This window comes from Hordeum vulgare, chromosome 1H (assembly GCF_904849725.1).
Source record: "Hordeum vulgare subsp. vulgare chromosome 1H, MorexV3_pseudomolecules_assembly, whole genome shotgun sequence".
NCBI classification, from domain to species: domain Eukaryota; kingdom Viridiplantae; phylum Streptophyta; class Magnoliopsida; order Poales; family Poaceae; genus Hordeum; species Hordeum vulgare.
Genome location: NC_058518.1, coordinates 509,399,482 through 509,538,182, shown reverse-complemented (window position 1 = coordinate 509,538,182; position 138,701 = coordinate 509,399,482). Strand labels below are relative to the sequence as shown.

Here is a 138,701-nt window from a genome sequence, read left to right as displayed (position 1 = left end):
CCTTTAGTCCCGGGTCGTGGCTCCACCCGGGACTAAAGGGTGTCTTTAGTCCCGGTTCAAGCCCCGAACCGGGACTAAAGATCCACCTATATAAGCGGGAGTTAGAAAATTTCCAACCCAAATCGCATTTCGTTCTCTCTTCTTCCTCGTTCTCCTGCCCGGCGCGGCACCGACAAACTCGCGCGACGACGCCGTCAGGCTGCCCGCCGTCCTCCTCGTCGTCGCCTGCCGTCCTCCTCGCCGTCGTCGACGCCTCCGGCCGGTAAGCCCCCCGCCCCCTCCTCCCCAACACTCCGGCCGGTAGAAGAAAAGAAGAAAAAGGAGAAGAAAAGAAGAAAAAGGAGAAGAAAAGAAGAAAAAGGGAAGAAAAGAAGAAAAAGGAGAAGAAAAGAAGAAAAAGGAGAAGAAAAGTTTTTTTTGTCATTTAATTCCTATTGTTATTAGGTTTGTGCTAGATTATTAGGGTTAGTAATATTTAGAATTAGGTTAGGGTTACAAGAAGAAAAAAGATGAACAAAAATAAGAAAATAAGATTAGGAAAAAGGAAAATAAGAAGAGGAGGAGAAGAAAAGAAGAAAAAGGAGAATAAAAAGAGGAGGAGAGGAGAAGAAGAGGAAAAATAGAAGAAGAGGAGAAGTAGAAGAAGAGAAGTTAAAGAAGAAGCGGAGAAGAAAATAAGAAAGAAGAAGACATTTCTACGTATATAGATGCTTAATTAGTGTTTCTTAGATTATTGCTTAATTTTGCTATTGTATATGCTTAAGTGTTAATAGTTTATTTTACTATATATACAATTAGTTTATTTTTAGCAAGAAAATTAATAGAACTAGTTTATTTTTTTAGTTCATTTTACGATGCCTATCCCGCATCCTCGTCGTCGACTCGGCGGAGGACACCTGCTTGATCAGAGGGGCCATGTCCGGGACTGGGCTCCGCCCGGCTGGTATTGGGAGCTGCTAACTTCCGGGGGGGCGTAGGTTGGTGAGGAGCCAACCCGTTGTTGACCCGATCCTTGTTTGGTGGCGGTCGCGTGGGCCAGTGACGGTGCCGAGGCTTCCGGACACCGCGGAGGTGGTACGTCACCGTGCCAGCGAGGAGGATGAGCACGTCCGTCGCTACATGGTTGCGTTGGAGGGCAGGTTCGAGCATACCTGGCGGGTTCTTCAGGTATCTCACTGGAGCTATGATCCTGTGATGGTTCCTTCTCTTTGGGTGTCCATCGCCCGCGACGATACCCGTCGGGCGCTACGGTTCTAGCGTTATCAGTGATGCTATATGTATGATAGTATTCGAGGAGTATTGGTGATAATATTCGACGATGTACGGACAAAAGAGATGATGTAGTTTTGCTTATAATTGAATGCATGCTAATTTGAATACTACTTTATTTTACTATTTGGTTTTGCTTATTGAATGCTCAAATTGGAAAAGTACTCCTACTTTGAATACTATGCAGAAATCTAGGAGTCCCGGGTGGAGCCACGACCCGGGACTAAAGTTGTTTTGGAACGGAGTTCCTGATAGAATAATTCTTTTTTGGTACAAAGTTCAACAAAGTCCTTTGACACTAGACAATGTGACATATAGAAGGGTAGATGAGATCAGGAAAAATAGCATCATTTTCTACACATCTAGAATGTCGCCATTTTGTTAAATCCTTAAAGGTTAAGAGAATCTGGTAGACATATTTTAGAGTTTAGGTTCTAGCCAAGACCCGGGACTAAAGGTCCTCCTATATAAAACGACACTTCGAAGTTTCCAACCCCTCTTATATAGTTTGTTAGTTTATTAGTTAATCAAATGTCCGTTTTTTGCAAAACTATGGATCCACATATCAAGAACCTCGAAGAGGAAGAACTTCTCGAAGATATAATCAAAGACGGCCCCGACGTTGAACCAGCTGAATCTCCATCGTCATATCTAAACCCCTCCGGATATGGAATGGAGGTCGACCGACACGAAGATGAAGTCGATGGGGCAGGAGATAGGTCTAATGACGGAGAAGGTGAGAGCTCCACTGATGGAGAAGCCGTGGAGAAGCTGGTGGAGAAATAATAAAGTCCGGCGAGGTATACATATGAAGTTCGACAATCACTTGTAATATGTGAAAAATATTGGAGATAGCTCTATATTGTATACATATACATTCATTTGACGAATGTTTCTCCCTCTTAGGCCTCCACATCGAGCAAAGCTATGAAACGAGGCCCGACTAGAAAGTTGGATGCACGGACGTATTACACCTTTGAGGTGATATTGCCTACGGGCGAACCCAAGCTTCCTAAGAATGCTGCTGACACATTCAAGAAGCAATGCGGAGTTCTCGTTAGGGATCACATCCCGATCAGCGTTCGGGAGTGGAACAAGCGCAAAGGGGCAGCCGATAGTGGCTATGTCGCTGAAAGGTACAAAGATAATCTTTGGAATGATCTCATGTCACATTTCAACCTGCCAGAATGTGAGAATGAAGACGCCGCAAAAAAACTGAGGGCCAAAGTCAAGCAGTGTACTCTAAAGAAGATGGTCGAACTGTTCCGTAGCTGGAAGAAGAAGCTATGAAAAAACAATCTGAAGACAAAGAAAGTGCCAGTATTCGAGGGGTATCTAGCCAAGCAGGCGAATCACTGGAATGCATTTCAAGAGTACAAGGAGTCAAAATATGCCCAGGCATTATCAGAAAAGAACAAGAAAAATGCCGACAAGAAGAAATATCACCACAAGCTGGGGCCAGGGGGCTATGAGACTGCCATCCCAAAGTGGGATAAGAAAGAGCAAGATCTGCTAGCTAAAGGCATCATACCTGAACCACTCCGTGATGAGTGGGAATTGAGAGCAAGAAATTGGTTCCTTGCGCATGGTGGTTCGTACGACGAAGAAACAGGGGACCTCATCTGTAGTGACGGTCTTAGGATACCCAGGGAGAATTGGAAAAAGATAGTGAAATAAATTAAGGAGGGAAAAAGACAGTTCACTGCAGATAGAGAGAAAGATTTGCTCACACTGGTCCTCGGCAATGACGAACATGGAGGACGCACGCGAGGCTTCGGTCCTTCTTGCCCGTGGTGGCTTGGGTTTGCCAGAGACCAAGACACTTACAGAAGCCGAGCGAGAGCAAAGAAGCGGCAGCAGGATGAGGAGAATGACAAGTTCAACCAGTTGCTTGCCAGGATTAACGAGCAACAGAAGTAGATTGATGAGCTTAGAGGAGTAGCGCGCCAGGAAGATCCTGCACTCGATATTACCGGCGCCCCATCTAAGCGGAAAAGCGGCGTGGCTGAATCTGAGGCCCCGCCCGACGATGCACGAAGAATGATAGAGGGCGGTCCCGGGTACCCCGTGGATGGAATCAAGGAGTCAACATAATGTGAACTCCATCAGAAATTCAATAACATATCCATGAAGGTGGCCGTCAGACAAGCTTTACCTTCTGGCCCTGATGCACGCTGGCATGGCCGTGAGATTCCAGCTGGCTTTGCTAAAGTCGGGGTGGATGAAATCATGGCGGGGTTTCATGATATGAAGCTCGACATAGCTGGACCCGAAGATGAGAGGACACTCGGAGAAGTACTGGATGGAGTCATCCTATGGGACAAGAACTACATCAAGCTTCCAGGATCGGCCCCAAGGACAACACCGCCTCCGAGTCGTCGTAGGTCACCTACACCTCCATCACCTCCAAGCCCTCCACATGACGTCGGCCAGCACAACACGAGTCCATCTCGATCACCGCCGTCGGACTTGGGTCGTCCGTCTCCGCCGCCGCCCGCTTCGGATACTAAGCGGAAGCGTGCCAGCAAGAACGCTCCGCCGATGATTTCTAAGCGACGGAGCCCCCCAAAGCGCAAACTGTCGCCCCTCCCAAAGGTACCTCATGCTAATCTTCCTATCAGACCTTATGATCGTACCGCCGAGGAAAACGCCAGGATAGCAAAGGAACATCATGATGCGCAGATGAAAAAGACGGAACCCGAGCCCCGCCCGGAATACACCGAGAAGCAAATAGCATTTGCAAAATACTTCACGAACCTTCCATCACAGTATGAATTACACCATAAGCCTGATGACTATACACGCACATTGTAAAAGGAAGTGAAAAAGAGGAGATCACGTGCAAGTGCAAGTGGGAGCAAATCAAGTTCAACTACAAGCAAAAAATATCAGACGTTCCTCAGCTTGGACAACAGGCCAAACAGTGATCCCACCCCTCAGGGTGTTACCCGAGAATGTCCCCCCTCCGGTGCAGGGGCAAGATTTGGAATTTGCAAAGAAGTGGGCGGATGAATGGGGTATCCCGGTTGAAGACATTCTGGCTTCCCAAGATGACAGGTTACCCAAGGCTGTGGTAGCTCCTAAGCCACAGTTTGTCATGGGAGCGCCTTTGGTTAGCAAAGATGATCTCCCAACAAATATGCGTTACTTGCATACATGGTACTTAAGTGAATCAAAGAACGGGAGAACGATGATCGTGGTGAGTGTCCCACGGGAGTACTACGGCCGCCCCGAAGAAATCCATATCGACTTTGATGAACTCTTCCAGATGTACAATGTCGACGCCCTCGACAAATCGCTTATGAGTTGTTATTGTCTGTAAGTTTTTCAATTCGTTGTCTACATATAACTTGTTTAGTTATTTCAATTCATTGTCTACATATAACTTGTACTCTATTATGCAGAATGAAGATTCTGGATTGTAAAAATAGGAACATCCTAAATATTGGGTTTATTGACCCGGATAAAATACATATAGCGACGCTAACTGATAAACCCAAGGAGACGGAGGAAAACCGTCTAAGGTTTCTAACAGATCAAAAAATTTGTGACCACATACTGTTTTCATACAACTTCAAGTGAGGGTCTTTACTCTGTTGTGTCCATTCACTTATAAGTGTAATTGATAAGTTAGTGACACATATATATACATGTGCAGCTTTCATTGGATTCTGTTGGACATTCAAATTGATAAGGGAAGAGTTGATGCCTTCGACCCATTATCGAGACCCTTGGAACAGTTGCAAAGCCTGCGGGACATGCTTCAAGGGTAATTTCAATCATTCTTGCGCTCTATCGGTCTCTTTCGATGATTTTCTGATATATCAATTAATGAAAAACTTAGCAAATCATTTTCCTTGTCGGGCAGGGTTTGGAAGCGGTTCAAGTGCGTGACTCCCGGTATCGAGCCTGAGAAGCTGACCTTTAGAGCGGCTCAGGTAAGTAGTAGTATGATATACTTCTATTTTCAATACATTTATGATGCTAGCTTATTATTTTGATTATATATATTCTATTCTCGTAAAGTGCGACCAGCAGCCACGGGGGACGCATCTATGCGGATACTATATTTGCGAGACCATTCGCACGTTTACCTCTGAGCACAAGGATCACAGATACGACGTAAGCAATGAACATTCACACCACTATTTTTACCCGTCATTTTTGTTATCATGATTGATATTCATATTCATCTCCTCTTCTTATATAGTACACGGCCATGAGGAAGAAGTCCCTACCAGAGAAACGCGCGATTGCTGTTGCAGAGGAGCTTGCGACCTTTCTGAGGACGGAAGCTATAGATGACAAAGGACGATTTAGTGTAGCTAGGAGCCATTACTGATGTTGGTCCATGTAATCAAATAGACGGGCTCTAGTCCCGATAATTCAGATCTCCATATAATTGTATATATATGCTCGCTTGTAAGATAAGTTAATCTTATATATATATATGCATAATTATTTCAATTTAGAATTATAAGAAAACTAATTCCCGAACACCTAACGAGGCATCACCTTAATTTCCCGAACACCTAAACCTTAAAACCCTAAAAACCAAAAATAAACAAAATCTACAGAAACTCTTTAGTCCCGGTCCGTGTTAAGACCCGGGACTAAAGGGCCTGTCCCTGAGGGCGCTCCGAGGCGTCCACGTGGAGCACCTTTGGTCTCGGCTTGGAACGGGTCGGGACTAAAGGTTAGACCTTTAGTCCCGCCCCTTTAGTCCCGGTTGGTGAACCGGGACTAAAGCCCCTTACGGGCCGGGGCTATAGGCCGTGTCCCCACTAGTGTTTTGAATCTCACGTGCATCCTGTGAGCCAATTCAGTCCGTCCAGTTCTCTTTATCGGGTGGACAGATTGATGATTGATTAATCTGTTATCTGTTGTAGTGTTTTTGCCATGGTGGACACACTGGCGTGTGCAGCATGCGTGTGTGTACCGGCGAGGAGGAACTTTTTGGACGAAGACAATTTGTTGCAAAACCAATGGTACACCTGTTTCTTCGGTCTCGTACGTTTTTTTGAAAAAAGGTGGATTACCCGGCCTCTTCAGTGTATGCAACCATATTATTAACCAAAGTTCCCACCAAGTACGTACTTCATACAAGAACTCAAAATGAGTTAAAAAAAAAACATTGCCACAACAGGCAAAAACAGGACTAGATGACTATACACCTATTATATTGTTAAACCGTCATTCAAAGCAGTCGTAGTTATCTCGTGCTATCGTTTCGTGACGGTTGCACCAACGAGCCATATGATTCTTCACTTTCGCATGGTAAAGTAACGATCATGTACAAATCCAGCCATTTGCTCTATAAACGATCCGCAAAAAAAATTATAATTTTTTGTCTGTTAAAAATCATGCCATTCAGATAGTTTCATATAATCCAAAGTAATGCACACACTTTAAGTTGAATATGCGCTGCTACTTTAGGCTCTACCCCATTTAGCCATCTCCCAACTAAAATAGCAATGGTATTAGAAAGACTGACAATAAACGCCACGGGCAATGTGTCCCCGAGTAGCTTGGCTAGTGGGCATTCAAAAAAAGATGTTGGATCGATTCATCGCGATCACATAAATAACACCGTTTACTATCCTGCCAACAATGTTTTTGCCAAGTTATTCTTTGTCAAGATCACTTCCTTGTGAACAAAACATATACAAACTTTTATCTTTATAGGCACCTTAATTTTCTAAATGTGAAGCGACTTTTGGATTGACCAGAGTTTATTAAATCTATATACATAGATTTCACTGAGAATAGGCATGACATGAAAAGTTTTCACTATAGTGTATATGGCTCATCAGAAAGGTTAACATCCATCAACCAACGCACTAGATGCCGCCATCTATCTTATTGCTCCCCATAAGGGATCTCCTAAACTGAATGTTTAAGGGAACCGGTTCAGATATTGTAATTACGAAAGAACCGTTAATGTTGTACAATATTGTAAAGGGTTGGATAATGTATAGCCAGTGACGTATTCCCTAACCACGTATCATCCCAAAACCTAATAGTATGATTGTTCCATACAATGAATTTGTTCCTGCTAAAAAAGTTAACATTTGTTCGCATCATCCTCTTTAAAAAGGCCAATCATTTGGTTGTCACGTTACTTGTGCTAGGATCATGGATTGCAAGTACTTGTTATGCAGTAATTGTATCTATGCACTCTTGTCCTCTGCAAATAGCATGTATAACCATTTACTAAGCATTCACCTAATCTTTACCTCAAGGTTTTCAATTCCTAAGCCCCCTTGGTCTTTGAACCTACAAATTATATCCCACTTGACCAACCTATACTTGGATTTATTCTCATTGCAATGCTAGAAGAAAAAAGCATGCTCGGTAAAAGTTCAACATGTTTTGTACCCCCACAATACATAAAAGAAGGACAACAGGAACATCACTATACTTGTAAGCACGTGATTTATCAGAATTAGCCAAACCCCATATGACATAAGCTTGCCCTTCCAGCAACTTAGTTTTTTGTCAAATCGATCCTTTATGCATTTCCATTCTTTCTTGGTTAGTTTTAGGTGATGAATTGGCATTCCAAGATACCTAAATGGAAGAGACCCAACACACAACCAAACAACTTTATATAATGTTCATGTTCTTTCTTGACCCATCCAAAACAGAACAATTCACTCTTTTTGAAATTGAATTTTATATCTGACGGTTGTTTGAAAAGACATAAAACCAGTTTCATATTCGTAACCTTTGCCAAATCATGTTTCATGAATAGAATAGTATCATTTGTGTACCGTAGTATGGATAACCCACTATCCACAAGGTGAGGGGTCAGCCCACCCACCTGACCATCCTCTTTGGCACGTCCAATGAAAACTGCCAACATATCACCATTATATTAAACAAGATAGGAGATATCGGATCCCCCTATCTCAATCCCTATTGCGTTTGAAAGTAATAACCTATATCATCATTTATCTTGATCCCTATGCTGCACTTTTTGTATAAAGGATTCCACATGCTTCCTCGAGTCCACATCAAAACAGTTTATACGCAAAGCCTGTTGCAAAAACGGCATTTAACCTTATCGTAAGCGTTCTCGAAGCCCACTTTAAAGACAACTTCATCTAGTTTTTTCAAGTGAATTTCGTGTAAAGTTTCGTGAAGAATGACCACATCCTCCAGGATATGTCATGCTAGCATGAAAGCCGCTGTACCAATACGCGTAATCAATAAATATCTTAATGCTCGCATTAAACAGATACTCCCTCCGTCCGGAAATACTTGTCCTAGAAATGAATGAATCTAGACTTATTGTAATTATAGATACATCCATTATATTCATTTCTAAGACAAGTATTTTCGGACGGAGAGAGTATGTCAGAATCAACTCCTCCTTCTTGGGTCTCACACGTGAAGGTTCAGAGACACCATCAGGTCAATTTGACACGGCAACGGTTTCTTATGGTGCGTGCTGGTTTCGTGTCCTCCCTGTCGTGGTCATTGGTCACTCGTAGCTCTCACTCTGTTGCGTACGAGCGATGACCAAATGCACGACCGGTGTACACGTACCACTCCATGATGGATAACTTATGATTTGCCATGAATATGAAGTGAAAATAACATATTCTTTCCTTTAGTGTATTCAAATATAGGTAAGATGTAAAAGCAGGAAAAAATGGATGCCTGTATTTTATGTGTAATCAAATAGGGGTATGCTGTAAAAGCAGAAAAAAATATGGCTAAGCATATTTTCTCTCTCCTCAACTCATAACAACTTTTTAGAGGGACCTATAATGTAGCGAAAATATAAGTAATGTCATTGGTACGGTTGCAGAGAAAGCGAGCAGGGCCAAAGCGCTACGTGGCTAGCTAGCGAAGAAGGAAATGTTCATCACCAGATATATAGAGGAAATTGAAACGCAGAGGAATGAAAGATTTTTAGATAGTAGGATGTCTGTGGAATTAGGCCAACTACCCCGCACGACTCCAAACGGACGTCTGGTTTGACTGAATTTTGTTCGTTTTGGACGGCAATGGGTTCGCCCATGTCCGACTCTGTCCGTTGGGTCGTGCGTACGCCGACCGCGCGGCCGCACCCCAAATCATGTTCGCGTCAGACTTGATTTAAAAAAAAGAAAAAAAAACTCAACTAAAATAAATAAACTCAGTTTAAAAGCTTAAAATATTAATAAAATTAGCATTAATAAAGACCCAGTTTTTACGACCACGAAACGATCCAGTTTTTGTCATAATTAACACACAAAAAAAAGGTAGCCCGCCCGTCATTGTCGTCGCCGTCGTCGTCTTCACTGGTCGTCGTCGTCGTTGTCGCTGACGAGGTCGACGTAGGGCGGCGGCGTCCAGAGGTGGGCCGACGGTCCTTGGTGCGCGGGGGCGTGCTGGAAGCTCGCCTGCAGCACCTCCTCCCGTGACGAGGCCTCCCGCTCCGGTGACCGCGGCGGCGTGGGGACCAGTTCAAGGCCCCCACTGCCTACGCCATCTCCGACGCGGTGCAGGACCAGCCCCACGACGCGCCAACGAGCTCCGGCGGGAACGCAGCCACCTCCTCCTCCCCCATCGGCTCGGGGATGGCGACGTCGCCGGTCGTAGAGAGGGCCATGGCGCGGTCCAGGCCCGGCCATTGACGCTCATCATGTATCGCCATGGAGTCCTCCATGACGCGCTGAATGAGCCGGGCCTCCTCCTCCTCCGTCATGCGAGGAGGTGGAGGTGGTGACGGAGACGGTGAAGGCGACGACGTGGATGTGATGCCGCGCACCCGCGTACGCCCGCGCACCTCCTGTGTCTGCCGCGGCCCCGCGACCGTCCCGACGAAGTACGAGGCACGACGCACGTCGTGCTCGTCCTTGAGCCATGTGTCCCAGAGGGTGCTGTCGGCGACGTACCTCGGGTCGTAGTGAAGGTCGTCGGGGAGGAGGCGGCGACGGCCGTCGATCTCCTCGCGGCGCGCACGGCCGCTCGTCGGCACCGGAGGGATGGGAACGCGGTCGGCGGAGAGATGCCGCGCGTTGGGGAGGTAGTCATCACTCCAAGGGACCGGCGTCCTCGTCTCCTAGTAGCGCCGGCAGACCTCAACGCTGAGGTACTGCCGGTCGCGATGGCCGGCGCCGGGCCTGGGAGCGATGGAGAAGGGAGCCGCAGCCTGGCACGGTGGCGATGCGGCCTCCTCCTTGACGGAGCCGCGGCGGCGTCCCAACGAGGAGCCAGCCTCGCGGTCGTGGGTGCCCTTGCGGCCGTAGTTCCAGAGACCCATGGCTGCGGCGGCCGGCGAGCTCGAGGAGGAGGCTAGGGTTTCGCAAGGGGGTTGTCGGGTTTTCAGGAGGCCGCGGGCGTGGCGATGTGAACTGTGGACGACCGGTCCACGGCTTCCTCATTTAAGAAGGACCGCGACCGTCGACTGGGCGGATGACAGGCGGGCCCGACCGCTCATGCGCATTCATGCGGGTGGGTGGGAGGTTGCTGGCCGCCTGCCACGCGTCCCCGACACGGACGAGCGCGCGTCCGTTTGGTGTCCGCCGCGACCCAAATCCCGCGCAAGTTTACGCTCAAAATGGGTCGTACCGTACACGAAACTGACATGATGGATCCGGACTGTTTGTCCGTTTTACCTCAAACGAACGAGGTCAGATAGAATGGGGTCGTGGGGTCGTGCGGTGGAGTTGACCTTACCGAGTAATGCTACACCTACAAAGGCTTACGTAAAGATTTTACGTACAAACTGATGTGTAAGATTGTGATTGGTAATTGAGGGATGAGGGGCTCCACCCCACTGAAAATCAGGGGAAGAGAAGAGTTAGTTTGGAAGGTTAAGCAAACATTTGTAAGTTTTTTATGTCTAGCATTATTGGACCTTACCAGTGTGTGTGCATGCGTGTAAAGAAGAATCAAGCTGTTGCTGTTTGGTTCGAGAGTAGTCCTACTTGACCTGTTTCTTCCATCGATCGGCCTCGTCATCGTGAATATTCCAAGACAACATGACGAGACTGGCTCTTTCGGACAGCTGCTGGTTGTGCCGTCCTTGTCGCCGTCGGTGCGAACGACAGGTACAGACATTTGATTGACGACACTAGCACGTACTACAACCTACCGTTCTGTCGCGTACTTCCTCCGTTTTTAAATATAACTTTTTAAAAAAAATTATTAAAAATTTCATACGGTTGTATATAAATATATTTGAAAACGTAAGTTTACTTATTTTGTTGCGTATGTATTTTTTAATAAAATCTCTAAAGAGACTTACACTCCGTATTTAGGAACGGAGGAAGTAAAAGACCAAATGCACGACCAAGCCAAAGCACGCACGTACTACCATGGAAAAGTGTCTGAACACACGCGTGCGTGGACATGAGAGCAGCCAAGAAATGCGCGCGAGGCAAATCCTTGGGTGGGTGTAGCCCTTGGATTATAATGACAAGTTGACAACACACGTCTGGCCCAGAACTTATCCTATATATATAGAGAGACAGCATCGTAAGTATATCTGTCCATCGGATATCCGCCGATCTTGCCCACGGATTGGGCTCGGGCCTAGATTTTGAGCCCGTCGGGTTTACCTGGCCAGGCTCAGGTCTAAAAAAACCAATTTTATGCCTACATCGGGCCGGGCCGGGCTTTTCAGTCTCGGTCCGGGCTTGGGTCCAAAAGTTAGGCCAGACCGGACTTGGGTCTCCTTTTTGTACCATGGTTTTTTTACCCGGTCTTAGGCCTGGCCCGGCTCGAATTTTGCCCAGGTATAATTGTAAGCCATTGGTCGGCGAAGATCACTTTATTATTTGTCAAGAAAAGCGTAGATCTCGTAGACCAGTGATAAAATGTTGCTTAATTAGTCTATGAATAATTAGTTCGAACACTTTAGTGCAATTCCAACCAGCCGACCCAAGCGGACGCACGTTACGTCCGCATTTTGTCTATCTGAGTCGACCCGGCAGACATTCGTGTTCGATTTTGTAATTGGGTTGGTACTTACGCCAATGCGACGAGCGATCCATTTTTAGGTAATGCAAAAAAAAATCATAATAAATATTTTGAAAATATATAAATCATTAGTTAAACATTTAATGTCGGACTGGAAGGCGGGCGATAGTTCTTATTATATTAAACATAAAATTAAATAAACTAAAAACGAGGAGGCACGCTGTCCTACGCGTCCTCCTCGTCATCGTCGTCGAGGCCGGTGAGGTCGACGAGCGTCGGTGTCGGGCCAGCCCAGGGGAAGGCCGTCTCTCAGGAGGCGGCAACGTCGTCCGCTGGTGATTGCACCGGCGCTCACTGGGCAACAAGTCGCTCCTCCTCCTCACCTTCGCCTCACGCTCCATCAGCTCGATCCACTCGGCCTCTGCGTCCTCCTCCGACACCTGTCGCTGCCGCGAATGCTCCAGGCAGACCGCCTCCTCTTCCAGCGTCGCACCCAATCAGACATGTAGCGCGCTGACTGGCGTACAACTCGGCCCTAAGGACCAGCAACCCTGGCTCGGCGAGGGACGACGGGGCCAGTGGCGGCACGACGCAGTCGCGAGCATCGAAGAGCGCCATGGCCTCCGCGAGATGCTCCTGGTAGGCCTCCTTCTCCTTCTCCTTCTCCTCCTCCTCCTTGAGGCGTGCTTCCTCCTCACTTGCACGCACGACAGCCGCCAACGTGTTCTGGTACGCGGCCTCCACCTTCAGGTCTTCTTTACGCACGATGAGGGGCGGTGGCGGTCCAGCCACCATGTCGCGGACGCCACGCCAACGCTGCTCCTCGTGCTCCCACACGAACCAGGCCTCCAAGTCGGGGGAGTCTGCAGTGTAGATGGGGTTATGTCGTTGCTCTGGCGTCAGCTGCTCCCGCCGACGCCTCACCTCCTCCGCATGCGCCCACGCCGACCGCGTCACCGCTGGCACTCGGATCCTCTCCGGATCCAAATGTCAGTCGTGCGGTAGCGTTACATCGGGGTACGGGAGGGGGATGCGGTGCTCCCAGCGCCACCTCGCCTGGTGCACTGGTACGCTGACCCGCTAGCGAGGCGGACAGGAAGACGCCGACGACGGGAGCGTGTGAATAGGGACGGCGAAGGACTTACCCTTGTCTTTGCTGGAGAAGAAACCCATGGTGACTAGGATTTGCCACCGACGGGGAGCAACGGATGGCTAGATGTGGATGGGGACGACTTCTGGAAGAGGATGAGCACCCCCCCCCCCCCCCGGCACACACACACACTCGGAATAAAAAAGGACGCATGTGGGTCGTTGATGCGTGGGCCCGCGATGGGCGGTCGTCGTTAATAAAGACAATGTTGGCTTTGACCGGGCGCCACGTGTGGACGGACGTGGAAATTTGAAGGCACGCGTCGCTCCCGCGTTGACGCATTTCAGGCGCAATTTTGGGTCGGAAATGGGTCCGCGGGCGCGTTTTGAGTTTGGGTCGGCGCATTGGACTTTCACTTTTGTTCGTGCCAATCCAAACGAACGCGAACAGACGATTTGGGTATCGCGGATGTGTTTTGAGGTTGGATCGGCACACTGAATTTTTATTTTTGTTCGTGCCGATCGAAACGGATACGAAAGTACGATTTGGGTCGCTTCAATGAAGTTGCTCTTAACACCCCGTGCAATCATGCATGTGGGAGGTTGTTGTGTAAACCTATACCTCATTAAAGAATGAAATAAGGTACATGGTCGCTTGAGGAAATCGTGACGGTAGAGTTGCTCACGCAGCTATGGTGAAAAGGGGAACAGCGACTCGAGGCAGGTGGTAGCCTGGTGAGCCATGGATGCTAGAAAAAATGTTGTCCTGGATCTTTTTCTGGTCGATACGTGTGTGTCGCCTGAGTTGTTGCTCAGAGCAACTCCAACCGTGTAATCTATTTTTTTTATTTGTTTAGATTGGTCGAGCAGATTTTGGTGTTCGGTTTTGTAAATGGATTGACTAATTCATCCAACCGTAGTTCTCGATCTAAATTTTAAACTGATGCTTAAAAAACTGTTCAGGCTTTAATAATTAAACATTAAAACACGGTCAAAAGCTGACCCAAGTCCACATAAACTTAAATAAATATACAAAAGTCTTCGCTGCATGGCCTGCCCTAGGTGGCGTCGTCCTCATCCTTATGGGGGGCGATGAGGTCGATGAGCTCTCGCGCCGGCCCAGACGAGAGGAATGCCACCTCCAAGGCTTAAGCAGTGTCCCGTGGCGGTAGCGTTGGCGGCTGGGGCGCAGGCTGTCGGGCCCACTCCTCCGCCTCCCTCTCCCAACGCTCCTACCCAGCGGCGCTTTAGCGTCATCTGCGCCTTGGCCTGGGCATGCTCCTCCGCCAACGGGCGCGTCTTCCAGTGCAAGAGATACGTCGTCTCCTTCTTCGGTGTGGCCCCAAGCCGGATGGGAGGCGCAGGCACCCACTCCTAGAGCTGGTCTTTCCACTTGTAGCGCTTCGACCGGCGCTCCTGTGCCTTCACCTTGGGCGGAGGAGGAGGCAGGACGCAGTCGCCCACCGCAGACAGTACGAGGGCTTCCTAGAGGCCCTCCTAGTGCGCGTCCTCGTCGCGCCTGCTCTCCTCGTTAGCATAGGCCAGTGCCTCCTCGAGGGCGGCCTGGTAGGGAGCCTCCTCCTGCTGTTGCTCCTCTAACTTCACCTCAAGGGGCGGCGATGGGACGGCCGGATCGAGCTGGACGCAGTGGAGGCGTTCCTGCTCGTGCTTCATGGCGAACCAAACCTCCCAGTTTGGGGAGTCGGACGTGTACGCGGGATGCCGCCGGCGAGGGCGCAAGTGTGGCCAGATGGGCATGGGGAGGAAAAGTGGATGAGGCCGGCCCCGCCGCATGTTTCGATTAAAAGGGACGACGACCGATAGTTTCCAGCCACTGCCACGTGGCCCGAGGTTGGTGGTTGCGTTTAATACGACCGCGGGTAGTGGTTGTGCGGCCGACAGGTGGACCCGAGGCCGACGCGGTGAGGACGCGACGCGTTCGGTTTGTGTCCACAAGGACGAAATCCAAACCAAATTTGGGTCGGAAATGGGTTGACACAGACATGTGGCGGATATGATTTGGGCTTGCATCGGCGTGTTGGGCCATCTTTTTTTGTCTATGGAGAACCAAATGGATAGGAAATAGGTCGCGCGGTTGAAGTTGCTCTTAGTTACGGAAGTTCACTTTGGAACATGGTAGCATATGCTCCTTCTATAGAGAAAACATTTCAAAATGTCACAAAATTCTGAACAAAAAATTGACGTGTACATCTGGATATTCTATGTGTGCACATTTTATGGAAAGTATATGAACTTGGAAGTAGCAAAGTAAGAAGTTTCAAACAAAAATAGTGTCAACACTTCAAGTCTGACCCCATTATGGTCACAGAAACGACCACATACATGGCATAATCCACGATTATTTATACAAATTTGGCACGGCTACTTGTGTTACCATTATGGACAATGTTTTCATAGGAATCTGCAAATATTTGATAGTAAATAGCAAATTTTCCATTTTACAAGTCCTATAAATGACTTTTTTGTGTGAAGAAAGTGCCTTAAATAATTTTGAAATTTATTCCATTTAATTTTTCACCAAAATTAGCTCACATTGGATGACCACTCATCAAATTTCAGCAATTTTAGAGTACCAATGCTATATTCCATCTAATTAGTTGATTTTCCATGAATTATGAGAAAATGCCAATTTTAAACTACAAGTGTGATGTAGTTTGATCATAAAAATTGCAAAAATATATTTTGTACTCTAATGTTGGTGGTGAATGAATATGGAACAAAGAAAGTAGGAATTCCAAGCCTTTTTGTATCAATGATCAATACTTGAAGTTTGACACCATTTTGAAAATAAATAAATTGCTCAAAAATGATATTATTTTGCATGGAGCCATCTTGTGTGCACTAGATTGTGGGGAAAATACTAATCTTTGTAGTATAACATGTTTAAATAAAAACCTTCACGAAATGATGTATCTAGTATGAACTTGTGTGGATTCCAAGGCATATGCACATGAAAATGAGCCACATACATGACATAGTCCATAATTATTTGTACAAATTTGGTACAACTACTTGTGTTACCATTGTGAACAATGTTTTCATAGGAATTTGGAATTATTTGGTAGTAAAAAGCAAATTTTTCATTTTTTAATCCCTATAAATAACTTTTTTTTCAAGGAAGTGTCTCAAATAGTTTTGAAATTTGTTCCATTTCATTTTTCATCAAAAGTAGGTCACATTGGATAACCAATGACCAAGTTTCATTAATTTTAGGGTACCATTGCTATATTCCATCTATTTAGTTGACTTTTCATGAATTATAAGAAATTTCCCAAATTAAAACTATAAGTGTGATATAGTTTGGTACTAAAAATTACAAAAAAATAATTTATGCTATAATATTGGTGGTGAATGAATATGGGACAAAGAATGTAGGAATTTCAAACTTTTTTGTATCAATGATCAACACTTCAAGTTTGCCCCCATTTTGAAAATAAATAAAGAAAACGAAAAAAAGGCTTAAAAAGTGAATTTTTTTTGCACTGAGCCATCTTGTGTGCACTAGATTATGGAGAAAATACTAAACTTGCATTACAACATGTTTGAAATACAACAATTTTAAAAGGTTAGCAATGTTTGATTGAAAACACCAAGTTATTTTACCTAATTCATGAATGTTGGAAATATGCCCTAGAGGCAATAATAAATTAGTTATTATTATATTTCTTAGTTCATGATAATCGTTTATTATCCATGCTATAATTGTATTGATTGGAAACACAATACTTGTGTGGATACATAGACAAAACACTGTCCCTAGTAAGCCTCTAGTTGACTAGCTCGTTGTTCAAATATGGTCAAGGTTTCCTGGCCATAGGCAAGTGTTGTCACTTGATAACAGGATCACATCATTAGGAGAATCATGTGATGGACTAGACCCAAACTAATAGACGTAGCATGTTGATCGTGTCATTTTGTTGCTACTGTTTTCTGCGTGTCAAGTATTTGTTCCTATGACCATGAGATCATATAACTCACGAACACCGAAGGAATGCTTTGTGTGTATCAAACGTCGCAACGTAACTGGGTGACTATAAAGATGCTCTACAGGTATCTCCGAAGGTGTTCGTTGAGTTAGTATGGATCAAGACTGGGATTTGTCACTCCGTATGACGGGGAGGTATCTCGGGGCCCACTCGGTAATACAACATCACACACAAGCCTTGCAAGCAATGTAACTTAGTGTAAGTTGCGGGATCTTGTATTACGGAACGAGTAAAGAGACTTGCCGGTGAACGAGATTGAAATAGGTATGCGGATACTGACGATCGAATCTCGGGCAAGTAACATACCGAAGGACAAAGGGAATGACATACGGGATTACACGAATCCTTGACACTGAGGTTCAAACGATAAGATCTTCGTAGAATGTGTAGGATCCAATATGGGCATCCAGGTCCCGCTATTGGATATTGACCGAGGAGTCTCTCTGGTCATGTCTACATAGTTCTCGAACCCGCAGGGTCTGCACACTTAAGGTTCGACGTTGTTTTATGCGTATTTGAGTTATATGGTTGGTTACCGAATGTTGTTCGGAGTCCCGGATGAGATCAGGACGTCACGAGGGTTTCCGGAATGGTCCGGAAACGAAGATTGATATATAGGATGACCTCATTTGGTTACCGGAAGGTTTTCGTGCATTACCGGAAAAGTTTCGGGCTCATCGGTAGTGTACCGGGAGTGCCGGGAGGGGTGCCGGGGACCATCGGGAGGGGTGTCACGCCCCAAGGGGTCTCATGGGCTATGGGAAGAGATAAACCAGCCCCTAGTGGGCTGGAATAAGTTCCCACTAAGGCCCATAAGGTTTGAGAAGGAAAAAACACAAGGTGGAAAGAGTTTCCAAGTGGGAAGGTGGAATCCTACTCCAAGTAGGATTGGAGTAGGACTCCTCCACCTCCAATTTCGGCCAAACCTTTAGGTTTTGAGGCTGCCTCCTCCCCTCCCTCCCACCTATATATACGGAGGTTTTAGGGCTGATTTGAGACGACTTTTCTCACGGCTGCCCGACCACATACCTCCATAGTTTTTCCTCTAGATCGCGTTTCTGCGGAGCTCGGGCGGAGCCCTGCTGAGACAAGATCATCACCAACCTCCGGAGCGCCGTCACGCTGCCGGAGAACTCTTCTACCTCTCCGTCTCTCTTGCTGGATCAAGAAGGCCGAGATCATCGTCGAGCTGTACGTGTGCTGAACGCGGAGGTGCCGTCCGTTCGGTACTAGATCGTGGGACTGATCGCGGGATTGTTCGCGGGGCGGATCGAGGGACGTGAGGACGTTCCACTACATCAACCGCGTTCTCTAACGCTTCTGCTGTATGATCTACAAGGGTACGTAGATCACTCATCCCCTCTCGTAGATGGACATCACCATGATAGGTCTTCGTGCGCGTAGGAAATTTTTTGTTTCCCATGCGACGTTCCCCAACAGTGGCATCATGAGCTAGGTTCATGCGTAGATGTCTTCTCGAGTAGAACACAAAAGGTTTTGTGGGCGGTGATGTGCGTTTTGCTGCCCTCCTTAGTCTTTTCTTGATTCCGCGGTATTGTTGGATGGAAGCGGCTTGGACCGACATTACTCGTACGCTTACGAGAGACTGGTTTCATCGTTACGAGTAACCCCCTTTGCTCAAAGATGACTGGCAAGTGTCGGTTTCTCCAACTTTAGTTGAATCGGATTTGACAGAGGAGGTCCTTGGATGAGGTTAAATAGCAACTCATATATCTCCGTTGTGGTGTTTGCGTAAGTAAGATGCGATCCTACTAGATACCCCTTGGTCACCACGTAAAACATGCAACAACAAAATTAGAGGACGTCTAACTTGTTTTTGCAGGGTATGATTGTGATGTGATATGGCCAACGATGTGATGTGATATATTGGATGTATGAGATGATCATGTTGTAATAGAAATATCGACTTGCACGTCGATGGTACGACAACCGGCAGGAGCCATAGGGTTGTCTTTATACTAACATATGTGCTTGCAGATGCGTTTACTATTTTGCTAGGATGTAGCTTTAGTAGTGATAGCATGAGTAGCACGACAACCACGATGGCTACACGTTGATGGATGATCATGGTGTGGCGCCGGTGACAAGAAGATCGTGCCGGTGCTTTGGTGATGGAGATCAAGAAGCACGTGATGATGGCCATATCATGTCACTTATGAATTGCATGTGATTTTAATCCTTTTTGCACCTTATTTTGCTTAGAACTACGGTAGCATTATGAGGTGATCTCTCACTAAAATTTCAAGACGAAATTGTGTTCTCCCCGACTGTGCACCGTTGCTACAGTTCGTCGTTTCGAGACACCACGTGATGATCGGGTGTGATAGACTCAACGTTCACATACAACGGGTGCAAAACAGTTGCACACGCGGAACACTCGGGTTAAGCTTGACGAGCCTAGCATGTGCAGACATGGCCTCGGAACACATGAGACCGAAAGGTCGAGCATGAATCGTATAGTTGATATGATTAGCATAGGGATGCTTACCACTGAAACTATTCTCGACTCACGTGATGATCGGACTTGAGATAGCGGATTTGGATCATGTACCACTCAAATGACTAGAGAGATGTACTTTTTTAGTGGGAGTTCTTAAGTAATATGATTAATTGAACTAATTGTCATGAACATAGTCTAATGGTCTTTGCGAATTACGATGTAACTTGCGCTATAGCTCTACTGTTTTTATATGTTCCTAGAGAAAATTTAGTTGAAAATTGATAGTAGCAACCTTTGCAGACTGAGTCTGTAAAACCGAGGATTGTCCTCATTGCTACGCAGAAGGCTTATGTCCTTAATGCACCACTCGGTGTGCTGCACCTCGAGCGTCGTCTGTGGATGCTATGAACATCCGACATACACATTACTGATGACTACACGGTAGTTCAGTGCAAGATACTTGATGGCTTAGAAGCAAGGCGCCGAAAACGTTGTAAAACGTCACGGAACATAAGTGATGTTCCGAAGAGATGCAATTGTGATTTCATGCTTGTGCCCTTGTTAAGAGGTACTAGACCTCCAACAAGATTCTTTGACCACAAAGTAAAGGAGAAAAGCTCAATCGTTGAGCATGTGCTCAGATTGTCTGAGTACGACAATCACTTGAATCAAGTGGGAGCTAATCTTTCAGATGAGATAGTGATGGTTCTCCAAAAGTCACTGCCACCAAGCTTTGAGAGCTTCGTGATGAACTATGACATATCAAGGATAGATACAATGATCCTTGAGCGATTCGCGACGTTTGACACTGCGAAAGTAGAAATCAAGAAGGAGCATCAATAGTTGATGGTTTGGAAAACCACTAAGTTTCAAGAAAGGCGAGGGCTAGAAGGGATACTTCGTGAAACGGCAAAACAGTTGCTGCGCTAATGAAGAGACCCAAGATTAAACCCAAACCCGAGACAAAGTGCTTCTGTAATAAGGGGAACAGTCACTGAGGCGGAGCAACTCTAGATACTTGGTAGATAAGAAGGCTGGCAAAAGTCGAAAGAAGTATATTTGATATACATAATGTTGATGTGTACTTTACTAGTACTCCTAGTAGCATGAGGGTATTGGATACCGGTTCGGTTGCTAAGTGATTAGTAACGCGAAATGAAAGCTACGACATAAACGGAGACTAGCTAAAGGCAAGGTGACGATACGTGTTGGAAGTGTTTCCAAGGTTGATATGATCAAACGTCGCACGCTCCCTCTACCATCGGGATTGGTGTTGAACCTAAATAATTGTTATTTGGTGCTTGCGTTAGGCATGAACATGATTGGATCGTGTTTATTGCAATACGATTATTCATTCCAAGAGAATAATGGTTACTCTATTTGCTTGAATAATCACCTTCAATGGTTTATTGAATCTCGATTGTAGTGTTACACATTGGTGCCAAAAGATACGAGTTAAATGATGATAGTACCACTTACTTGTGGCACTGCCGCTTGAGTCATGTTAGTATGAATTGCATGAAGAGGCTCCATGCTGATGGATCTTTACTCACCTGATTTCGAATCACTAGTGACATGCAAATCATACCACATGAGCAAGGCCTTGTTTTCATTGAGATGAAACAAGATAGTAACTTGTTGGAAGTGATACATTTTGATGTATGCAGTCCAGTGAGTGCTGAGGCACGCAGTGGATATCATTATGTTCTTACTTCACTGACGACTTGAGTAGATACAGGAGTATTTACTTAATGAATCACAAGTCTGAAATATTGAAAAGTTCAATTCTGTTTCAGAGTGAAGTTCGTCGTAACAAGAGGATGAACTGTCTACGATATGATCATAGAAATGAATATCTGAGTTACGAGTTTTTGGTACACAGTTAAGACAATGTGGAAATTGTTTCACAGTTCATGCCACCTGGAACATCATGGTGTGATGATGTGTCTGAACGTCATACCACGCACTATTTAGTATGGTGCATGATGTGATGTATCTTATCGAATTACCACTATCGTTTATGGGTTATGCATTAGAGACAACCACATTCACTTTAAATAGGGCACCGCGTATTTCCGTTGAGATGACACAGTATAGACTGAGGTTTAGAGAAATCTAAACTGTCGTTTCTTGAAAGTTTGGGGCTTCGAAACTTATGTGAAAAAGGTTTTAGTCTGATAAGCTCGAACCCAAAGCGGATAAATGCATCTTCATAGGATATCCAAAACAGTTGGGTACATCTCCTATCTCAGATCCGAAAGCAAAGTGTTTGTTTCTAGAAAAGGATCCTTTCTCGAGAAAAGGTTTATCTCGAAAGAATTGAGTGGGAGGGTAGTAGAACTTGATGAGGTAATTGAACCATCACTTCAACCAGTGTGTAGCAGGGCGTAGGAAGTTGTTCCTGTGGCGCCTGCACCAATTGAAGTGGAAGCTGATGATGGTGATCATTGAGCTTCGAATCAAGTTACTACAAACCTCGTAGGTCGACAAGGTCGCGTACTGCTGCAGAGTAGTACGGTAACCCTGTCTTGGAGGTCATGTTGTTGAGCAACAGTGAACCTACGAGTTATGGAGAAAGCGATGGTGGGCCCAGATTCCGACAAATGGCTGGAAGCCATGAAATCCGAGAGAGGATCCATGTGTGAAACCAAAGTGTAGACTTTGGTAGAACTACTTGATGGTCATGGGACTATTGGGTAAAATGGATCTTTAAAAGAAGACAGACGATGATGGTGATAAGTCACTATTAAGAAAAGCTCGACTTGTCGCAAAGATGTTTTCGACAAGATCAAACAGTTGACTATGATGAGACTTTCTCACTCGTAGCGATGCTAAAGGTCTGTTAGAATTATGTTAGTTGTTGATGCATTATTTATGAAATATTGCACGTAGGATGTCAAAACATTGTTTTCTCGACGGTTTCCTTGAGCAAACATTGTATGTGATACAACGAGAAGGTTTTGTCGATCCTAAAGATACTAGCAAGTATGCAAGCTCCAGTGATCCTTCAATGGACTGGTGCAAGCATCTCGGAGTTGGAATATACACTTTGATGAGATGATCAAAGATTTTGGGTGTGTACAAGGTTTATGAGAAACTTGTATTTCCAAAGAAGTGAGTAGGAGCACTATAGAATTTCTGACAGGTATATGTGGTTGACATATTGTGGATCAGAAGTAACGTAGAATTTCTGTAAAGCATGTTGGCACAGAACCCCTATACCGGGTACTTTCCGGTATACGTATACGACGCGATTCGTCGACCAATACTTTCGGCCGAGAGATACACGCGTACGTAGTCTTGGAGATCACCGTACCAAGCAAGCAGCCTCTCTGCTGGATGGATTTTGAGACTAGCTAGCTTAGTATGTAGCAGCGGCTAGATATCTCACCGTAAACAAGTACACACGCATACACGATAACACGAGCGACGATGGCAACAGGTGCGTGTCGCACCTGTGTTTTCAATTGCTTTGATCTTTGATCTGATCTTGGTGTGATTACAGGGGGTCTACATGGGTATAAATATCAGCTAGGCTGCCTTAGTTCCTAAACCGAATCAGCCAAGAATACTAATCCTACAAGGATACTAACTGATGCACTAGTTGAATACGTACACCTACATGTAGTCGGACTGGACGTTGGGTTTACTTCCAACAATCACCCCCCTAAACACGATGTCCTCACTTCACAGCTTGGACGCCGATCCTTCTCCGCATCTCTGTAAACTTCTGTCGTCCCAAAGACTTGGTCAGGATATCTGCAAGCTGATCGTCGGTGCAAACGTAGTTGACTTCAATCTTGCCTTCTTCCACGCACTGTCGTATGTAGTGATACCTTATATCTATGTGCTTACTCCTGTCATGATGCACTGGATTCTTACACAGGGCAATCGCAGACTTGTTGTCAACATTGAGCACCACTCTTTCAGGTTCTTTATCTGTGAGGTCACCGAGTAGCCTTTCTAGCCACACACCTTGACCCGCTGCGGTTGCAGCTGCTATATACTCTGCTTCGCAGGACGATAATGCGACCACCTTCTGCTTTTGTGATAGCCAAGTTACTATGCTCCTGCCCAAGAAATATGCCAGACCCGAAGTACTTTTACGGTCATCCACATCTCCTGCCAGGTCGCTATCACTGTAGCCAAGTAGCTCCACCATCTCCTTCTTTTTCTCTCTCAAATAGACACAACCGAAGTTTGTTGTCCCTTTGATGTACCTGAGTATATGTTTGACAGCTGCCCAATGTTCAGTCGTGGGTGCTTCCATGAAGCGACTCACTATGCCAACGGAATAGGCCAAGTCCGGTCGTGTATTCACAAGATACCTTAGGCTTCCGACCACACTTCTATAATCCGTTGCATCAACCGCAGGGGCTTCACTCCTTTTGCTAAGTTTAAGCCGAGGCTCCATTGGAGCATAAGTTGGTTTGCAATCCTCCATGCTACAACTTTCAAGTATCTTCTTTGCATATGCCTCTTGACATATTGTGATCCCGTTCGGCTTTTGTTGTACCTCGATCCCAAGGTAGTATGTCAAGAGCCCTAGATCACTCATCTTGAATAGCTCCTTCATTTGTAGCTTGAATCTTGCAATCTCCTCTTCGTCTGCTCCAGTTATCAAGAGATCATCAACATAGATGCCCACTAAGAGACGATCCTTGCCTTTACCTCGCTTGTACATAGCATGCTCGAGTGGACTTTTCTCAAAACCAAGAGAAATCAATGTACGGTCAAGCTTGATGTTCCATGCCCGAGGAGCTTGATGTAGCCCGTACAATGCCTTGTGTAGCTTCAACACCTTGTGTTCTTCTCCTTCTTTGATGTACCCCGGTGGTTGCTTCACGTATACTTCTTCTTCCAACTCCCCGTTCAAAAATGCGGATTTTACATCCATGTGATGTAGCCTCCAAGATTCTTGAGCCGCGAGAGCTATAACTAGCCTCACCGATTCCATCCTTGTGACTGGAGCGAACACTTCCTCGAAGTCCACACCTTGCTCTTGCACGAATCCTTTAGCTACGAGCCGAGCTTTATGCTTGACCAAGTTTCCTTCAGCATCCTTCTTGACTTTGTACACCCACTTGAGCCCTATGGATTTGTGACCGTTAGGAAGATCAGCGAGCTCCCATACTTTGTTGTCTCGTATTGATCCCAACTCTTCATCCATAGCACGACGCCAACACTCCTCAGTATTTGCTTCTTCAAATTTTGTCGGTTCCTCGACGCTAAGCAAACATTGTCGTCCTCTTCTTATAACTTTGACAGGATTAATAGTACGAAGTGCTTCCTCCGGATATAAATCCATCACTGGTCGAAGACGAACTGGTGTCGGCGGACGTTCCCTTGTCTCCTGTTCTGTCGAAGACGAGGAATTTTCATCTTGTGGAGTTGCCAAACTCCTGTTTTCTGGCGATTCAGGTTCTCTTCCAGGCGCAGCTCCCAGGCTGTTCCCCTGTGGTACGCAGTCACTTGGTCGAGCGCTTCGAGCATTGCTTGGTGTGTTGCACGAGCCATCGCACGCATCGTCTGCCGCGTCCTGCTGCGTGCCTTCGCGCGCCTCTATCCCTGCTTTATCTGGCGCGTTCGGCTGCGCTCCGATGTCCAGAGAATCACTCGGCGTCGTTGTAGTCTCCGGTTGATTATCGGCATGCTCGTATTCGTTGTAAACAACGTGAAAGATTTCATCAGAGATCGGGTATACCGGCTCGGTAGAGTTCCAATTCCATGATCTTGCTTCTTCAAAGACCACGTCACGAGTCACAACCACCTTATTGGTAGAGGGGTTGCACGCACGGTACGCCTTCGAGCCTGCTTCATAGCCAACCAATATCATTGGAGTACTCCGATCCGCCAACTTACTTGTATGCCCGGCCACCGTCTTCACATGCGCCACACACCCGAAAGTACGAAGATGATCAACCGCGGGCTTATGTCCGTACCATGCTTCGTACGGCGTCATCCCAACCACACTCTTGGTTGGAGCCCGGTTCAGCAAATAAACGGCCGTATTGACCGCCTCACCCCAAAACTTGCCCGGGACCCCTTTGCTCTTCATCATGCTTCGTGCCATCGCCACCACGGTTTGATTCCTCCGTTCCACAACACCGTTTTGCTGCGGTGAATATGGCGCCGTAAGATACCGCTTGATCCCATGTGCTTCGCAAAATTCTGTGAATTCACGAGACTTGAACTCACCCCCCCGATCGGTACGGAGGGCCTTCAGCTTGGCTTCGGATTCTACCTCGGCCGCCAACTTTCCTGAAGGCTTGCAAAGCTTGGTCCTTTGTCTTCAACAACACAATCCACATGTATCTGCTGAAGTCGTCGACGATGAGTAAGAAGTATTTGTTCCCAGCTGGGGTAGCCGGTGTAATGGGTCCGCACAAGTCTCCATGGACCAACTCAAGAGCTTTACTTGCTCTAAAGTTTCCCTCTCTCGGGAACGAGGCCCGCCTTTGTTTCCCAACAAGGCAACCGTCGCACACTTGCTCAACATGATCAATGCACGGTAGGCCACGTACCATCTCCTTTTGTCCAAGTTGCCGAAGAGCCTGGAAATTTAGATGACCGTAGCGCGCGTGCCACTTCCATGCCGAGTCCTCCATGCTTGACAAGAGACATACTGGATCCACACGATCCAAGTTGAGGATGTAGAGTCTGTTTGGCGACCTCTGCACCTTCATGATCAGCATCCTCTGACGGTCATACCCCCATAGATAGCCATCTTCGAGCACAATCTTGCAACCACGCTCCTCGAGCTGGCCAAGACTTATGATGTTGCTCTTTAGCTTGGGAATATAGTACACATCTGTGAGTACCTTGTGACCGCCATTCTTCAGCTCAAACAGGACAGTACCTCGCCCTGTGATGTCAACGGTCCGCCCGTCACCGAACCGAACCGTGCCTCCAACCGAGAGATTTAGCTCAGAAAACTGGTCCTTGTCACCGGTCATGTGGTTGCTTGCTCCCGTGTCGAGGTACCACACGTGCCTCGCCGTGTTCACCCTCTTCTTGTCATGAAGGTAAACCTTCTCTTCGTCGAGCGTGACAACCTCGGTAGCCGGTGCCTTCGGAGCTGGACCATCCTCGTCCATAAGCTCGCATACTTCGACCATGAGCATCATATCGCTATCATCGCCTCCCTTGGCCATGAGAGTTTTTTCCTTCGGTGGACTCTTGCAATCAGACTTGAAGTGACCGAGGATTCCACAATTGTGACACCTTACTTTTTTTATGTCAAATTTTCTCCTTGGTTTTCTAGCCTTTTCTTCCTGTCCAGCGAGGTCCTTTTTCGCCGGGCTTTGATTCTCCTTTGCTTTACTACCGCTTGTGGATCCACCTTGCTTTCCTTTCGACAGGGCCATCCATTGCGCCATTGTAAGCATGAGATGCTCACTCTCCTTCGAATCGCCGAAGCTGAGACGAATTCTCTCGTCGTGGGCCTTGAACCTTCCGACGAGATCCTCGACCGTGAGAGTGTTCAGGTCAAGACATTGCTCGATCGATGTGACGATTTGGATGTAGCGTGCCGGCGCGGCGCGCAAAAATCGTCGAACGATCGCAACTTCTTCTAGAGTTGAACCATAGCCGCGTATGCCGTTGACGAGGGTCTTGAGACGGGAGGCAAACTGATCAACCGTCTCGCTTTCCTCCATCTTCAGGCACTCGTAGCTTCTCATGAGGGACTGAAGGTGTGCTTCCTTGACACGGTCATGACCCTGGTGCAGGATCTTGATGGTCTCCCATGCCTCCTTCGCCGTTTTCTTTCCGACGAGGTGTTGCAGCACATCCTTCGGCATGGCGGAGTAGATCGCCGTTAACGCCTGACGATCCGTCCGGTACTTTGCCGCCCCTTCGCGTACTCGGCGCCGCCGGGATCGACAGCTTCCCAGAATTCCGCTCCCTCCATCGCGACCTCCATGTTCATCGCCCATAGTGCGTAGTCCTCTCGATCCAGCCGGGGGAATTGCGACCCCCCAACCATCGGCATCGGTGCTCTAGCTCCCGCCACAACGATCTCCTTGCCCGGGTTTGACATGATCCTTCGATTGCTTTCCGAAGATCACGTCAATAAACCAAGCTCTAGATACCAATTGTTGGCACAGAACCCCTATACCGGGTACTTTCCGGTATACGTATACGACGCGATTCGTCGACCAATACTTTCGGCCGAGAGATACACGCGTACGTAGTCTTGGAGATCACCGTACCAAGCAAGCAGCCTCTCTGCTGGATGGATTTTGAGACTAGCTAGCTTAGTATGTAGCAGCGGCTAGATATCTCACCGTAAACAAGTACACACGCATACACGATAACACGAGCGACGATGGCAACAGGTGCGTGTCGCACCTGTGTTTTCAATTGCTTTGATCTTTGATCTGATCTTGGTGTGATTACAGGGGGTCTACATGGGTATAAATATCAGCTAGGCTGCCTTAGTTCCTAAACCGAATCAGCCAAGAATACTAATCCTACAAGGATACTAACTGATGCACTAGTTGAATACGTACACCTACATGTAGTCGGACTGGACGTTGGGTTTACTTCCAACAAAGCATACAAGATTGTTTGAAAGAAGTTTTCAAAGGAGTACCTGGATTACGCTACTTGAACATTGAGCATCAAAGATCTATGGAGATAGATCGAAAACGCTTAATAGAAGTTTCAACAAGATGCATGCCTTGACAAGTTTTTGAAAGAGTTCAAAATAGATCAGCAAAGAAGGAGTTCTTGGTTGCGTTGTGAGGTGTGAATTTGAGTAAGACTCAAAACCCGACCACGGCAGAATAAAGAGAATAGACGAAGGTCGTCTTCTATGCCTTAGCCGTAGAATCTAAAGTATGCCATGCTGTGTACCGCACCTAATGTGTGCCTTGACTCAAAGTCTGTTGAGGGTACAGCGAGTGATCCATGATTGAATCACTAGCAGCGGTCAAAATTTATCCTTAGTAACTAATGGACTAAGGAATTTTTCTTGATTATGGAGGTGGTTGAAGAGTTCGTCGTAAAGGGTTACGTCGATGTAAGCTTTGACACTAATCCGAATAACTATGAGTAGTGAAACGGATTCGTATAGTAGAGTAGATATTTGGAGCATTTCCGAATAGCATGTAGTAGCAGCATCTATAAGATGACATAAAGATTTGTAAAGAACGCACGGATCTGAAAGTTTCAGAACCGTTGACTAAAACCTCTCTCACGAGCAAGACGTGATCAGACCCCATAACTATATGGGTGTTGGATTCGTTGGAATCACATGGTGATGTGAACTAGATTATTGACTCTAGTGCAAGTGGGAGACTCTTGGAAATATGCCCTAGAGGCAATAATAAATTAGTTATTATTATATTTCTTAGTTCATGATAATCGTTTATTATCCATGCTATAATTGTATTGATTGGAAACACAATACTTGTGTGGATACATAGACAAAACACTGTCCCTAGTAAGCCTCTAGTTGACTAGCTCGTTGTTCAAAGATGGTCAAGGTTTCCTGGCCATAGGCAAGTGTTGTCACTTGATAACAGGATCACATCATTAGGAGAATCATGTGATGGACTAGACCCAAACTAATAGACGTAGCATGTTGATCGTGTCATTTTGTTGCTACTGTTTTCTGCGTGTCAAGTATTTGTTCCTATGACCATGAGATCATATAACTCACGAACACCGAAAGAATGCTTTGTGTGTATCAAACGTCGCAACGTAATTGGGTGACTATAAAGATGCTCTACAGGTATCTCCGAAGGTGTTCTTGAGTTAGTATGGATCAAGACTGGGATTTGTCACTCCGTATGACGGGGAGGTATCTCGGGGCCCACTCGGTAATACAACATCACACACAAGCCTTGCAAGCAATGTAACTTAGTGTAAGTTGCGGGATCTTGTATTACGGAACGAGTAAAGAGACTTGCCGGTGAACGAGATTGAAATAGGTATGCGGATACTGACGATCGAATCTCGGGCAAGTAACATACCGAAGGACAAAGGGAATGACATACGGGATTACACGAATCCTTGACACTGAGGTTCAAACGATAAGATCTTCGTAGAATGTGTAGGATCCAATATGGGCATCCAGGTCCCGCTATTGGATATTGACCGAGGAGTCTCTCTGGTCATGTCTACATAGTTCTCGAACCCGCAGGGTCTGCACACTTAAGGTTCGACGTTGTTTTATGCGTATTTGAGTTATATGGTTGGTTACCGAATGTTGTTCGGAGTCCCGGATGAGATCACGGACGTCACGAGGGTTTCCGGAATGGTCCGGAAACGAAGATTGATATATAGGATGACCTCATTTGGTTACCGGAAGGTTTTCGTGCATTACCGGAAAAGTTTCGGGCTCATCGGTAGTGTACCGGGAGTGCCGGGAGGGGTGCCGGGGACCATCAGGAGGGGTGTCACGCCCCAAGGGGTCTCATGGTCTATGGGAAGAGATAAACCAGCCCCTAGTGGGCTGGAATAAGTTCCCACTAAGGCCCATAAGGTTTGAGAAGGAAAAAACACAAGGTGGAAAGAGTTTCCAAGTGGGAAGGTGGAATCCTACTCCAAGTAGGATTGGAGTAGGACTCCTCCACCTCCAATTTCGGCCAAACCTTTAGGTTTTGAGGCTGCCTCCTCCCCTCCCTTCCACCTATATATACGGAGGTTTTAGGGCTGATTTGAGACGACTTTTCTCACGGCTGCCCGACCACATACCTCCATAGTTTTTTCTCTAGATCGCGTTTCTGCGGAGCTCGGGCGGAGCCCTGCTGAGACAAGATCATCACCAACCTCCGGAGCGCCGTCACGCTGCCGGAGAACTCTTCTACCTCTCCGTCTCTCTTGCTGGATCAAGAAGGCCGAGATCATCGTCGAGCTGTACGTGTGTTGAACGCGGAGGTGCCGTCCGTTCGGTACTAGATCGTGGGACTGATCGCGGGATTGTTCGCGGGGCGGATCGAGGGACGTGAGGACGTTCCACTACATCAACCGCGTTCTCTAACGCTTCTGCTGTATGATCTACAAGGGTACGTAGATCACTCATCCCCTCTCGTAGATGGACATCACCATGATAGGTCTTCGTGCGCGTAGGAAAATTTTTGTTTCCCATGCGACGTTCCCCAACAATGAAATGTATGTTACCAGTTGTCACACGCAAGCAAAGAGGGCATAAATTGGACATCCAAACATGCATAGGTACTAACATACAATTTAGAAATTCAAACAACACCAAATTTTACTAAAAAAAATTGTACACACATAAATCCCTAAACCTAGCTATTGCTCGTCGTCGTCCATGTCGGAGCCGTTGTCGATGCCAGAGGAGGAGGAGCTGCCCTTGTCGCCACCCCCATGCTTGTTGTCGTCATCATCCTCGCTCACGAGGTCGATGGTGACGTCAGCCACCAAGGCGACAACCGCCTATCGCAGGCCCAGCGAGTCAACCGAGTCATCGGGGTGGCGTTGCGGCCCCTTTGTTGATTCGAGCACTCCCAAGAGGAGCTCGGGCATGTGTGTAATGTTGTCGTCCTCGCTGACCACCGCCCCCTATACTCCGTCAACAGTGGTGGCTCCGGCTCCGGTTTGGGATCGAGCAGCAGGTCGCGGGCCACGCGGGCTCATCCCAGGCTCGGGCTTTGGAACTAGCAGACGGGCGTTGCGGGGACTTGGGATGATCAACCCGATGTCGTGCACTGCATAGCTCATCCTCGACTCTGGCTTTGGCATGCGCAGGGCATCACCGCGCACTACAGAACTCGTCCCCGACGTCCATGTCTACGCCTTTGGAACGTGGAGGCCCCGACTAGTACTTGGCGCATCGCCGCCTCCCGTAGATGTGGGCATGCTCACCCTCCTCCAGACTGAGTTGACGTGGCACGCGGCCATGACATCAGGGAAGGTATGCCCTTCCCAGAAGTAGCACCTCTCGTTGATGTTGTTCCGTGAAGTCTGGTTGCGGCCGTCGTAGTGCTGGATGCGGGCAGCGTGTTCCTCTGCCAAGCTCTCCGACCACCGCGGTTTTCGGGCGCGTAGGGAGGCCTGGATCGGTCCTCCGACGATAAGCCTTTCCGAAACACGCGTATCGCGAGCGACATGGTTGACGTAAGGACGAAAGGGACAGGGGCCACCGCGAGTCTCCCAAGCTCATGTGCCATCCAGCCGACAGGCACGTGTCTGGCGGTACCATAATGTCACACAGGGTAAGGAACGATGCCTCATCGACCCGGAGGGTGCGCAACATGCCCGAAAGGCACAGCGCGCGATGGCGGTCCCGGCTGCTGCTTCCGGCCCCACGACCGTAGTTGGCCATTGCTCCGACTGCGAAAGGGGAGGTGGCTAGGGTTTGGTGGAGGCGCACGGCGGAGAAGGATGTGAAGCGGCAAGGGAAGGGAAAAGGCATTGGCACAAGAGTGAGTGAACGCTAGTGGGTTCGACGCGCCGCTATAAAATGCATTAACATACGCCTAACGGGCACATTGGCGACACGACTCCTTGCATGGGAAACCGCATGGTGTGAAAATGCCGACATGCGGATGATGTGACTATACATGCATGCTGGCATATGCCCGACCGATTGTGAGAGTGCTATATAGCACAGTGTGTCTCACTCGTCAGTAATAACAACCGCTATCAGTCAACTCCATTGATCAACGGCAAACCCTCGTGTTGACATTGGTGAGTGTGGGTGGCACGGAGGAGGGGGGAAATGACAAAAAAAAGTTGACATGGGCAAAACTAAGGACTAAACAATGATGGACATAGAAATAGAAATCCCTTTGAGTTAATATGGAAGTTTTGAATTCACAAATATTTTTAAGATTTGAGATCACGTTTCAAATTCAGGATCATTTTCTGAATTCACAAATTTCCTCAATTTCGTGAAATGTTTTATATTTTGCAAACATTTTGAATCAACAATCATTTTTTCCTAACTTTTGTTTTTGAATTTGTGACCATTTTCCCATTTTGTTAACATTTTAAATTCATCAATATTTTTAGGATTCACAAGCTTTCTCAATTTTGTGAAAAAAATGGAATTACTTGAAAATAATAATTGATAATTAACGTAGTCGCACTGGGACTATGATCCTAACATTCTATTGTCGCCGCACATCGGTGTGAATAATTTTGTGAACATACGTGTACGCATCCGAACATTTTTTGAATTAGTGAAAAAATTACTAAATCAATGAGAATATTCAGAATCTGTAAACATTTTCGTAAATTCGTGAATACTTTTTGAATTCGCAAAGTGTTTGTAAATTAACTGAAATAAAAACGACAATGATAGACGGCTCACCTGCCGAGGTTGTGAGCAAAGCCTTGCTCTAGTGGAGGATAGGGAAGATAGGGAACTCCTATTTCGCGCACCCAGCGTGTGCCTTTGTGCCACGCCTACTGGCGGAGGGCGAGGATGTTTTATTTAGTTTTTTCCTTTTTTTTTGTTTTCTTCTTCTAACAATTATTGGGGCTTCATAAAAGTCCATAACTGTGAAAACAATGCAAGCAATATAAAAACTAATAAGCACAAAAAAGTTCATGGATTCAAAAGAAATCCTGAAAAACGTTGTTTGCCAATTAAAAAATGACTGCCGATTCTAAAAAGTATAATTGAGTTTCAAAATAATGTTCGCAATTGAATAAAACAGTTCATTAAACTTAAAAACTCTTAACAATTTAAACAAATATTCACTAAGTTCTAAAAAAAGTGTACGAATTGAAACACTGTTCAAGATTAGGTATGAAAATAGTCACAAACTTGAAAAAAACCATAATTTTGAAAACTATGCACGATTTCATAGAAAATGTACACAAGACAAAAACGTTGAAAAAATAAAATAAGAAAGGAAAACAGAACAAAAGAAAAGGAAAAAATGAAAAATAAGAAAGAAAATGTAAAAAAACTGAAAATACTCGAAAAGAAGAAACACAAAGAAATTGCTCAGGGAAGGGTGCTGATATGTCCCCTAAATGGCCGAGGTGTCGCATCAAGCTGCACCCATAAATGGCCGAGGGGGCGGGGACCACAGGCATTAAGCATTTTTTTTGCTTTCATTTTTCCCTTCTTTCACTTGTATTTTGCTTATATATCCTAGTATCCTAGTTATATCTGTAATAAAAACATTTTACATACATAATTGAAAGATTTTGAACGCGCATTTGGAAAATGCTATACGTGTATATGGGAAATTTTTATCATGTATATAAAAAAGGTAAAAAAAAAATGGGTATCAAAAAATTTGATCATGTATTTAAAACATGTTAATCAAGGATTTGAAAAGATATTCAACAATTGTTTGAAAAATGTTGATCAGGCATTTCAAATATGTTAAATGTGTTAAAAAATATTAATACTATATTTAAGAAATGTTTAAGTACAACATTTCGAAATGTTAAATGTACGTACAAAATATAAATAGCATGTATTACAAAAATCTTAATCTTGTTTTAGAAAAATGTTAATCAAGCATTTCAAAATGTTTAAAATATGTATACATAAAATGCTGCTGTGTATTAAAAAAGGTTAATCTTCTATATGAAAAAGTTAATCAAACATTTGAAAAATGTTTAAAATGTGCGTAAGAAAATGTCGACCATTTCTTGAAATACAATATATTGGAAAAAATTGAAATATATATTTGGAAAAAAATTATCATATAGCAAAAATGTAGGAATGAAAACTCAAAGAAACAAAGAAAATGAAAAAATGAAAACCGAAAAGAAACACAAAAAACATAAGAAACAAATGAAAAAATCGGAGAAGAAAAAAGGAATTAAGCAAAAGAAAACGAAAAATGAATAAAAATCCGAAGAGAAATGGCTCGACTTGCCGCTGTTACCTAACACGAACAGTTGGTCTGTGCGATGGTTAGCAGCGCTCGCTATCTTCCTGGAGCTCTATGGATCAATCCCTTGTTCTTCCCTTTTTTTTTCTTCTCTTTTTTCTTAACTGCGCGTGAAATGGAAAATGTATGGCGGTGCGCGGGTGCTTGCTAACCGGAAAAACCATTTTCACCGCTTCGTACAGGGGTAGCAATGCTAGCAACGAGATGGCCCGGCCCAATTCCAGCAGATCGCCCAACAGGTTTTAGGAAAGATGCCAGCCGTTTTTTTTTCGTTTTTTATCTTTATCTTTTATCTTTTTTATTTTCATTTTTTCCTTTTCTATTTCTGTTTAGAAAAATGTTCTCTATTTTTGAAAAATGTTATGGATTTTCAAAACATGTTCTTCAAATACGAAAAATGTTCTTTATTTTTTTTAAATGTTCTGTAATTTTTTTAAAACTGTATTTTTGGAAGAAAATCTGGATTTTCGAAAAATGTACGGAATATCCATAAATTGTTCTTCAAATTCTAAATACGTTTTGGAATTTTAAAAAATATTCTAGATTTTCAAAAAATGTTTTTGATTTACCAAAAATATTATGAATCTTGAGAAAATGTTCTGGATTTCCAGAAATTGTTCTTTAAATCGGCAGGTAGGAGCTCCCTCGCTAACCAGCTATCCGTGTGCCAAATAGGAATGACAATGAGGTTATGTGTTTTTTTAGGGGTAAGACCAACTTTATTCATCAAAAACCATATTTGGTGGGATACAAATCGGGTCATGGGGTTGTCCTAACCAAACATGGCGCCCCGGACCCCTATTAAGAGAAAACCTGGCTAGGTTATGTGCTTCAGTATTCGTAGCACGACCTTCAAAACAGAAATTACAATGAAAAAGAGTAGCTCTAAGAGAAATTTCATGAACTATGGATCCATTCCGACCTCTTCCACCCTTCTTTATATCTGCAATCGCTTGCTTGGAGTCGGAAGCTATGATCACATGTGTTAAGTTGAGATCTTCTGCTAATGCCAAAGCCTCACGGCAAGCAATGGTCTCAAGTATTGCTGGATCTTCCAAACCTGCGATCACAAGGGCCGAGCTCCCCAGGTAGTTTCCTTGTCTATCCCGACAGATAGCAGTCGTTGATCCTCATGTTCCCCTCCTTACACCGGCATCAATGTGGATCTTGGCATGATCCATCGGTGGGCTCTCGGTCGCACGACCCGGGGATGTAGGTGTTTGTTGCTTTATAGTCTGCAGCTCCGAGATGTACCTCTTGACAAAAGCATTTGTCCCTGCCGGTGATTGGAAGATGCCTTCATGGATGGCTTTGCGCCTTGCAGTCTAGATCGCCCAAAGGGCTACAACCAATGTGACAAAAAGCTCATGCGATAACGACTCCATCATCGTGAACAGCCATTGCTTGGCGTTGGGTTCCATCGTTGCTACGATGGTCTCTGCAATATCATCATCAACTAATGCCGAGATACATCTGGATGTCGTGCAATCAATGAGGGAGTGCCTCCAAGAATCTGGCGAGCCGCACGGACCGCAAAGTGAATTATCCGACATGTGTCGATGTGATCTAACATCTTCTGTTAGCAATGAGTGTTTGGATAATCTCCATAGGAACATCTTAAGTTTTCCTGGTACTTGTGTTTTCCACATGGTCTTCCAAGCACCTTCTTCAGAGATAACAGAGGAGGTAGCAGCACTGCCTTCTAGCCATGCTTCGCGTCGGTTTCTCGTTGTGATGAGCATGCGGTATGCCGATTTGACAAAGAAGATACCGCTTGGTTCAAACTGCCACCTCCAGAAGTCATCGATATTTCGTGTGCACAAGGGAATACCCTTGATAGTGCGAGCATCCATGGGGAGGAATACTGACAAGATGCGTGCACGGTCCCAGGTAGCCGACGTGGGGTCAATAAGTTCCGCGACCATTGTTGGCGGATCTGTAACTAAGCACCCATATGGTCGTAGCATCTCATCTCTTGGCAGCCATGTGTCTTCCCATATCCTGGTTGTTTCACCATTCCCTATTCTTCAGATCAGTCACTGTGTCATAACATCTCGTCCTTCAACTATAGCTCTCCAAATCTGGCTAGGATGGTTCCCTAATGAAGCCTGCAGGATTGTGGAGTTTGGGTAGTAAATACTCTTCAAAAGTCACGCGCTGAGCGAATCTGGTGATTGCAACAGCCTCCATGCCTGACGAGCTAGCATTGCAAGATTAAAGAGCTCGAAGTCCTTAAAACCTAAACCTCCCAATCCTTTTGGTTGTGTCATTGCCTTCCGCGAGACCCAATGGGGTTTTCGTTTACCTTCTTTACTTCCCCACGAAAATTTCCTGATGAGCATGTTTAGATGTTCACATAAGCCTCTTGGGAGCTTGAAACAAGAAATGGAGAAGACCAGGATGGCCTGTGCAACTTATTTGACGAGCACCTCTTTCCCCGCGGTTGACAAACTAATCTAAATGCACCCCTGCACCTTACTCCATAAGCATCTTTTAAATATTTGAAAGCCCCATTCTTAGAGCTTCCAATATCTGAAGGCATACCCAAATACTTTTCATTTAAAGTCTCATTTGGGACGTTGAGCAGACCCTTGGTTTCCCCTCGAACATTTTTTGGCACCCCCTTGCTGAAAAAGATGGATGATTTTGCAAAGTTAATGCGCTGACCTGAGGCTTGGCAATATCTGTTCAAGCCTAGGTTCACCTCATTTGCTCCGAAATTGTTGGCTTTGCACAACAGCAGGCTGTCATCAGCAAATAAGAGATGGTTTACAAGTGGTGCTATAGGTGCAACCTGTATACCACCCAAGTTGGATGACTCACTTCTGGATCTTAACAGGCACGAAAGGCCCTCAACTGCTAGCAAGAACAAGTAGGGAGAGATTGGGTCCCCTTGTCTAATCCCGCGTGTTGGCTCAAACTCTTCTGATTTCTTACCATTGATCATGACAGAGAATTTTACTGTGGTAACCAGCCCCATAACTATGTTCACCCAACGTTCAGTGTATCCCAACTTTAACATAATTGCTCTGAGATATGGCCATTCCACCCTGTCATAGGCTTTCATCATGTCAAGCTTAAGAGCAAAGGCTTGATGCTTCTTAGCTTTGTTTCTTTTCATAAAATGGAGACACTCATAGGCTGCAATGATGTTGTCAGTAATCAACCTCCCTCGCACGAAGGCAGATTGTTCCTTAGAAACGATGTCAGGTAGCACGACTTTCAAGCGATCAGAGATTACCTTCGAAGCAATCTTATATAGCACGTTGCATAGACTGATAGGGCGGAATTGGGTTAGCAAGGTGGGTTTTTAACCTTTGGAATAAGAACCAAGACACTCTCGTCAATGCATTCTGCAGATTCCGTGCCCTCCACTATTTTCAGCACCACCTTCGTCACTTCATTCCCACATATCTCCCAATGCCGTTGGAAAAAATGAGCTAGGAATCCATCCGGTCTAGGAGCCTTGATGGGAAACATCTGAAAAAGGGTTGTTTTTTACTTCCTCGTTACTATACGGTACATTCAACGAGTCGTTCATAGCCTGTGTGACTTTTCGGGGAACCGTATCCATCACCTGCTCCATGTTCTGGACCCCCTCCGCCATGTATAGGTTTTTATAAAAGGAGGTTGCCATCTCTTCCATCTCTAGTACATTCTCTGTTATTTGCCCATCCGGCTTCTGCAACGATCTAATTTGGTTCTTCCTCCTTCGTCGGCTAGCTCGTAGGTGGAAGAAATGGGTATTCTTATCACCATGCACAAGCCAGTCGACTCTGGATCGCTGTCGCCACAAAACCTCCTCGCGATGGAACAGTTCAACCAACCGGTCGCCTATTTTTGTTTCCTACCTCGTTGGTCCGATTCTTCCTGGTATTTCCCGGAGTAACTTGAGCTCCTGTTTCAGGGCTGCAATCTCCTTGCGGACATTGCCGAAGTGCGTTCGATCCCACGAAGTTAGTTCTCCTGACAATGAGTGGAGTTTATCTTTTACCTGGCCCACTGAATCTCCCGAGCCGACAGCCCCATTGCTCCTCACCAGATCATTCAACGACTGCTCCCGCTCCCAATATACTTTATACCTAAAAGGCTTCAGCCCACGTCTACCTTCCTGTGTTTCTTGCAGCCGAAGCAACAGAGGGGTATGATCGGATGTAGCAGCCGTGAAATGTTCAACTGAAACATTGGGGTAGGCAATCATCAATTCTGGGTTCGCGACACCCCTGTCCAATCTTACTCTTGTGAAGGTTCCTCCCGCAACCTTCTTCTCAAACGTCCAAGGTTGTCCTTTGTACTCGATATCTGACAGCCCACAAGTGTCCAGCGCGTCATGGAACGCATCCATCTGTGCTTGGCTCTGGTTACCCACTCCACCATGTTCATGTGCATAGATTACCTCATTGAAATCTCCTATCACCACCCGCAGCTCATTGCCAGTGCCTGCAATGCCTCGCAGCATATCCCAGGTTCTGTGTCGCTCATTTACCTGGGCCTCTCCATAGAAAAAAGTGATTCTAGTCTCTATGCCCGTCAAATATTTCACACGAGTATCAATATGGTATTCCGAGTAACCAAGGATTCCCAACTTTATTTCCTCATTCCAAAAGATGCCTAGCCCCCCCACTTCTACCAGAACCGCTTACCGCAAAACTTTTGTTGTATCCTATAGATTCTACCAAACCCTCTACACGAGAACCTTCTATTTGTGTTTTGAGGATGCAAACAACAGAAGGGGCAAGTTGCTTCGAGAGGCCTGGAAGCTCTCGAACTGTCGCCGGTTTGCCAGCCCCATGACAGTTCCACACTAAGCAACTCATTACGCTAGGCGCGACCCACTGTAGGGGCCCGCCAAACGCGCATCATTTTGTGTATTTGCCGCTTTGTTCTTCCCCTGGTTCTTCTCTGCTGTGGACAGGGTTGGTTTAGATCTCTTTGATTCATGCTTGGACGAAGGACTGGCTGGCCTGGTACCGAAGTATCCGAGAGCATGGGAACGTCCCCCTGCGATGATGGCGTGACTCCTGGAGCAGTGAGTAAAGATGTATTTGCGAGGGTTCCTCTTTTGCGATTCATGTCTACATCCTCCATATCGGCATCAACACCATCTGTTTGCACAAAGCTGTCATCAGAATTCTGTCCTGGGCCCCGGCCACCACGGCCAAAACGTCCATTACCTCGGCCTCCTTGGTTTCTGGTTCCTCTTCCAGCTCTTCCTTCACCAGACCCGCGCCCCGGTCCCATAAACCATGCAACACGTAAGTCCTTGAAGACGAGGGCTTTGGGTGGATGAACCCCGTCTCCACACTGTTGGAATTATGCCCTAGAGGCAATAATAAATGTATAGTTATTATTATAATTCCTGTATCAAGATAATAGTTTATTATCCATGCTATAATTGTATTGAATGAAGACTCATTTACATGTGTGGATACATAGACAAAACACCATCCCTAGCATGCCTCTAGTTGGCTAGCCAGTTGATCAATGATAGTCAGTGTCTTCTGAGTATGAACAAGGTGTTGTTGCTTGATAACTGGATCACGTCATTGGGAGAATCACGTGATGGACTAGACCCAAACTAATAGATGTAGCATGTTGATCGTGTCATTTTGTTGCTACTGTTTTCTGCGTGTCAAGTATTTATTCCTATGACCATGAGCTCATATAACTCACTGACACCGGAGGAATGCTTTGTGTGTATCAAACGTCGCAACGTAACTGGGTGACTATAAAGATGCTCTACAGGTATCTCCGAAGGTGTTAGTTGAGTTAGTATGGATCAAGACTGGGATTTGTCACTCCGTGTGACGGAGAGGTATCTCGGGGCCCACTCGGTAATACAACATCACACACAAGCCTTGCAAGCAATGTAACTTAGTGTAAGTTGCGGGATCTTGTATTACGGAACGAGTAAAGAGACTTGCCGGTAAACGAGATTGAAATAGGTATGCGGATACTGACGATCGAATCTCGGGCAAGTAACATACCGAAGGACAAAGGGAATGACATACGGGATTATACGAATCCTTGGCACTGAGGTTCAAACGATAAGATCTTCGTAGAATATGTAGGATCCAATATGGGCATCCAGGTCCCGCTATTGGATATTGACCGAGGAGTCTCTCGGGTCATGTCTACATGGTTCTCGAACCCGCAGGGTCTGCACGCTTAAGGTTCGACGTTGTTTTATGCGTATTTGAGTTATATGGTTGGTTACCGAATGTTGTTCGGAGTCCCGGATGAGATCACGGACGTCACGAGGGTTTCCGGAATGGTCCGGAAACGAAGATTGATATATAGGATGACCTCATTTGATTACCGGAAGGTTTTCGGAGTTACCGGGAATGTACCGGGAATGACGAATGGGTTCCGGGAGTTCACCGGAGGGGGGCAACCCACTCCGGGGAAGCCCATAGGTATTTGGGGGGGTCACACCAGCCCTTAGTGGGCTGGTGGGACAGCCCACCAATCTCCTATGCGCCAAGAGAGAAAATATCAAAGGAAAGGAAAAAAAAAGGGAGAGGTGGGAAGGGGGAAGGACTCCCTCCCACCAAACCAAGTAGGACTCGGTTTGGGGGGGGGAGAGTCCTCCCCCCTGGCTCGGCCGACCCCTTGGGGATCCCTTGGACCCCAAGGCAAGGTCCCCCTCCCTCCTCCTATATATATGGGGCTTTTAGGGCAGATTTGAGACGACTTTCTCACGGCTGCCCGACCACATACCTCCATAGTTTTTCCTCTAGATCGTGTTTCTGCGGAGCTCGGGCGTAGCCCTGCTGAGACAAGATCATCACCAACCTCCGGAGCGCCGTCACGCTGCCGGAGAACTCTTCTACCTCTCCGTCTCTCTTGCTGGATCAAGAAGGCCGAGATCATCGTCGAGCTGTACGTGTGCTGAACGCGGAGGTGCCGTTCGTTCGGTACTAGATCATGGGACTGATCGCGGGATTGTTCGCGGGGCGGATCGAGGGACGTGAGGACGTTCCACTACATCAACCGCGATCTCTTATCGCTTCTGCTGTACGATCTACAAGGGTACGTAGATCACTCATCCCCTCTCGTAGATGGACATCACCATGATAGGTCTTCGTGTGCGTAGGAAAATTTTTGTTTCCCATGCGACGTTCCCCAACAGTGGCATCATGAGCTAGGTTCATGCGTAGATGTCTTCTCGAGTAGAACACAAAAGGTTTTGTGGGCGGTGATGTGCGTTTTGCTGCCCTCCTTAGTCTTTTCTTGATTCCGCGGTATTGTTGGATTGAAGCGGCTTGGACCGACATTACTCGTACGCTTACGAGAGACTGGTTTCATCGTTACGAGTAACCCCCTTTGCTCAAAGATGACTGGCAAGTGACGGTTTCTCCAACTTTAGTTGAATCGGATTTGACCGAGGAGGTCCTTGGATGAGGTTAAATAGCAACTCATATATCTCCGTTGTGGTGTTTGCGTAAGTAAGATGCGATCCTACTAGATACCCTTGGTCACCACGTAAAACATGCAACAACAAAATTAGAGGACGTCTAACTTGTTTTTGCAGGGTATGATTGTGATGTGATATGGCCAACAATGTGATGTGATATATTGGATGTATGAGATGATCATGTTGTAATAGAAATATCGACTTGCATGTCGATGGTACGACAACCGGCAGGAGCCATAGGGTTGTCTTTATACTAACGTTTTGTGCTTGCAGATGCGTTTACTATTTTGCTAGGATGTAGCTTTAGTAGTAATAGCATAAGTAGCACGACAACCCCGATGGCAACACGTTGATGGATGATCATGGTGTGGCGCCGGTGACAAGAAGATCGTGCCGGTGCTTTGGTGATGGAGATCAAGAAGCACGTGATGATGGCCATATCATGTCACTTATGAATTGCATGTGATGTTAATCCTTTTATGCACCTTATTTTGCTTAGAACGACGGTAGCATTATGAGGTGATCTCTCACTAAAATTTCAAGACGAAATTGTGTTCTCCCCGACTGTGCACCGTTGCTACAGTTCGTCGTTTCGAGACACCACGTGATGCTCGGGTGTGATAGACTCAACGTTCACATACAACGGGTGCAAAACAGTTGCGCACGCGGAACACTCGGGTTAAGCTTGACGAGCCTAGCATGTGCAGACATGGCCTCGGAACACATGAGACCGAAAGGTCGATCATGAATCATATAGTCGATATGATTAGCATAGGGATGCTTACCACTGAAACTATTCTCAACTCACGTGATGATCGGACTTGGGATAGTGTAAGTGGATCATGAACCACTCAAATGACTAGAGAGATGTACTTTTTGAGTGGGAGTTTAGCATATAATTTGATTAAGTTGAACTCTAATTATCTTGAACATAGTCTAAGTCCACTTTGAATATATTTGTGTTGTAGATCATGGCTCACGCAAGTGTCATCCTGAATTTTAATACGTTCCTAGAGAAAGCTAAGTTGAAAGATGATGGAAGCAACTTTGTAGACTGGGCTCGTAATCTTAAGCTAATCTTACAAGCTGGAAAGAAGGATTATGTCCTTAATGCTGCGCTAGGAGATGAACCACCCGCTACGGCTGATCAGGATGTTAAGAACGCTTGGTTAGCACGTAAGGAGGACTACTCAATAGTTCAATGTGCAGTCTTGTATGGCTTAGAACCGGGACTTCAACGTCGCTTTGAGCGTCATGGAGCATTTGAGATGTTCCAGGAGTTGAAGTTTATTTTTCAGAAGAACGCCCGGATCGAGAGGTATGAGACCTCCGATAAATTCTATGCTTGCAAGATGGAGGAAAACTCGTCTGTCAGTGAACATGTGCTCAAAATGTCTGGGTACTCAAACCGTCTAGCTGAACTGGGGATTGAACTCCCGCAAGAAGCAATCACTGACAGAATCCTCCAATCACTGCCAACAAGCTATAAAGGCTTTGTGTTGAACTACAACATGCAAGGGATGAACAAGTCTCCCGGCGAGTTGTTTGCGATGCTGAAAGTCGCAGAGTCTGAACTCCGTAAAGAGCATCAAGTGTTGATGGTGAGCAAGACCACTAGTTTCAAGAGAAACGCCAAAGGCAAGAAGGGCAATTCGAAGAAGAGCGGCAAGCCTGTTGCCAATCCGCCGAAGAAACCCAAGGCTGGACCTAAGCCTGAAACAGAGTGCTTCTATTGCAAGGGTATGGGTCACTGGAAGCGCAATTGCCCCAAGTATCTGGCAGATAAGAAGGCGGGCAAAGAAAAATCAGGTATATTTGATATACATGTTATTGATGTGTACTTAACCAGCTCTCGTAGTAGTGCCTGGGTATTCGATACCGGTTCTGTTGCTCACATTTGCAACTCGAAACAGGAACTACGGAATAGACGAAGGCTGGCGAAAGACGAAGTGACGATGCGCGTAGGAAACGGTTCCAAGGTTGATGCAATCGCCGTCGGCACCGTGTCACTTCAACTACCATCGGGATTAGTGATGAACTTAAATCATTTTTATTTAGTGCCTGCGTTGAGCATGAACATTATATCTGGATCTTGTTTATTGCGAGACGGTTACTCTTTTAAGTCTGAGAATAATGGTTGATCTATTTCTATGAGTAACATCTTTTATGGTCATGCACCAAATGTGAGAGGATTGTTCATATTGAATCTCGATAGCGATAGGCATATATATAACATTGAGACCAAAAGAGTTAGAGTAAACAATGATAGCGCCATATTTTTGTGGCACTGCCGCTTAGGTCATATTGGTGTAAAGCGCATGAAGAAACTCCATGCCGATGGACTTTTGGAGTCACTTGACTTTGATTCACTTGACACGTGCGAACCATGCCTCATGGGCAAGATGACTAAAACTCCGTTCTCCGGAACAATGGAGCGTGCAAGTGACTTGTTGGAAATCATACATACCGATGTGTGTGGTCCGATGAGCGTGGAGGCACGCGGCGGATATCGTTATTTTCTCACCTTCACTGACGATTTAAGCAGATATGGTTATGTCTACTTGATGAAGCACAAGTCTGAAACATTTGAAAAGTTCAAGCAATTTCAGAGTGAAGTGGAAAATCATCGTAACAAGAAGATCAAGTTCCTACGGTCTGATCGTGGGGGTGAATATCTGAGTTTCGAGTTTGGTACTCACTTAAGACAATGTGGAATTGTTTCGCAGTTAACACCGCCTGGAACACCACAGCGTAATGGTGTGTCCGAACGTCGTAATCGTACTTTGTTAGAGATGGTGCGATCTATGATGTCTCTTACTGATTTGCCGTTATCATTTTGGGGCTATGCATTAGAAACAGCTGCATTCACTTTAAATAGGGCACCATCAAAGTCCGTTGAGACGACACCATACGAACTGTGGTATGGCAAAAGACCAAAATTGTCGTTTCTTAAAGTTTGGGGATGTGATGCTTATGTCAAAAAGCTTCAGCCTGAAAAGCTGGAACCCAAAGCGGAAAAATGCGTCTTCATAGGTTACCCAAAAGAGACAGTTGGGTACACCTTCTATCTCAAATCCGAGGGCAAAGTGTTTGTTGCTAAGAACGGAACTTTTCTCGAGAAGGAGTTTCTCTCGAGAGAATTGAGTGGGAGGAAGATAGAACTTGACGAGGTTGTCGAACCTCTCATCCCTCTGGATGGTGGCGCAGGGCAAGGGGAAACCTCTGTCATTGCGACGCCGGTTGAGGAGGAAGTTAATGATGATGATCATGAAACTCCAGTTCAAGTTTCTGTTGAACCACGCAGGTCGACGAGATCACGCGCTGCTCCAGAGTGGTACGGTAATCCCGTCTTATCAATCATGTTGTTAGACAACAATGAACCTGCAAATTATGAAGAAGCAATGGTGGGCCCAGATTCCAACAAATGGCTAGAAGCCATGAAATCCGAGATAGGATCCATGTATGAGAACAAAGTGTGGACTTTGGAGATACTGCCTGAGGGCCGCAAGGCTATTCAGAACAAATGGATCTTTAAGAAGAAGACGGACGCTGACGGTAATGTGACCGTTTATAAAGCTCGACTTGTGGCAAAGGGTTTTTCACAAGTTCCAGGAATTGACTACGATGAGACTTTCTCTCCCGTAGCGATGCTTAAGTCCGTCAGAATCATGTTAGCAATAGCTGCATTTTTCGATTATGAAATCTGGCAGATGGATGTCAAAACGGCGTTCCTTAACGGTTTCCTTAAGGAAGAGTTGTATATGATGCAACCCGAAGGTTTTGTCGATCCTAAAAATGCTGACAAGGTGTGCAAGCTCCAGCGATCCATTTATGGACTGGTGCAAGCATCTCGGAGTTGGAACAAACGCTTTGATGAGGTGATCAAAGCATTTGGGTTTATACAAGTGGTTGGAGAATCTTGTATTTACAAGAAAGTGAGTGGGAGCTCTGTGGCGTTTTTAATATTATATGTGGATGACATATTACTGATTGGAAACAACGTAGAGCTTTTGGAGAGCATAAAAGGTTACTTGAATAAAAGTTTCTCTATGAAGGACCTAGGAGAAGCTGCTTACATTCTAGGCATTAAGATCTATAGGGATAGATCAAAACGCCTGATAGGACTTTCACAAAGCACATACCTTGATAAAGTTTTGAAGAGGTTCAAAATGGAACAGTCCAAGAAAGGGTTCTTGCCAGTGTTACAAGGTACGAGATTGAGTAAGACTCAGTGCCCAGCAACTGATGAAGATAGAGAGCATATGCGCTCCGTCCCCTTTGCTTCAGCCATAGGCTCTATCATGTATGCGATGCTGTGCACTAGATCGGATGTTAGCCTGGCCGTAAGTATGGCAGGCAGGTTCCAGAGTAATCCAGGAGTGGATCACTGGACGGCGGTCAAGAATATCCTGAAGTACCTGAAAAGGACTAAGGAGATGTTTCTCGTGTATGGAGGTGACGAAGAGCTCGCCGTAAAAGGTTACGTTGATGCAAGCTTTGACACAGATCCGGACGACTCTAAGTCTCAAACCGGATACGTATTTATTCTTAATGGGGGTGCAGTAAGGTGGTGCAGTTCCAAGCAAAGCGTCGTAGCAGATTCTACATGTGAAGCGGAGTACATGGCTGCCTCGGAGGCGGCTAAGGAGGGTGTCTGGATGAAGCAGTTCATGACGGATCTTGGAGTGGTGCCAAGTGCACTGGATCCAATAACCTTGTTCTGTGACAACACTGGTGCCATTGCCTTAGCAAAGGAACCAAGGTTTCACAAGAAGACCAGACACATCAAACGACGCTTCAACCTCATCCGCGACTACGTCGAGGAGGAGGACGTGAATATATGCAAAGTGCACACGGATCTGAATGTAGCAGACCCGCTGACTAAACCTCTTCCACGGCCAAAACATGATCGACACCAGAACTGTATGGGTGTTAGATTTATTACAATGTAATTCACATGGTGATGTGAGGGCTAGATTATTGACTCTAGTGCAAGTGGGAGACTGTTGGAATTATGCCCTAGAGGCAATAATAAATGTATAGTTATTATTATAATTCCTGTATCAAGATAATAGTTTATTATCCATGCTATAATTGTATTGAATGAAGACTCATTTACATGTGTGGATACATAGACAAAACACCATCCCTAGCATGCCTCTAGTTGGCTAGCCAGTTGATCAATGATAGTCAGTGTCTTCTGATTATGAACAAGGTGTTGTTGCTTGATAACTGGATCACGTCATTGGGAGAATCACGTGATGGACTAGACCCAAACTAATAGACGTAGCATGTTGATCGTGTCATTTTGTTGCTACTGTTTTCTGCGTGTCAAGTATTTATTCCTATGACCATGAGCTCATATAACTCACTGACACCGGAGGAATGCTTTGTGTGTATCAAACGTCGCAACGTAACTGGGTGACTATAAAGATGCTCTACAGGTATCTCCGAAGGTGTTAGTTGAGTTAGTATGGATCAAGACTGGGATTTGTCACTCCGTGTGACGGAGAGGTATCTCGGGGCCCACTCGGTAATACAACATCACACACAAGCCTTGCAAGCAATGTAACTTAGTGTAAGTTGCGGGATCTTGTATTACAGAACGAGTAAAGAGACTTGCCGGTAAACGAGATTGAAATAGGTATGCGGATACTGACGATCGAATCTCGGGCAAGTAACATACCGAAGGACAAAGGGAATGACATACGGGATTATACGAATCCTTGGCACTGAGGTTCAAACGATAAGATCTTCGTAGAATATGTAGGATCCAATATGGGCATCCAGGTCCCGCTATTGGATATTGACCGAGGAGTCTCTCGGGTCATGTCTACATGGTTCTCGAACCCGCAGGGTCTGCACGCTTAAGGTTCGACGTTGTTTTATGCGTATTTGAGTTATATGGTTGGTTACCGAATGTTGTTCGGAGTCCCGGATGAGATCACGGACGTCACGAGGGTTTCCGGAATGGTCCGGAAACGAAGATTGATATATAGGATGACCTCATTTGATTACCGGAAGGTTTTCGGAGTTACCGGGAATGTACCGGGAATGACGAATGGGTTCCGGGAGTTCACCGGAGGGGGGCAACCCACTCCGGGGAAGCCCATAGGTATTTGGGGGGTCACACCAGCCCTTAGTGGGCTGGTGGGACAGCCCACCAATCTCCTATGCGCCAAGAGAGAAAATATCAAAGGAAAGGAAAAAAAAAGGGAGAGGTGGGAAGGGGGAAGGACTCCCTCCCACCAAACCAAGTAGGACTCGGTTTGGGGGGGGAGAGTCCTCCCCCCTGGCTCGGCCGACCCCTTGGGGATCCCTTGGACCCCAAGGCAAGGTCCCCCTCCCTCCTCCTATATATATGGGGCTTTTAGGGCAGATTTGAGACGACTTTCTCACGGCTGCCCGACCACATACCTCCATAGTTTTTCCTCTAGATCGTGTTTCTGCGGAGCTCGGGCGTAGCCCTGCTGAGACAAGATCATCACCAACCTCCGGAGCGCCGTCACGCTGCCGGAGAACTCTTCTACCTCTCCGTCTCTCTTGCTGGATCAAGAAGGCCGAGATCATCGTCGAGCTGTACGTGTGCTGAACGCGGAGGTGCCGTCCGTTCGGTACTAGATCGTGGGACTGATCGCGGGATTGTTCGCGGGGCGGATCGAGGGACGTGAGGACGTTCCACTACATCAACCGCGATCTCTTATCGCTTCTGCTGTACGATCTACAAGGGTACGTAGATCACTCATCCCCTCTCGTAGATGGACATCACCATGATAGGTCTTCGTGTGCGTAGGAAATTTTTTGTTTCCCATGCGACGTTCCCCAACACACACTCCTTGTGCAGATGCCCTAGATGGCCACAAACAGCACACCAATCTAGTAGCCTTTCATATTTAACTCTGAAGATCTCCCTCTTCCTGTTCTTTACTAAGGAAACAACGTTCCTCAAAGGTTCTTTAACATTTATCTTCACTCGAACGCGAAAGAAGTTGCCTTCAAAGTCTTGGGATTTTGGTTCTGCAAAAATGAACTCACCAATGGTTGCAGCTAGCGACTTGATCAGCGAGAAGTAGCCCTCTGAAAAATCGTGAATCTGCGCCCAGATCTTAAGTTTATCCAAGACAATGGTGGAGGGTCTAGTAAACCCATCATATGGCGCCATCACCACGGCCTTTCCTTTGAACGACCAGGGACCCTCTTCCATGACCCTCTCCCAATCTCCGAGGCACTGAAACTAAAGGGTGTATAGATTCTCCTCAAGTGGGCATATTTTAACTTCTTGCGCTAGATCCCATGTGACCCTCATAGTGCGGTAGAACCAGCACTGGCTATATGATTTGGGTGTATGAACTATAGCGATCGCCATCCAACGTGTGGATTCTTCAGGGAGATCCTTTTCATCCATAACTACATCTTGCAGGTTTTCTTCGTTCAATCCGAGCTCCTCCATCATGGCCTCCAGATCAGAAGCACCCGAGGTAGAAGCCTTCGTCGCCATGTTTTCTCTTGCCCGTGAAGATGATACAACGGGCGATTGTCCCTAAACCGAAACTACCCCCGGTCCCCGGGCCTGGAGCACAAGTCTCCGGCAAGACGGTGACGAGAGGAGGTCGCATGGGAGTAAGATCTCAACGCAGTTGACGATCGCCGCCGTCACCCGCGAGAGGACGTAAAACCCTAACAGGAGGGGACTAGGGCTGTCATGCCATCACCTACTGATTCGACCACAAGGTTACGTGCACAAGGCAATCGGCTACCGAGGATGTTTGGGCTGACCCATTTTATGGATCACCCGTGTTTTCTCATACCTATTTGGTTCTTGAACCTTCCTTGAATTAGTTTATTGCGTTTTCTAGGTATTGTTTGTGTTGGTTTTCCATTCCACTATTACTATTATTATATATATTTTTCATAATTATGTTCCTCATTTTCCCCTAATACTTCAATATTCTTCTCATTTAATATTGGTTATAGAAGTCTTGAATATTGGTGAGATTTTGAAATAGGTTTTGAATTCATGAACACTTTCAATATTTTATAAGATGTTTTATAAAGCTTGCGTACATTTATTTAATTCATAAATAATTTTTCCAAGTTGTAAGCATTTTATATAAAATTGGGTACATTTATAAATCATTATTGTTTATCAAATTGGTGAATACTTTATAGAATCTGAGAACCTTTCCAGATTCGTGAACACTAGGTATAGACGTTTGTTTTGCGAACATTTTTTCTATTTCAATGCTTCGGTGGGTACTAAAATGTGCTTCTAATGTCATATGTATTGTCGCAAGCATATATATATTTGTGAACTTAGAAACGGTATGCTTCCTATGCTTCCAATGTAGAGAGATTTCACGACAATACCTGCATGAAATTGAAAACAATGTTGCTGTAAAATTATTTTCACATATTGGCTAGTGTATGGAAGCAAATTTGTAGCATGTACAAAACATGTCATGTGTATATGAAGTATTGTAATATATGTCCATTGTTGGGAAGATGTTATATATAAACGGATGAAGCATGATCATTTCAACAAGTAGTAGTACCATCGGAATAACACTCGGTTACTATGGAAGGAAATTCTCTAGTTGAACTAAGCAAAATGAGTGCACCGGGTAACAAATAAACGGTTACAATCAACGCAAGTTCCCATGATGTCAATTCAAGATTCGGTACCACTAGAAAAAAAATTATGGACGCAAATATTATTGTGGCACATGTGTAAGTGCATCTAGCGCCCCTTAGTGATTTTGGTGGTTTGAAGACTTATAGGTTAAGTATCTAATGTGCTCTCGAGTGCACACAAGATCTATAAGTCGTTGAGGAGTTTGAAATATTCGATGAATATCGATCCCTAAAAATGTATATCTTCGGTTGAAGAAATTGGTCTGAAGCTGAAGAATTGAATCGTGAAGAATCTGCGATGAAATTGATATTCCTCATGAAGATATTAAAATTGAAGAATTCGGTGTGTCCTGAAGAAAATCATTCTGAAGACTTTGAAGCATGAAGATTTACTCTTTCTATTTTGTTTTCTTCACACTTGAGTAATAGGAACACCGTACTGTTAAAGGGGGTCGAGGTAACACATTGGAATGAATTTTCTCATGATGCTCAACCCAAGCCTAATCCTACCAAAAGCCTCAAGTGAGGAATATGAGTGACATGAGGACTCTCACAGTTGAGGGTCCCGACCGTTTCGATAGCCACGCCACATCATTGGTCTTATCCACACCAACGGTCATATTATTTAAGGGCATTAATGTCAAATCATGTCGGGATGCTCCTAGGCTATAAATAGCCGCCCCCCCCCCCCCCACAACCATTAGCTCGTTGGCTGCTCCGTTAGAAACTGACACTTGTCATAAGAGCAACCCAAATTCCTCAGAGTCTTCGAGAGTAATTCATCAGTGAGGAAATACCCCATACACCAAACCGCAAACCGAAAACCAAGTGATTGAGCATCACTGAAGAAGTTGTTCCTGTGTGGGACTGAAGCCTTTTACCTTTGAGGACTGTGCATCCTCCAAACGGTTAGGCGTCATGGTCTAGAGCAATCCAGCAGTCAATTTGGATCGTCGGGTGACCAAGTTTGTGAGGATTTGGAAGTCTGCCCTGAAGACTTACCACGAGTGTTGGCCGAGGACTGTGTGTTCTTAGCCCAAGGAGAATACGGTAGGGACTGTGTGTCCCGGGATTGTGTGTCTTTTGGTTTCAATACCAAGCCGCTCGAAACTAGATGTACAACTTTCACAGCAGTTGGAACTGGGTCATCAACTACTGTCTTCGCTGTGAAACGGGTTCTAATTCCTCAACTCTGTATATTTCTCAGATTATGTGTTGATGATTTTCACTGTCACTGTTTGAAGAATTTGCTGAAGACTTTCTCTGAAATTCCTCAACCCCAAATTCTTCACTCAAGTTAATCCTCATCTGTTTTCTGCTTGCCTGCTTACTGTGCAAACTATTTTCATATTCTTCATCCTGAAAAACTGTTGTAGTGAAAATTTGCACTCCTGATCCTTTGTTGTTTCCGCTGTGAGTTAGTCATCAGTGAGGAATTTCCTCAAAAGGAATTTCCTCAGTGATGAAATTCTAAAAATCTTCTATTCACCCCCCTCTAGTCGATATAACGCACTTTCAACATGGGACAAATATTTGTAGATGGAAGCAAATATTATTGGGGCGCATGGGAGAACTATTTGTAGATGGAAGCAAATATTATTGCGGGACATGGGACAAATATTTCTCACATGGAGATCAGTTTCCTTTGCACTGGAAATAAATTTTGTAATCGGCGGTACTTATTTTGCTACATATTGTTAGGTCGAAGCAGATTTCAATTATACCGATGTCTGTACAAATTTTCTGTCCGTAAAAATAAAAATAATTTGTTATTGGACAATCTTACATCTAAGCAAATATACATTGTGTTAGAAGCAAAATCTCCATAGCTCAGCAACACAAATTTCACCGAACATAGTTCATTTTTTGTCTAGTTAGCATGGGCGGGCCCCACCTAAGTATTAGTCCATCATAGATCTTGGATATCCTTGGTTTTAGGAAGCAATTAAATTTCTCAGAAACTGCATATAAGAGACCCCATGCTATACTACTGATCTAACGGGCGGAAAAATTCCAATCCAACGGAGTTGGGTTGGTATGTGGAATGCTAGGGATCGGTAGTATGACCCCTTGTGGTTCCCACTAGATTAAGAGTGGCATAGATTAACATGTGAAACAATAATATTATTACTCTATCATGACAGTAGCAAATGATCAGTACATCTATGCATGGTTAACATGAATGATCGTTCTCATAAAGGGTGGTACATAAAGGGCAAATACATCATCGTGTCAACCAAATGTGCAATTAAATATGTGAAGTTCCATTGAGATGAAGAAATGTTACCAGTGTTAGATTTAGGTATAATTTCCCAAAACACAATTCATGAGGAATAAAGAAAGACTGAAGCATTTCATAAAATGGTGGTGCCATTGCTTCAATTTATTGATGGCACTAGATTGAAAACAACATTACTTAAAAATGATGACATTAGGTTAATAGTGGTATTGCTTCATTTTACATGTGATATTAGATTAACAATAACAATAAGGGCATAGACACATGGGGGCACAAGCATTATGTACCTCCACTGAGGCATAAAGTGGTGAGGCAAAGGTGGTTGCCGAGAGTAGCAAACATGCATGCAACATGTCTAGACTTGCCCCTTTTTTGTTCTCTTCAACAACCTTTTCAGATATGAGCACATGAAATCTAGACCTCCCCGTTCTCAGTTAAGTTGTCCCCATAACACCCCCTCGGTTTCTTTCCCGTTTGACTAAGAGACAGTGGCGGCGCCAGGAAATGAAGACTGCGTATTCATCCATTTTTTTGCTCTAAATGTAGTATATGAACAAAAGAACACAATACTGGAAATATATGAACAAAACAACACTAGCATAACGGCGATAGCAATATTTCAATGTATCAGACCATAACGACATGAATACATATGCACCTTTTGACTGATAAAGTGATGATATCCTTCTTATAATATAACTTTGTGGTCGCCTTTTTGGAAGAGATTGATGACATCTTCATCCTTCACTTGATTGAAATATTCTATCTCAACAAATGTAACAAAACAATGTTCGAATATTCATCATTCCTTTTGTTCCTTAGCTTATTCTTCACATAGCTCATTGAAGAGAATACCCTTTCATCACTAGCAGTAGTTACTGGCAAAATCAATACCAACTTAAGAAGCTTGTAAACAATATGATATTGTTCATGCTTGTCTGAAAACTGACACCGATTTTTCAGGTTTTGAAACCTTTCATCTCTACGCACATTAGTAACATACATGTTTATTTGTCATGGAAGTCTTGCCAATTCATCACTTGTTAAATCAGAAGCATAAAACTTTGTAGCAGGCCTAACTAACTTCTCTTGGCGATGAAGTGGACAGAATGTTGTCATGCAAGAAAGTAGCTTCATATTTACCTCATCAAATATTCCATTCAGCTCACTAATTTACCTAGCAATGACACCCACAAACATATCAACCTTGAAGCGGTGGTAATTGATCGCACCATTACATAAACCCCTTCTAGGACAGCCAACGGGAAAGTAAGGACCCTTCATATCAACAAATTTGATCTTATGCTTTTGTACAAAAAGATGTGACCTTTGTGAGAAAATCATCCCATCCAGCATCGGTCCTCAAGGCCTCCAAGTAATACTTTTTGTCACGAACAAGCTAAATAGCATGAACAATATCTTCGTATTGCTTTTACAAAGCTCTACACAACTCATATGTGTATCCAAATATTTCTTGCATAAAGTGTGCCATGAAAACAAACTAAAATGATCGAAATATTGTCTCTATGGATAGAGCCGCTTATGCCTCCGCACCATGGTACTCGTCTCCAATCTTGCGAAGGATTCGTCGTAATGCACCATACATAGAGATGACATGGTTCATAGTTTTGAAGTGAGAGCCCCAACGTGTATCACATGGCCTTCCCAAACCCATTTCCTGATTCAGCTCACTCCCTGATTCTATTTCTTCCAACTCCAATGCATCAATGAGTTCTTCAACCTGAGCTATCCGAAGCATTCTCATCTTTTTACAAGACATGCCAAGAGCATTTAACAAGTATGCAAGCTGCTGAGGGCAAAAATCTTCAGATTTCTTCAATACATAAAGGGCAAAAAAACCTTGTTGGAGCGGTGGTGGAGGTGGACTGGTGTCTAGTGGTGGTCTTGTGGAGCCGTGGAAGATGCTAGCCGCCAGGCCAGCGGCAGCACCGCAGCAGGGGGCGCCCGACCGGCAGGCTAGCGGCAACAGGTAGTAGGGGAGCGATCGACCGGGGGTCGTTGATAGGCGGTCTGGCAAAGGACGGAGGGCGGAGGGGCGGGAATGAGAGCCGGAGAGGGCCGGGCAACAGGGGGCCAACCGGATTGGAGGGGAGGGAGAGGGTCGGTGGGTAGGTTAGGGTTGGGAGAGGGACCGAGGGGAGGGGAGCAGGGGAGGGATTGATGGATCGTTTCGGTTTCTTGAGGCAGTCGGGCTGGCTCTATTAGCCTATAAAAGATGAGCGGAAATATTGGGTATTCCAGAGAAGACTCGGGAATACCCGCAACACCGCCTATGCTAAGAGACCACCCTGGTTAGTATCTTACTAGTACTTCCCCTCACGCTTCGCCATCAACTCCACTTTCTTCCCCTTTTCAACCAAGAGACCGGTTCGTTAGCTAGTCGTTGCTATTTCCCCACATTTTCCCCCCTCATTCAATCAAGTTGTCTATTCGATTTAATGGAGTAGTTTTTCCTTTAATAGTAAACAAAATGATGGTGATGGACAAGCCGACGGAGCATAGCCACGTGGGGATCTAGAAGCAGAAGAATATACACATGCAACGGGCAGCTAGGCCACTAGAACAAGGCTGGTTCCAAAATAAAGTTATACCTACGATCATCGGGATGCGTCGAGGTAGGGGGTGGTCGGCGGGCGGCGAGATCTGCCCGCACAACGGCAGCGAGAAAGGATGTGGAAGACCTCTGGAGTCGGCGCCCAATTAGAGAAGATATCATGCATCGGCTCGCTGATACGTCTCCGTTGTACATCATGAACGTTTGTCATGTATAACATGATCATCGAGAATGAATGTGGGTAAAATTTAGGCTATTCTCAGTAGGAGTTGATGGAACAACCCATACGAGTGCGGAGGAGCTATGTGAGGGTGGATTGCTTTGTTGTCCATTATCGTTGCCATTTGACATGGTGAAACACATGATGAATTTAGTGGTAATGAAATGGGAAACAAAACTAGTTTGATGTGATATGAACTATTTATTGTATTATCCATGAACTATTTGTTGTATTGAAACTAAACTAGCTATTTGAGTTATAATAATAATTGAACTATTTATTGTAGATTTACTTTGTGTATGTTTGATCTTCTTCGTTCTATGTTCGAGTAGGAAATGTGTTTGTGTTGTACGTGCCCGCTGCAAATTTAGCATCACTGTTGGAGCCCTACCTGGGGCGCGCAATATTAAGATGTTTCTGCTAAAGCAAATCACTAGCCCAGCGCCCAAAAAGGCTATTTTCGTGCTGCAAATTTTGTTAGCGCGGCGTGCTACTGCGCGTGTGTTGAAGATGCTCTAAGATGTAGGCCGTAGGGTGGCTAGTGCAGCAAGCAATCGACTAGGAGGTCGCCGGTTCGACTCCGGAGTGAGCCTAATTTTTTTCAAATAACAGAAAAAAGGAAAGATGAGCCAAACCCAACTAGAGGCAAACAATAGGAAGTGGCGCATGAAGCCCTAAATAGGGATCGTCGGAGAAGATGAGGACCCCTATTTGACGCCCTTTGCCTCAAAATGGTGGAGGTTAGTGGAGCGAGTAATCGACTAGGAGGTCGCAAGTTCGACTCCGGAGTGCGCCTATTTTTTGTTTCGAAGAACAGAAAAAACGAAGAGATGGGCCGAGCCCAACCAAAGGCAAACAATAGGAAGTGCCGCCTGAAGCCCTAAATAGGGATCGTCGGAGAAGCTGAGGACCCCTATTTTTGCCTCAAAATGTTGGAGCCACCCACAGGATGAAGTATGACTAGGAAAAAACTAGCATGAAAAAAAAGCGAGCGCGATCCCAGGAATTCGAATCTGCGACCCACGACTCACTATCTAGCGGTAGCTCCTAGACAATCCAGCATCCTGTTGGAAATATGCCCTAGAGGCAATAATAAATTAGTTATTATTATATTTCTTAGTTCATGATAATCGTTTATTATCCATGCTATAATTGTATTGATTGGAAACACAATACTTGTGTGGATACATAGACAAAACACTGTCCCTAGTAAGCCTCTAGTTGACTAGCTCATTGATCAAAGATGGTCAAGGTTTCCTGGCCATAAGCAAGTGTTGTCACTTGATAAATGGGATCACATCATTAGGAGAATCATGTGATGGACTAGACCCAAACTAATAGACGTAGCATGTTGATCGTGTCATTTTGTTGCTACTGTTTTCTGCGTGTCAAGTATTTGTTCCTATGACCATGAGATCATATAACTCACGGACACCGGAGGAATGCTTTGTGTGTATCAAACGTCGCAACGTAACTGGGTGACTATAAAGATGCTCTACAGGTATCTCCGAAGGTGTTCGTTGAGTTAGTATGGATCGAGACTGGGATTTGTCACTCCGTGTGACGGAGAGGTATCTCGGGGCCCACTCGGTAATACAACATCACACACAAGCCTTGCAAGCAATGTGACTTAGTGTAAGTTGCGGGATCTTGTATTACGGAACGAGTAAAGAGACTTGCCGGTAAACGAGATTGAAATAGGTATGCGGATACTGACGATCGAATCTCGGGCAAGTAACATACCGAAGGACAAAGGGAATGACATACGGGATTATATGAATCCTTGGCACTGAGGTTCAAACGATAAGATCTTCGTAGAATATGTAGGATCCAATATGGGCATCCAGGTCCCGCTATTGGATATTGACCGAGGAGTCTCTCGGGTCATGTCTACATAGTTCTCGAACCCGCAGGGTCTGCACACTTAAGGTTCGACGTTGTTTTATGCGTATTTGAGTTATATGGTTGGTTATCGAATGTTGTTCGGAGTCCCGTATGAGATCACGGACGTCACGAGGGTTTCCGGAATGGTCCGGAAACGAAGATTGATATATAGGATGACCTCATTTGATTACCGGAAGGTTTTCGGAGTTACCGGGAATGTACCGGGAATGACGAATGGGTTCCGGGAGTTCACCGGGGGGGCCCACCCACCCCGGGAAGCCCATGGGTGTTTGGGGTGCCACACCAGCCCTTAGTGGGCTGTTGAGACAGCCCAAGAGAGGCCTATGCGCATAGGAAAGAAAATCAAAGAGGAAAAAAAAGAAGGAGGTGGGAAAGGGAAGAAGGACTCCACCTTCCAAACCAAGTGGATTTCGGTTTGGGAGGGGGAGACCTTCCCCCTTGGCTCGGCCGAATCCCTTGGGAGTCCTTGGACCCCAAGGGAATTCTCCCCCCTCCTCCTCCTATATATAGTGGGGTTTTAGGGCTGATTTGAGACAACTTTGCCACGGCAGCCCGACCACATATCTCCACGGTTTTACCTCTAGATCGCGTTTCTGCGGAGCTCGGGCGGAGCCCTGCTGAGACAAGATCATCACCAACCTCCGGAGCGCCGTCACGCTGCCGGAGAACTCTTCTACCTCTCCGTCTCTCTTGCTGGATCAAGAAGGCCGAGATCATCGTCGAGTTGTACGTGTGCTGAACGCGGAGGTGCCGTCCGTTCGGCACTAGATCGTGGGACTGATCGCGGGATAGTTCGCGGGGCGGATCGAGGGACGTGAGGACGTTCCACTACATCAACCGCGTTCACTAATGCTTCTGCTGTACGGTCTACAAGGGTACGTAGATCACACATCCCCTCTCGTAGATGGACATCACCATGATAGGTCTTCGTGCGCGTAGGAAAATTTTTGTTTCGCATGCGACGTTCCCCAACAGTGGCATCATGAGCTAGGTTCATGCGTAGATGTCTTCTCTAGTACAACACAAAAGTTTTTGTGGGCGGTGATGTGCGTTTTTCTGCCCTCCTTAGTCTTTTCTTGATTCCGCGGTATTGTTGGATCGAAGCGGCTCGGACCGACATTACTCGTACGCTTACGAGAGACTGGTTTCATCGCTACGAGTAACTCCGTTGCTCAAAGATGACTGGCGGGTGTCAGTTTCTCCAACTTTAGTTGAATCGGAATTGACCGAGGAGGTCCTTGGATGAGGTTAAATAGCAATTCATATATCTCCGTTGTGGTGTTTGCGTAAGTAAGATGCGATCCTACTAGATACCCATGGTCACCACGTAAAACATGCAACAACAAAATTAGAGGACGTCTAACTTGTTTTTGCAGGGTATGCTTGTGATGTGATATGGCCAACGATGTGATGTGATATATTGGATGTATGAGATGATCATGTTGTAATAGTGAATATCGACTTGCACGTCGACGGTACGGCAACCGGCAGGAGCCATAGGGTTGTCTTTATAACTAACGTTTGTGCTTGCAGATGCGTTTACTATTTTGCTAGGACGTAGCTTTAGTAGTAATAGCATGAGTAGCACGACAACCCCGATGGCGAAACGTTGATGGAGATCATGACGATGGAGATCATGGTGTGACGCTGGTGACAGGAAGATCGTGCCGGTGCTTTGGTGATGGAGATCAAGAAGCACGTGATGATGGCCATATCATGTCACTTATGAATTGCATGTGATGTTAATCCTTTTTGCACCTTATCTTGCTTAGAACGACGGTAGCATTATGAGGTGATCTCTCACTAAAATTTTAAGACGAAATTGTGTTCTCCCCGACTGTGCACCGTTGCTACAGTTCGTCGTTTCGAGACACCACGTGATGATCGGGTGTGATAGACTCAACATTCACATACAACGGGTGCAAAACAGCTGCGCACGCGGAACACTCGGGTTAAGCTTGACGAGCCTAGCATGTGCAGACATGGCCTCGGAACACATGAGACCGAAAGGTCGAGCATGAATCATATAGTTGATATGATTAGCATAGAGATGCTTACCACTGAAACTATTCTCGACTCACGTGATGATCGGACTTGAGATAGTGGATTTGGATCATGTACCACTCAAATGACTAGAGAGATGTACTTTTTGAGTGGGAGTTCTTAAGTAATATGATTAATTGAACTAATTATCATGAACATAGTCTAATGGTCTTTGCGAATTACGATGTAGCTTGCGCTATAGCTCTACTGTTTTTATATGTTCCTAGAGAAAATTTAGTTGAAAATTGATAGTAGCAAACTTTGCAGACTAAGTTTGTAAAACCGAGGATTGTCCTCGTTGCTGCGCAGAAGGCTTATGTCCTTAATGCACGACTCGGTGTGCTGCACCTCGAGCGTCATCTGTGGATGCTGTGAACATCCGACATATACGTTTCTGATGACTACACGATAGTTCAGTGCAAAATACTTAATGGCTTAGAAGCAAGGCACCGAAAACGTTTTGAAACGTCGCGGAACATAAGTGATGTTCTAAAGAGATGAAATTGTGATTTCATGCTTGTGCCCTTGTTAAGAGGTACAAGACCTCCGACAAGATTCTTTGTCCACAAAGTAAAGGAGAAAGGCTCAATCGTTGAGCGTGTGCTCAGATTGTCTGAGTACGACAATCACTTGAATCAAGTGGGAGTTAATCTTCCAGATGAGATAGTGATGGTTCTCCAAAGTCACTGCCACCAAGTTGTGAGAGCTTCGTGATGAACTATAACATATCAAGGATAGATACAATGATCCTTGAGCGATTCGCGATGTTTGACACTGCGAAAGTAGAAATCAAGAAGGAGCATCAATAGTTGATGGTTAGTAAAACCACTAAGTTTCAAGAAAGGCGAGGGCTAGAAGGGATACTTCGTGAAACGGCAAAACAGTTGCTGCGCTAATGAAGAGACCCAAGATTAAACCCAAACCCGAGACTAAGTGCTTCTATAATGAGGGGAACACTCACTAAGGCGGAGCAACTCTAGATACTTGGTAGATAAGTGGGCTGGCAAAAGTCGAAAGAAGTATATTTGATATACATGATGTTGATGTGTACTTTACTAGTACTCCTAGTTGTTGGAATTATGCCCTAGAGGCAATAATAAATGTATAGTTATTATTATAATTCCTGTATCAAGATAATAGTTTATTATCCATGCTATAATTGTATTGAATGAAGACTCATTTACATGTGTGGATACATAGACAAAACACCGTCCCTAGCATGCCTCTAGTTGGCTAGCCAGTTGATCGATGATAGTCAGTGTCTTCTGATTATGAACAAGGTGTTGTTGCTTGATAACTGGATCACGTCATTGGGAGAATCACGTGATGGACTAGACCCAAACTAATAGACGTAGCATGTTGATCGTGTCATTTTGTTGCTACTGTTTTCTGCGTGTCAAGTATTTATTCCTATGACCATGAGATCATATAACTCACTGACACCGGAGGAATGCTTTGTGTGTATCAAACGTCGCAACGTAACTGGGTGACTATAAAGATGCTCTACAGGTATCTCCGAAGGTGTTAGTTGAGTTAGTATGGATCAAGACTGGGATTTGTCACTCCGTGTGACAGAGAGGTATCTCGGGGCCCACTCGGTAATACAACATCACACACAAGCCTTGCAAGCAATGTAACTTAGTGTAAGTTGCGGGATCTTTTATTACGGAACGAGTAAAGAGACTTGTCGGTAAACGAGATTGAAATAGGTATGCGGATACTGACGATCGAATCTCGGGCAAGTAACATACCGAAGGACAAAGGGAATGACATACGGGATTATACGAATCCTTGGCACTGAGGTTCAAACGATAAGATCTTCGTAGAATATGTAGGATCCAATATGGGCATCCAGGTCCCGCTATTGGATATTGACCGAGGAGTCTCTCGGGTCATGTCTACATAGTTCTCGAACCCGCAGGGTCTGCACGCTTAAGGTTCGACGTTGTTTTATGCGTATTTGAGTTATATGGTTGGTTACCGAATGTTGTTCGGAGTCCCGGATGAGATCACGGACGTCACGAGGGTTTCCGGAATGGTCCGGAAACGAAGATTGATATATAGGATGACCTCATTTGATTACCGGAAGGTTTTCGGAGTTACCGGGAATGTACCGGGAATGACGAATGGGTTCCGGGAGTTCACCGGAGGGGGGCAACCCACTCCGGGGAAGCCCATAGGTATTTGGGGGGGTCACACCAGCCCTTAGTGGGCTGGTGGGACAGCCCACCAATCTCCTATGCGCCAAGAGAGAAAAATCAAAGGAAAGAAAAAAAGGGGAAGAAGTGGGAAGGGGGAAGGACTCCCTCCCACCAAACCAAGTAGGACTCGGTTTGGGGGGGGAGAGTCCTCCCCCCTGGCTCGGCCGACCCCTTGGGGATCCCTTGGACCCCAAGGCAAGGTCCCCCTCCCTCCTCCTATATATATGGGGCTTTTAGGGCAGATTTGAGACGACTTTCTCACGGCTGCCCGACCACATACCTCCATAGTTTTTCCTCTAGATCGCGTTTCTGCGGAGCTCGGGCGGAGCCCTGATGAGACGAGATCATCACCAACCTCCGGAGCGCCGTCACGCTGCCGGAGAACTCTTCTACCTCTCCGTCTCTCTTGCTGGATCAAGAAGGCCGAGATCGTCGTCGAGCTGTACGTGTGCTGAACGCGGAGGTGCCGTCCGTTCGGTACTAGATCGTGGGACTGATCGCGGGATTGTTCGCGGGGCGGATCGAGGGACGTGAGGACGTTCCACTACATCAACCGCGTTCTCTAACGCTTCTGCTGTACGATCTACAAGGGTACGTAGATCACTCATCCTCTCTCGTAGATGGACATCACCATGATAGGTCTTCGTGCGCGTAGGAAAATTTTTGTTTCCCATGCGACGTTCCCCAACAGTGGCATCATGAGCTATGTTCATGCGTAGATGTCTTCTCGAGTAGAACACAAAAGGTTTTGTGGGCGGTGATGTGCGTTTTGCTGCCCTCCTTACTCTTTTCTTGATTCCGCGGTATTGTTGGATTGAAGCGGCTTGGACCGACATTACTCGTACGCTTACGAGAGACTGGTTTCATCGTTACGAGTAACCCCCTTTGCTCAAAGATGACTGGCAAGTGTCGGTTTCTCCAACTTTAGTTGAATCGGATTTGACCGAGGAGGTCCTTGGATGAGGTTAAATAGCAACTCATATATCTCCGTTGTGGTGTTTGCGTAAGTAAGATGCGATCCTACTAGATACCCCTTGGTCACCACGTAAAACATGCAACAACAAAATTAGAGGACGTCTAACTTGTTTTTGCAGGGTATGATTGTGATGTGATATGGCCAACGATGTGATGTGATATATTGGATGTATGAGATGATCATGTTGTAATAGAAATATCGACTTGCACGTCGATGGTACGACAACCGGCAGGAGCCATAGGGTTGTCTTTATACTAACATATGTGCTTGCAGATGCGTTTACTATTTTGCTAGGATGTAGCTTTAGTAGTGATAGCATGAGTAGCACGACAACCACGATGGCTACACGTTGATGGATGATCATGGTGTGGCGCCGGTGACAAGAAGATCGTGCCGGTGCTTTGGTGATGGAGATCAAGAAGCACGTGATGATGGCCATATCATGTCACTTATGAATTGCATGTGATTTTAATCCTTTTTGCACCTTATTTTGCTTAGAACTACGGTAGCATTATGAGGTGATCTCTCACTAAAATTTCAAGACGAAATTGTGTTCTCCCCGACTATGCACCGTTGCTACAGTTCGTCGTTTCGAGACACCACGTGATGATCGGGTGTGATAGACTCAACGTTCACATACAACGGGTGCAAAACAGTTGCGCACGCGGAACACTCGGGTTAAGCTTGACGAGCCTAGCATGTGCAGACATGGCCTCGGAACACATGAGACCGAAAGGTCGATCATGAATCATATAGTTGATATGATTAGCATAGGGATGCTTACCACTGAAACTATTCTCAACTCACGTGATGATCGGACTTGGGATAGTGTAAGTGGATCATGAACCACTCAAATGACTAGAGAGATGTACTTTTTGAGTGGGAGTTTTGAATATAATTTGATTAAGTTGAACTCTAATTATCTTGAACATAGTCTAAGTCCACTTTGAATATATTTGTGTTGTAGATCATGGCTCACGCAAGTGTCATCCTGAATTTTAATACGTTCCTAGAGAAAGCTAAGTTGAAAGATGATGGAAGCAACTTTGTAGACTGGGCTCGTAATCTTAAGCTAATCTTACAAGCTGGAAAGAAGGATTATGTCCTTAATGCTGCGCTAGGAGATGAACCACCCGCTACGGCTGATCAGGATGTTAAGAACGCTTGGTTAGCGCGTAGGGAGGACTACTCAATAGTTCAATGTGCAGTCTTGTATGGCTTAGAACCGGGACTTCAACGTCGCTTTGAGCGTCATGGAGCATTTGAGATGTTCCAGGAGTTGAAGTTTATCTTTTAGAAGAACGCCCGGATCGAGAGGTATGAGACCTCCGATAAATTCTATGCTTGCAAGATGGAGGAAAACTCGTCTGTCACTGAACATGTGCTCAAAATGTCTGGGTACTCAAACCGTCTAGCTGAACTGGGGATTGAACTCCCGCAAGAAGCTATCACTGACAGAATCCTTCAATCACTGCCGCCAAGCTACAAAGGCTTTGTGTTGAACTACAACATGCAAGGGATGAACAAGTCTCCCGGCGAGTTGTTTGCGATGCTGAAAGTCACAGAGTCTGAACTCCGTAAAGAACATCAAGTGTTGATGGTGAGCAAGACCACTAGTTTCAAGAGAAACGGCAAAGGCAAGAAGGGCAATTCGAAGAAGAGCGGCAAGCCTGTTGCCAATCCGCCGAAGAAACCCAAGGCTGGACCTAAGCCTGAAACAGAGTGCTTCTATTGCAAGGGTATGGGTCACTGGAAGCGCAATTGCCCCAAGTATCTGGCAGATAAGAAGGCGGGCAAAGAAAAATCAGGTATATTTGATATACATGTTATTGATGTGTACTTAACCGGCTCTCGTAGTAGTGCCTGGGTATTTGATACCGGTTCTGTTGCTCACATTTGCAACTCGAAGCAGGAACTGCGGAATAGACGAAGGCTGGCGAAAGACGAAGTGACGATGCGCGTAGGAAACGGTTCCAAGGTTGATGCAATCGCCGTCGGCACAGTGTCACTTCAACTACCATCGGGATTAGTGATGAACTTAAATCATTGTTATTTAGTGCCTGCGTTGAGCATGAACATTATATCTGGATCTTGTTTATTGCGAGACGGTTACTCTTTTAAGTCTGAGAATAATGGTTGTTCTATTTCTATGAGTAACATCTTTTATGGTCATGCACCGAATGTGAGAGGATTGTTCATATTGAATCTCGATAGCGATACGCATATACATAACATTGAGACCAAAAGAGTTAGAGTAAACAATGATAGCGCCATATTTTTGTGGCACTGCCGCTTGGGTCATATTGGTGTAAAGCGCATGAAGAAACTCCATGCTGATGGACTTTTGGAGTCACTTGACTTTGATTCACTTGACACGTGCGAACCATGCCTCATGGGCAAGATGACTAAGACTCCGTTCTCCGGAACAATGGAGCGTGCAAGTGACTTGTTGGAAATCATACATACCGATGTGTGTGGTCCAATGAGCGTGGAGGCACGCGGCGGATATCGTTATTTTCTCACCTTCACTGACGATTTAAGTAGATATGGTTATGTCTACTTAATGAAGCACAAGTCTGAAACATTTGAAAAGTTCAAGCAATTTCAGAGTGAAGTGGAAAATCATCGTAACAAGAAGATCAAGTTCCTACGGTCTGATCGTGGGGGTGAATATCTGAGTTTCGAGTTTGGTACTCACCTAAGACAATGTGGAATTGTTTCACAGTTAACACCGCCTGGAACACCACAGCGTAATGGTGTGTCCGAACGTCGTAATCGTACTTTGTTAGAGATGGTGCGATCTATGATGTCTCTTACTGATTTGCCGTTATCTTTTTGGGGTTATGCATTAGAAACAGCTGCATTCACTTTAAATAGGGCACCATCGAAATCCGTTGAGACGACACCATACGAACTGTGGTATGGCAAAAGGCCAAAGTTGTCGTTTCTTAAAGTTTGGGGATGTGATGCTTATGTCAAAAAGCTTCAGCCTGAAAAGCTGGAACCCAAAGCGGAAAAGTGCGTCTTCATAGGTTACCCAAAAGAGACAGTTGGGTACACCTTCTATCTCAAATCCGAGGGCAAAGTGTTTGTTGCTAAGAACGGAACTTTTCTCGAGAAGGAGTTTCTCTCGAGAGAATTGAGTGGGAGGCAGATAGAACTTGACGAGGTTGTCGAACCTCTCATCCCTCTGGATGGTGGCACAGGGCAAGGGGAGACCTCTGTCGTTGCGACGCCGGTTGAGGAGGAAGTTAATGATGATGATCATGAAACTCCAGTTCAAGTTTCTGTTGAACCACGCAGGTCGACGAGATCACGTGCTGCTCCAGAGTGGTACGGTAATCCCGTCTTATCGATCATGTTGTTAGACAACAATGAACCAGCGAATTATGAAGAGGCAATGGTGGGCCCAGATTCCAACAAATGGCTAGAAGCCATGAAATCCGAGATAGGATCCATGTATGAGAACAAAGTGTGGACTTTGGAGATACTACCTGAGGGCCCCAAGGCTATTCAGAACAAATGGATCTTTAAGAAGAAGACGGACGCTGACGGTCATGTGACCGTTTATAAAGCTCGACTTGTGGCAAAGGGTTTTTCACAAGTTCCAGGAGTTGACTACGATGAGACCTTCTCACCCGTAGCGATGCTTAAGTCCGTCAGAATCATGTTAGCAATAGCTGCATTTTTCGATTATGAAATCTGGCAGATGGATGTCAAAACGGCGTTCCTTAACGGTTTCCTTAAGGAAGAGTTGTATATGATGCAACCCGAAGGTTTGGTCGATCCTAAAAATGCTGACAAAGTGTGCAAGTTCCAGCGATCCATTTATGGACTGGTGCAAGCATCTCGGAGTTGGAATAAACGCTTTGATGAGGTGATCAAAGCATTTGGGTTTATGCAAGTGGTTGGAGAATCTTGTATTTACAAGAAAGTGAGTGGGAGCTCTGTGGCATTTCTAATATTATATGTGGATGACATATTACTGATTGGAAACAATGTAGAGCTTTTGGAGAGCATAAAAGGTTACTTGAATAAAAGTTTCTCTATGAAGGACCTAGGAGAAGCTGCTTACATACTAGGCATTAAGATCTATAGGGATAGATCAAAACGCCTGATAGGACTTTCACAAAGCACGTACCTTGATAAAGTTTTGAAGAGGTTCAAAATGGAACAGTCCAAGAAAGGTTTCTTGCCAGTGTTACAAGGTACGAGATTGAGTAAAACTCAGTGCCCAGCAACTGATGAAGATAGAGAGCATATGCGCTCCGTCCCCTATGCTTCAGCCATAGGCTCTATCATGTATGCAATGCTGTGCACTAGACCGGATGTTAGCCTAGCCATAAGTATGGCAGGCAGGTTCCAGAGTAATCCAGGAGTGGATCACTGGACGGCGGTCAAGAATATCCTGAAGTACCTGAAAAGGACTAAGGAGATGTTTCTCGTGTATGGAGGTGACGAAGAGCTCGCCGTAAAAGGTTACGTTGATGCAAGCTTCGACACAGATCCGGACGACTCTAAGTCGCAAACCGGATACGTATTTATTCTTAATGGGGGTGCAGTAAGCTGGTGCAGTTCCAAGCAAAGCGTCGTAGCAGATTCTACATGTGAAGCAGAGTACATGGCTGCCTCGGAGGCGGCTAAGGAGGGTGTCTGGATGAAGCAGTTCATGACGGATCTTGGAGTGGTGCCAAGTGCACTGGATCCAATAACCTTGTTCTGTGACAACACTGGTGCCATTGCCTTAGCAAAGGAACCAAGGTTTCACAAGAAGACCAGACACATCAAACGACGCTTCAACCTCATCCGCGACTACGTCGAGGAGGAGGACGTAAATATATGCAAAGTGCACACGGATCTGAATGTAGCAGACCCGCTGACTAAACCTCTTCCACGGCCAAAACATGATCGACACCAGAACTGTATGGGTGTTAGATTTATTACAATGTAATTCACATGGTGATGTGAGGGCTAGATTATTGACTCTAGTGCAAGTGGGAGACTGTTGGAATTATGCCCTAGAGGCAATAATAAATGTATAGTTATTATTATAATTCCTGTATCAAGATAATAGTTTATTATCCATGCTATAATTGTATTGAATGAAGACTCATTTACATGTGTGGATACATAGACAAAACACCGTCCCTAGCATGCCTCTAGTTGGCTAGCCAGTTGATCGATGATAGTCAGTGTCTTCTAATTATGAACAAGGTGTTGTTGCTTGATAACTGGATCACGTCATTGGGAGAATCACGTGATGGACTAGACCCAAACTAATAGACGTAGCATGTTGATCGTGTCATTTTGTTGCTACTGTTTTCTGCGTGTCAAGTATTTATTCCTATGACCATGAGATCATATAACTCACTGACACCGGAGGAATGCTTTGTGTGTATCAAACGTCGCAACGTAACTGGGTGACTATAAAGATGCTCTACAGGTATCTCCGAAGGTGTTAGTTGAGTTAGTATGGATCAAGACTGGGATTTGTCACTCCGTGTGACGGAGAGGTATCTCGGGGCCCACTCGGTAATACAACATCACACACAAGCCTTGCAAGCAATGTAACTTAGTGTAAGTTGCGGGATCTTGTATTACGGAACGAGTAAAGAGACTTGCCGGTAAACGAGATTGAAATAGGTATGCGGATACTGACGATCGAATCTCGGGCAAGTAACATACCGAAGGACAAAGGGAATGACATACGGGATTATACGAATCCTTGGCACTGAGGTTCAAACGATAAGATCTTCGTAGAATATGTAGGATCCAATATGGGCATCCAGGTCCCGCTATTGGATATTGACCGAGGAGTCTCTCGGGTCATGTCTACATAGTTCTCGAACCCGCAGGGTCTGCACACTTAAGGTTCGACGTTGTTTTATGCGTATTTGAGTTATATGGTTGGTTACCGAATGTTGTTCGGAGTCCCGGATGAGATCACGGACGTCACGAGGGTTTCCGAAATGGTCCGGAAACGAAGATTGATATATAGGATGACCTCATTTGATTACCGGAAGGTTTTCGGAGTTACCGGGAATGTACCGGGAATGACGAATGGGTTCTGGGAGTTCACCGGAGGGGGGGCAACCCACTCCGGGGAAGCCCATAGGCATTTGGGGGGGGTCACACCAGCCCTTAGTGGGCTGGTGGGACAGCCCACCAATCCCCTATGCGCCAAGAGAGAAAAATCAAAGGAAAGAAAAAAAAGGGGGAAGAAGTGGGAAGGGGGAAGGACTCCCTCCCACCAAACCAAGTAGGACTCGGTTTGGGGGGGGGGAGAGTCCTCCCCCTTGGCTCGGCCGACCCCTTGGGGATCCCTTGGACCCCAAGGCAAGGTTCCCCTCCCTCCTCCTATATATATGGGGCTTTTAGGGCAGATTTGAGACGACTTTCTCATGGCTGCCCGACCACATACCTCCATAGTTTTTTCTCTAGATCGCGTTTCTGCGGAGCTCGGGCGGAGCCCTGCTGAGACGAGATCATCACCAACCTCCGGAGCGCCGTCACGCTGCCGGAGAACTCTTCTACCTCTCCGTCTCTCTTGCTGGATCAAGAAGGCCGAGATCGTCGTCGAGCTGTACGTGTGCTGAACGCGGAGGTGCCGTCCGTTCGGTACTAGATCGTGGGACTGATCGCGGGATTGTTCGCGGGGCGGATCGAGGGACGTGAGGACGTTCCACTACATCAACCGCGTTCTCTAACGCTTCTGCTGTACGATCTACAAGGGTACGTAGATCACTCATCCTCTCTCGTAGATGGACATCACCATGATAGGTTTTCGTGCGCGTAGGAAATTTTTTGTTTCCCATGCGACGTTCCCCAACACTAGTAGCATAAGAGTATTGGATACCGGTTCGGTTGCTAAGTGATTAGTAACACGAAATGAAAGCTAGGGCATAAATGGAGATTAGCTAAAGGCGAGGTGACGATACATGTTGGAAGTGTTTCCAAGGTTGATATGATCAAACGTCGCACGCTCCCTCTACCATCGGGATTGGTGTTAAACCTAAATAATCGTTATTTGGTGCTTGCGTTAAGCATGAACATGATTGGATCGTGTTTATTGCAATACGATTATTCATTTAAAGAGAATAATGGTTACTCTATTTGCTTGAATAATCACCTTCAATGGTTTATTGAATCTCGATCGTAGTGTTACACATGTTCATGATATTGGTGCCAAAAGATACGAGTTAATGATGATAGTACCACTTACTTGTGGCACTGCCGCTTGAGTCATGTTAGTATAAATTGCATGAAGAGGCTCCATGCTGATGGATCTTTGTACTCACCTGATTTCGAATCACTAGTGACATGCAAATCATACCACATGAGCAAGGCCTTGTTTTCATTGAGATGAAACAAGATAGTAACTTGTTGGAAGTGATACATTTTCATGTATGCAGTCCAATGGGTGCTGAGGCACGCAGTGGATATCATTATGTTCTTACTTCAATGATGATTTGAGTAGATACTAGAGTATTTACTTAATGAATCACAAGTCTGAAATATTGAAAAGTTCAATTCTGTTTCGGAGTGAAGTTCGTCGTAACAAGAGGATAAACTGTCTACGATATGATCATAGAAATGAATATCTGAGTTACGAGTTTTGGTACGCAGTTAAGACAATGTGGAAATTGTTTCGCAGTTCATGCCACCTGGAACATCATAGTGTGATGATGTGTCTGAACATCATAGCCACACACTATTTGGTACGGTGCACACTAAGATGTCTCTTATCGAATTACCACTATCGTTTATGGGTTATGCATTAGAGACAACCGCATTCACTTTAAATAGGGCACCACGTATTTCCGTTGAGATGACACAGTATAGACTGAGGTTTAGAGAAATCTAAACTGTCGTTTCTTGAAAGTTTGGGGCTTCGACACTTATGTGAAAAAGTTTCAGTCTGATAAGCTCGAACCCAAAGCGGATAAATGCATCTTCATAGGATATCCAAAACAGTTGGGTACATCTCCTATCTCAGATCCGAAAGCAAAGTGTTTGTTTCTAGAAACGGATCCTTTCTCGAGGAAAGGTTTCTCTCGAAAGAATTGAGTGGGAGGGTAGTAGAACTTGATGAGGTTATTGAACCATCACTTCAACCAGTGTGTAGCAGGGCGTAGGAAGTTGTTCATGTGGTGCCTACATCAATTGAAGTGGAAGCTGATGATGATGATCATTGAGCATCGGATCAAGTTACTACAAGTCTCGTAGGTTGACAAGGTCGCGTACTACTACAGAGTGGTATGGTAACCCTGTCTTGGAGGTCATGTTGTTGAGCAACAGTGAACCTACGAGTTATGGAGAAAGCGATGGTGGGCCCGGATTCCGACAAATGGCTGGAAGCCATGAAATCCGAGAGAGGATCCATGTATGAAAACAAAGTGTAGACTTTGGAAGAACTACTTGATGGTCAGAGGACTATTGAGTAAAGATGGATCTTTAAAGGAGGACAGACGATGATGGTGATAAATCACTATTAAGAAAAGCTCGACTTGTCGCAAAGTTGTTTTCGACAAGATCAAACAGTTGACTATGATGAGACTTTCTCACTCGTAGCGATGCTAAAGGTCTGTTAGAATTATATTAGTTGTTGATGCATTATTTATGAAATATTGCACGTAGGATGTCAAAACATTGTTTTCTGGACGGTTTCCTTGAGCAAACATTGTATGTGATACAACCAGAAGGTTTTGTCGATCCTAAAGATACTAGCAAGTATGCAAGCTCCAGTGATCCTTCAATGGACTGGTGCAAGCATCTCGGAGTTGGAATATACACTTTGATGAGATGATCAAAGATTTTGGGTTTGTACAAGGTTTATGAGAAACTTGTATTTCCAAAGAAGTGAGTGGGAGCACTATAGAATTTCTGATAAGTATATGTGGTTGACATATTGTGGATCAGAAGTAATGTAGAATTTCTGTAAAGCATACAAGGTTGTTTGAAAGGAGTTTTTAAAGGAATACCTGGATTGAGCTACTTGAACGTTGAGCATCAAAGATCTATGGAGATAGATCGAAAGCGCTTAATGGAAGTTTCAACAAGATGCATGCCTTGACAAGTTTTTGAAGGAGTTCAAAATAGATCAGCAAAAAAGAGGAGTTCTTGGTTGCATTGTGAGGTGTGAATTTGAGTATGACTAAAAACCCGACCCCGGCAGAATAAAGAGAATAGACGAAGGTCGTCTTCTATGCCTTTGCTTAGAATCTAAAGTATGCCATGCTGTGTACCGCACCTGATGTGTGCCTTGACTCAAAGTATGTTGAGAGGTACAGAGAGTGATCCATGATTGAATCACTAGCAATGGTCAAAATTTATCCTTAGTAACTAATGGACTAAGGAATTTTTCTCGATTATGGAGGTGGTTAAAGAGTTCGTCGTAAAGGGTTACGTCGATGCAAGCTTTGACACTAATCCAAATAACTATGAGTAGTGAAAAGGATTCGTATAGTAGAGTAGATATTTGGAGCATTTCCGAATAGCACGTAGTAGCAGCATCTGTAAGATGACATAAAGATTTGTAAAGAACACACGGATTTGAAAGTTTCAGAATCGTTGACTGAAACCTCTCTCACGAGCAAGACGTAATCAGACCCCAGAACTATATGGGTGTTGGATTCGTTGGAATCACATGGTGATGTGAACTAGATTATTGACTCTAGTGCAAGTGGGAGACTGTTGGAAATATGCCCTAGAGGCAATAATAAATTAGTTATTATTATATTTCTTAGTTCATGATAATCGTTTATTATCCATGCTATAATTGTATTGATTGGAAACACAATACTTGTGTGGATACATATACAAAACACTGTCCCTAGTAAGCCTCTAGTTGACTAGCTCGTTGATCAAAGATGGTCAAGGTTTCCTGGCCATAAGCAAGTGTTGTCACTTGATAAACGGGATCACATCATTAGGAGAATCATGCGATGGACTAGACCCAAACTAATAGACGTAGCATGTTGATCGTGTCATTTTGTTGCTACTGTTTTCTGCGTGTCAAGTATTTGTTCCTATGACCATGAGATCATATAACTCACGGACACCGGAGGAATGCTTTTTGTGTATCAAACGTCGCAACGTAACTGGGTGACTATAAAGATGCTCTACAGGTATCTCCGAAGGTGTTCGTTGAGTTAGTATGGATCGAGACTGGGATTTGTCACTCCGTGTGACGGAGAGGTATCTCGGGGCCCACTCGGTAATACAACATCACACACAAGCCTTGCAAGCAATGTGACTTAGTGTAAGTTGCGGGATCTTGTATTACGGAACGAGTAAAGAGACTTGCCGGTAAACGAGATTGAAATAGGTATGCGGATACTGACGATCGAATCTCGGGCAAGTAACATACCGAAGGACAAAGGGAATGACATACGGGATTATATGAATCCTTGGCACTGAGGTTCAAACGATAAGATCTTCGTAGAATATGTAGGATCCAATATGGGCATCCAGGTCCCGCTATTGGATATTGACCGAGGAGTCTCTCGGGTCATGTCTACATAGTTCTCGAACCCGCAGGGTCTGCACACTTAAGGTTCGACGTTGTTTTATGCGTATTTGAGTTATATGGTTGGTTACCGAATGTTGTTCGGAGTCCCGGATGAGATCACGGACGTCACGAGGGTTTCCGGAATGGTCCGGAAACGAAGATTGATATATAGGATGACCTCATTTGATTACCGGAAGGTTTTCGGAGTTACCGGGAATGTACCGGGAATGACGAATGGGTTCCGGGAGTTCACCGGGGGGGCCCACCCACCCCGGGGAAGCCCATGGATGTTTGGGGTGCCACACCAGCCCTTAGTGGGCTGGTGAGACAGCCCAAGAGAGGCCTATGCGCATAGGAAAGAAAATCAAAGAGGAAAAAAAAAGAAGGAGGTGGGAAAGGGAAGAAGGACTCCACCTTCCAAACCAAGTGGATTTCGATTTGGGAGGGGGAGACCTTCCCCCTTGGCTCGGCCGACTCCCTTGGGAGTCCTTGGACCCCAAGGCAAGTCTCCCCCCTCCTCCTCCTATATATAGTGGGGTTTTAGTGCTGATTTGAGACAACTTTGCCACGGCAGCTCGACCACATATCTCCACGGTTTTACCTCTAGATCGCGTTTCTGCGGAGCTCGGGCGGAGCCCTGCTCAGACAAGATCATCACCAACCTCCGGAGCGCCGTCACGCTGCCAGAGAACTCTTCTACCTCTCCGTCTCTCTTGCTGGATCAAGAAGGCCGAGATCATCGTCGAGCTGTACGTGTGCTGAACGCGGAGGTGCCGTCCGTTCGACACTAGATCGTGGGACTGATCGCGGGATAGTTCGCGGGGCGGATCGAGGGACGTGAGGACGTTCCACTACATCAACCGCGTTCACTAACACTTCTGTTGTACGGTCTACAAGGGTACGTAGATTACACATCCCCTCTCGTAGATGGACATCACCATGATAGGTCTTCGTGCGCGTAGGAAAATTTTTGTTTCCCATGCGACGTTCCCCAACACATCCTGCTATTAATGATAAAAAAGCAATGCCCAATTTAAAGAATGAACAGTAAATGTAGAACCAGAATTTTCTAGTGTAGCGAACCTGAATTAGTTACCGGGCTTAACGTTTCTTAATGTATATTTTTTCAAAATCAGAACAAAAATTGAAGAAATGAACATTTTTGAGTATGTGAGAAAAAAATGAAAATATGAACATTTCCTGAATCTATGAACAATTTTTGAAAAAGCAAACAAATTTATGAAAAATTTGAATATATTTTGAAAATACGAACATTTTTAAATATGTGAACAGAAAATTGAAAACGGGAACATTTTTGTAAAGTGCAAACATTTTTTATATATATGAACAATTTTCGAATGGGAACGGATTTTTGAAAATCTGAACAATTTCTGAATCTATGAACAGTTTTTGAGAAAACAAACAAATTTATGAAAAAATTCAACATATTGTGGAAATACGGACATTTTTGAATTTGTGAACAAAAACTGAAAAAAGGAAAATTTATTATAAAGTGCGACCATTTTTTGTATTTGTGAACAGTTTTTTAATGGGAACGGTTTTTTGAAAATCTGAACAATTACTGAATCTATGAACAATTTTTGAAAAATCTAACCAATTTTGAAACCTGCATACATATTTTTCTAATATGAACATTTTGAAAGTTGTGATTTTTTTGAAAATGGGAACATTTATTGTAAAGCGTGATCATTTTTTTATTTGTGAACAATTTTTGAATGGGAACTGTTTTTTTGGAAATCTGAACAACTTCTGAATCTATGATTTTTTTGAAAAAACAAGTAATTTTATGAAAATGAAACATATTTTGAAAATACAAACATGTTTAAATTTGTGAATAGAAATTAAGTACAGGATTTTTTTTGTAAAGTGCGACCAATTTTTGGATTCGTGAACAATTTTTGAATGATAAAGTTTTTATGAAAATCTGAATAATTTTTTAAAACAAGATTTATTTTTGAATTTATAACATAAAATTGGAAGTCTCAAAACTATTTTCAAATAGAAACAAAATTGAAACAGTTAAACAGAAAGAGAAAAGGTTAAAATAAAAATAAAAAAGAAAAAAAGAGAAAATCACAAGCTTAAGTAACCTTCTAGAAAGTTTCAAAACCGATAAAAACGGCTGGGAAACTACTAGGAAGTTCCGAAAAACGGAACTGCCTGCAGAGGGATGGCCAGCTCAGTTGATCACGCCCATGTATGATCGGCCAACTATTAGACGCAAAGACCATCAAATAGGGCTTTCTTGAGAAATTAGTCAGCTTAGATTATATTTACGAAAATTAGTCAGCTTAGATTATATTCTTGAGAAACTATTAGTCGTGAATGAAAAAATTAGTGCAAACGAATTTTAACTAAGTTTTTTACATACGAGCAGAATTAACGACGTATGGGCAAAAACATTGTTGTCTTTATATAGTAAGTAATAGTAGGTACAGACTGCTATCCCCTCCCAAACTCTGAATCATTGTATCAAAACTATCCTATGGATTATTGATTCCTTCGGTGCGCTGTCGAGAAACTAAGTTCATTTTACATAGTAGCGTTGACAACAGGGTGTTAGTTGCATGAATTTTTCGAGTAAGGCCTTTTGGATCCCGAGCTCCATAGACGCCCGTTTTAAAAAAAAAAAAATCAGTTTCAAAAAATCCTGAAAACAAATATGCATGTATGTAAGGATGTAATGTACATGTGTGTAAAAATTCACGATGAAATACTTTTAATTAGGACCTGTACAAAAAAGACAAAATCAAGGCCCCGAGTGATGAATAGTATCATGTGTCAAAAGGCTCCGATTTGTTCTCTTGTACAACCCTCATTTCAACATATTTTGAGCTGTAAATTTACACACTTGTGCATTATGCCTTGATGTATATCTGTATTTTTTCAGAATTTTTTGAACCAAAAAATATGAATTTCATGAACTTTGGATTTCAAATCCGAAGGCCACCATGGAGGCCGAGCTCCAAAAGCAATTTCCGAAATTTTTCAATATTCATACATTCCACTAGAATTGATTCATACCACACCCCCTTCACAATCAATGAAGTATGTGTTGCTAATCATTGAGGCATGTGCACTTTTGGTGGAGCAAGCCCTTAACAAACGATCGGCAGACTACTCCATGGAGGCCTAGGTGATTGAGGATGTCAAAGTGCAGGCTAAGCTATGGTTTCCTAATGCGTGATTGTCCATTGTAAGCGAGACGTCAATTCTGCTGCTCATACTCTAGCGTAAGTGAGATGAAATGCTCCATCTGATGGAACTCTTGAATGAGATGGTGATGACGTGACAACACACGTTGCTGGGATTATAAGGGCCTGCAATGTCCATAATTGCTTCCTCGGAAAAAACATAACTACATGTTGTTGGATGGCATGGTTAGAACTAATGTTCAGACCATGTACCTCCAATCCCGTACGAAACGGCCTGTTAATTCTTAGCATATACATCAAACTCGAACAAGATGTGTTTCTGATTCCTCTCATTCCAATCGAAAACATTTTAAACTTGTATTATTTGGTTTGATACTTTCCCTTTCATGGATGGTAAGCGAAGTGACAAGGGGAAGCAAGGCCACATCCTCATATATAGCATAAGCTTCTGAGCAAATTAATACTACATGGTACTATATATTACATGAGATCTTCTATCCTCTAGGGGATAACCCACCAAAATAAGTCATAAACACATACCAATACAATACGAGCAAATTAATGATACATATCCGCTATCCTACAGGGTTCATCATGTGATGTATCTTAAACACATACTAGGACGATATGAACACCACTGCTCACCCAACTACAAAAAATTGATTAATACTTCTCTGTCGCGCTTAATTTGTTTAAAAAAAATTATATACGCGGTCTTGGAGAGCTACACAGTCACATAGCGGACGTCCGATACACACAACTCCAATAGTGTATGTGCATTTCACACAAAAAAACTGTGTATGCGCCATAATACCCTAAGAGTCATATCAGTGCCATCACATGTGCTACACAGATACATAATACAAGCACAAGCTGGGGTACACCTTAAGCTTCAATTGTTAAACCACCAGTATGTAACATGTTCATGGCCCGTGCGGGATGGTAGGGAACCACCATTACTTACGAATTACCACGACATGATTGTTGACCAGAAGCACATACTTTCTCCCTTTGATTGAAAGGAAGACAAGAAATATTGTTATATGGATCGTCGAATGTTTCTCAATCGGAATCAAGGATACATATTTCACGAGGAATCCTTTGATGGTGGTGCGGAGTTAGGGATAACATCTGCAACACTTACCAAAGAGGAAGTTTTAACTATCAATGAATATGAAGATTGTTTCTAGGAAGGACCCTTTCGGGAAAACAACCACCAAGAAGCGCAAGGTTGGTGAACCACCAATAGTTCCGAAAAGAATAGCCATATGGTTTAGGTTGCAATACTGGAAAGACTTGTTACAGACTCACAATCTTAATGCAGTGCATATTGAAAAGATGTATGTGAAAACATAATTAACACACTTTTACACATGGAATGAAATCCAAATATAATTATGGTTCTCGTGAAGGTCTAAAGCATTTATGAAAAAAAAAATCTCTAGCATGTTCCAAGAGGTGAAGAATTCGATTTTCCCGTTGCACCCTATGCAATGGTCAGTGAAAATAAAAAATACTTTGCCAATTTTTTAAGTAAGCAAGGCTGGTTGTGCATCTGATATACTACACCACAATGTCCTTATGAACTAGAAAAGATCATTGGGCTGAAGATCGGCGACAACCATGTTCGTTTGTAGAAGTCATGGCTGCAAGCACATCGACATGTTTTGTTTAATTATGATAAAACATATCTATACTTGAAGTATGTTATATTCTAAGGATTTTTATCATTTGAACTTATGAACGATATTTGTCACAGTGTCAAATTTGCATACTTGTGGGTCGATCCGCACCTCCATCTCAGATTTTTTGTCCTCACCTTTATCTTAGTACAAAAGAACGTTTCGCACTCAGCCAACCAACAAGTGCCACATGACCTCATTTCCATCTAAAAATAATAAGTGGGTCCTCACCTCCATATCAAAAAAGAAAACCCTCACCTCCTCCATCTTTTCTTAGAAAAAAAGGAAAATGCAAAAAAAATAAAATACATTTCCACACCAGCCAGCCAGTAGGCGCCACTTGACATAGCCCAACGCTGGCCCTTTCTTTCTCCCCGGCCCTTGGACAGGCCCAACACTCTATACCCAGCCCATTGTTCCTACGAACCCCTCCCTCCTCTATTTATACGATCCGGTGAACGAACCCTAATCACCACCCCGCAGCCGCCGCCAGCGCTCCTTCCATCGCCATTTGCCTTTTCTTTTCTTTCGCCTCTTCTTCTTTTCTCGTTGGTTCCTGGTAGTATTATCGATGCGATGAAGAGCTAGTTTCTATTGATCCGCCGCCTTGGACGGCGGCGGCGTGATGCTCACCATTACTACTGGTTCGTATTCACCGAGCATCCATCCAGCCAGATCGCCCCTTCTTGTTTCAGACTCAGTTTTCTTTTCTCTCGATCCAAACATGTGTTCTTGCAAGCTTCGTAGGTTTTTGTTCTGGTTACGGCGAAGATCCCAGCAGAGAGGTGTTGAATCTCCCTCGTTGAGGCCTCTCTAACAAATTTCTAATCTTCGCACAGTGACGAGACGCCGTGGATTTTGTGGGTGTGTGATTTTCCTGGTTCTGTCACATCTGTTGCCGCGGATACATCTTTTATCAAACTACTAGTTTCAAACTTCATTTCTTTTTGTTTTGCATCCGAGGGACCTATGGATGGACAGCCATTCCCGTGCTGTGTCTACCAAGTTTGCCTTCGGACACTACCAAGCAGATTGTTCTTCAATCATCTTGCTTCAAACTCTCTTTTCTGTGAGATGGAATCATTTGCTGACATTCAATTTATGTCTAAGCCACTGTTTTTTTGTTCCTTATTTGTGGTCTAATAAAAGAGACCCAACGAGCGACGATTCAGGCAGCCCCTTTGTCCGATTCAATGGCAATGGAGGTGTTGCGTTGCTCGGAGACTAAATCTTCTGCTCTTCAGATTAGCTGAGGGGGAGGCACTGCTTCCCTCCTTGAAGCTGGTCTAGTAGTCTTAAGGACATCAACTTAGTTTTCCTTTGTAAAACATTGTAGTTTTGTGACGAGCGACGATTCAGGCAGCCTCTTTGCCATTGCAGTGGCATTGGAGGTGTTGCGTTGCTCGGATAGTAAACCTTTTGCTCTTCAGATTGGCTGAGAGGGTGGCTCCTGCTTCCCTCCCTGAAGCTGGTCTAGTAGTCTTAAGGACATTATATATCGTTAATTTGGTTCTCATACCCAATTTGGTATTGACCTTTTTCTTCATTTCTTGTTTGTTGATCAAAGAAAACAAATGACGATATCAAGACAGGGACATCAGAACCCTGAATTTCAGGGTTATGACAGACTACGTCTATAATGGGAATCTCTCTGATGTTTTCGATTACCCATAAATCTGTTCTGGAATCTGCTTTCTTTCTCGATTGATGTGAATACTTGAAGCAGGTCATGGTTGACCTTATCAACCACATTGTGCGAACAACAGATGGATCTAATGGCTTCTAAAGCCGTATAGTGTTGGCAATTGAAGTTTAATAACCCTACATCAATATGAACGGATCTTTTTGATTGAAAAAACACTGAACATGATTGGAGAAATGTCGACACAAGTGATGGAATAAAAACCATGTAAAAATAATCAAATCAGCCATTCATGAACACCTATTCTACAATTGCCCAGTGATGCTTATATCTAAACAAATGATGTCCTGATTATACTTGATAAAACAAGTGAAGCTTAATACTATTATCCTTGTTTGAAATTTATCTATCCGTCCAATGATATCACTCTGAGGGACACTTTTGATAATTTTTATTTTATTTTAACTTGTACTGGACCTCATGCTTAAAGCTGTCCTATGATGATCAAACTTAATAGTTTTGTTCTTCTGATGTGCTATCTCATGGCGCGGTGTGGAAGCAATTTGGAGACCTGAACTGAGGAAATGCTTAATTGTATCTTTTGTACCCAACAATTACCAATTTTACTATTTATTTTATGTTTTTTCCACTTGTAGTTTGTGATGAAGAACATGTTTTGTGCTTGTTGCTTCACGACTGGATGGATGGCCTGTTGTCAATAGTTTGGCCATCCTGTAGAGGGAAGCATAGATGAACCGGTGACACTGGCCAGCATTAAACAACATGACGCTCTATCAAACTGCGTCTTGTTACCTGTCTTCTGGCACATGGATAACATCTACATATTTTTATTTACTAACATTTTATTTTTTTATTCTTCCTTCGCACGAAAATAAGTGATTTATACAAAACTTTATAAAATTGAGTTAATTTTAAGTCACTTATTGTGTAGGGAGGCAATGCTTCCCTCCTTGAAGCTGGTCTAGTAGTCTTAAGGACATTATTTATCGTTATTTGGTTCTCCCTGAAGCTGGTCTAGTAGTCTTAAGGACATTATTTATCGTTAATTTGGTTCTCATACCCAATTTGGTATTGACCTTTTTCTTCATTTCTTGTTTGTCGATCAAAGAAAACAAATGACGATAGCAAGACAGGGACATCAGAACCCTGAATTTCAGGGTTATGACAGACTACGTCTATAATGGGAATCTCTCTGATGTTTTCGATTACCCATAAATCTGTTCTGGAATCTGCTTTCTTTCTCGTTTGATGTGAATACTTGAAGCAGGTCATGGTTTACCTTATCAACCACATTGTGCGAACAACAGATGGATCCAATGACTTCTAAAGCCGTACACTGTTGGCAACTAAAGCTTAATAACCCTACAAGAATATGAACGGATGTTTTTGATTGAAAAAACACTGAACATGATTGGAGAAATGTCAACACAAATGATGGAATAAAAACCATGTAAAAACAATCAAATCAGCCATTCATGAACACCTATTCTATCATTGCCCAGTGACCTTATATCTAAACAAATGATGTTTTGATTATCCTTGATACTATTATCCTTGTTTGAAAATTATCTATCTGTTGAATGATATCATTCTGAGGGACACTTTTTTTGAGATTTTTTTAATTTTAACTGGTACTGGACCTGATGCAGCTGTCCTATGATGATCAAACTAAATACTTTCGTTCTTCTGATGTGCTATCTCATGGTGCGGTGCGGAAGCAATTTGGAGACCTGAACTGAGGAAATGCTTGATTGTATCTTTTGTACCTAACAATTGCCAATTTTACTATTTATTTCATGTTTTTTCCACTTGTAGTTTGTGATGAAGAATATGTCTTGTTGCTTCACGACTGGATGGATGGCCTGTTGTTAATAGTTTGGCCATCCTGTAGAGGGAAGCATAGATGAACGGTGACACCGGCCAGCATTAAACAACATGTCGCTCTATCAAACTGCATCTTGTTACGTGTCTTCTGGCACATTTATAACATCTACATATTTTGATTACTCACATTATATTTCTTTTGTACTTCCTCCGCCTGAAAATAAGTTATTTGAAAATAACTTAACTTTGTACGAACTTTATAAAATTGTGTTAATTTTAAGTCACTTATTTTGTAACGTATGTAGTAAATCTTTTGCTCTTCAGATTAGTTGAGGGGGCTGCTTCCCTCCTTGAAGCTTGTCTAGTAGTCTTAAGAACATAAACTAATTCCATTTATAAAACACTATTGTACTGTGACGAGCGATGATTCAGGCAGCCTCTTTGCCATTGAAGTGGCATTGGAGGTGTTGCGTTGCTCGGATTTTGCTCTTCAGATTGGCTGAGAGGGTGGCTCCTGCTTCCCTCCCTGAAGCTGGTCTAGTAGTTTTAAGGACATTATTTATCGTTAATTTGGTTCTCATACTCAATTTGGTATTGACCTTTTTCTTCATTTCTTGTTTGTCGATCAAAGAAAACAAATGACGATAGCAAGACAGGGACATCAGAACCCTGAATTTCAGGGTTATGACAGACTACGTCTATAATGGGAATCTCTCTGATGTTTCCGATTACCCATAAATCTGTTCTGGAATCTGCTTTCTTTCTCGTTTGATGTGAATGCTTGAAGCAGGTCATGGTTGACCTTATCAACCACATTGTGCGAACAACAGATGGATCCAATGACTTCTAAAGCCGTACAATGTTGGCAACTGAAGCTTAATAACCCTACATGAATATGAACAGATATTTTTGATTGAAAAAACTCTGAACATGATTGAAGAAATGTTGACACAAGTGATGGAATAAAAACCATGTAAAAATAATCAAATCAGCCATTCATGAACACCTATTCTATCATTGCCAAGTGACGCTTATATCTAAACAAATGATGTCTTGATTATCCTTGTTAAAACAAGTGAAGCTTAATACTATTATCCTTGTTTGAAAATTATCTATCCGTTGAACGATATCACTGTGAGGGACACGTTTTTTGAGATTTTTTATTTTATTTTAACTGGTACTAGACCTGATGCTTAAAGCTGTCCTATGATAATCAAACTAAATACTTTCGTTCTTCTCATGTGCTATCTCATAGTGCGGTGTGGAAGCAATTTGGAGACCTGAACTGAGGAAATGCTTGATTGTATCTTTTGTACCCAACAATTGCCAATTTTACTATTTATTTCATGTTTTTTCCACTTGTAGTTTGTGATGAAGAACATGTCTTGTGCTTGTTGCTTCACGACTGGATGGATGGCCTGTTGTTAATAGTTTGGCCATCCTGTAGAGGGAAGCATAGATGAACGGTGACACCGGCCAGCATTAAACTACATGCCGCTCTATCAAACTGCGTCTTGTTACCTGTCTTTTGGCACATTTATAACATCTACATATTTTTATTTACTAACATTTTATTTCTTTTGTACTTCCTGTGCCTGAATATAAGTGATTTTAAAAATGACTTAACTTTGTACAAACTTTATAAAATTGAGTTAATTTTAAGTCACTTATTTTGTGACGGAGGGAGTAAATCTTCTGCTCTTCAGAAAAGTTGAGGGGGAGGCTCTCCTTCCCTCCTTGAAGCTTGTCTAGTAGTTTTAAGAACATAAACTAAATTCCAATTATTAAACACTATTGTTCTTTGACGAGCGACGATTCAGGCAGCCTCTTTGCCATTGCAGTGGCATTGGAGGTGTTGCGTTGCTCGGATAGTAAACCTTTTGCTCTTCAGATTGGCTGAGAGGGTGGCTCGTGCTTCCCTCCCTGAAGCTGGTCTAGTAGTTTTAAGGACATTATTTATCGTTAATTTGGTTCTCATACCCAATTTGGTATTGACCTTTTTCTTCATTTCTTGTTTGTCGATCAAAGAAAACAAATGACGATAGCAAGACAGGGACATGAGAACCCTGAATTTCAGGGTTATGACAGACTACGTCTATAATGGGAATCTCTCTGATGTTTCCGATTACCCATAAATCTGTTCTGGAATCTGCTTTCTTTCTCGTTTGTTGTGAATGCTTGAAGCAGGTCATGGTTGACCTTATCAACCACATTGTGCGAACAACAGATGGATCCAATGACTTCTAAAGCCGTACAATGTTGGGAACTGAAGCTTAATAACCCTACATGAATATGAACACATATTTTTGATTGAAAAAACACTGAACATGATTGAAGAAATGTCGACACAAATGATGGAATAAACACCATGTAAAAATAATCAAATCAGCCATTCATGAACACCTATTCTATCATTGCCCACGGACCTTATATCTAAACAAATGATGTTTTGATTATCCTTGATACTATTATCCTTGTTTGAAAATTATCTATCTGTTGAATGATATCACTCTGAGGGACACTTTTTTTGAGAATTTTTTTTAACTGGTACTGGACCTGATGCTTAAAGCTGTCCTATGATGATCAAACTAAATACTTTTGTTCTTCTGATGTGCTATCTCATGGTGCGGTGCGGAAGCAATTTGGAGACCTGAACTGAGGAAATGCTTGATTGTATCTTTTGTACCTAACAATTGCCAATTTTACTATTTATTTCATGTTTTTTCCACTTTTAGTTTGTGATGAAGAATATGTCTTGTTGCTTCACGACTGGATGGATGGCCTGTTGTTAATAGTTTGGCCATCCTGTAGAGGGAAGCATAGATGAACGGTGACACCGGCCAGCATTAAACAACATGCCGCTCTATCAAACTGCGTCTTGTTACCTGTCTTCTGGCACATTTATAACATCTACATATTTTGATTACTAACATTATATTTCTTTTGTACTTCCTCCGCCTGAAAATAAGTGATTTAAAAATAACTTAACTTTGTACGAACTTTATAAAATTGAGTTAATTTTAAGTCACTTATTTTGTAACGTATGTAGTAAATCTTCTGCTCTTCAGATTAGTTGAGGGGGCTGCTTCCCTCCTTGAAGCTTGTCTAGTAGTCTTAAGAACATAAACTAATTCCATTTATAAAACACTATTGTTCTGTGACGAGCGACGATTCAGGCAGCCTCTTTGCCATTGAGGTGGCATTGGAGGTGTTGCGTTGCTCGGATTGTGCTCTTCTGATTGGTTGAGAGGGTGGCTCCTGCTTCCCTCCCTGAAGCTGGTCTAGTAGTTTTAAGGACATTATTTATCGTTAATTTGGTTCTCATACTCAATTTGGTATTGACCTTTTTCTTCATTTCTTTTTTGTCGATCAAAGAAAACAAATGACGATAGCAAGACACGGACATGAGAACCCTGAATTTCAGGGTTATGATAGACTACGTCTATAATGGGAATCTCTCTGATGTTTTCGATTACCCATAAATCTGTGCTGGAATCTGCTTTCTTTCTCGTTTGATGTGAATGCTTGAAGCAGGTCATGGTTGACCTTATCAACCACATTGTGCGAACAACAGATGGATCCAATGACTTCTAAAGCCGTACAATGTTGGCAACTGAAGCTTAATAACCCTACATGAATATGAACAGATATTTTTGATTGAAAAAACACTGAACATGATTGAAGAAATGTTGACACAAGTGATGGAATAAAAACCATGTAAAAATAATCAAATCAGCCATTCATGAACATCTATTCTATCATTGCCAAGTGACGCTTATATCTAAACAAATGATGTCTTGATTATCCTTGTTAAAACAAGTGAAGCTTAATACTATTATCCTTGTTTGAAAATTATCTATCCGTTGAACGATATCACTGTGAGGGACACGTTTTTTGAGATTTTTTTATTTTATTTTAACTGGTACTAGACCTGATGCTTAAAGCTGTCCTATGATAATCAAACTAAATACTTTCGTTCTTCTCATGTGCTATCTCATGGTGCGGTGTGGAAGCAATTCGGAGACCTGAACTGAGGAAATGCTTGATTGTATCTTTTGTACCCAACAATTGCCAATTTTACTATTTATTTCATGTTTTTTCCACTTGTAGTTTGTGATGAAGAACATGTCTTGTGCTTGTTGCTTCACGACTGGATGGATGGCCTGTTGTTAATAGTTTGGCCATCCTGTAGAGGGAAGCATAGATGAACGGTGACACCGGCCAGCATTAAACAACACTACGCTCTATCAAACAGCGTCTTGTTACCTGTCTTTTGGCACATTTATAACATCTACATATTTTCATTTACTAACATTTTATTTCTTTTGTACTTCCTGTGCCTGAATATAAGTGATTTTAAAAATGACTTAACTTTGTACGAACTTTATAAAATTGAGTTAATTTTAAGTCACTTATTTTGTGACGGAGGGAGTAAATCTTCTGCTCTTCAGATTAGTTGAGGGGGAGGCTCTCCTTCCCTCCTTGAAGCTTGTCTAGTAGTTTTAAGAACATAAACTAAATTCCAATTATTAAACACTATTGTTCTTTGACGAGCGACGATTCAGGCAGCCTCTTTGCCATTGCAGTGGCATTGGAGGTGTTGCGTTGCTCGGATAGTAAACCTTTTGCTCTTCAGATTGGCTGAGAGGGTGGCTCCTGCTTCCCTCCCTGAAGCTGGTCTAGTAGTATTAAGGACATTATTTATCGTTAATTTGGTTCTCATACCCAATTTGGTATTGACCTTTTTCTTCATTTCTTGTTTGTCGATCAAAGAAAACAAATGACGATAGCAAGAAAGGGACATCAGAACCCTGAATTTCAGGGTTATGACAGACTACGTCTATAATGGGAATCTCTGTGATGTTTTCGATTACCCATAAATCTGTTCTGGAATCTGCTTTCTTTCTCGTTTGATGTGAATACTTGAAGCAGGTCATGGTTTACCTTATCAACCACATTGTGCGAACAACAGATGGATCCAATGACTTCTAAAGCCGTACACTGTTGGCAACTAAAGCTTAATAACCCTACAAGAATATGAACGGATGTTTTTGATTGAAAAAACACTGAACATGATTGGAGAAATGTCAACACAAATGATGGAATAAAAACCATGTAAAAATAATCAAATCAGCCATTCATGAACACCTATTCTATCATTGCCCAGTGACCTTATATCTAAACAAATGATGTTTTGATTATCCTTGATACTTTTATCCTTGTTTGAAAATTATCTATCTGTTGAATGATATCATTCTGAGGGACACTTTTTTTTGAGATTTTTTTTAACTGGTACTGGACCTGATGCAGCTGTCCTATGATGATCAAACTAAATACTTTCGTTCTTCTGATGTGCTATCTCATGGTGCGGTGCGGAAGCAATTTGGAGACCTGAACTGAGGAAATGCTTGATTTTATCTTGTCTACCTAACAATTGCCAATTTTACTATTTATTTCATGTTTTTTCCACTTGTAGTTTGTGATGAAGAATATGTCTTGTTGCTTCACGACTGGATGGATGGCCTGTTGTTAATAGTTTGGCCATCCTGTAGAGGGAAGCATAGATGAACGGTGACACCGGCCAGCATTAAACAACATGTTGCTCTATCAAACTGCATCTTGTTACCTGTCTTCTGGCACATTTATAACATCTACATATTTTGATTACTAACATTATATTTCTTTTGTACTTCCTCCGCCTGAAAATAAGTTATTTGAAAATAACTTAACTTTGTACGAACTTTATAAAATTGAGTTAATTTTAAGTCACTTATTTTGTAACGTATGTAGTAAATCTTTTGCTCTTCAGATTAGTTGAGGGGGCTGCTTCCCTCCTTGAAGCTTGTCTAGTAGTCTTAAGAACATAAACTAAATCCATTTATAAAACACTATTGTACTGTGACGAGCGACGATTCAGGCAGCCTCTTTGCCATTGAAGTGGCATTGGAGGTGTTGCGTTGCTCGGATTTTGCTCTTCAGATTGGCTGAGAGGGTGGCTCCTGCTTCCCTCCCTGAAGCTGGTCTAGTAGTTTTAAGGACATTATTTATCGTTAATTTGGTTCTCATACTCAATTTGGTATTGACCTTTTTCTTCATTTCTTGCTTGTCGATCAAAGAAAACAAATGACGATAGCAAGACACGGACATGAGAACCCTGAATTTCAGGGTTATGACAGACTACGTCTATAATGGGAATCTCTGTGATGTTTTCGATTACCCATAAATCTGTTCTGGAATCTGCTTTCTTTCTCGTTTGATGTGAATGCTTGAAGCAGGTCATGGTTGACCTTATCAACCACATTGTGCGAACAACAGATGGATCCAATGACTTCTAAAGCCGTACAATGTTGGGAACTGAAGCTTAATAACCCTACATGAATATGAACAGATATTTTTGATTGAAAAAACACTGAACATGATTGAAGAAATGTCGACACAAATGATGGAATAAACACCATGTAAAAATAATCAAATCAGCCATTCATGAACACCTATTCTATCATTGCCCAGTGACCTTATATCTAAACAAATGATGTTTTGATTATCCTTGATACTATTATCCTTGTTTGAAAATTATCTATCTGTTGGATGATATCACTCTGAGGGACACTTTTTTTGAGAATTTTTTTTAACTGGTACTGGACCTGATGCTTAAAGCTGTCCTATGATGATCAAACTAAATACTTTCGTTCTTCTGATGTGCTATCTCATGGTGCGGTGCGGAAGCAATTTGGAGACCTGAACTGAGGAAATGCTTGATTGTATCTTTTGTACCTAACAACTGCCAATTTTACTATTTATTTCATGTTTTTTCCACTTTTAGTTTGTGATGAAGAATATGTCTTGTTGCTTCACGACTGGATGGATGGCCTGTTGTTAATAGTTTGGCCATCCTGTAGAGGGAAGCATAGATGAACGGTGACACCGGCCAGCATTAAACAACATGCCGCTCTATCAAACTGCGTCTTGTTACCTGTCTTCTGGCACATTTATAACATCTACATATTTTGATTACTAACATTATATTTCTTTTGTACTTCCTCCGCCTGAAAATAAGTGATTTAAAAATAACTTAACTTTGTACGAACTTTATAAAATTGAGTTAATTTTAAGTCAATTATTTTGTAACGTATGTAGTAAATCTTCTGCTCTTCAGATTAGTTGAGGGGGCTGCTTCCCTCCTTGAAGCTTGTCTAGTAGTCTTAAGAACATAAACTAATTCCATTTATAAAACACTATTGTTCTGTGACGAGCGACGATTCAGGCAGCCTCTTTGCCATTGAAGTGGCATTGGAGGTGTTGCGTTGCTCGGATTTTGCTCTTCAGATTGTTGAGAGGGTGGCTCCTGCTTCCCTCCCTGAAGCTGGTCTAGTAGTTTTAAGGACATTATTTATCGTTAATTTGGTTCTCATACTCAATTTGGTATTGACCTTTTTCTTCATTTATTTTTTGTCGATCAAAGAAAACAAATGACGATAGCAAGACAGGGACATGAGAACCCTGAATTTCAGGGTTATGACAGACTACGTCTATAATGGGAATCTCTCTGATGTTTTCGATTACCCATAAATCTGTTCTGGAATCTGCTTTCTTTCTCGTTTGATGTGAATGCTTGAAGTAGGTCATGGTTGACCTTATCAACCACATTGTGCGAACAACAGATGGATCCAATGACTTCTAAAGCCGTACAATGTTGGCAACTGAAGCTTAATAACCCTACATGAATATGAACAGATATTTTTGATTGAAAAAACACTGAACATGATTGAAGAAATGTTGACACAAGTGATGGAATAAAAACCATGTAAAAATAATCAAATCAGCCATTCATGAACACCTATTCTATCATTGCCAAGTGACGCTTATATCTAAACAAATGATGTCTTGATTATCCTTGTTAAAACAAGTGAAGCTTAATACTATTATCCTTGTTTGAAAATTATCTATCCGTTGAACGATAATACTGTGAGGGACACGTTTTTTGAGATTTTTTATTTTATTTTAACTGGTACTAGACCTGATGCTTAAAGCTGTCCTATGATAATCAAACTAAATACTTTCGTTCTTCTCATGTGCTATCTCATGGTGCGGTGTGGAAGCAATTTGGAGACCTGAACTGAGGAAATGCTTGATTGTATCTTTTGTACCCAACAATTGCCAATTTTACTATTTATTTCATGTTTTTTCCACTTGTAGTTTGTGATGAAGAACATGTCTTGTGCTTGTTGCTTCACGACTGGATGGATGGCCTGTTGTTAATAGTTTGGCCATCCTGTAGAGGGAAGCATAGATGAACGGTGACACCGGCCAGCATTAAACAACACTACGCTCTATCAAACAGCGTCTTGTTACCTGTCTTTTGGCACATTTATAACATCTACATATTTTTATTTACTAACATTTTATTTCTTTCGTACTTCCTATGCCTGAATATAAGTGATTTTAAAAATGACTTAACTTTGTACGAACTTTATACAATTGAGTTAATTTTAAGTCACTTATTTTGTGACGGAGGGAGTAAATCTTCTGCTCTTCAGATTAGTTGAGGGGGAGGCTCTCCTTCCCTCCTTGAAGCTTGTCTAGTAGTTTTAAGAACATAAACTAAATTCCAATTATTAAACACTATTGTTCTTTGACGAGCGACGATCCAGGCAGCCTCTTTGCCATTGCAGTGGCATTGGAGGTGTTGCGTTGCTCGGATAGTAAACCTTTTGCTCTTCAGATTGGCTGAGAGGGTGGCTCCTGCTTCCCTCCCTGAAGCTGGTCTAGTAGTATTAAGGACATTATTTATCGTTAATTTGGTTCTCATACCCAATTTGGTATTGACCTTTTTCTTCATTTCTTGTTTGTCGATCAAAGAAAACAAATGACGATAGCAAGACAGGGACATCAGAACCCTGAATTTCAGGGTTATGACAGACTACGTCTATAATGGGAATCTCTCTGATGTTTTCGATTACCCATAAATCTGTTCTGGAATCTGCTTTCTTTCTCGTTTGATGTGAATACTTGAAGCAGGTCATGGTTTACCTTATCAACCACATTGTGCGAACAACAGATGGATCCAATGACTTCTAAAGCTGTACACTGTTGGCAACTAAAGCTTAATAACCCTACAAGAATATGAACGGATGTTTTTGATTGAAAAAACACTGAACATGATTGGAGAAATGTCAACACAAATGATGGAATAAAAACCATGTAAAAACAATCAAATCAGCCATTCATGAACACCTATTCTATCATTGCCCAGTGACCTTATATCTAAACAAATGATGTTTTGATTATCCTTGATACTATTATCCTTGTTTGAAAATTATCTATCTGTTGAATGATATCATTCTGAGGGACACTTTTTTTGAGATTTTTTTAATTTTAACTGGTACTGGACCTGATGCAGCTGTCCTATGATGATCAAACTAAATACTTTCGTTCTTCTGATGTGCTATCTCATGGTGCGGTGCGGAAGCAATTTGGAGACCTGAACTGAGGAAATGCTTGATTGTATCTTTTGTACCTAACAATTGCCAATTTTACTATTTATTTCATGTTTTTTCCACTTGTAGTTTGTGATGAAGAATATGTCTTGTTGCTTCACGACTGGATGGATGGCCTGTTGTTAATAGTTTGGCCATCCTGTAGAGGGAAGCATAGATGAACGGTGACACCGGCCAGCATTAAACAACATGTCGCTCTATCAAACTGCATCTTGTTACGTGTCTTCTGGCACATTTATAACATCTACATATTTTGATTACTCACATTATATTTCTTTTGTACTTCCTCCGCCTGAAAATAAGTTATTTGAAAATAACTTAACTTTGTACGAACTTTATAAAATTGTGTTAATTTTAAGTCACTTATTTTGTAACGTATGTAGTAAATCTTTTGCTCTTCAGATTAGTTGAGGGGGCTGCTTCCCTCCTTGAAGCTTGTCTAGTAGTCTTAAGAACATAAACTAATTCCATTTATAAAACACTATTGTACTGTGACGAGCGATGATTCAGGCAGCCTCTTTGCCATTGAAGTGGCATTGGAGGTGTTGCGTTGCTCGGATTTTGCTCTTCAGATTGGCTGAGAGGGTGGCTCCTGCTTCCCTCCCTGAAGCTGGTCTAGTAGTTTTAAGGACATTATTTATCGTTAATTTGGTTCTCATACTCAATTTGGTATTGACCTTTTTCTTCATTTCTTGTTTGTCGATCAAAGAAAACAAATGACGATAGCAAGACAGGGACATCAGAACCCTGAATTTCAGGGTTATGACAGACTACGTCTATAATGGGAATCTCTCTGATGTTTTCGATTACCCATAAATCTGTTCTGGAATTTGCTTTCTTTCTCGTTTGATGTGAATACTTGAAGCAGGTCATGGTTGACCTTATCAACCACATTGTGCGAACAACAGATGGATCCAATGACTTCTAAAGCCGTACAATGTTGGCAACTGAAGCTTAATAACCCTACATGAATATGAACGGATATTTTTGATTGAAAAAACATTGAACTTGATTGGAGAAATGTCGACACAAGTGATGGAATAAAAACCATGTAATAATAATCAAATCAGCCATTCATGAACACGTATTGTATCATTGCCTAGTGACGCTTATATCTAAACAAATGATGTCTTGATTATCCTTGATAAAACAAGTGGAGCTTAATACTATTATCCTTGTTTGAAAATTATCTATCCGTTGAATGATATCACTCTGAGGGACACGTTTTTCGAGATTTTTTGTTTTATTTTAACTGGTACTAGAACTGATGCTTAAAGCTGTCCTATGATGATCAAACTAAATACTTTCGTTCTTCTGATGTGCTATCTCATGGTGCGGTGCAGAAGCAATTTGGAGACCTGAACTGAGGAAATGCTTGATTGTATCTTTTGTACCCAACAATTGCCAATTTTACTATTCATTTCATGTTTTTCCACTTGTAGTTTGCGATGAAGAACATGTCTTGTGCTTGTTGCTTCACGACTGGATGGATGGCCTGTTGTTAATAGTTTGGCCATCCTGTAGAGGGAAGCATAGATGAACGGTGACACCGACCAGCAATAAACAACATGACGCTCTATCAAACTGCGTCTTGTTACGTGTCTTTTGGCACATTTATAACATCTACATATTTTAGTTTACTAACATTTTATTTCTTTTGTACTTCCTCTGCCTGAAAATAAGTTATTTAAAAATGACTCAACTTTGTACGAACTTTATAAAATTGAGTTAATTTTAAGTCACTTATTTTGTGACGGAGGGACTAAATCTTCTGCTCTTCAGATTAGTTGAGGGGGAGGCTCTCCTTCCCTCCTTGAAGCTTGTCTAGTAGTTTTAAGAACATAAACTAAATTCCATTTATAAAACACTATTGTTCTGTGACGAGCGACGATTCAGGCAGCCTCTTTGCCATTGCAGTGGCATTGGAAGTGTTGCTTTGCTCGGATAGTAAACCTTTTGCTCTTCAGATTGACTGAGAGGGTGGCTCCTGCTTCCCTCCCTGAAGCTGGTCTAGTAGTCTTAAGGACATTATTTATCGTTAATTTGGTTATCATACCCAATTTGGTATTGACCTTTTTCTTCATTTCTTGTTTGTCGATCAAAGAAAACAAATGACGATAGCAAGACACGGACATCAGAACCCTGAATTTCAGGGTTATGACACACTACGTCTATAATGGGAATGTCTGTGATGTTTTCGATTACCCATAAATCTGTTCTGGAATCTGCTTTCTTTCTCGTTTGATGTGAATACTTGAAGCAGGTCATGGTTGACCTTATCAACCACATTGTGCGAACAAGAGATGGATCCAATGACTTCAAAAGCCGTACAATGTTGGCAACTGAAGCTTAATAACCCTACATGAATATGAACGGATATTTTTGATTGAAAAAACACTGAACATGATTGGAGAAATGTCGACACAAGTGATGGAATAAAAACCATGTAAAAATAATCAAATCAACCATTCATGAACACCTATTCTATCATTGCCCAATGACACTTATATCTAAACAAATGATGTCTTGATTATCCTTGATAAAACAAGTGGAGCTTAATACTATTATCCTTGTTTGAAAATTATCTATCCGTTGAATGATATCACTCTGAGGGACACATTTTTTGAGATTTTTTATTTTATTTTAACTGGTACTGGACCTGATGCTTAAAGTTGTCCTATGATGATCAAACTAAATACTTTCGTTCTTCTGATGTGCTATCTCATGGTGCGGTGCGGAAGCAATTTGGAGACCTGAACTGAGGAAATGCTTGATTGTATCTTTTGTACCCAACAATTGCCAATTTTACTATTTATTTCATGTTTTTTCCACTTGTAGTTTGTGATGAAGTACATGTCTTGTGCTTGTTGCTTCACGACTGGATGGATGGCCTGTTGTTAATAGTTTGGCCATCCCGTAGAGGGAAGCATAGATGAACGGTGACACCGGCCAGCATTAAACAACATGACGCTCTATCAAACTGCGTCTTGTTACGTGTCTTTTGGCACATTTATAACATCTACATATTTTAATTTACTAAAATTTTATTTCTTTTGTACTTCCTGTGCCTGAAAATTAGTTATTTAAAAATGACTTAACTTTGTACGAAATTTATAAAATTGAGTTAATTTGAAGTCACTTATTTTGTGACGGAGGGAGTAAATCTTCTGCTCTTCAGATTACTTGAGGGGGAGGCTCTCCTTCCGTCCTTGAAGCTTGTCTAGTAGTTTTAAGAACATTAACTAAATTTCATTTATAAAATACTATTGTTCTCTGACGAGCGACGATTCAGGCAGCCTCTTTGCCATTGCAGTGGCATTGGAGGTGTTGCGTTGCTCGGATAGTAAACCTTTTGCTCTTCAGATTGGCTCAGAGGGTGGCTCCTGCTTCCCTCCCTGAAGCTGGTCTAGTAGTTTTAAGGACATTATTTATAGTTAATTTGGTTCTCATACCCAATTTGGTATTGACCTTTTTCTTCATTTCTTGTTTGTCGATAAAAGAAAACAAATGACGATAGCAAGACAGGGACATCAGAACCGTGAATTTCAGGGTTATGACAGACTACGTCTATAATGGGAATCCCTCTGATGTTTTCGATTACCCATAAATCTGTTCTGGAATCTGCTTTCTTTCTCGTTTGATGTGAATACTTGAAGCAGGTCATGGTTGACCTTATCAACCACATTGTGCGAACAACAGATGGATCGAGTTACTTCTAAAGCCGTACACTGTTGGCAACTGAAGCTTAATAACCCTACATGAATATGAACGGATATTTTTGATTGAAAAAGCACTGAACATGATTGGAGAAATGTCGACACAAGTGATGGAATAAAAACCATGTAAAAATAATCAAATCAGCCATTCATGAACACCTATTCTATCATTGCGAGTGACGCTTATATCTAAACAAATGATGTCTTGATTATCCTTGATAAAACAAGTGGAGCTTAATACTATTATCCTTGTTTGAAAATTATCTATCCGTTGAATGATATCACTCTGAGGGACACGTTTTTTGAGATTTTTATTTTATTTTAACTCGTACTGGACCTGATGCTTAAAGCTGTCCGATGATGATCAAACTAAATACTTTTGTTCTTCTGATGTGCTATCTCATGGTGTGGTGCGGAAGCAATTTGGAGACCTGAACTGAGGAAATCCTTGATTGTATCTTTTGTACCCAACAATTGCCAATTTTACTATTTATTTCATGTTTTTTCCACTTGTAGTTTGTGGTGAAGAACACGTCTTGTGCTTGTTGCTTCACGACTGGATGGATGGCCTGTTGTTAATAGTTTGGCCATCCTGTAGAGGGAAGCATAGATGAACGGTGACACCGGCCAGCATTAAACAACATGACGCTCTATCAAACTGCGTCTTGTTACCTGTCTTCTGGCACATTTATAACATCTACATATTTTTATTTAGTAACATTTTATTTCTTTTGTACTTCCTTCGTCGGAAAATAAGTGATTTAAAAATGACTTAACTTTGTACGAACTTTTTAAAATTGAGTTAATTTTAAGTCACTTATTTCGTAACGGAGGGAGTAAATCTTCTGCTCTTCAGATTAGTTGAGGGGGAGGCTCTGCTTCCCTCCTTGAGGCTTTTCTAGTAGTCTTAAGAACATAAACTAAATTCCATTTATAAAACACTATTGTTCTGTGACGAGCGACGATTCAGGCAGCGTCTTTGCCATTGCAGTGGCATTGGAGGTGTTGCGTTGCTCGGATAGTAAACCTTTTGCTCTTCAGATTGGCTGAGAGGGTGGCTCCTGCTTCCCTCCCTGAAGCTGGTCTAGTAGTCTTAAGGACATTATTTATCGTTAATTTGGTTCTCATACTCAATTTGGTATTGACCTTTTTCTTCATTTCTTGTTTGTCGATCAAAGAAAACAAATGACGATAGCAAGACAGGGACATGAGAACCCTAAATTTCAGGGTTATGACAGACTACGTCTATAATGGGAATCTCTCTGATGTTTTCGATTACCCATAAATCTGTTCTGGAATCTGCTTTCTTTCTCGTTTGATGTGAATGCTTGAAGCAGGTCATGGTTGACCTTATCAACCACATTGTGCGAACAACAGATGGATCCAATGACTTCTAAAGCCGTACAATGTTGGCAACTGAAGCTTAATAACCCTACATGAATATGAACGGATATTTTTGATTGAAAAAACACTGAACATGATTGAAGAAATGTTGACACAAGTGATGGAATAAAAACCATGTAAAAATAATCAAATCATCCATTCATGAACACCTATTCTATCATTGCCAAGTGACGCTTATATCTAAACAAATGATGTCTTGATTATCCTTGTTAAAACAAGTGAAGCTTAATACTATTATCCTTGTTTGAAAACTATCTATCCGTTGAACGATATCACTCTGAGGGACACATTTTTTGAGATTTTTTATTTTATTTTAACTGGTACTAGACCTGATGCTTAAAGCTGTCCTATGATAATGAAACTAAATACTTTCGTTCTTCTGATGTGCTATCTCATGGTGCGGTGTGGAAGCAATTTGGAGACCTGAACTGAGGAAATGCTTGATTGTATCTTTTGTACCCAACAATTGCCAATTTTACTATTTATTTCATGTTTTTTCCACTTGTAGTTTGTGATGAAGAACATGTCTTGTGCTTGTTGCTTCACGACTGGATGGATGGCATGTTGTTAATAGTTTGGCCATCCTGTAGAGGGAAGCATAGATGAACGGTGACACCGGCCAGCATTAAACAACACTACGCTCTATCAAACTGCGTCTTGTTACCTGTCTTTTGGCACATTTATAACATCTACATATTTTTATTTACTAACATTTTATTTCTTTTGTACTTCCTCTGCCTGAAAATAAGTGATTTAAAATTGACTTAACTTTGTACGAACATTATAAAATTGAGTTAATTTTAAGTCACTTATTTTGTGACGGAGGGAGTAAATCTTCTGCTCTTCAGATTAGTTGAGGGGGAGGCTCTCCTTCCCTCCTTGAAGCTTGTCTAGTAGTTTTCAGAACGTAACTAAATTCCATTTATTAAACACTATTGTTCTGTGACGAGCGACGATTTAGGCAGCCTCTTTGCCATTGCAGTGGCATTGGAGGTGTTGCGTTGCTCGGATAGTAAACCTTTTGCTGTTTGGATTGGCTGAGAGGGTGGCTCCTGCTTCCCTCCCTGAAGCTGGTCTAGTAGTCTTAAGGACATTATTTATCGTTAATTTGGTTCTCATACCCAATTTGGTATTGACCTTTTTCTTCATTTCTTGTTTGTCGATCAAAGAAAACAAATGACGATAGCAAGACAGGGACATCAGAACCCTGAATTTCAGGGTTATGACAAACTACGTCTAAATGGGAATCTCTCTGATGTTTTCGATTACCCATAAATCTGTTCTGGAATCTGCTTTCTTTCTCGTTTGATGTGAATACTTGAAGCAGGTCTTGGATGAATTTATCAACCACATTGTGCGAACAACAGATGGATCCAATGACTTCTAAAGCCGTACACTGTTGGCAACTGAAGCTTAATAACCCTACATGAATATGAACGGATGTTTTTGATTGAAAAATGTTGACTGCTATAAACAAATGAGAGAATAAAAACTATGTAAAAACAATCAAATCAACCATTCACGCACACCTATGCTGTCATTGCCTAGTGAAGCTTATATCAGAACAAATGATGTCTTGATTATCCTTGATAAAACAAGTGAAGCTTATACTATTATCCTTGTGTGAAAATTAATTATCCGTTGAATAATATCAATCTGAGGGACACCTTTTTTGAGGTTTTTATTTTATTTTATCTTGTACTGGACCTGATGCTTAAAGCTGTCCTATGATGATCAAACTAAATACTTTCGTTCTTCTCATGTGCTATCTCATGGCGCGGTGCGGAAGCAATTTGGAGACCTGAACTGAGGAAATGCTTTTATCTTTCTTACCCAACAATTGCCAATTTTACTATTTATTTCATGTTTTTCCTCTTGTAGTTTGTGATGAAGAACATGTTTTGTGTTTGTTGCTTGACAACTGGATGGATGGCCTATTGTTAATAGTTTGGCCATCCTGTAGAGGGAAACATAGATGAACGGAGACACCGGCCAGCATTAAACAACATGACGCTCTATCAAACTGCGTCTTGTTACCTGTCTTCTGTCACATTTATAACATCTACGTATTTTTATTTACTAACATTTTATTTCTTTTGTACTTCCTCCGCCCGAAAATAAGTGATTTAAAAATGACTTAACTTTGTACGAACTTTATAAAATTGAGTTATTTTTAAGTCACTTATTTTGTAACGGATGGAGTTGCTTTTTAGTGCATTGCATTACAATGTGCTTTGGTCGATTAAACTTGCAGAACCCTCGTAGAATAGATATTGCAGTTGAGTAATTGGTGGGCTCTTATTGCAGCAACAATTATATTAATTCGTAAATGCAAATCTAGTGTCATCAAATTGATGCATGGGAATTTAACTTGTGTGCATGGAAAATAAGAATCTGTTTAAGCATCAATTTCTTTGAGCAATCAATTAGTTTTGTCCGGTGATGATCGAACTAAATACATACTTTCATTCTTCTGATGCGCTATCTCATAGGTTGGTGCAGAAGCGATTTGGGGATCTTAACTGAGGAAATTATTTTTTAGCATAGTGTTGCAAATAGAAATGATTTTCCTTTCTTTTATACTTCTTTTTGGTATCACATCTCGAGGAATGTCCTGACATAAACAGTTTTTCCTCTGAAACTGCACACATTTTACTTAACAGAGTTTGGAAACAGCCAGAAAGACCAGTACATGATACGTTTGCAGAAAACTTTGTAGAAATAACTCACATAATACTTTGACCTCTTTGATGATGAGCGATGATTCAAGCAACCTCTTTATCTGATTTCCGGTGGCATTGGAGGTGTTGCGTTGCTTGGATAGTAAATCTTCTGCTCTTCAGATTAGCTGAGGGGGAGGCTGTTGCTTGGATAGTAAATCTTCTGCTCTTCAGATTAGCTGAGGGGGATGCTCTGCTTCCCTCCTTGAAGCTTATCTAGTAGTCTTAAGAACATAAACTAAATTCCATTTATAAAACACTATTGTTCTGTGACGAGCGACGTTTTAGGCAGCCTCTTGCCATTGCAGTGGCATTGGAGGTGTTGCGTTGCTCGGATAGTAAAACTTTTGCTATTCAGATTGGCCGAGAGGGTGGCTCCTGCTCCCCTCCTTGAAGCTGGTATAGTAGTCTTAAGGACATTATTTATTGTCAATTTGGTTCTCATACCCAATTTGATATTGACCTTTTACTTCATTTCTTGTTTCGGGATCAAAGAAAACAAATGATGATAGCAAGACAGGGACATCAGAACCCAGAATTTCAGGGTTATGACACACTATGTCTATAATGGGAATCTCTCTGATGTTTTTTATTTCCCCAAGATATATCTGTTTTGGAAACTGGCTTTCTTTCTCGTCGGCAATTCGGATCTTTGATGGTAGTACTTGGAAGCAGGCCATGGTCGACCTTATCAACAACATTGGGCGGACAACAGTTACATCCAGTGACATCTAAAGACGTACACTCTTGGCAACTGAAGCTTAATAACCCTACATGAATATGAACGGATGCTTTTGATTGAAAAATGTTGACTGCTATAAACAATTGGCGGAATAAAAACCACGTAAAAATAATCAAATCAGCCATTCATGCACACCCATGCTATCATTGCCGAGTGAAGCTTATATCAGAACAAATGATGTCTTGATTATCCTTGATAAGACAAGTGAAGCTTATACTATTATCCTTGTCTGAAAATTATTTATCCGTTGAATATTATCCTTGATTTTTTATTTTATTTTATCTTGTACTGGACCTAATGCTTAAAGATGTCCTATGATGATCAAACTAAATACTTTCGTTTTTCTGATGTGCTATCTCATGGTGCGGTGCGGAAGCAATTTGGAGACCTGAACTGAGGAAATGCTTGATTGTATCTTTCTTACCCAACAATTGCCAATTTTACTAGTTATTTCATGTTTTTTCCGCTTGTAGTTTGTGATGAAAAACATGTTTTGTGTTTGTTGCTTCACAACTGGAAGGATTCCCTGTTGATAATAGTTTGGTCATCCTGTAGAGGGAAGCATAGATGAACGGAGACATCGGCCAGTATTAAACAACACGACGCTCTATCAAACTGCGTCCTATTACCTGTCTTCTGGCACATCTATAACATCTACATATTCTTATTTATTGAGTTTTAGTTCTTCTGTAGCTTGTTAATGCATTGCATTACAATGTGCTTTGGTGGATTAAATTTGCAGAACCATCGCAGATGTGACAGAACCGATATTGCAGTTGGGTAATTGGTGGACTCTTGATGCTGCAGCAATTATGTTAATTTGTAAATGCAATTCCAGTGTCATCAAATTGATGCATGGGGATTTAATTCGTGTACATGGAGGAATCTGTCAGTTTTGTCCGAATATGATTGAACTAAATACTTTCATTATTCTGATGAGCTATCTCATAGCTCGGTACAGAAGCGATTGGAGATCTTAACTGAGGGAATTATTTTTTAGCATAGTGTTGCAAACAGAAATGATTTTTCTTTCTTTTATACTCTTTTTTGGTATCACATCGGGAGGAATGTCCTGACATAAACAGTTGTTCCTCTGAAACTGCACACATTTTACTTAACAGAGTTTGGAAACTGCCAAAAAAATACCAGTACACGATACGTTTGCAGGAAACTTTGTTGAAATATCTCACTTAATACTTTGACCTCTTTGATGATGAGCGATGATTCAAGCAGCCTCTTTATCTGATTTCCGGTGGCATTGGAGGTGTTGCGTTGCTTGGATAGTAAATCTTCTGCTCTTCAGATTAGCTCAGGGGAGGCTGTTGCTTGGATAGTAAATCTTCTGCTCTTCAGATTAGCTGAGGGGGAGGCTCTGCTTCCCTCCTTGAAGCTTATCTAGTAGTCTTAAGAACATAAACTAAATTCCATTTATAAAACATTATTGTTCTGTGACGAGCGACGATTCAGGCAGCCTCTTTGCCATTGTAGTGGCATTGGAGGTGTTGCGTTGCTCGGATAGTAAACCTTTTGCTATTCAGATTGGCCGAGAGGGTGGCTCCTGCTTCCCTCCTTGAAGCTGGTCTAGTAGTCTTAAGGACATTATTTATTGTCAATTTGGTTCTCATACCCAATTTGATATTGACCTATTACTTCATTTCTTGTTTGGGGATCAAAGAAAACAAATGATGATAGCAAGACAGGGACATCAGAACCCAGAATTTCAGGGTTATGGCAGACTATGTCTATAATGGGAATCTCTGTGATGTTTTTTATTTCACCAAGATATATCTGTTTTGAAAACTGGCTTTCTTTCTCGTTGGCAATTCGGATCTTTGATGGTAGTACTTGGAAGCAGGTCATGGTCGACCTTATCAACAACATTGGGCGGACAACAGTTACATCCTATGACATCTAAAGACGTACACTGTTGGCAATTGAAGCTTAATAATCCTACAAGAATATGAACGGATGCTTTTGATTGAAAAATGTTGACTGCTATAAACAAATGGCAGAATAAAAACCATGTAAAAATAATCAAATCAGCCATTCATGCACACCTATGCTATCATTGCCCAGTGAAGCTTATATCAGAACAAATGATGTCTTGATTATCCTTGATAAAACAAGTGAAGCTTATACTATTATCCTTGTCTGAAAATTATTTATCCGTTGAATATTATCCTTGATTTTTTATTTTATTTTATCTTGTACTGGACCTAATGCTTAAAGCTGTCCTATGATGATCAATCTAAATACTTCCGTTTTTCTGATGTGCTATCTCATGGTGCGGTGCGGAAGCAATTTGGAGACCTGAACTGAGAAAATGCTTGATTGTATCTTTCTTACCCAACAATTGCCAATTTTACTAGTTATTTCATGTTTTTTCCGCTTGTAGTTTGTGATGAAAAACATGTTTTGTGTTTGTTGCTTCACAACTGGAAGGATTCCCTGTTGATAATAGTTTGGTCATCCTGTAGAGGGAAGCATAGATGAACGGAGACACCGGCCAACATTAAACAACACGTCGCTCTATCAAATTGCGTCTTGTTACCTGTCTTCTGGCACATCTATAACATCTACATATTCTTATTTATTGAGATTTTAGTTCTTCTGTAGCTTGTTAATGCATTGCATTACAATGTGCTTTGGTGGATTAAATTTGCAGAACCATCGCAGATGTGGCAGCATTGATATTGCAGTTGGGTAATTGGTGGACTCTTGATGCTGCAACAATTATGTTAATTTGTAAGTGCAATTCCAGTGTCATCAAATTGATGCATGGGGATTTAGTTCGTGTACATGGAGGAATCTGTCAGTTTTGTCCGAATATGATTGAACTAAATACTTTCATTCTTCTGATGAGCTATCTCATACTCCCTCCGTCCCAAAATAACTGTCTCAAGCTTAGTGCAACTTTATACTAGAACTAGTACAAAGTTGAGGCACTTATTTTGGGACGGAGGGAGTAGCTCGGTACAGAAGCGATTGGAGATCTTAATTGAGGGAATTATTTTTTAGCATAGTGTTGCAAATTGAAATGATTTTTCTTTCTTTTATACTCTTTTTTGGTATCACATCAAGAGGAATGTCGTGACATAAACAGTTGTTCCTCTGAAACTGCACACATTGTACTTAAAACAGAGTTTGGAAATTGCTAGAAAGACCAGTACACGATATGTTTGCAGGAAACTTTGTTGAAATATCTCACATAATACTTTGAATAACGAGCGACGATTCAGGCAGCCTCTTTATCTGATTACAGTGGCATTGGAGGTGTTGTGTTGCTCGGATAGTAAATCTTCTGCTCTTCAGATTAGCTGAGGGGGAGGCTCCCACTTCCCTCCTTGAAGCTGGTCTAGTAGTCTTGAGAACATTACCATCTTTTTTTCATACCCAATTTGTGATATAATTTTTTACCTTTTTCTGTGAAATTAAACAACCATACGATTTGGTTTCTCTAGTTTCCTTTTTCTTTGCTGGCAGTTCATTTGTTGGCTGGGGATCCATGGAAGCAGATGATGATAGCAAGACAGGGACATCGGAACGCTGACCGATGATGATCAACCTAAATACTTGTTCTTCTGATGTGCTACCTCATGGCGCGGTGTGGAAGCACTTTGGAGACCTGAGCTGAGGAAATGCTTGATTTTATCATTCTTACCCAACAATTGCCAATTTTGCTATTTATTCCATGTTTTGCGATGAAAAACATGTTTTGTGTTTGTTGCTCCACAACTGCAAGGATGGTCTGTTGTTAATAGTTTGGTCATCCCGTAGAGGGAAGTGTTGAGTAAATAGGCAATTTTTCGAGTATATTAATCCACGAAATAATAACTAGCATGGCATTGACTAGACTAATGACATACTGATCTTGAGCTAACCTAGCACATACTACGCATATAGTGGATACATCTATGCAAACAAGTAGTACTGCTAGGATGAATACGAACATGAAGATAAACGAGTCATACCCTCCAATCGGCCAGTTGGCCGTAGCAGCAGCGGCGGCGGCGGCAGTATCCTCTGCCGTCTTCTTCTCGGCTTCCTCGCGGAGACGACAGCTTCGGTTGGTGAAGACATGGCGATGACGAGGGCGACGCGGACGTAGACGAAGCAGACGGACGGAGGCGAGCAGTCGCGTGATCGCTTCCCAAAAACCTAATCGCCCCTCTCTCGTCGACCGTGTACGCGGTAAATGGGACGGAGTCGCCGGCGGCAGCAGCAGTTCAAGGAACGAACGCGTGAGGCAGATGTGATCAAGCGCGTAGGTATGAGCTCGGCTCGGCTCATTCCCGCAACCCGCGGCGCGTCGTGGCGTGGCGTGGCGAGGCGAGGCGAGGCGTGGCGTGGCGTGGCAAGGCGGGCGGCGGAGGAGGAGTGCGCGAGGGCACCTTCTCTTCTCACTCTCCAATAGCATGTGGAAGAGAGACCCTTATAAAGGGGTCCAAACTCTCCTCCACTAGCGGGGTGGGACTAAACTCCCACCACCTTGTCATGCCACCACCTACATGGGCCCTTGTAGATTTTTCTGAAATTCTCTAATGGGCCTAAGGCCCACCTCCAAATTTCAACAATCCCCCACCAGATCTCAAGGGCACATCGTGTTCCCTCGTTCCAATCACTGTTTTAATATACCAGCGTTTCAATGAAGACCTATTAAGGTTGAGCTTCACCTAGAACAAGTAGCTACACTCCTTTACAACTGAACAATGGACTATGCCTTGAATTGTCAGCTTGGCGTAAAAGAGCTTCACCACAAGTCTTACTAGTACTAGACTGCCGAAAGTGACCCCTCGGGTGGAGCATATTAGTCACACTCCTGGCCTATTCATGAGTTTACTAGAGATCACCCAAACCTCATAGACTGTGACCAGCAGTCAAGCTCATATAGGTGTGTTCCTCCAAAGATCGCTCTGTAGGACAGCATCTTGCTTACATATAAGCTTTAGAAAACATTAAGACAGTAGTCATCCTACCGTACAGTATCCGAGAGTATTGCATCTCCAACGGAGTGGGTTAGTAAAGTTACTCTCCTCAGTTCACCACTGCTTGTTTTCCCAGGTCCTACTTCACGGGATCTCCGATCATATAGGTTGGGTTACTACCATGGCAACTCATGTGGGTCTCATACCCATCTCCCTCGATGCACTATCTATCACAACACGTGATAGCCCTTTAGTAAAGGGATCTGCCAGATTCTTAGCCGTTTGGATATAATCCAACGCTATCATTCCGGAGTTTCTCAAACGTCTGACAGACTTCAATCTCATTCTTATATGTTTGTTGGACTTCATATTGTCCTTTGAACTCTTCACTTTAACAATAACCGTCTGATTATCGCAGTTCATAAGGATAGCCGGAACCGGCTTCTCAACCACAGGTAAGTCCATCAAAAGATCTCGAAGAAATTCTGCTTCGACACCAGATGTGTCTAATGCTGTTAATTCTGCTTCCATTGTCGATCTTGTTAAGATCGTTTGCTTGCAAGACTTCCAGGAAACAGCACCACCCCCAAGAGTAAACATATACCCAGTAGTGGCCTTCATCTCATCAGCATCAGAGATCCAATTCGCATCACTATACCCTTCAAGTACCGATGGGAATCCCGTATAGTGAAGCCCGTGGTTGACAGTACCTTTCAAGTAGCGCATAATTCTTTCAACAGCACGCCAATGAACATCGCCCGGGTTTGCAACAAACCGGCTAAGTTTGCTCACAGCAAACGCGATGTCAGGCCTCGTTGCGCTAGCTAGGTACATAAGTGAACCGATAATTTGAGAGAATCTCAATTGATCTATAGCTGTGCCTTTAAACTTTCGAATAAGCACACTAGGATCATATGGTGTTTGACAAATTTTGCAGTCTGAATATCCAAAGCGACTCAAAATCTTATCAACATAGTGGGATTGCAGAAGTGTAATCCCACCCTCATCATCTCTCAACAGCTTGATGTTCAAGATAACATCAGCCACCCCAAGGTCCTTCATCTCAAAGTTTTGAGACAGAAAACACTTAACCTCCTCAATTACTTTGAGGTTGGTTCCAAATATCAGTATGTCATCAACATACAAGCACAATATAACTCCTTCGCCCCCACCATGGCGATAGTATACACATTTGTCAGCTTCATTAACAACAAAGCCAACAGATGTCAGAGTTGTATTAAACTTCTCATGCCATTGCTTAGGTGCTTGTCTCAGACCATATAAAGATTTCAGCAACTTACACACCTTTCCTTCCTGACCTTCTATCACAAAGCCATCTGGCTGTTGCATATATATTTCCTCATTTAGCTCTCCATTCAGGAAAGCCGTCTTAACGTCCATTTGATGAACGAGAAGACCATGAGAGGCCGCCAATGAGAGTAGTACTCTAATGGTGGTCAGTCTAGCCACAGGTGAATAAGTATCGAAGAAATCTTCCTCTTCTTTCTGGGCATAGCCCTTGGCCACAAGCCTAGACTTGTACTTTTCAATCGTACCATCGGGCCTAAGCTTCTTTTTGAACACCCACTTGCATCCCAATGGTTTGCAACCATAGGGACGATCAGTGATTTCCCATGTCCCGTTAGCCATGATGGAGTCCATCTCGCTACGGACCGCAGCTTTCCAGTAATCAGCATCTGGAGAAGCATACGCTTCTGAAATCGAAGTGGGATTATCATCCACGAGGTATACGAAGAAATCATCACCAAAGGTCTTTGCAGTCCTTTGTCTCTTGCCCCTACCACGGGCTTCCTCGTCATCCTCCTCAGGATTTTCATCATGTGTTTGTTCATAATATTCCATAGGAATGGCAGGCTCAAGAGTTATCTCAGATTCCTGTCTAGAAGTGCTTTGCATATCTCTCATGGGAAATATATCCTCAAAGAATGTAGCATCCCTCGACTCCATTATTGTACCGACCTTCACGTCAGGTACCTCAGATTTCACTACTAGAAATCTATAGCCTACGCTATTCTTAGCGTATCCCAAATTAACGCAATCCACAGTCTTTGGTCCAAGCTTACGCTTCTTGGGGATCGGTACATTGACTTTCGCCAAGCAGCCCCAAGTACGTAAGTACGAGAGTGTCGTCCTTCTCTTCGACCACTCCTCGTAGGGAGTGACCTCATTATCTTTTGTAGGAACTTTATTCAGGACATGACACACGGTCAATATAGCCTCCCCCCACCATGCCTTGGATAAACCCGATGTATCTAACATGGCGTTAACCAAATCAGTTAGAGTACGGTTTTTCCGCTCGGCAACCCCGTTTGACTGGGGTGAATAGGGAGGCGTCCTCTCATGAATAATGCCGTGTTCCGCACAAAATGAATCAAATTCGTTTGAGAAGTACTCTCCATCACGATCAGACCGGACTCGTTTAATTTTCTTTTCAAGTTGATTCTCAACTTCTGCCTTATAGATTTTAAAGTAGTGTAGAGCCTCATCTTTAGTATTTAACAGATAAACATAGCAAAATCTAGTGGAATCATCTATCAATGTCATGAAGTATTTCTTTCCACCTTTAGTCAACACACCATTCATCTCACAAAGATCAGAATGTATGAGTTCTAATGGTGCCAAGTGTCTCTCCTCTGCAGCCTTGTGAGGCTTGCGAGGTTGCTTTGCTTGCACACACGAGTGGCACTTAGAACCTTTGGCTAAAGTGAAAGTTGGGATTAAATTCAGTTTTGCTAGCCGCGACATAACACCGAAACTTATGTGACAAAGACGTGAATGCCAAACTTCAGATTCATTAACACTCGAATGAATATTGTTCACGACTTTATTACAAAAATCTGCTAGAGAAAGGCGGAACACACCTCCGCATTCATAACCTTTTCCAACGAAAAGTCCATATTTTGTAACTACTACTTTATTAGACTCGAACACCAACTTAAACCCTTCTCTACACAGAAGGGAGCCACTAACGAGATTCTTCTTGATGGCGGGGACATGCTGCACGTTCTTCAGCTGCACGATCCTTCCCGAAGTAAACTTCAGATCGACCGTGCCAACACCAAGAACATAAGCACTCGCGCCATTCCCCATCAATACGGACCCGCGACCGGTGGCCTGATAAGAAGAGAACAATGATAAGTCAGCACACACATGAATATTTGCACCCGTGTCCACCCACCAATCGGTGGACTGACAAACTGTAAATACAGTAAGTAAATTACCGTACCCAGATGCACCACTTTCATTGTTGCCCACAATCATGTTTGCAGACTTGGAGTCCTGCGCCGGCTTCTTGTACTTGTTTGGGCATTTGTTCGCCCAATGTTCCTCTGAACCACAAGTATAGCAGCCATCTCCCTTCTTATTCTTCTTGAAGGGCTTCTTCCCCTTCTTCTTGAAGTCGGTATTCTGTTGGACAGAGTTCTTTCCCTTGGGCTTGTGAGAATTGAAGTTCCTCCGATGTACCATATTGGCAGCAGAAGAGCTTTCCACCGCTTTTCCATTGGAGTCCTTTGCTCTCGAGTTCTGCTCAACACTCAGATGGCCGATGATGTCCTCTACTGAGAACTCACGCCTCTGATGTTTCAGAGTAGTAGCAAAGTTCCTCCAGGAATTAGGGAGCTTAGCAATTATACAGCCCGCGACAAACTTGCCCGGCAAATTGCACTTAAGAACCTCAAGTTCCTTAGCTATGCATATTATCTCATGAGCTTGTTCCAATACAGAACGGTTGTCAACCATCTTGTAATCGTGGAACTGCTCCATAACATACATCTCACTCCCAGCGTCGGTGGCCCCGAATTTAGATTCGAGCGCCTCCCACAGGTCCTTGGCAACATGCATATGTAAATATGCATCAACCAACTTATCTCCGATCACGCTAATGACTGCTCCAAGGAATAGGACGGTGGCCTCCTTAAACATCTTCTCCTGTTCAGGAGTGATAGTTTCCGTAGGAGTGACACCGGCTACCCAGAACACGTTCATAGCCGTGAGCCATAAGGTGGTTCTCGTTTGCCAACGCTTGAAAAAAGTACCGGTAAACTTATCCGGTTTCAGTGCAGCAGCAAAACCATTACTCGAAAAATTCCTACAGAAATTAGGTTTTTGGATTGTTGAGTAAATAGGCAATTTTTCGAGTATATTAATCCACGAAATAATAACTAGCATGGCATTGACTAGACTAATGACATACTGATCTTGAGCTAACCTAGCACATACTACGCATATAGTGGATACATCTATGCAAACAAGTAGTACTGCTAGGATGAATACGAACATGAACATAAACGAGTCATACCCTCCAATCGGCCAGTTGGCCGTAGCAGCAGCGGCGGCGGCGGCAGTATCCTCTGCCGTCTTCTTCTCGGCTTCCTCGCGGAGACGACAGCTTCGGTTGGTGAAGACATGGCGATGACGAGGGCGACGCGGACGTAGACGAAGCAGACGGACGGAGTTGAGCAGTCGCGTGATCGCTCCCCAAAAACCTAATCGCCCCTCTCTCGTCGACCGTGTACGCGGTAAATGGGACGGAGTCGCCGGCGGCAGCAGCAGTTCAAGGAACGAACGCGTGAGGCAGATGTGATCAAGCGCGTAGGTATGAGCTCGGCTCGGCTCATTCCCGCAACCCGCGGCGCGTCGTGGCGAGGCGGGCGGCGGAGGAGGAGTGCGCGAGGGCACCTTCTCTTCTCACTCTCCAATAGCATGTGGAAGAGAGACCCTTATAAAGGGGTCCAAACTCTCCTCCACTAGCGGGGTGGGACTAAACTCCCACCACCTTGTCATGCCACCACCTACATGGGCCCTTGTAGATTTTTCTGAAATTCTCTAATGGGCCTAAGGCCCACCTCCAAATTTCAACAATCCCCCACCAGATCTCAAGGGCACATCGTGTTCCCTCGTTCCAATCACTGTTTTAATATACCGGCGTTTCAATGAAGACCTATTAAGGTTGAGCTTCACCTAGAACAAGTAGCTACACTCCTTTACAACTGAACAATGGACTATGCCTTGAATTGTCAGCTTGGCGTAAAAGAGCTTCACCACAAGTCTTACTAGTACTAGACTGCCGAAGGTGACCCCTCGGGTGGAGCATATTAGTCACACTCCTGGCCTATTCATGAGTTTACTAGAGATCACCCAAACCTCATAGACTGTGACCAGCAGTCAAGCTCATATAGGTGTGTTCCTCCAAAGATCGCTCTGTAGGACAGCATCTTGCTTACATATAAGCTTTAGAAAACATTAAGACAGTAGTCATCCTACCGTACAGTATCCGAGAGTATTGCATCTCCAACGGAGTGGGTTAGTAAAGTTACTCTCCTCAGTTCACCACTGCTTGTTTTCCCAGGTCCTACTTCACGGGATCTCCGATCATATAGGTTGGGTTACTACCATGGCAACTCATGTGGGTCTCATACCCATCTCCCTCGATGCACTATCTATCACAACACGTGATAGCCCTTTAGTAAAGGGATCTGCCAGATTCTTAGCCGTTTGGATATAATCCAACGCTATCACTCCGGAGTTTCTCAAACGTCTGACAGACTTCAATCTCATTCTTATATGTTTGTTGGACTTCATATTGTCCTTTGAACTCTTCACTTTAACAATAACCGTCTGATTATCGCAGTTCATAAGGATAGCCGGAACCGGCTTCTCAACCACAGGTAAGTCCATCAAAAGATCTCGAAGAAATTCTGCTTCGACACCAGATGTGTCTAATGCTGTTAATTATGCTTCCATTGTCGATCTTGTTAAGATCGTTTGCTTGCAAGACTTCCAGGAAACAGCACCACCCCCAAGAGTAAACATATACCCAGTAGTGGCCTTCATCTCATCAGCATCAGAGAACCAATTCGCATCACTATACCCTTCAAGTACCGATGGGAATCCCGTATAGTGAAGCCCGTGGTTGACAGTACCTTTCAAGTAGCGCATAATTCTTTCAACAGCACGCCAATGAACATCGCCCGGGTTTGCAACAAACCGGCTAAGTTTGCTCACAGCAAACGCGATGTCAGGCCTCGTTGCGCTAGCTAGGTACATAAGTGAACCGATAATTTGAGAGAATCTCAATTGATCTATAGCTGTGCCTTTAAACTTTCGAATAAGCACACTAGGATCATATGGTGTTTGACAAATTTTGCAGTCTGAATATCCAAAGCGACTCAAAATCTTATCAACATAGTGGGATTGCAGAAGTGTAATCCCACCCTCATCATCTCTCAACAGCTTGATGTTCAAGATAACATCAGCCACCCCAAGGTCCTTCATCTCAAAGTTTTGAGACAGAAAACACTTAACCTCCTCAATTACTTTGAGGTTGGTTCCAAATATCAGTATGTCATCAACATACAAGCACAATATAACTCCTTCGCCCCCACCATGGCGATAGTATACACATTTGTCAGCTTCATTAACAACAAAGCCAACAGATGTCAGAGTTGTATTAAACTTCTCATGCCATTGCTTAGGTGCTTGTCTCAGACCATATAAAGATTTCAGCAACTTACACACCTTTCCTTCCTGACCTTCTATCACAAAGCCATCTGGCTGTTGCATATATATTTCCTCATTTAGCTCTCCATTCAGGAAAGCCGTCTTAACGTCCATTTGATGAACGAGAAGACCATGAGAGGCCGCCAATGAGAGTAGTACTCTAATGGTGGTCAGTCTAGCCACAGGTGAATAAGTATCGAAGAAATCTTCCTCTTCTTTCTGGGCATAGCCCTTGGCCACAAGCCTAGACTTGTACTTTTCAATCGTACCATCGGGCCTAAGCTTCTTTTTGAACACCCACTTGCATCCCAATGGTTTGCAACCATAGGGACGATCAGTGATTTCCCATGTCCCGTTAGCCATGATGGAGTCCATCTCGCTACGGACCGCAGCTTTCCAGTAATCAGCATCTGGAGAAGCATACGCTTCTGAAATCGAAGTGGGATTATCATCCACGAGGTATACGAAGAAATCATCACCAAAGGTCTTTGCAGTCCTTTGTCTCTTGCCCCTACCACGGGCTTCCTCGTCATCCTCCTCAGGATTTTCATCATGTGTTTGTTCATAATATTCCATAGGAATGGCAGGCTCAAGAGTTATCTCAGATTCCTGTCTAGAAGTGCTTTGCATATCTCTCATGGGAAATATATCCTCAAAGAATGTAGCATCCCTCGACTCCATTATTGTACCGACCTTCACGTCAGGTACCTCAGATTTCACTACTAGAAATCTATAGCCTACGCTATTCTTAGCGTATCCCAAATTAACGCAATCCACAGTCTTTGGTCCAAGCTTACGCTTCTTGGGGATCGGTACATTGACTTTCGCCAAGCAGCCCCAAGTACGTAAGTACGAGAGTGTCGTCCTTCTCTTCGACCACTCCTCGTAGGGAGTGACCTCATTATCTTTTGTAGGAACTTTATTCAGGACATGACACACGGTCAATATAGCCTCCCCCCACCATGCCTTGGATAAACCCGATGTATCTAACATGGCGTTAACCAAATCAGTTAGAGTACGGTTTTTCCGCTCGGCAACCCCGTTTGACTGGGGTGAATAGGGAGGCGTCCTCTCATGAATAATGCCGTGTTCCGCACAAAATGAATCAAATTCGTTTGAGAAGTACTCTCCATCACGATCAGACCGGACTCGTTTAATTTTCTTTTCAAGTTGATTCTCAACTTCTGCCTTATAGATTTTAAAGTAGTGTAGAGCCTCATCTTTAGTATTTAACAGATAAACATAGCAAAATCTAGTGGAATCATCTATCAATGTCATGAAGTATTTCTTTCCACCTTTAGTCAACACACCATTCATCTCACAAAGATCAGAATGTATGAGTTCTAATGGTGCCAAGTGTCTCTCCTCTGCAGCCTTGTGAGGCTTGCGAGGTTGCTTTGCTTGCACACACGAGTGGCACTTAGAACCTTTGGCTAAAGTGAAAGTTGGGATTAAATTCAGTTTTGCTAGCCGCGACATAACACCGAAACTTATGTGACAAAGACGTGAATGCCAAACTTCAGATTCATTAACACTCGAATGAATATTGTTCACGACTTTATTACAAAAATCTGCTAGAGAAAGGCGGAACACACCTCCGCATTCATAACCTTTTCCAACGAAAAGTCCATATTTTGTAACTACTACTTTATTAGACTCGAACACCAACTTAAACCCTTCTCTACACAGAAGGGAGCCACTAACGAGATTCTTCTTGATGGCGGGGACATGCTGCACGTTCTTCAGCTGCACGATCCTTCCCGAAGTAAACTTCAGATCGACCGTGCCAACACCAAGAACATAAGCACTCGCGCCATTCCCCATCAATACGGACCCGCGACCGGTGGCCTGATAAGAAGAGAACAATGATAAGTCAGCACACACATGAATATTTGCACCCGTGTCCACCCACCAATCGGTGGACTGACAAACTGTAAATACAGTAAGTAAATTACCGTACCCAGATGCACCACTTTCATTGTTGCCCACAATCATGTTTGCAGACTTGGAGTCCTGCGCCGGCTTCTTGTACTTGTTTGGGCATTTGTTCGCCCAATGTTCCTCTGAACCACAAGTATAGCAGCCATCTCCCTTCTTATTCTTCTTGAAGGGCTTCTTCCCCTTCTTCTTGAAGTCGGTATTCTGTTGGACAGAGTTCTTTCCCTTGGGCTTGTGAGAATTGAAGTTCCTCCGATGTACCATATTGGCAGCAGAAGAGCTTTCCACCGCTTTTCCATTGGAGTCCTTTGCTCTCGAGTTCTGCTCAACACTCAGATGGCCGATGATGTCCTCTACTGAGAACTCACGCCTCTGATGTTTCAGAGTAGTAGCAAAGTTCCTCCAGGAATTAGGGAGCTTAGCAATTATACAGCCCGCGACAAACTTGCCCGGCAAATTGCACTTAAGAACCTCAAGTTCCTTAGCTATGCATATTATCTCATGAGCTTGTTCCAATACAGAACGGTTGTCAACCATCTTGTAATCGTGGAACTGCTCCATAACATACATCTCACTCCCAGCGTCGGTGGCCCCGAATTTAGATTCGAGCGCCTCCCACAGGTCCTTGGCAACATGCATATGTAAATATGCATCAACCAACTTATCTCCGATCACGCTAATGACTGCTCCAAGGAATAGGACGGTGGCCTCCTTAAACATCTTCTCCTGTTCAGGAGTGATAGTTTCCGTAGGAGTGACACCGGCTACCCAGAACACGTTCATAGCCGTGAGCCATAAGGTGGTTCTCGTTTGCCAACGCTTGAAAAAAGTACCGGTAAACTTATCCGGTTTCAGTGCAGCAGCAAAACCATTACTCGAAAAATTCCTACAGAAATTAGGTTTTTGGATTGTTGAGTAAATAGGCAATTTTTCGAGTATATTAATCCACGAAATAATAACTAGCATGGCATTGACTAGACTAATGACATACTGATCTTGAGCTAACCTAGCACATACTACGCATATAGTGGATACATCTATGCAAACAAGTAGTACTGCTAGGATGAATACGAACATGAAGATAAACGAGTCACACCCTCCAATCGGCCGTAGCAGCAGTATCCTCTGCCGTCTTCTTCTCGGCTTCCTCGCGGAGACGGTCAGCTTCGGTTGGTGAAGACATGGCGATGACGAGGGCGACGCGGACGAAGCAGACGGACGGAGGCGAGCAGTCGCGTGATCGCTCCCCAAAAACCTAATCGCCCCTCTCCCGTACACGGGACGGAGTCGCCGGCGGCAGTTCAAGGAACGAACGCGTGAGGCAGATGTGATCTGATTTTCGTGACGGCTAGGGCAGGCAATCGCGTGCTTATAAAGGCGGCTGGGTGGAGAGACGTGGGCCGAACCCACGTCCGAGTCGGTAACGGCCACGATCCGCGCGTAGGTATGAGCTCGGCTCGGCTCATTCCCGCAACCCGCGGCGCGTCGCGTCGGGACGAGGCGGGCGGCGGAGGAGGAGTGCGCGAGGGCACCTTCTCTTCTCACTCTCCAATAGCATGTGGAAGAGAGACCCTTATAAAGGGGTCCAAACTCTCCTCCACTAGCGGGGTGGGACTAAACTCCCACCACCTTGTCATGCCACCACCTACATGGGCCCTTGTAGATTTTTCTGAAATTCTCTAATGGGCCTAAGGCCCACCTCCAAATTTCAACAGGAAGCATAGAAGAACGGAAATACAGGCCAACATTAAACAACACGACGCTCTATCAAACCATGTTATACATATTTTTATCTCTCGAGGTTTTAGTTCCTCATTTTGTTGCTCGTTAACGCATTGCATTCATCTGGTGGAAGAAAGCCATAGCATTACACGTACTTCGGTCGCTTAAACTTGCAGAACTGTCGCAGATGTGGCAGAATAGACATTGCAGCGGAGTAATCGGTGGACTGTTATTGCAGCGGAATAATTGGTGGACTGTTATTGCAGCAGCAATTATGTTAATTTGAAAATGCAAACCTAGTGTCATTAAATTGATGCAATGAGGATTTAATTTGGGTGCATGGATAGTAGGAATCTGTTTAAACATCACTTTTTTCGAGCAGGCAGTCAGTTTTGTCCCGTGATGAACAAACTAAATACTTCCATTCTTCTAATGCAATATCTCATAGCTTTTGGTTACCTACCCGAGGGAGCTATGGATGGACAGCCCTGCCCGTGCTGTGTCTAGTTTGCCTTCGGATAATAACAAGTGAATGTTCATTAATGATCTTGCTTTCAAACTCTATTTTTCTTGAGATAAAAGCGTTTGCTGACATTCGATTAAGTTTGGTCAAACAAAATACCTAGTTTTGTAGTGTGTGTTTTCAGTCCTATAATCATGAAATTTATGGAACGAGCTACGATTCAGGTAGCCCCTTTGTCTGATTTCAGTGGCAATAGAGGTGTTGCGTTGCTCAGTGGCAATGGAACAAAAATACTATGAATCACAGGAGGCCTTATGAACAGGATATTTGACTGAACATGATCAGACGTTTGACTGAAAAAACAACCTCATGATCTTAAGCTGACTCGAAATGAACGTGATCTTTAACTGACTGAACAATTGAAAGCAAACACATAATAATGACACAGCTATTTATTTGGTTTCATATATTTACAATTGTTCCTTACAAACCATGAATAACTCCAATTCTTACCTATCTAACAACTGAATGAGTAAATCCTCTGCTCTTCAGATGAGCTGAGGGGGAGGATCTGCTTCACAAGTGGAACCTGTTGTTAACAGTTTGGTCATCCTGTAGAGGGAAGCATAGATGAATGGAAACACCGGCCAGCATTAAACAGCATGCCGCTTTATCAAACTGCGTCTTGTTACCTGTCTTTTGGCACATTTTGTAGCATTAGACAATGTGACTATTTCTTTTCTTGAGATTTTATTTTTGTTTGTGATTTTGTTGTTTCATTTGGTGGACGTGACATAATTTTGATTTCTTGATGTTTTGTTCTGTAAACAATCAATTCTGGCGGTGTTTCATTTCTTTTAGTTTCTGTTCTGAGATTGCGTTCTCGATTTAGATGGAAGTGAGTATCCATTCCCCAGCTTATCGACTATGCTTATACTGTGCGCAAATGTAATCATTTATCAGAGTATTCCAAGCCAGAAATCTGATCCATCTTGCCCAACAATCTCTGCCCCCCCTGTTCTCTGTTCGTATTTTACCTTTGTTTTCTCTGTTTATATTTTACCCTTTTTTTTCTTCTCTTTGTTGGTATTTTACCTTTATTTTTCTGTTTGTATTTGTAAATTGGATGGAAGTGAGGATCCTTTCCCCAAATGATCGACCATGATTATACTGTGCACAACTGTAATCCCACTGGGATTCCAAGCCAGAAATCTGATCCATCTTTGTTATCTTTGCCACCCTGTTTTTTTTTATTTTCGTTTTGTTTGTTAGTCCCTCTGGATGAGTATATATTAGTCGGCTTGTCACCAGATAATCCTCTTAGTCGGTCAGGCATGACGCGATGTTTGCCTCGATAGTTACCCATCTGACCATAATGTAAGACGTTTTTGCAAGGTAGTACTCCCTCCGTTCCTAAATATAAGTCTTTGTAGAGATTTCACTAGTGGACTATATACGGATGTATATAGACATACTTTAGAGTATAGATTTAATCATTTTGCTCCGTATGTAGACCCTTAGTGAAATTGCTTAAAAGACTTATATTTAGGAACGGAGGAAGTATTATTCTTATGCATTAAAAGGATCTGCATGCATAGTAGGTGTCATCTGTTTGTAAATTAATTTCAGTTTTTGGGTTTTGTTTTATGATGGGCTGAGGTGATGCTAAAACAAGATATTTCTGAGATTTTCTTTGAGGAATACAATATCTAATGTTTGTTTTCTTCTATACACTTGCACATGTTTTAGCCAGTACTCCGTACCATATGATTGTAGCTTCTGCTGTGAGTAGTTTTAGTAACTTGACATCTGATTTACTTAGTACCAAGAATGAAGTAGTTGCACTTGGTAGATGGGCTGAGCAAATGATTTACGGACTAACAAACCATGAATAGCTACAATATACAATGGGCATCTACAATACTTGTTCCCATAAAAGAATTGTACATGATCCAATACTCAATTATCCGTTTAGTCTAGTAGTCTTAAAAACATCATTTGTTTCACTCAATACTCAATTTTTTGTTGGCATTCTGACTTGCCAATGGAAAAACCATATGAATCTTTGACCTGTTCGGTTCAACAATTTAGTTCATGGTGCATTATGCGTATAGATCCAACGATGGACAACTGTTGCATCATTGGCATCGGAAGCTCAAGAACACTCATGATAAACAAGATCAGGCCTTTTATTTATTTATCAAATAAACATTTAACATGATCTCAACTTACTCACAGTGAACAGGCTCACAGTGAACACATGATCAGGCCTTTTGATCTAAGTAAACAATTAACATTGATCTTAACTGACTCATGGTCTTTTAGCTGACTCACCATGAACACAGCCCTTTAACTGACCTAACTGACCAAACAATTAAAGGCAAACAGTTCGACGCAGCTCGATTTCCTGTACAAAGATGCTTAAATAACGCTGACATTTGTTTTTGAAGAATAGCCGACATATATTTCTAGTTGTCCTTCACATTACAAACAGCCTAAATGACTCGTGCTAGAAATCAATTCAGATATACACACAGACTAACAAACCGACTACAATATATAGCGAATAACTACCATACTTGTTTGTATAAAAGAATTGTACACGATCCAATACCACCATCTCTAGGAATTCCAATCCAAGGTCCTAATCTCCTCCCCCACCAACAAGCTCATGCTCTGCTCCATAACTTCTATGCCAAGGTGTACTGACATGCGCAAAATGTTCACCAGCTCTTCTACAAGAAGTAGGTCAGCTGCTGCTTCTTCCTCGACCCTCCTTCGCCGTAGAGTTCGTTCCACTGCTTCAGCTCGTTCATGACGGCACCCTCTGCGGCAAAGCTCGCTGCAACCTGCAATCCACAGATGACGTTTTGAGATCTGCTTATGCAGTTCTACCAACACAAACATGCAGTGCAGGCCAGGGCAGCAAGCAACTCACCTGATTCTTGGCCTGCCTCAGGTCTTCCATCGTCAGTGGCCTAAGGTCGATGAACGCTTCCTTGTCACCTTCAGCCTTGGTTTCTGAACTATCCTCTTTGCTTTCTGAACTGCCCTCTTTTCTATCTGATGAATCCACCTTCTCTGGATTGTTTTCTTTGTTATCTGAACTCACCTTCTTGCTCTCTGGCTTGTCTGAATCCTCTGCTGCCGCAGCGGTTTTCTGTTCCGCCTCTGTTTTCCTTCTTTCCTGAGGCATCAAAATAGTATATAGGTGTTTGTTCATGGTTGGCTCAGCAGCAATTCAAAGACATCAAACAGTAAATGCAAAAAAGTTAAGAAGCAAAACATTTTCTGAGTAACCTTACCATCTCTTTCAACCTTTCTTTTTTCAGGAGCTCCCTAACCGGTCGGTAAGCAGCTGTAACACAAAGATTCTGGGTGCAAAAGGAAAATTAACAACTTTCAGTGATTCTGTCAGATTGACAATAACTACCTACTAACTCATGTTAAATAAAAATGCACAAACCTTAAGATCACTGCCGCTGTAACCTTCGGTCATGGTTGCAAGCTCCTTGTACTCGATGTCTTTATCGACCTTCTCCTTCGACAAAACTGTCCTTAAAATCAGCTCTCTGCTCTCTTGAGTGGGAAGGCCAACCATGATTCTGTTTATGGTGACAGATAGGAGCAAACAATTAGCATCTCATCGTCCAACAACCACCCTACTATCTATTCTCCATCAACATAATGCTGCATTTGAACAGACCTGCGCTCGAACCTCCTAATAATGGCTTCATCAAGGTCAAACGGTCTATTTGTCGCGGCAAGAACGAGGATTCTTTCACCAGACTTCGATAAGATACCATCCCAATGGCTCATGAACTCATTCTTGATCTTCCTCATCGCCTCATGCTCACCGCAGCGAGCGCGCTGCCCCAACATACTATCTACCTCGTCCACAAAAATGATAGTAGGAGCCACCTTTGCAGCCAAGCTGAACAATGCTCGGACATTTTTCTCGTCCTCCCCGAACCATTTCGATGTGATTGTCGACATTGACACATTGATGAAGCTGGCACCGGCATCATTTGCTATAGCCTTAGCAAGCATTGTCTTGCCAGTTCCAGGTGGCCCGAACAGCAGTATTCCCCTGCAAGGCTTTAGAAGTCCTCCTCCTTTGAAAAGGTCGGGGCGTCGAAGGGGAAGCATGACCAGCTCCTGAAGAGACTCTTTGATATCAGCCAGGGCTCCAATATCATCAAATGTCACTCCTAGCTCACTTGGTGGTATAACCTCTGGTCTGATACGCTTTTCAAACTCATTGTCAGGTATTTCCTGCTCAGACGGGAAAGCATAAATGATAAGAACTTCTGTCAATGTTCGCAAAGAAGAACTATGATGCTCTGCTTTGCATTCATCAAACAGGATACTTGAGTAGTACAATAAAATCAGGTGTATTTTCTCTAGTGTGTACCAAGTGACTTTTAAACAAATTCACCTGTGTTTCCCTGCCCTATCTTCTGTAAACATGTAGCAGAACTAAGGGCACAAGCAACAGAACAGAACTTACTGGTTTTGGTGGTGGAGCGTCGCCGTCTTTGACCGGCGATTTATCATTTTCAGGTTTCTTAGATCCAGGTGCACCTTTCAGACCATCCTTTGCAAACAGTACAAGTTAGGCTCAGGTAAGCAAGTACACTATTTTAAGCATATGTATGTTATAAATACCTCATTTGCTTCCAGTTTCAGAGTGTCTTTCCCACCAAGGCCAGTTTCTTGAAAAATGCTCAATCCATGGGACAAACTGTAGAGTAACACTTTGTTAAGAAAACCAGAAGAAAGCTACATGGTACTAACATTAAGATAAATATGATCAGACCTTTTGGAAGATAAAAGGAGCTTCCCATTTTTGTATTCAGGATCCTTGTTATGAACCAAATGGTAAGAGACTGCCGACACAATAATTTCCTCGATGTAATTGCTCAGAACCATAGTATCCGCTTGGCAGATTGAGCTCAAATCATCGCAGTCTAGATCGTTTGCCGAGAGTACCTCCACAATGTGGTTTCTGTTGTCCTGAATCTGAATTTTCTTTGCATCCTCTTCCATTTGAGTCTTCCAACCATTTAGATGGATTTCTTCGTGTGGGGGCTTAATGTCAACATGATAAGGGAACAGGCTACTAACTCTGTCGTCCGCGTCGCTGTGCTCAGCGTCAGAGTTGAGTAGCCGGGAACCTAGTATCAGCACTTGACCGGATAACTTGGCTAACATTTTCTGGAACATGGAGTAAGTTCTTTGTGATCTGTGAAGAAAGTGGTCAACATCCCTTATGTAAAGAATAATGGGATCACTTTCAGCCACAGAAATCATGACCTGTAGAAGTTGTTAGAGGATAAGAAAACCATGGAAAAACAGAGCCAGTCAAGTTCAGTCAAGAAGTAAAATTATTACCTTGTAAAGTGACTGTATCAGAACTTTCTCATCGAAACACCAGCTGCTGGCTCGCCTAGCTGAAATCGCATCAACAGAAAAGGTGAGAAGCCATTAGGGCAATGATTCTATTGTTTTACTTCACCAGTGTAAAAAATGAATAATACTCCGTATGTCTAAGGTAAAAGCACTAAAAATACATAAGTAATTGTAGTACAGATGCCATTTTGTATGCCAGCACTTCATTTGCAGGAACTAGTACAAACTCATGTGCATAATTAAACCTGAAGACATCTACACTCAATTATGCACATACTCGAATCAAAATGACTAAAATCTGACGGTAGAAAAAAAAAAACTGGACATAGATGTTTACCTGAATGTACAGAACACTGCGATCCAACGTCGCTCATGTCAGATGGCATGGAAGCATTTTTCCGGAGTGAAGGGTCATTGCTAGCAACATCAGAGCCTCTGAAGAAAAATGGACAATGGTACATAGATCAGATAACGGTAGGCACTTAAACTCTGCATTCAATAAATAAACTGGCAAGCATAGAATAGATTACCTAGCTCTCGAATCTGCACTGCTTGTCTGACGACGCAATGATTCTGCATAAGGGTTTCATCCACAACAGGACAGGAACAAATCAAAATCTCAATATTTGAGCAACAAAATTGAATTCTTATTTAGAACATGGTTCCATCTTTTTTTTTTTTGGAAACTTGGTGGTGGAAAAAGGGGCTACGGAAAAGAACACATAACAGCTAGTTTTGCGTACACTGTATCTCCTCTTGCAAAAAGATAATAAATAGGTTGAATTGTATGTACTCTGAAGTTACATACTTTTGAAGAGTAAACAAATGTCTAAAACCCCTTTTTGTTGATCATCAAAACGAGAAAGCATATCGAAGACAGTACACTGTATGCACTCTTGCAAAAATAAAATAAAATAGGTTGAGTTGTAATGCTCTGGTACCTCTAGGCTCATCCTTCTTTGGAAACATCGCGAAAGATCCGATGAAATCGGACACCCTCCCGAACGTCGTCTCGGACACGGACTGGTTCTGAACCTGCACACCACAACACAGCATGCTTTCAGGTAGTAAAAAAAAAAGCATGTAAATTCAGAGAAGAAAAAAAACAGAAGCAAGCAAGACAACAAATCCATGAAAATCAGTCTAAAATAAGTGACGCGACGGCTATGTGTATGCAGCCAAAATAAAATAAAATCCATGTGAATTCAGAGCACAAAAAAACAGAAGCAAGCAAGACAACAAATCCATGAATATCAGTATAGAAAAATAAGTGACGCGACGGCTATGTGTGTGCAGCCAAAATTGAATGATGGCAATATCTTTTTTCTTCTGTTATCAGTCACGCTGTGGGCCTGCTATTGCTGAATCCAATCAGGGACCCAGCTTGCCAAGTTGGCCAAATAAAAATCTCAAGATGCCCCAACCAACAACACTGGCACGCAAAGCAGGCTTGCTGTTTTTACTCACCAAGGCCCTGCTGGAGCCCCCATACTTGCTCTGGATCTGCAGCAAAACAACATTCAGCAACAACAACAACAACAAAAGTTCAGAATCACGGCATGAGAGATCGATGGCAGTGTCGGAGTTTGATCTCCGGCTACTGACCCGGAGCGAGAAGTCGGTGACGTCGAGGAGCAGCAGCCGGGCCTTGTAGTAGTGCGAGAGAGCCTTGGCAAGCGACTGCAGGTAAGCCTCTGCAAACATACATGAAGCAGCAGTTGGTCTTGATGAGCCATGGAGGGGTGGAAAGAAATGATGTTGATGATGGTGGTGGCCGGAGGGAGGGCTGACCGGTGGGGCCGGATAGGAGGATGGCGCGGCTGGCGGCGGAGAGGTTCCGGATGTGCTTGGACAGGCCGGCCTGCTTGAGGTGCACGAAGGCCGCGCTGATGAGCACCTCCTTGGTCTGCTCGCTGCAACACACGCATCAAAAATACATCACTCATCTCAACTCAACTCAACTTAACTGAATTTTACTCCAAAAAATTGAACTGAACTGAGTTTTTACTCCAAAAAGCTGAACTGAATTTGAACTGAAACTCTGCTTAAATTTCACAACCAACTCAACTGAACGTCTGCGGTACCATGCGTGCGAACCACCCAACGAACTGCCTTTTACTTTTGGTAGAAGAAGAAGAACATGGACGGTAACGATGGGGGCATTTTGGTGAAGAAGCTGGAAAGCAGAGCTCAGTTCAGACTAGCTACAGTGAGTCAGTGACAGAACGCCGCAGGCAGGCAGAGAGGAGCCGTCAGTCGAATCAGGAAGCACCGGGCCGACCAAACCAGAGCTCCGATCGGACCCAACGGCGAGCGAGCGACGGAGCGAGGCGGCGGGACTGACCTGAGGTAGCAGTGGAGGTGGTGGAACTCGTCGAAGGTGACGTCGCTGTCGCGGCCGTCCACCACCAGCCGCCGCAGCTCCGCCTCCACCTCCGCGGCGCCGGCGCCGGAGCCGGAGCTTCCCTCTGCCGCGTGCGCCGGCTTGGCCCAACGCGCCGACGCGAGCCCCAGCCCGACGCCCACGCCCATGCCCACCGCCGACGCCAGCAGGCTCCTCTGCTCCATCACCGCTGTCTCGGCGCGATCACCGCGTCTCGGCCGACGCAAGACTCACTGGACACCGCGCTTGCTGTGGAGCTCGAGGAAGGAGAAGAGGACGTTGTGAGGAGGAAAGCGGAGGGGAAATGAGCCATGGGGGAAGGGTTGGTGGGGGTATATATAGGGGCGCAATGGCGGCGAGCCCGCCGGCGAACATGGGGTTCTGCTTCCGGGGGAAAAGTGGCTTTTTTAGACCAATGGCTTTTTAGCATAGTGGATATGGTAATTTGGATTTATACATACTACCACAATACATCTATTTTTCAATTAAGATTCAGTAATCCCCGCAAAAATAATAGTTAAGATTCAGTAAATCTAAAAATCAGACGTTTAAATATCTGTAGCAGTTCTCCGAAAATTACAGCCATACCTCCCTTTTAAGTTGATGCCGGTACATAGTATGCCGCAACCACATTTGAAACTGCTTAATTTAGTCATACATTTTTACTACTATTACATTTCAGTTTTTTTAGGGTGGATCTATTTTGTACACATATATTAAAGCTATTTTTTTAAATACGTACAAGCGTGCGTATCATATACGGTTGGTTGTTTAGGTGGACTATATTGAAGATCCAAAAATGCCACTTTGAGTGTTGGTTAGGAAAGTCATGTACTTCGGACAGCAACCGTTGCTGGCTATGTACTCCCTCCGTTCCTAAATATAAGTCTTTTAAGCGATTTTACTAAGGGTCTACATACGGAGCAAAATGATTGAATCTATACTCTAAAATATGTCTATATACATCCGTATGTAATCCACTAATGAAATTTCTACAAAGACTTATATTTAGAAACGGAGGGAGTACATGCCATGCATGTGAACTGTTTTGTTTGCAGCATCTCCTGTCTACCCAAATGTGGCAACGACCTCGTAAAGAAATATAAAAATGTTTAGACCGGAGATAGTTTCATCATTGTTTTCTTTAGCCTCGCCACATGGATACAACTTGTATATGCTGAATAGACGCACAACACACACCAGGGCCGAGCCGGCAAAATCGAAGGCCTATGCAAAACTCTAAAATGGGCCTTATCTCACTAAAAAATAACAACATAAACATAACTGAAGTTCTTAATATCTTAGATACCAACTGGAAATATATAAATTATACCTATTCTTGGTTGTATGGTCTTCACTTAAACTACATCATTATTTTAATATTTTTTGTAATAAAATCTTCAATAATATTCTCATAATCAATACTCCCTCCGTCCCAAAATAACTGTCTCAAGCTTAATACAAATTTGTACTAGAGCTAGTACAAAGTTGAGACACTTATTTTGGGACGGAGGGAGTATTCTTCAATAGATCACTCTCGAGTACTATCGTGGCCAAATCAGTGAGTCAATATTACTAGCCCCAATGCCATCACAATTTTCTTCACCCTCAACATTATCTTCTATCTCTGTATTGACATCTCCAGGGCTAGCATCATTGTCAACATTATTATAAGGTGCATGCTCTTGACCAAGTGACTGATTATCTGAGGACACTCACGGTTTTTTATAACATACTTATCCATATATCCTTTGTGAGACCGAGTTAAATCCTCTATTTCTTGTTTCTTCAAACGCTTTTTGTAACTAGATTCGTGTTTTCTAAATGCAGACATCACTTGGATCTTGCAATACTAGAAACCTAATAAATGAAAAGAATATTAAAATTAACTATAAGATTTCAAATTTTAGAAGACCAAAATAGCTAGTGGAAATCCAAATACGAAGTAAAGGGGATCACAGGTTATTGACGCGGTGGCGCTTAAAAAAAATCAGAGATTGGAAGATTGCGTGAACTTTCCTTGCCTTTCACATGATTCAGGTCCTCCCTACCGGCTGCTGTCCGTAGGAACCTACATCATTGGAAGTTGGAAGAAGTGCTCGACAAAAGATTCTTGAGCAACGAAAGGAAGGACTGAAGGAGGATCATAGGAACCCTAACCTGCTACGTCGATGGCCGCCAGTGCCAGACGAATAGATGAACATACGCCCCGTCGCTTCGCTCGTCTCGATGACTCGATCGATCATTTTTGAGGGAACCTTGCATTGATCGCTCGATGGTGCGTAGTTCTCGATCAGGGGCTGCTCTAGGTTGTGGGGAGCCAGACCGAGCGTCTCACATGCCCAAAAGGTTAGATGGGTAGTAGTGATGGGTATAAATTTGGACGCCCCTGAAAGGGGGGGGGGGGAGGGGCGTGTGCAGGCGCACAAGTCACACCCCCTTGGGCTCGGGCCCGACACATACATTACATTTCTATCAGAAAACACACATATTAAATTTCTATCAACACACACACACATTACATTCGCGCGCACACACACACACTGCTACATACACCTACGATGCACCTATCGAGATCTATAACTTATACATGTGTGAATGTCTTGAGAAAATTTTGAAACCATCTGATTTATCGCAAAAGACTACTCCGTTCTTGAGTACCAGTTTTGCGCTATTTTATTGCAAATTACTACCACTTTCAGTTAATGATTGGTTTAACCATAAGGCCCCTCCCATTGTTCCACGGTGGCCAGTTGCTAAGCATGCCACATAAGCGAAAAAATAATATGACACATCAATTAAGGAGGGGAGAGAGGACTTTAATGACCCGGGGAAGAACCAATGCTAAACACATGAACCTAGATGAACCACTCAAATGAAAGAAGCTGAACAATGCATGGAAGAGTTTAGGTGCTAAATCATTAAATAAAGTGAGCTCATCAACAATAAGTTAAGCACCTATGCATTTAGGAGTTGAGTTTTGAAAGTGCTAGTTATCGATATTTATGAAAAGCTTCGAAACTGTAAATGTATTCAAAGTTGACGGAAGCGATACATGATCAGGTAGGGGTAAGTATCAAGGATCTATGCAAATCATGCAATACTATGAAAACATCCAATCATAAGAAGCATAGTCATCATGCACACTAAGATATATCAACGACAAACTTAGGTAGTGTGAAAATAAACAACAATTGGGAATGTCTTCGCAGAATGTCTTCGGGATGAGATGATCAAGCAATGGCTTCACAGTACAATAAGTAAAGAGAGTGAAAGATAGAACCGGTAGCTTGACGAAGACACAAGATTTGTTGGACCAGTTCCAGTTGCTGTGACAACTATATGTTTGGTTGAGGAGGCTTAGACCTCGTCTTCACCTTGATCCCCTTGAGCCAAAGTCTCTCGGACAACGCCCAATTATTCCGGTAAGTCGTCAAGGGAGACTTACGAAACCCATACAAACTTGGTCACCCGACAATCCACAATGACTCTTGGATCGATCTAGACCATGGTCACCCAGCAATCCACAATGACTCTTGGATGCACTATACCACGACGCCTAAACGTCTGGAAGACCAAAGTCTCAAGTGTAACAAGTCTTTAGTTCTATCAGAACAGAATGACTTTAGTAATGCTCAAACACTCTGGCTCTAGGTGTTTGGGTTTATTCTTGCAGGAGAGTTCTCTCTCTCTCTCTCATTGTCTTTGAGGTGGGTTGCTACAAAACGACAAGAACTGTATGTAACTCTGAGCAGCTACCAACTTATGGTGGAGGGGGTTGGCTATTTATAGCCGACAAGTAATCCTACTTGATATGACCGAAATGACCCTGGGTCAATGGCCAACCGACATGTGTTCCAACGATCAGATTTCAAAGACACACGACAACATTACTTGTGTTGCAAGTAATGCTGACTCAACCAACTCTGGAAGAGATTTCCTCTCATTGTCTTCACTCGAAGACATGGGTGAATGTGGGTTGAGCATTACATCAGCATCTGACTTCGATCACATCGACCCCACTTAACAGTACGATGGATCCTATGACTCGGGAAAGAATAAACAAAACAACAAAGAATCCGTCTTCACGTTTCATTATCTTCAAGTGATTATCTTCTCACACCACCAATGGCTTCGGGCATCATCACTGTCTTCGGACATTTTTTGGGGTCGTCTTCGACGGTTAAACCGAATCTCCAGGGACTTCTATCTGTGTTATCATGTGAACTCTCACAAACACATTAGTCCCTCAACCACGTTTGTCTTCGGTACTCCAAAACAATCAAGGGGATGCCCTAGATGTTGGAATTATGCCCTAGAGGCAATAATAAATATAGTTATTATTATAATTCCTGTATCAAGATAATCGTTTATTATCCATGCTATAATTGTATTGAATGAAGACTTATATACATGTGTGGATACATAGACAAAACACTGTCCCTAGCAAGCCTCTAGTTGGCTAGCCAGTTGATCAAAGATAGTCAGTGTCTTCTGATTATGAACAAGGTGTTGTTGCTTGATAACTGGATCACGTCATTAGGAGAATCACGTGATGGACTAGACCCAAACTAATAGACATAGCATGTTGATCGTGTCATTTTGTTGCTACTGTTTTCTGCGTGTCAAGTATTTGTTCCTATGACCATGAGATCATATAACTCATTGACACCGGAGGAATACTTTGTGTGTATCAAACGTCGCAACGTAACTGGGTGACTATAAAGATGCTCTACAGGTATCTCCGAAGGTGTTCGTTGAGTTAGTATGGATCGAGACTGGGATTTGTCACTCCGTGTGACGGAGAGGTATCTCGGGGCCCACTCGGTAATACAACATCACACACAAGCCTTGCAAGCAATGTAACTTAGTGTAAGTTGCGGGATCTTGTATTACGGAACGAGTAAAGAGACTTGCCGGTAAACGAGATTGAAACAGGTATGCGGATACTGACGACCGAATCTCGGGCAAGTAACATACCGAAGGACGAAGGGAATGACATACGGGATTATATGAATCCTTGGCATTGAGGTTCAAACGATAAGATCTTCGTAGAATATGTAGGATCCAATATGGGCATCCAGGTCCCGCTATTGGATATTGATCGGGGATTCTCTCGGGTCATGTCTACATAGTTCTCGAACTCGCAGGGTCTGCACACTTAAGGTTTGACGTTGTTTTATGCGTATTTGAGTTATATGGTTGGTTACCGAATGTTGTTCCGAGTCCCGGATGAGATCACGGACGTCACGAGGGTTTCCGAAATGGTCCGGAAACGAAGATTGATATATAGGATGACCTCATTTGATTACCGGAAGGTTTTCGGAATGTACCGGGAATGACGAATGGGTTCCGGGAGTTCACCGGGGGGGGGGGGGGGCAACCCACCCCGGGGAAGCCCATAGGCCTTGGGGGTGGTGCACCAGCCCTTAGTGGGCTGGTGGGACAGCCCAAGGAGGCCCTATGCGCCATAGGAAGAAAATCAAAGAGAAAAAAAAGAGGAGGTGGGAAAAGGGGGAAGGACTCCTCCTTCCAAACCTAGTTGGACTCGGTTTGGAAGGGGAGGGCTGCGCCCCTTGGCTCGGCTGAAGCCCTTAGGGGTCCTTGGACCCCAAGGAAAGGCTCCCCCTCTTCCCCCTATATATACGGAGGTTTTAGGGCTGATTTGAGACGAGTTTTCCACGGCAGCCCGACCACATACCTCCACGGTTTTTCCTCTAGATCGCGTTTCTGCGGAGCTCGGGCGGAGCCCTGCTGAGATAAGATCACCACCAACCTCCGGAGCGCCGTCACGCTGCCGGAGAACTCTTCTACCTCTCCGTCTCTCTTGCTGGATCAAGAAGGCCGAGATCATCGTCGAGCTGTACGTGTGCTGAACGCGGAGGTGCCGTCCGTTCGGCACTAGATCGTGGGACTGATCGCGGGACGGTTCGCGGGGCGGATCGAGGGACGTGAGGACGTTCCACTACATCAACCGCCTTCACTAACGCTTCTGTTGTACGGTCTACAAGGGTACGTAGATCACACATCCCCTCTCGTAGATGGACATCACCATGATAGGTCTTCGTGCGCGTAGGAAATTTTTTGTTTCCCATGCGACGTTCCCCAACACTAGATGCACTTACAATCTCCCCCTTTTTGGTGATTGATGACAAACTGGTTGAAGTTTTCAACGGGGATAAATATATTTGAAGATAAATACTTGATAATTATGATTGCAATATATAGAGAGCTCCCCTGAAGATGTGCTTATGAAGATTTTGCTTTGAATGCAAAAGCACATGGCAGGTTGTAGTTAGTGAAGATCTTCCCCTATATCTTGGAATCCAGTCACTATGCATTTAAAAGTTTTTGTGGGCGGTGATGTGCGTTTTGCTGCCCTCCTTAGTCTTTTCTTGATTCCGCGGTATTGTTGGATTGAAGTGGCTTGGACCGGCATTACTCGTACGCTTACGAGAGACTGGTTTCATCGCTACGAGTAACCCCGTTGCTCAAAGATGACTGGCAAGTGTCAGTTTCTCCAACTTTAGTTGAATCGGATTTGACCGAGGAGGTCCTTGGATGAGGTTAAATAGCAACTCATATATCTCCGTTGTGGTGTTTGCGTAAGTAAGATGCGATCCTACTAGATACCCATGGTCACCACGTAAAACATGCAACAACAAAATTAGAGGACGTCTAACTTGTTTTTGCAGGGTATGCTTGTGATGTGATATGGACAACGATGTGATGTGATATATTGGATGTATGAGATGATCATGTTGTAATCGATAATATCGACTTGCACGTCGATGGTACGGCAACCGGCAGGAGCCATAGGGTTGTCTTTATACTAATGTTTGTGCTTGCAGATGCGTTTACTATTTTGCTAGGATGTAGCTTTAGTAGTAATAGCATGAGTAGCACGACAACCCCGATGGCGACACGTTGATGGAGATCATGGTGTGGCGCCGGTGACAAGAAGATCGTGCCGGTGCTTTGGTGGTGGAGATCAAGGAGCACGTGATGATGGCCATATCATGTCACTTATGAATTGCATGTGATGTTAATCCTTTTATGCACCTTATTTTGCTTAGAATGACGGTAGCATTATGAGGTGATCTCTCACTAAAATTTCAAGACGAAATTGTGTTCTCCCCGACTATGCACCGTTGCTATAGTTCGTCGTTTCGAGACACCACGTGATGATCGGGTGTGATAGACTCACCGTTCACATACAACGGGTGCAAAACAGTTGCGCACGCGGAACACTCGGGTTAAGCTTGACGAGCCTAGCATGTGCAGACATGGCCTCGGAACACATGAGACCAAAAGGTCGATCATGAATCATATAGATGATATGATTAGCATAGGTATGCTTACCACTGAAACTATACTCAACTCACGTGATGGTCGGACTTGAGCTAGTGTAAGTGGATCATGAACCACTCAAATGACTAGAGAGATGTACTTTTTGAGTGGGAGTTTAGCGAGTAATTTGATTAAGTTAAACTCTAATTATCTTGAACATTGTCTAAGTCCACTTTGAATATGTTTGTGTTGTAGATCATGGCTCACGCGTCAGTCACCCTGAATTTTAATACGTTCCTAGAGAAAGCTGAGTTGAAAGATGATGGAAGCAACTTTGTAGACTGGGCTCGTAATCTTAAGCTAATCTTACAAGCTAGGAAGAAGGATTATGTCCTTAATGCTGCGCTAGGAGATGAACCACCCGTTACGGCTGATCAGGATGTTAGGAACGCTTGGTTAGCACGTAAGGATGACCACTCAGTAGTTTAATGTGCAGTCTTGTATGGCTTAGAGCCGGGACTTCAACGTCGCTTTGAGCGTCATGGAGCATTTGAGATGTTCCAGGAGTTGAAGTTTATCTTTCAGAAGAACGCCCGGATCGAGAGGTATGAGACCTCCGATAAATTCTATGCTTGCAAGATGGAGGAGAACTCGTCTGTCAGTGAACATGTGCTCAAAATGTCTGGGTACTCAAACCGTCTAGCTGAGCTGGGGATTGAACTCCCGCAAGAAGCTATCACTGACAGAATCCTTCAATCACTGCCGCCAAGCTATAAAGGCTTTGTGTTGAACTACAACATGCAAGGGATGAACAAGTCTCCCGGTGAGTTGTTTGCGATGCTGAAAGTCGCAGAGTCTGAACTCCGTAAAGAGCATCAAGTGTTGATGGTGAATAAGACCACTAGTTTCAAGAGAAACGGCAAAGGCAAGAAGGGTAATTCTAAGAAGAGCGGCAAGCCTGTTGCCAATCCGACGAAGAAACCCAAAGCTGGACCTAAGCCTGAAACAGAGTGTTACTATTGCAAGGGTATGGGTCACTGGAAGCGCAATTGCCCCAAGTATCTGGCTGATAAGAAGGCGGCCAAAGAAAAATAAGGTATATTTGATATACATATTATTGATGTGTACTTAACCGGCTCTCGTAGTAGTGCCCGGGTATTCGATACCGGTTCTGTTGCTCATATTTGCAACTCGAAACAGGAACTGCGGAATAGACGAAGGCTGGCGAAAGATGAAGTGACGATGCGCGTAGGAAATGGTTCCAAGGTTGATGCAATCGCCGTCGGCACAGTTTCACTTCAGTTACCATCAGGATTAGTTATGAACTTGAATCATTGTTATTTAGTGCCTGCGTTGAGCATGAACATTATATCTGGATCTTGTTTATTGCGAGACGGTTACTCTTTTAAGTCAGAGAATAATGGTTGTTCTATTTCTATGAGTAACATCTTTTATGGTCATGCACCCAATGTGAGAGGATTGTTCATATTGAATCTTGATAGTGATACACACATACATAACATTGAGACCAAAAGAGTTAGAGTTAACAATGATAGCGCCATATTTTTGTGGCACTGCCGCTTAGGTCATATTGGTGTAAAGCGCATGAAGAAACTCCATGCCGATGGACTTTTGGAGTCACTTGACTTTGATTCACTTGACACGTGCGAACCATGCCTCATGGGCAAGATGAGTAAAACTCCGTTTTCCGGAACAATGGAGCGTGCAAGTGACTTGTTGGAAATCATACATACCGATGTGTGTGGTCCGATGAGCGTAGAGGCACGCGGCGGATATCGTTATTTTCTCACCTTCACTGACGATTTGAGTAGATATGGTTATGTCTACTTAATGAAGCACAAGTCTGAAACATTTGAAAAGTTCAAGCAATTTCAGAGTGAAGTTGAAAATCATCGTAACAAGAAGATCAAGTTCCTACGGTCTGATCGTGGGGGTGAATATCTGAGTTTCGAGTTTGGTGCTCACTTAAGACAATGTGGAATTGTTTCACAGTTGACACCGCCTGGAACACCACAGCGTAATGGTGTGTCCGAACGTCGTAATCGTACTTTATTAGAGATGGTGCGATCTATGATGTCTCTTACCGATTTGCCGTTATCGTTTTGGGGTTATGCATTAGAAACAACTGCAGTCACTTTAAATAGGGCACCATCAAAATCCGTTGAGACGACACCATACGAACTGTGGTATGGCAAAAGGCAAAAGTTGTCGTTTCTTAAAGTTTGGGGATGTGATGCTTATTTCAAAAAGCTTCAGCCTGAAAAGATGGAACCCAAAGCGGAAAAGTGCATCTTCATAGGTTACCCAAAAGAGACAGTTGGGTACACCTTCTATCTCAAATCCGAGGGCAAAGTGTTTGTTGCTAAAAACAGAGCTTTTCTCGAGAAAGAGTTTCTCTCGAGAGAATTGAGTGGGAGGAAGATAGAACTTGATGAGGTTGTCGAACCTCTCATCCCTCTGGATGGTGGCGCAGGGCAAGGGGAAACCTCTGTCGTTGCGACGCCGGTTGAGGAGGAAGTTAATAATGATGATCATGAAACTCCGGCTCAAGTTTCTGTCAAACCACGCAGGTCGACGAGACCACGTGCTGCTCCAGAGTGGTACGGTAATCCCGTCTTGTCAATCATGTTGTTAGACAACAATGAACCTGCAAATTATGAAGAAGCAATGGTGGGCCCAGATTCCAACAAATGGCTAGAAGCCATGAAGTCCGAGATAGGATCCATGTATGAGAACAAAGTGTGGACTTTGGAAGTACTACCTGAGGGCCGCAAGGCTATTCAGAACAAATGGATCTTTAAGAGGAAGACAGACGCTGACGGCAATGTGACCGTTTATAAAGCTCAACTTGTGGCAAAGGGTTTTTCACAAGTTCAAGGAGTTGACTACGATGAGACATTCTCACCCGTAGTGATGCTTAAGTCCGTCAGAATCATGTTAGCAATAGCTGCATTTTTCGATTATGAAATCTGGCAGATGGATGTAAAAACGGCGTTCCTTAACGGTTTCCTTAAGGAAGAGTTGTATATGATGCAACCCGAAGGTTTTGTCGATGCTAAGAATGCTAACAAGGTGTGCAAGCTCCAGCGATCCATTTATGGACTGGTGCAAGCATCTCGGAGTTGGAACAAACGCTTTGATGAGGTGATCAAAGCATTTGGGTTTATACAAGTGGTTGGAGAATCTTGTATTTACAAGAAAGTGAGTGGGAGCTCTGTGGCGTTTCTAATATTATATGTGGATGACATATTGCTGATTGGAAACAACGTAGAGTTTTTGGAGAGCATAAAGGATTACTTGAATAAAAGTTTCTCTATGAAGAACCTAGGAGAAGCTGCTTACATTCTAGGCATTAAGATCTACAGGGATAGATCAAAACACCTGATAGGACTTTCACAAAGCACATACATTGATAAAGTTTTGAAGAGGTTCAAAATGGGACAGTCCAAGAAAGGGTTCTTGCCAGTTTTACAAGGTACGAGATTGAGTAAGACTCAGTGCCCAGCAACTGATGAGGATAGAGAGCATATGAGCACCGTCCCCTATGCTTCAGCCATAGGTTCTATCATGTATGCAATGCTGTGCACTAGACCGGACGTTAGCCTGGCCATAAGTATGACAGGTAGGCTCCAGAGTAATCCAGGAGTGGATCACTGGACGGCGGTCAAGAATATCCTGAAATACCTGAAAAGGACTAAGGAGGTGTTTCTCGTGTATGGAGGTGACGAAGAGCTCGCCGTAAAGGGTTACGTCGATGCAAGCTTTGACACAGATCCGGACGACTCTAAGTCGCAGACCGGATACGTATTTATTCTTAATGGGGGTGCGGTAAGCTGGTGCAGTTCCAAGCAAAGCGTCGTAGTAGATTCTACATGCGAAGCGGAGTACATGGCTGCCTCGGAGGCGGCTAAGGAGGGTGTATGGATGAAGCAGTTAATGACGGATCTTGGAGTGGTGCCAAGTGCACTGAATCCAATAACCTTGTTCTGTGACAACACGGGTGCCATTGCCTTAGCAAAGGAACCACGATTTCACAAGAAGTCCAGACACATCAAACGACGCTTCAACCTCATCCGCGACTACATCGAAGGGGAGGACGTAAATATATGCAAAGTGCACACGGATCTGAATGTAGCAGACCCGCTGACTAAACCTCTTCCACGGACAAAGCATGATCAACACCAGAACTGTATGGGTGTTAGATTTATTACAATGTAATTCGCATGATGATGTGAGGGCTAGATTATTGACTCTAGTGCAAGTGGGAGACTGTTGGAATTATGCCCTAGAGGCAATAATAAATATAGTTATTATTATAATTCCTATATCAAGATAATCGTTTATTATCCATGCTATAATTGTATTGAATGAAGACTTATATACATGTGTGGATACATAGACAAAACACTGTCCCTAGCAAGCCTCTAGTTGGCTAGCCAGTTGATCAAAGATAGTCAGTGTCTTCTGATTATGAACAAGGTGTTGTTGCTTGATAACTGGATCACGTCATTAGGAGAATCACGTGATGGACTAGACCCAAACTAATAGACGTAGCATGTTGATCGTGTCATTTTGTTGCTACTGTTTTCTGCGTGTCAAGTATTTGTTCCTATGACCATGAGATCATATAACTCACTGACACCGGAGGAATACTTTGTGTGTATCAAACGTCGCAACGTAACTGGGTGACTATAAAGATGCTCTACAGGTATCTCCGAAGGTGTTCGTTGAGTTAGTATGGATCGAGACTGGGATTTGTCACTCCGTGTGACGGAGAGGTATCTCGGGGCCCACTCGGTAATACAACATCACACACAAGCCTTGCAAGCAATGTGACTTAGTGTAAGTTGCGGGATCTTGTATTACGGAACGAGTAAAGAGATTTGCCGGTAAACGAGATTGAAATAGGTATGCGGATACTGACGATCGAATCTCGGGCAAGTAACATACCGAAGGACGAAGGGAATGACATACGAGATTATATGAATCCTTGGCACTGAGGTTCAAATGATAAGATCTTCGTAGAATATGTAGGATCCAATATGGGCATCCAGGTCTCGCTATTGGATATTGACCGGGGAGTCTCTCGGGTCATGTCTACATAGTTCTCGAACCCGCAGGGTCTGCACACTTAAGGTTCGACGTTGTTTTATGCGTATTTGAGTTATATGGTTGGTTACCGAATGTTGTTCGGAGTCCCGGATGAGATCACGGACGTCACGAGGGTTTCCGTAATGGTCCGGAAACAAAGATTGATATATAGGATGACCTCATTTGATTACCGGAAGGTTTTCGGAGTTACCGGGAATGTACCGGGAATGACGAATGGGTTCCGGGAGTTCACCGGGGGGGGGGGGGGGGGGAACCCACCCCGGGGAAGCCCATAGGCCTTGGGGGTGGTGCACCAGCCCTTAGTGGGCTGGTGGGACAGCCCAAGAAGGCCCTATGCGCCATAGGAAGAAAATCAAAGAGAAAAAAAAGAGGAGGTGGGAAAAGGGGGAAGGACTCCTCCTTCCAAACCTAGTTGGACTCGGTTTGGAAGGGGAGGGCTGCGCCCCTTGGCTCGGCTGAAGCCCTTAGGGGTCCATGGACCCCAAGGCAAGGCTCCCCCTCTTCCCCCTATATATACGGAGGTTTTAGGGCTGATTTGAGACGAGTTTTCCACGGCAGCCCGACCACATACCTCCACGGTTTTTCCTCTAGATCGCGTTTCTGCGGAGCTCGGGCGGAGCCCTGCTGAGATAAGATCACCACCAATCTCCGGAGCGCCGTCACGCTGCCGGAGAACTCTTCTACCTCTCCGTCTCTCTTGCTGGATCAAGAAGGCCGAGATCATCGTCGAGCTGTACGTGTGCTGAATGCGGAGGTGCCGTCCGTTCGGCACTAGATCGTGGGACTGATCGCGGGACGGTTCGCGGGGCGGATCGAGGGACGTGAGGACGTTCCACTACATCAACCGCCTTCACTAACGCTTCCGCTGTACGGTCTACAAGGGTACGTAGATCACACATCCCCTCACGTAGATGGACATCACCATGATAGGTCTTCGTGCGCGTAGGAGATTTTTTGTTTCCCATGCGACGTTCCCCAACACTAGATGCACTTACAATCTCCCCCTTTTTGGTGATTGATGACAAACTGGTTGAAGTTTTCAACGGGGATAAATATATTTGAAGATAAATACTTGATAATTATGATTGCAATATATAGAGAGCTCCCCTGAAGATGTGCTTATGAAGATTTTGCTTTGAATGCAAAAGCACATGGCAGGTTGTAGTTAGTGAAGATCTTCCCCTATATCTTGGAATCCAGTCACTATGCATTTAAAAGTTTTCGTGAAGACAAATAAATGCATGATGAAAAATGGGCGCCTGTTGAATGACTTTGGACGCATATGATATGAAATGAAATAGCGCCAAAGTTACGATAAGTAAGGAATGTGCAGACGTCCATCATGACTTAAGTTTTACAACCCAAAAGCACAAATGTTTGGAACGAGAGTTGTAAACTTAACAAAAATAGCAGCACCCAGTCCATATAGACCCGTCTAAATACTATCAACCAATGCTTCTCCCCATGGCTTGAAGACGTTTGTGCAGCTGGGTCGTTGGTGGTTGGTGCAGACCTCATGGGTGTAGTGATGATGCAAGCCGTTGGTGCAGGAGGGGAAGTGACTTCTTCAACTTCATCACGAGCAAGATTGACATGGATGGATTGTGCCGATGAAGAGAAGTCACTGTCTTCGAGGGACGGTGTCTTGCACCATTTATCCGTACGAGGAGGGGCACCAAATTTGAAGCGTTCAGCAAATCCACCCTTACGAAGATCTTCCTCTCGAGCCAAGAGAGACAATGTCTTCCAAGAATGCCTGCAATTTGCATGTACAATAAAAAAGTTCTGGGTGGATAGGTTGCGTATGAGATTAATGTGAGTTATCAGTGCATGCATTTGTCTCCTTGTCCACTCTTGATGACGATCTTGCCTCTGAATTAGAGATACAAGAAGTTCTCGATCATTCATGGCACACTCCCTTTTGGGTCGTGGCAGTAAATTTGCATTAGCTTCAGTTTCAATGACACTGGACCGAGGGCGTCTAAAAGAGCCAATGAGTCTTGCTTGGGCTAGATTAGATGGAATGTGAAGCCCTTCAACATCAGAAGTGCCACTGGTGCCTTCATCAATGGGATTCTTTGCCTTAGATGGATAGATGTCTTCATGGATGACTTGAACATGAGGAAGATATATACCGTGATTGTGATCGGAAGGCAGAAACCTTGTATTGGTGCAGCGCTTAAGAAGCGCATGATCCATGGTGCATAGATATTGACTTCAAATAGGTTGATGCTACTCGCAGCCAGGGTTCTCAGAAATAGATCTTGAATATTGAATCTGATGCCATAAACAATGTTATAGACCAATGTCTTCAATGCACCTTGCATCTTGCTTGAAGATGAATGCCCTTTGATCGGTTATATGGTATGACAAAGATGTTGGAATTATGCCCTAGAGGCAATAATAAATGTATAGTTATTATTATAATTCCTGTATCAAGATAATAGTTTATTATCCATGCTATAATTGTATTGAATGAAGACTCATTTACATGTGTGGATACATAGACAAAACACCGTCCCTAGCATGCCTCTAGTTGGCTAGCCAGTTGATCGATGATAGTCAGTGTCTTCTGATTATGAACAAGGTGTTGTTGCTTGATAACTGGATCACGTCATTGGGAGAATCACGTGATGGACTAGACCCAAACTAATAGACGTAGCATGTTGATCGTGTCATTTTGTTGCTACTGTTTTCTGCGTGTCAAGTATTTATTCCTATGACCATGAGATCATATAACTCACTGACACCGGAGGAATGCTTTGTGTGTATCAAACGTCGCAACGTAACTGGGTGACTATAAAGATGCTCTACAGGTATCTCCGAAGGTGTTAGTTGAGTTAGTATGGATCAAGACTGGGATTTGTCACTCCGTATGACGGAGAGGTATCTCGGGGCCCACTCCGTAATACAACATCACACACAAGCCTTGCAAGCAATGTAACTTAGTGTAAGTTGCGGGATCTTGTATTACGGAACGAGTAAAGAGACTTGCCGGTAAACGAGATTGAAATAGGTATGCGGATACTGACGATCGAATCTCGGGCAAGTAACATACCGAAGGACAAAGGGAATGACATACGGGATTATACGAATCCTTGGCACTGAGGTTCAAACGATAAGATCTTCGTAGAATATGTAGGATCCAATATGGGCATCCAGGTCCCGCTATTGGATATTGACCGAGGAGTCTCT

The 138,701-nt window shown here is 43.4% G+C and overlaps 1 protein-coding gene, 1 long non-coding RNA gene, 49 other non-coding genes and 34 pseudogenes across 51 annotated transcripts; 84 read left to right on the top strand and 1 right to left on the bottom strand.

The window, feature by feature from the left end:
- Window positions 1–79,322: 79,322 nt before the first annotated feature.
- Window positions 79,323–79,458, top strand: LOC123423989. Its single transcript, XR_006621495.1, has one exon. It is a non-coding gene; the product is annotated as a small nucleolar RNA snoR77 (small nucleolar RNA).
- A 51-nt stretch (window positions 79,459–79,509) lies between these two features.
- On the top strand, window positions 79,510–79,645 carry LOC123423990. Its single transcript, XR_006621496.1, has one exon. It is a non-coding gene; the product is annotated as a small nucleolar RNA snoR77 (small nucleolar RNA).
- Window positions 79,646–79,719: 74 nt separating this feature from the next.
- On the top strand, window positions 79,720–79,813 carry LOC123423958. The gene has a single exon (XR_006621467.1). It is a non-coding gene; the product is annotated as a small nucleolar RNA R44/J54/Z268 family (small nucleolar RNA).
- A 471-nt stretch (window positions 79,814–80,284) lies between these two features.
- Window positions 80,285–80,380, top strand: LOC123423187 (annotated as a pseudogene).
- A 98-nt stretch (window positions 80,381–80,478) lies between these two features.
- LOC123424048 lies at window positions 80,479–80,625 on the top strand. The gene has a single exon (XR_006621538.1). It is a non-coding gene; the product is annotated as a small nucleolar RNA snoR137 (small nucleolar RNA).
- A 298-nt stretch (window positions 80,626–80,923) lies between these two features.
- LOC123423957 lies at window positions 80,924–81,017 on the top strand. Its single transcript, XR_006621466.1, has one exon. It is a non-coding gene; the product is annotated as a small nucleolar RNA R44/J54/Z268 family (small nucleolar RNA).
- A 447-nt stretch (window positions 81,018–81,464) lies between these two features.
- On the top strand, window positions 81,465–81,560 carry LOC123423166 (annotated as a pseudogene).
- A 92-nt stretch (window positions 81,561–81,652) lies between these two features.
- Window positions 81,653–81,798, top strand: LOC123424056. Its single transcript, XR_006621546.1, has one exon. It is a non-coding gene; the product is annotated as a small nucleolar RNA snoR137 (small nucleolar RNA).
- A 119-nt stretch (window positions 81,799–81,917) lies between these two features.
- On the top strand, window positions 81,918–82,020 carry LOC123424014 (annotated as a pseudogene).
- A 49-nt stretch (window positions 82,021–82,069) lies between these two features.
- LOC123424006 lies at window positions 82,070–82,196 on the top strand (annotated as a pseudogene).
- Window positions 82,197–82,270: 74 nt separating this feature from the next.
- On the top strand, window positions 82,271–82,364 carry LOC123423959. Its single transcript, XR_006621468.1, has one exon. It is a non-coding gene; the product is annotated as a small nucleolar RNA R44/J54/Z268 family (small nucleolar RNA).
- Window positions 82,365–82,838: 474 nt separating this feature from the next.
- On the top strand, window positions 82,839–82,934 carry LOC123423252 (annotated as a pseudogene).
- A 98-nt stretch (window positions 82,935–83,032) lies between these two features.
- On the top strand, window positions 83,033–83,178 carry LOC123424059. Its single transcript, XR_006621549.1, has one exon. It is a non-coding gene; the product is annotated as a small nucleolar RNA snoR137 (small nucleolar RNA).
- Window positions 83,179–83,283: 105 nt separating this feature from the next.
- LOC123424020 lies at window positions 83,284–83,407 on the top strand (annotated as a pseudogene).
- Window positions 83,408–83,457: 50 nt separating this feature from the next.
- LOC123423993 lies at window positions 83,458–83,593 on the top strand. The gene has a single exon (XR_006621499.1). It is a non-coding gene; the product is annotated as a small nucleolar RNA snoR77 (small nucleolar RNA).
- Window positions 83,594–83,667: 74 nt separating this feature from the next.
- On the top strand, window positions 83,668–83,761 carry LOC123423966. Its single transcript, XR_006621475.1, has one exon. It is a non-coding gene; the product is annotated as a small nucleolar RNA R44/J54/Z268 family (small nucleolar RNA).
- A 447-nt stretch (window positions 83,762–84,208) lies between these two features.
- LOC123423176 lies at window positions 84,209–84,304 on the top strand (annotated as a pseudogene).
- Window positions 84,305–84,396: 92 nt separating this feature from the next.
- LOC123424051 lies at window positions 84,397–84,542 on the top strand. The gene has a single exon (XR_006621541.1). It is a non-coding gene; the product is annotated as a small nucleolar RNA snoR137 (small nucleolar RNA).
- Window positions 84,543–84,645: 103 nt separating this feature from the next.
- On the top strand, window positions 84,646–84,764 carry LOC123424012 (annotated as a pseudogene).
- A 49-nt stretch (window positions 84,765–84,813) lies between these two features.
- On the top strand, window positions 84,814–84,940 carry LOC123424009 (annotated as a pseudogene).
- Window positions 84,941–85,014: 74 nt separating this feature from the next.
- LOC123423964 lies at window positions 85,015–85,108 on the top strand. The gene has a single exon (XR_006621473.1). It is a non-coding gene; the product is annotated as a small nucleolar RNA R44/J54/Z268 family (small nucleolar RNA).
- Window positions 85,109–85,583: 475 nt separating this feature from the next.
- Window positions 85,584–85,679, top strand: LOC123423271 (annotated as a pseudogene).
- A 98-nt stretch (window positions 85,680–85,777) lies between these two features.
- On the top strand, window positions 85,778–85,923 carry LOC123424054. Its single transcript, XR_006621544.1, has one exon. It is a non-coding gene; the product is annotated as a small nucleolar RNA snoR137 (small nucleolar RNA).
- Window positions 85,924–86,028: 105 nt separating this feature from the next.
- Window positions 86,029–86,152, top strand: LOC123424015 (annotated as a pseudogene).
- A 50-nt stretch (window positions 86,153–86,202) lies between these two features.
- Window positions 86,203–86,338, top strand: LOC123423995. The gene has a single exon (XR_006621501.1). It is a non-coding gene; the product is annotated as a small nucleolar RNA snoR77 (small nucleolar RNA).
- A 74-nt stretch (window positions 86,339–86,412) lies between these two features.
- Window positions 86,413–86,506, top strand: LOC123423969. Its single transcript, XR_006621477.1, has one exon. It is a non-coding gene; the product is annotated as a small nucleolar RNA R44/J54/Z268 family (small nucleolar RNA).
- Window positions 86,507–86,949: 443 nt separating this feature from the next.
- LOC123423158 lies at window positions 86,950–87,045 on the top strand (annotated as a pseudogene).
- A 92-nt stretch (window positions 87,046–87,137) lies between these two features.
- On the top strand, window positions 87,138–87,283 carry LOC123424047. The gene has a single exon (XR_006621537.1). It is a non-coding gene; the product is annotated as a small nucleolar RNA snoR137 (small nucleolar RNA).
- Window positions 87,284–87,386: 103 nt separating this feature from the next.
- Window positions 87,387–87,505, top strand: LOC123424011 (annotated as a pseudogene).
- Window positions 87,506–87,554: 49 nt separating this feature from the next.
- LOC123424005 lies at window positions 87,555–87,681 on the top strand (annotated as a pseudogene).
- A 74-nt stretch (window positions 87,682–87,755) lies between these two features.
- Window positions 87,756–87,849, top strand: LOC123423970. Its single transcript, XR_006621478.1, has one exon. It is a non-coding gene; the product is annotated as a small nucleolar RNA R44/J54/Z268 family (small nucleolar RNA).
- Window positions 87,850–88,296: 447 nt separating this feature from the next.
- On the top strand, window positions 88,297–88,392 carry LOC123423148 (annotated as a pseudogene).
- Window positions 88,393–88,484: 92 nt separating this feature from the next.
- LOC123424049 lies at window positions 88,485–88,630 on the top strand. Its single transcript, XR_006621539.1, has one exon. It is a non-coding gene; the product is annotated as a small nucleolar RNA snoR137 (small nucleolar RNA).
- An 85-nt stretch (window positions 88,631–88,715) lies between these two features.
- On the top strand, window positions 88,716–88,852 carry LOC123424010. The gene has a single exon (XR_006621509.1). It is a non-coding gene; the product is annotated as a small nucleolar RNA snoR77 (small nucleolar RNA).
- On the top strand, window positions 88,816–90,618 carry LOC123420939. The gene is made up of 2 exons (XR_006619354.1): window positions 88,816–88,935; window positions 90,323–90,618. It is a non-coding gene; the product is annotated as an uncharacterized LOC123420939 (long non-coding RNA).
- Window positions 88,902–89,027, top strand: LOC123424007 (annotated as a pseudogene).
- Window positions 89,102–89,195, top strand: LOC123423965. Its single transcript, XR_006621474.1, has one exon. It is a non-coding gene; the product is annotated as a small nucleolar RNA R44/J54/Z268 family (small nucleolar RNA).
- Window positions 89,670–89,765, top strand: LOC123423263 (annotated as a pseudogene).
- On the top strand, window positions 89,864–90,009 carry LOC123424053. Its single transcript, XR_006621543.1, has one exon. It is a non-coding gene; the product is annotated as a small nucleolar RNA snoR137 (small nucleolar RNA).
- LOC123424016 lies at window positions 90,074–90,238 on the top strand (annotated as a pseudogene).
- Window positions 90,289–90,424, top strand: LOC123423994. The gene has a single exon (XR_006621500.1). It is a non-coding gene; the product is annotated as a small nucleolar RNA snoR77 (small nucleolar RNA).
- LOC123423956 lies at window positions 90,499–90,592 on the top strand. The gene has a single exon (XR_006621465.1). It is a non-coding gene; the product is annotated as a small nucleolar RNA R44/J54/Z268 family (small nucleolar RNA).
- Window positions 90,619–91,039: 421 nt separating the features above from the next.
- Window positions 91,040–91,135, top strand: LOC123423139 (annotated as a pseudogene).
- A 92-nt stretch (window positions 91,136–91,227) lies between these two features.
- On the top strand, window positions 91,228–91,373 carry LOC123424055. Its single transcript, XR_006621545.1, has one exon. It is a non-coding gene; the product is annotated as a small nucleolar RNA snoR137 (small nucleolar RNA).
- A 119-nt stretch (window positions 91,374–91,492) lies between these two features.
- LOC123424013 lies at window positions 91,493–91,595 on the top strand (annotated as a pseudogene).
- A 49-nt stretch (window positions 91,596–91,644) lies between these two features.
- On the top strand, window positions 91,645–91,771 carry LOC123424004 (annotated as a pseudogene).
- A 74-nt stretch (window positions 91,772–91,845) lies between these two features.
- On the top strand, window positions 91,846–91,939 carry LOC123423955. The gene has a single exon (XR_006621464.1). It is a non-coding gene; the product is annotated as a small nucleolar RNA R44/J54/Z268 family (small nucleolar RNA).
- A 474-nt stretch (window positions 91,940–92,413) lies between these two features.
- LOC123423232 lies at window positions 92,414–92,509 on the top strand (annotated as a pseudogene).
- Window positions 92,510–92,606: 97 nt separating this feature from the next.
- LOC123424060 lies at window positions 92,607–92,752 on the top strand. Its single transcript, XR_006621550.1, has one exon. It is a non-coding gene; the product is annotated as a small nucleolar RNA snoR137 (small nucleolar RNA).
- Window positions 92,753–92,856: 104 nt separating this feature from the next.
- Window positions 92,857–92,980, top strand: LOC123424017 (annotated as a pseudogene).
- A 50-nt stretch (window positions 92,981–93,030) lies between these two features.
- Window positions 93,031–93,166, top strand: LOC123424000. Its single transcript, XR_006621506.1, has one exon. It is a non-coding gene; the product is annotated as a small nucleolar RNA snoR77 (small nucleolar RNA).
- Window positions 93,167–93,240: 74 nt separating this feature from the next.
- Window positions 93,241–93,334, top strand: LOC123423971. The gene has a single exon (XR_006621479.1). It is a non-coding gene; the product is annotated as a small nucleolar RNA R44/J54/Z268 family (small nucleolar RNA).
- Window positions 93,335–93,808: 474 nt separating this feature from the next.
- LOC123423129 lies at window positions 93,809–93,904 on the top strand (annotated as a pseudogene).
- Window positions 93,905–94,002: 98 nt separating this feature from the next.
- Window positions 94,003–94,148, top strand: LOC123424052. The gene has a single exon (XR_006621542.1). It is a non-coding gene; the product is annotated as a small nucleolar RNA snoR137 (small nucleolar RNA).
- A 278-nt stretch (window positions 94,149–94,426) lies between these two features.
- LOC123423998 lies at window positions 94,427–94,562 on the top strand. Its single transcript, XR_006621504.1, has one exon. It is a non-coding gene; the product is annotated as a small nucleolar RNA snoR77 (small nucleolar RNA).
- Window positions 94,563–94,636: 74 nt separating this feature from the next.
- On the top strand, window positions 94,637–94,730 carry LOC123423961. Its single transcript, XR_006621470.1, has one exon. It is a non-coding gene; the product is annotated as a small nucleolar RNA R44/J54/Z268 family (small nucleolar RNA).
- A 472-nt stretch (window positions 94,731–95,202) lies between these two features.
- On the top strand, window positions 95,203–95,298 carry LOC123423121 (annotated as a pseudogene).
- Window positions 95,299–95,396: 98 nt separating this feature from the next.
- Window positions 95,397–95,542, top strand: LOC123424046. Its single transcript, XR_006621536.1, has one exon. It is a non-coding gene; the product is annotated as a small nucleolar RNA snoR137 (small nucleolar RNA).
- Window positions 95,543–95,634: 92 nt separating this feature from the next.
- On the top strand, window positions 95,635–95,770 carry LOC123424018. Its single transcript, XR_006621510.1, has one exon. It is a non-coding gene; the product is annotated as a small nucleolar RNA snoR77 (small nucleolar RNA).
- Window positions 95,771–95,820: 50 nt separating this feature from the next.
- Window positions 95,821–95,956, top strand: LOC123423996. The gene has a single exon (XR_006621502.1). It is a non-coding gene; the product is annotated as a small nucleolar RNA snoR77 (small nucleolar RNA).
- Window positions 95,957–96,030: 74 nt separating this feature from the next.
- LOC123423960 lies at window positions 96,031–96,124 on the top strand. The gene has a single exon (XR_006621469.1). It is a non-coding gene; the product is annotated as a small nucleolar RNA R44/J54/Z268 family (small nucleolar RNA).
- A 474-nt stretch (window positions 96,125–96,598) lies between these two features.
- On the top strand, window positions 96,599–96,694 carry LOC123423210 (annotated as a pseudogene).
- A 98-nt stretch (window positions 96,695–96,792) lies between these two features.
- On the top strand, window positions 96,793–96,938 carry LOC123424058. The gene has a single exon (XR_006621548.1). It is a non-coding gene; the product is annotated as a small nucleolar RNA snoR137 (small nucleolar RNA).
- Window positions 96,939–97,215: 277 nt separating this feature from the next.
- Window positions 97,216–97,351, top strand: LOC123423999. Its single transcript, XR_006621505.1, has one exon. It is a non-coding gene; the product is annotated as a small nucleolar RNA snoR77 (small nucleolar RNA).
- A 74-nt stretch (window positions 97,352–97,425) lies between these two features.
- LOC123423954 lies at window positions 97,426–97,518 on the top strand. The gene has a single exon (XR_006621463.1). It is a non-coding gene; the product is annotated as a small nucleolar RNA R44/J54/Z268 family (small nucleolar RNA).
- Window positions 97,519–97,976: 458 nt separating this feature from the next.
- Window positions 97,977–98,072, top strand: LOC123423241 (annotated as a pseudogene).
- A 90-nt stretch (window positions 98,073–98,162) lies between these two features.
- LOC123424064 lies at window positions 98,163–98,311 on the top strand. The gene has a single exon (XR_006621554.1). It is a non-coding gene; the product is annotated as a small nucleolar RNA snoR137 (small nucleolar RNA).
- Window positions 98,312–98,688: 377 nt separating this feature from the next.
- LOC123423303 lies at window positions 98,689–98,788 on the top strand (annotated as a pseudogene).
- Window positions 98,789–99,023: 235 nt separating this feature from the next.
- Window positions 99,024–99,212, top strand: LOC123424001 (annotated as a pseudogene).
- Window positions 99,213–99,262: 50 nt separating this feature from the next.
- LOC123424002 lies at window positions 99,263–99,397 on the top strand. The gene has a single exon (XR_006621507.1). It is a non-coding gene; the product is annotated as a small nucleolar RNA snoR77 (small nucleolar RNA).
- A 74-nt stretch (window positions 99,398–99,471) lies between these two features.
- On the top strand, window positions 99,472–99,565 carry LOC123423963. Its single transcript, XR_006621472.1, has one exon. It is a non-coding gene; the product is annotated as a small nucleolar RNA R44/J54/Z268 family (small nucleolar RNA).
- Window positions 99,566–100,025: 460 nt separating this feature from the next.
- LOC123423221 lies at window positions 100,026–100,121 on the top strand (annotated as a pseudogene).
- Window positions 100,122–100,219: 98 nt separating this feature from the next.
- On the top strand, window positions 100,220–100,365 carry LOC123424057. The gene has a single exon (XR_006621547.1). It is a non-coding gene; the product is annotated as a small nucleolar RNA snoR137 (small nucleolar RNA).
- Window positions 100,366–100,613: 248 nt separating this feature from the next.
- Window positions 100,614–100,708, top strand: LOC123423319 (annotated as a pseudogene).
- A 237-nt stretch (window positions 100,709–100,945) lies between these two features.
- On the top strand, window positions 100,946–101,133 carry LOC123424003 (annotated as a pseudogene).
- A 50-nt stretch (window positions 101,134–101,183) lies between these two features.
- LOC123423991 lies at window positions 101,184–101,319 on the top strand. The gene has a single exon (XR_006621497.1). It is a non-coding gene; the product is annotated as a small nucleolar RNA snoR77 (small nucleolar RNA).
- A 74-nt stretch (window positions 101,320–101,393) lies between these two features.
- LOC123423967 lies at window positions 101,394–101,487 on the top strand. Its single transcript, XR_006621476.1, has one exon. It is a non-coding gene; the product is annotated as a small nucleolar RNA R44/J54/Z268 family (small nucleolar RNA).
- A 460-nt stretch (window positions 101,488–101,947) lies between these two features.
- On the top strand, window positions 101,948–102,043 carry LOC123423281 (annotated as a pseudogene).
- Window positions 102,044–102,141: 98 nt separating this feature from the next.
- On the top strand, window positions 102,142–102,287 carry LOC123424062. The gene has a single exon (XR_006621552.1). It is a non-coding gene; the product is annotated as a small nucleolar RNA snoR137 (small nucleolar RNA).
- A 668-nt stretch (window positions 102,288–102,955) lies between these two features.
- LOC123423992 lies at window positions 102,956–103,093 on the top strand. Its single transcript, XR_006621498.1, has one exon. It is a non-coding gene; the product is annotated as a small nucleolar RNA snoR77 (small nucleolar RNA).
- Window positions 103,094–103,266: 173 nt separating this feature from the next.
- On the top strand, window positions 103,267–103,358 carry LOC123423292 (annotated as a pseudogene).
- A 12,500-nt stretch (window positions 103,359–115,858) lies between these two features.
- LOC123424063 lies at window positions 115,859–115,998 on the top strand. Its single transcript, XR_006621553.1, has one exon. It is a non-coding gene; the product is annotated as a small nucleolar RNA snoR137 (small nucleolar RNA).
- A 182-nt stretch (window positions 115,999–116,180) lies between these two features.
- Window positions 116,181–116,279, top strand: LOC123423027. The gene has a single exon (XR_006620874.1). It is a non-coding gene; the product is annotated as a small nucleolar RNA Z103 (small nucleolar RNA).
- Window positions 116,280–116,414: 135 nt separating this feature from the next.
- LOC123423017 lies at window positions 116,415–116,509 on the top strand. The gene has a single exon (XR_006620873.1). It is a non-coding gene; the product is annotated as a small nucleolar RNA Z103 (small nucleolar RNA).
- A 1,182-nt stretch (window positions 116,510–117,691) lies between these two features.
- LOC123452037 (peroxisomal biogenesis factor 6-like) lies at window positions 117,692–123,384 on the bottom strand. Its single transcript, XM_045128615.1, has 16 exons — window positions 123,045–123,384; window positions 122,492–122,613; window positions 122,306–122,394; window positions 122,168–122,203; window positions 121,642–121,735; window positions 121,231–121,273; window positions 121,038–121,135; window positions 120,683–120,741; window positions 120,108–120,604; window positions 119,957–120,032; window positions 119,799–119,885; window positions 118,995–119,563; window positions 118,755–118,893; window positions 118,594–118,662; window positions 118,227–118,475; window positions 117,692–118,137 (listed from the first exon to the last, which is right to left on the bottom strand). The coding sequence occupies exons 1-16, from the start codon at window positions 123,266–123,268 to the stop codon at window positions 118,024–118,026; spliced, it is 2,565 nt and encodes an 854-aa protein (XP_044984550.1). The 5' UTR covers window positions 123,269–123,384; the 3' UTR covers window positions 117,692–118,023.
- Window positions 123,385–138,701: the final 15,317 nt, after the last annotated feature.

Coding starts and splice junctions, on each gene's coding strand:
- LOC123452037 (XM_045128615.1), bottom strand. CDS start 123,268: ATGGAGCAGAGGAGCCTGCTGGCGTCGGCGGTGGGCATGGGCGTGGGC. Junction 121,136..121,230: donor AGTGCAGATTCGAGAGCTAG/GTAATCTATTCT, acceptor ATTTTTCTTCAG/AGGCTCTGATGTTGCTAGCA. Junction 120,033..120,107: donor CTCCTTTTATCTTCCAAAAG/GTCTGATCATAT, acceptor GTTACTCTACAG/TTTGTCCCATGGATTGAGCA.